At 43.0% G+C, this 144,179-nt stretch overlaps 2 protein-coding genes and 1 long non-coding RNA gene across 7 annotated transcripts in view; 1 reads left to right on the forward strand and 2 right to left on the reverse strand.

Moving 5' to 3' along the window:
- Positions 1 to 42,608: 42,608 nt before the first annotated feature.
- On the reverse strand, positions 42,609 to 44,155 carry LOC143513877 (uncharacterized). The gene is made up of 3 exons (XR_013130700.1): positions 43,135 to 44,155; positions 42,995 to 43,044; positions 42,609 to 42,911 (listed from the first exon to the last, which is right to left on the reverse strand). It is a non-coding gene; the product is annotated as an uncharacterized LOC143513877 (long non-coding RNA).
- A 13,904-nt stretch (positions 44,156 to 58,059) lies between these two features.
- On the reverse strand, positions 58,060 to 111,303 carry nrf1 (nuclear respiratory factor 1). 3 transcript variants are annotated; one of them, XM_077006600.1, is made up of 11 exons: positions 111,152 to 111,303; positions 95,650 to 95,886; positions 78,648 to 78,762; positions 78,419 to 78,545; positions 78,190 to 78,333; positions 65,915 to 66,073; positions 65,442 to 65,648; positions 63,784 to 63,885; positions 63,507 to 63,664; positions 62,777 to 62,901; positions 58,060 to 59,300 (listed from the first exon to the last, which is right to left on the reverse strand). In XM_077006600.1, exons 2-11 carry the CDS (start codon positions 95,861 to 95,863, stop codon positions 59,140 to 59,142), a joined length of 1,512 nt encoding a protein of 503 aa, XP_076862715.1. In that variant the 5' UTR covers positions 95,864 to 95,886; positions 111,152 to 111,303; the 3' UTR covers positions 58,060 to 59,139. The 3 variants fall into 3 exon arrangements, with proteins under 3 accessions (XP_076862715.1, XP_076862713.1, XP_076862714.1); XM_077006599.1 differs by lacking the exons at positions 78,190 to 78,333; positions 78,419 to 78,545; positions 78,648 to 78,762; positions 95,650 to 95,886; positions 111,152 to 111,303 and adding exons at positions 63,348 to 63,397; positions 67,722 to 71,360 and having other exon boundaries at positions 59,161 to 59,300; XM_077006598.1 differs by lacking the exons at positions 78,190 to 78,333; positions 78,419 to 78,545; positions 78,648 to 78,762; positions 95,650 to 95,886; positions 111,152 to 111,303 and adding an exon at positions 67,722 to 71,355.
- Positions 111,304 to 135,023: 23,720 nt separating this feature from the next.
- Positions 135,024 to 144,179, forward strand: part of tnfaip8l2a (tumor necrosis factor, alpha-induced protein 8-like 2a) — a 17,763-nt gene continuing 8,607 nt past the window's right edge. The window contains exons 1-3 of one of the 3 annotated variants that reach the window (XM_077006603.1): positions 135,024 to 135,252; positions 135,931 to 135,957; positions 136,774 to 137,099. In XM_077006603.1, the coding sequence (XP_076862718.1) occupies positions 136,782 to 137,099 (318 nt within the window). In that variant the 5' untranslated portion in view covers positions 135,024 to 135,252; positions 135,931 to 135,957; positions 136,774 to 136,781. The remainder of the gene's footprint in view (positions 135,253 to 135,930; positions 135,958 to 136,773; positions 137,100 to 144,179) is intronic. The other 2 variants (XM_077006602.1, XM_077006601.1) reach the window with 2 other exon arrangements.

A 144,179-nucleotide genomic window follows, 5' to 3' on the forward strand; every position in this document is an offset into this window, starting at 1 on the left:
ACACCGTTGATCATGAAATACTTCTTGATCGACTAAGTAGGCCTTAGTGGCTTAAGTCTTAGACTGGTTTAGATCGTATTTAACTGGGTGTGATTACTATGTAGCATTAGGTACCTCTTCCTCCACATGTCAAAAAATAACTTGTGGCATCCCCCAAGGATTCTTGGGCTGTTACTATTCAACCTATATGGATTCTTGGGCCGTTACTATTCAACCTATATATGCTTCCATTACCACATATCATTAATAAACATGGTATGTCAACATGGTTATCATCAATATGCAGATGACACTCAACTTTATATTTCTCTAGAACCTAAAGCCCTAAAATCAATTTGCTCACTGTTTGACTGTATAGATGATATACAGACATGGGTGTCTGACAATTTTCTGCAACTAAATAAAGAGAAGACAGAGTGTCATGTAGGGCTACGCCCCCCTCTCCCCGCTGTCACTCCAATGTCTGTTCCTCGTGTTTTCTGTTATTCCTTGCCCGTTAGTCCTGCCCCCGTCATCATTGTTAGCACCTGTCCCTAGTTTAGTTCCGTGTTCATATAGTCCCTGTATTTCCCCTGTCTGGTTGTCGGTTGTTTTGTTCATTCTGTCAGTTGTACTTTCCTGTTCGCTGTTTTCCGCCCGCTCGTGAGTTTGCTCTGTGTTTCTGTCATACGTATATATCTCTGCCTGTTCCGTGTTTCTCCGTTTTGTTTAGTTCCCTGTCCAAGTATGCCTGTGTACCTTTCATGTTCTGGCTGCCCTCCTGGTTTGACCCACGCCTGTCCTTTCGATCATGGTTTTGGTATTTCCTTTAATAAATCTTGCTCTCCTCAGCGTTTGTGTCCGTCTCCTCGCTCCGCAGCACGAGCTACGTTACATAACAACCGACCATACCAGGACACACCGAGGAAGCGAGACTCCGGTGAGTTTAGTCGCTGTAACGAGTTGTTGGCTGCTTCCGTGCAGTTTAACTCTCGTGTGTTACAGCGCGAACGAGCCAGAGACAAGAATACCCCTGGTGCTGTGGGAACAAGGAAGTCTTGTCGCAGACCGAGGAAAGCGCAGTCACTTTCAGTTTCGACTGGCTTTCGCGACGAGACTCCTATCGAGTGCTCTGTGTCTGCCCGGCTTGGCGAACATTACAGGCAGGAGCAACCTGTAGTGCAAGTTGCGGGCAGACGGATTGAATGCACAGACGAGTTTTGGCTTAACCCTCGGTTGGCTCTCTATGACTGCTGCGAGCTCCCGACGCCTCAGAGGAGGCGGAGCCATCGCAGAGAGAGCCACCGAGGGGCTTGTGTGTCTGTATGTTCTTCCAGGCTCGCCCAGGACCCCGAGGAAGAGGACCTACCCTCCTCTGACGACAGAAGCCACTCCCCAAAGGCTCCCCAAGTATTTTTTGGGGGGGGAGTAGTGGCCACGTCAGCACGGCGGACACGCCCCCGATGACGTCAGCACGGCGGACACGCCCCCGGATGACGTCAGCACGGCGGACACGCCCCCCGAGGACGTCAGTGTGGCGGTCACACCCCCGAGGACGTCTCGTCACGTCTGCGGCCAGTCCCCGCCACCCGGAGGAGGTCGTCCACGCCGGTTCCTGTCCCCGCTGCCCGTCGGCAGTCCACGCCGGTTCCTGTCCCCGCTGCCCGTCGGCAGTCCACGCCGATTCCTGTCCCCGCGACCCAGGAGAGGTCGTCCACGCCGGTTCCTGTCCCCGCGACCCAGGAGAGGTCGTCCACGCCGGCTCCTGTTCCCGCTGCCTGTCTGCCGGCTCCTGTTCCCGCTGCCTGTCTGCCGGCTCCTGTGCCCGCTGCCCGCCCGCGCCTGTGCCTGCCCCCGCCTGTTCCCGCTGCCCGTCTGCCGGCCGCGCCTGTTACCCCAGAGACTGTGCTGCCCCCTGTTGGGCATGGACTTTGTGTGCCCCCTGCTCTGCCCTGTACTCCTGTCTCGTTGCCCATGCTCCCCTTGCTCCCTTGTTCCGTCCCTGGATTTGTGTTGGTCCCGGTTCCTGTCCTTGTGCCCGTCCCTGTGTCTGGTCGGTTCCTCCAGGTCCCTGTCCCCGTGTCTGTTCCCCAAGTCATTACCCACTTTGTGCCCGTGCCTGTCTCTGTTGTCAATGCTGTCTTTGCCTCCGTGTTCTCCTCTGCCCTGTCCCCTAGCCCGACTCCCGTGTCTGTTCCCAGTCCTGCTCCCGTGCCTCGCCCTGTCCCAGCTCCTGGCCGGTCTCTGGTTCCCCTGTCTCTGTCCTGCCTCTGTCTCCTTGTCCTGCTTTGTCCTGTCCTAGTCCGTTTCCCTGTCCTGTCTGCCCTTGCGTGCCCCGGAGTGGCATGCTTTGAGGGGGGGTACTGTCATGTAGGGCTACGCCCCCCTCTCCCCGCTGTCACTCCAATGTCTGTTCCTCGTGTTTTCTGTTATTCCTTGCCTGTTAGTCCCGCCCCCGTCATCATTGTTAGCACCTGTCCCTAGTTTAGTTCCGTGTTCATGTAGTCCCTGTATTTCCCCTGTCTGGTTGTCGGTTGTTTTATTCATTCTGTCAGTTGTGCTTTCCTGTTCGCTGTTTTCCGCCCGCTCGTGAGTTTGCTCTGTGTTTCTGTCATCCGTATATATCTCTGCCTGTTCCGTGTTTCTTCGTTTTGTTTAGTTCCCTGTCCAAGTATGCCTGTGTACCTTTCATGTTCTGGCTGCCCTCCTGGTTTGACCCACGCCTGTCCTTTCGATCATGGTTTTGGTATTTCCTTTAATAAATCTCGCTCTCCTCAGCGTTTGTGTCCGTCTCCTCGCATCGCAGTGCGAGCTACGTTACACAGAGGTTATTGGCAGTGATTCACAAAGGAATGATGTCCAGACTTAAATCAAATGAATCTGAATGCCAGACAATGTGTTAAGAACCTGGGCGTCACCTTTGATAATGAGCTCAGCTTCAAATCACACATCATGACTACATGCAAGACAGCTTATTTTCACCTCCGAAGCATCGCTTAGGTCCAAGATATGCTCTCTCCTGCTGATGGCAAAAAACTTGTCCATGCATTTATCACATCAAGGCTAGATTATTGTAACGTTATTCTATCTGCTCTTCCAAAGAGCTCTATTACTCACCTACAGCGAGTTCAGAACGCTGCTGCCAGGGTTCTGACCCGCAGGAGAAAGAGAGATCATATTACACCTGCACTCCACTCACTGCACTGGTTAGCTGTCAGCTTTAGAATAGATTTTAAGGTTCTAGTGATGGTTTTTAAATGTCTTCATGGTCTTACTCCTCTTTACCTCAGTGAAGTGATGGTTAGATATGTTCCAGTCAGGTCTCTCAGGTCTTCAAATAGTAATCTACTGGTGATTCCTAAAAGCCGATTAAAGATTGGCGAGGGGGCTTTTAGCCACTATAGTAAAGCTCTGGAACTCTCTTCCTGAAGAGCTCAGAGGCATTTCATCCCTTCACAGCTTCAAGAAGAGTCTCAAAACTTTCCTTTTAGATCTGCTTTTAGTTAAACTTTGTCTCTCTCCTCAGATGAAACTTGTTGCAGAGGTTGTGACTTCTCTCCTGGTACGTGTATACACAGGCGACGCCAGATGCAGTTCATAGGGAACTGTCAGGATCAGGGGATCTATCTCGACAAGAGTCGAGAGGCAAAGACAGAACACAAACAAACGGACAGGACCCACCGATGCGCGCGCTCTGCGGAGCACGACGCACCCACTCCCACTCTCTCTTTCACCATTTTCACCACGGGATCCGTAGATCTTTGGAGAGAGAGAGAGCTATGCGCGAGTGGCTTGCGCGCCACACCCACAGCGATGCATCCCTCTGGCTCACAGTCGCTCACCCCCGTCACCGCGGGATATCGGGTGAGCGAGGCGAAAGGAGCAGAGAGATTCGCGTCTCACGCATTCTAGCGCGCAGCATGCATCGGTGGACCCGTCTACTTACACACACGAACACCACCGGCGAAACACAAACACCACGGCACACTCACACACTCGCTCACGTTCGCGTCGTTATTAAAACACAACACAACGTACATACACACACACACACACATACAGACGATAACGAACAACAGACGTGCGCAATGTGAGGCACCGGTTGTTTTGCTGGGCGAGAGCGGAGTCTACCGGTCCCCAGCTCTAGTCACCGCCGTGTTAAGTACGGGTCTTACACAAACAACATTTAAACACAGCGGGACGAGTGGGGACAGATTCAACACTCTCTCGGACAAAACACGACAAACACACAGCACGTAGACAAACACCATGAGACATGACCACGAACGAAGGAGAAAGCAAGGGAGACTGGCGGCTTCCGAAAGGGTGGCTGGTTATTCTGTGACGGGCAGTGTGAGCAACTAAAAAGGAAGCGATCACGCCAAGTCTCAGGGAAAGAGGATGGTTTAATAGAAAGTGCGCAAACCAAATACCCGTGACATAGATCCAGATTAAGGAAATAATAACCAGCAGTCAACTGGTACAAAGACAAGACATATCAATCAATCAATCAAATTTTATTTATATAGCGCTTTTTACAACAGTTGTTGTCACAAAGCAGCTTTACAAGTGCCGAGTCCTAGCCCCCAGTGAGCAAGCCAAAGGCGACAGTGGCAAGGAAAAACTCCCTAGTTTTTTTGCATGAGGAAGAAACCTTGAGAGGAACCAAGACTCAGGGGGGGAACCCATCCTCCTCTGGCCGACACCGGTCACCATGATGACAACAACAATTTAGACAGAAAGAAGAGAAAGAAAAGGAAAAATATGTAATAATGTCCATCATGATGTATGCATCCGGTTAGGCAGGAGGTGGCTGGCCCAGGATGGATCGCTGGTCTCCTCATCTCATTTTTCCTCAAGCAGGCGGGCAGCCATGTGGAGAAATGAAACAGGGAAAATTAGCTCTGTATGAGGACATATACAGGACAGGTGAAATTATAAACATTTCCGGAGTGTGGCAGCAACTCTGGCATTTAGTAAAATTATTACAGCCTAGCTAAAAAGGCAGAACCAGAAGGTAACATAGGCTTGGGGGCATTCTGAGACAATAGCATCCGTCCACTGCACTGTCAACAAACTTGAGTGACCACGAGCAGTGACAGGACGACAGCACCGGCGCCCCAGTCTACCATAAAACCCTTCGCCTGTGAACCCCTGGATCTGTACCTTTATCTAAGGGGGGATTTTAATTATCAAACGCTAAACTAAATAAGTGGGTTTTCAACCTAGACTTAAAGATTGTGACTGTGTCAGAGTCCCGGACGCATTTAGGAAGATTATTCCAAAGCTGGGGGGCCTTACAAGAAAAGGCTCTTCCCCCTGCTGTTACCTTATTAATTTTTGGAACTAATAAAAGACCAGCACCCTGTGATCTTAGTGGGCGTGGGGGTTCGTAATAGGAAATAAGTTCCTGAAGGTACTCAGGAGCAAGCCCGTGCAATGCTTTATAAGTTAATAAAAGAATTTTAAAGTCAATACGGAATTTAACTGGGAGCCAATGCAGGCCTGATAGGACTGGACTGATATGCTGAAATTTTCTAGTTCTGGTCAGAACCCTGGCTGCGGCATTTTGAACTATTTGAAGTTTATTTAGATTCCTATTTGAACATCCTGACAGTAGTGCATTGCAGTAGTGTAATCTAGAGCTAACAATGGCGTGCACCAATTTTTCCGCATCATCCTGTGATAATGCATTTCTTAATTTAGCAATGTTACGGAGATGTAGAAAAGCTATCCTAGTAGTATTATCTATGTATTTATCAAATGATAGGTCAGAGTCGAGTATGACGCCTAGGTTTTTGGCTACTGTGCCAGGTGTAATGGGGTAGCCTGCGAGATTAAGCATTAGATCTGGAATTTTCTGTTTTGAGGCCTTAGGGCCCAGAAGGAGAACTTCTGTTTTGTCCTCATTAAGTTGGAGGAAGTTTAGAGACATCCAGCATTTAATATCTCTTACACAGGCCTCAATTTTTCTTAAACTGAGTTTGTCATCAGGTTTGGCTGATATGTAAAGTTGAGTGTCATCTGCATAGCAGTGAAAATTGACACCATGTTTGTTTATAACTGTGCCCAATGATAGCATATATAATGTAAATAATAGTGGTCCTAGAATGGAGCCTTGCGGGACCCCATATTTAACTTTTGTACGTTTGGATGGAATATTATTGAGCTGTACAAACTGATAGCGATTTGTTAAGTAAGAATGAAACCATGAAAGGGCTGTGCCAGAGACTCCAACCCAGCGTTCTAACCTTTCTAGCAAGATCCTATGATCAATTGTGTCGAAAGCTGCACTAAGATCAAGAAGCACTAACAGCGATACATAACCTTGATCTGAAGCAAGGAGGAGGTCATTTGTTACTTTAACTAATGCTGTTTCAGTACTGTGATGGGGCCTACAACCAGATTGGAACTTTTCAAATATGTGATGCCTATGCAGATATAGGCATAATTGCTGGGCAACAGCTTTTTCTATGACCTTAGATATAAATGATGTGTTTGAAATGGGTCTATAATTAGATAGTACAGTAGGATCAAGATTTGGTTTCTTAATCAGAGGTTTAATAACTGCTAATTTACATGATTTGGGCATGTGACCTATTGTAATGGATGACATATATAGACGAACAAACGACCCCCAGGTGAGACGGATCACGGGTCCCGCCCACCTGAGGGACGAACATCACGTGACCAAATACAGGACATCTGCCGCTGTAAACGGGGTCGACCGGCAGGGGGTCCCCCCACAATGTGACAATGTCCTGGACGCAGTTCTCAATTTTGAGAGTAGTATTGACATCATCCGGATTAGAAGATATATGCAACTGAGTATCATCTGCGTAGCAATGGAAGCTAGTACCATGCCTACAAATGACTGTGCCCAGCAGTAGCATGTACAATGAGAATAATATGGAGCCCATTATAGATCCTTGTGGGACACCATATTTTATCTTTGTACATTCTGAACATTCTTTATTTACAAGTACAAATTATACCTAAATTACTTAAATTACCTAAATAAAGTATCTAAATTTCCCCCCTGTGGGACAATAAAAGCTGTTTCTTTTCTATTCTATTTTCTAAATTGTTAACGATCTGTCAGGTAAGATTTGAACTAGGAGAGTACTTGATCTCTTATGCCAATGAGAGTCTCCAGCCTATTCAGTAGAATGTTGTGATCAGTGGTGTCAAAAGCAGCACTAAGATCTAACAGTATAAGAAAAAAAACATGTCCTTTATCAGAGGATATTAAGAGATAATTTAATACTTTAGTCAGCAGTTTCAGTGCTGTGGTGGGGGCTAAATCCAGACTGAAATAACTCTAGGACATGTTCTGTCTGTAAAAAAGGGAGTTAAGGAAAAATGGTATGTTACAATGTTGTCACTTTATGTATTTTTTTTCAGTCAGACAAAGTTTATTTTCTGAGAGCGGTGGAGTGCTGATGTCCCAGAGAGCTCTCAAGCTTTTAAACCATAGCTAGATCTGCCATACAGTCCATCTTCCCACACTACAGTCCATTCATTTATTTACACTCTTCTTTAATTGGGCATTTCTAATAATCTTTTCACTCTTTCTGCTGAATTACATTTGCAAGAAAAATATGTGAACCCTTTGGGATGACGTGGATTTCTGCATAAATTGGTCATTAAATGTGTTCTGATCATCATCTAAGTCACAAAAATAGACAAACATAATCTGCTTAAACTTATACGACACCAAACATTATATGTTTACATGGTTTTATTGAACACAACATGTAAACATCCAGAGTACAGGGTGGGAAAAGTATGTGAACCTTTGGATATAATAACAGGTTGACCCTCCTTTGGCTGCAATCAGCCCCGTCGACAGGGGGGGACAACCGGGTTTGTTGTCCCGGGCCCCAGGGCCAGGGGGGCCCATCAAAGAGCCCAACAATTTATTTTTTTTATATAAAGTCTATAATTTTAAATATAATCTTGAAATCTTTAATTAATATAAAATTCTGTACTCAAAATAAGCTCAATGGCTAAAATATATATGTTTTTTACCTATCTGCATATTTTCCATGAAGTGCATACACCCCCGCCTCCCACTGAAAAATGGTTTGATCCAGCACCTACTGTAGCCGGCTGGTACCCACCCAACAGCGGGAAATACAGTGGTGGATAGTTAAAGTAAACAGAAATCTGGGCCCATATTTATCAAACTTCTTAGAATTACTCATAAGAATGCTGCTAAGAATTGACTTATGTCTAAAATAATTCTTAGTTAAAAGCAGAGACTAAAAGTTAGTTATCAAGCCTCTCAGTCTCACTTTAAGCAAAGTGTAGGAGTAATTCTTAAGTGTCAGTCTCAGAGCTGATTTACGACACCTGGCTGTGCCGCAAAGCTGATCCTGGATGACATCGTTTCAAAACCCCCTGCAAGAACCAATCACTGGATCGGATCTCATGTTCAATAATATTTCCTGAGAAATGTCAAGATAAAATTCAGAAAATGTTGAAATACCTTCACATTTAACTTAATAATGTTGCAGTCATAATTTTTGTGAAATTACACAGCGTATTTACATACTTAATAAATAATCCATTAAAAAAATATTTCATATCTACCTTTAAGTATGTGACATGCACTGGTATGTATAATTTTCCCTTCTTTCTTTTGTTATTAATGTGTTTTTTTCAGATTTATTTTGGATACTGCATACATTCTAACCGAATTACATTCAGGCGGAGGACCACCAGACAAGCCTCTTAGCGCATTTTGTGAGGTGGTGCAGCGTATCATGGGGGGAGACACTGTGGTGATCTGTGGAGTGGAGGGGGGTTAGGATCCTGCATTAATGAAATTCTAAAACATATCTCAAAGACAAGGTTTTTTATCATTTATTTAGATTTGCACACAAACACTGTGATGCTAATTGTCACTTCAAAATTATTGCATCCGTCAGCATGGCCGGAGTGGGCCACTTTTTCAGCCCGGGAGTTTCATGCGCAAATCCGGCCCAAAATTATTTTTCCATCCCAATCGGCCCAAACTAGAGATTGACATGAGCCGGCCCATCGGGAATCCTCCAGAATCTCCCGATTCGCCACTCCGGCTCTCTCCGTCAGTAATAAAGAAGTTGCTTGTGCTCCCGACCCTGCTGGCTTGAACCAGTGACTGTATATATACGGTATCTGGCTTGAACGCAGATTCTCCATCTGCCCCTCCCTCTTTGACAGCACTTCCAAACACCTCAAGTCATGAAGTGAGCATCTGAAGGACGTCTGGCAGAGGACTCACTCCCAAATTACATACAATAACTGACAAGGCAGACGTTAAAGCTTAAATTTAAAGTATTAAAATTGTAGCATGAATATTACACTCTTGCACGAAAAAAATGAAACGAAAAATTTAACCCATGCTTATCTTAATGTCTTATTATTGTGCATATTTGTGCATTGTGCATATTTATGTGCATATTTATATATCTATAAAATTGAAATGTGTACCTAAAATGAAGGTTCGCATGCGTCTCTCAGTGCCATCTCAGCCCCCTGGTGGCAACTCTTAACGACTTATGAGTCCTCTGGAGCAGTCTTAACTTTTCGGGAGAGTAAGAGTGATTCTTATACTTAAGAGTTTCGATAACTGGCACTTACACTTAACTCTGTGAGTAGGAGCAAATCTAAGAATTTTTCAGCACTTACTCTAAGAAGTTTGATAAATACGGGCCCTGGAGCGCAGAAAAGAAAGGAAAAACATTTACCTGATAAATTTTAATGTTGCATTGTGTTCCAGGTTTGAAAGAATTGAGGCTAAAGTACTTGAAAATGCTTGAAATTGTGACTACTTCGTTTCACAACAAATAGCTATCTGACTGAACAGTTCTCTTGTATTACATTCAATTCCAGTACGAAACATGAGAGAACGTGAAGACGTTAAGATTGGGCGTTTTGAAAATTAACAACCATTAAATAATGTGATAAAAAGCGAATTATTTCGAATTATTTTGAGTATATGTATAAATATTTACCTTAATTAAGTTTAACGTGCTGGGAAATATTGAAATGGACCTTTAAAGTGACGTACAAGTGCTTTAATTCCACCTTATAAAGGTGTATGAACCCTGCAAACATGACTTTGTTAATTACGCTAAGGCGCAGCATGCACGAAGTTACAAAATTCGAGAGGTGCACGACCTCGCGAATCGACAGCGCGTAAGGCCCTCGCGCACCGCAATTATGACATTTTCGCCGCACGGACCCTCGCGCCGCATCAAATATAAACCAGTGAGCTGTCAGAAACAGCTTTGATGTGTGGCTATATTATATACTATATGACCTAACACAAGGATTGTCTGCTACAGAGGAAATTCAAATGACGTAAGCCGGGGGAAGGGGGGGCACATGAAACTTTCTTGTCCCGGGCCCCAGCAAGACTGTCAACGGGCCTGGCTGTATTTGCAGATCAGACCCAGGAGGAATTTTGGACCATTCCTCTTCACAAAACTTTCAGTTCAGTAATATTCTTGGGATACCTGGTGTGAATCACTCTCTTGAGGTTATGCCACAGCATCTCAATTGGGTTGAGGTCAAAACTCTGACTGGGCCACTCCAGAAGGCGTATTTTCTTCTGTTGAAGCCATTTAGTTGTTGATTAACTTATATAGTGGCTTAGTCTTAGACTGGATTAGATCGTACCAAACTGGGCGTGATTACTATGTAGCATTAGGTACCTCTTCCTCCACACGTCAAAAAATAACTTGTGGCGTCCCCCAAGGATCAATTCTTGGGCCGTTACTATTCAACCTATATATGCTTCCATTACCACATATCATTAATAAACATGGTATTAGTTATCATCAATATGCAGATGACACTCAACTTTACATTTCTCTAGAACCTAAGGCCCTAAAATCAATTTGCTCACTGTTTGACTGCATAGATGATATACAGACATGGATGTCTGACAATTTTCTGCAATTAAATAAACAGAAGACAGAGGTTCTTGTTCTTGGCAGTGATTCACAAAGGAATGATGTCCAGACCTATTTAAATCAAATGAATCTGAATGCCAGACAATGTGTTAAGAACCTGGGCGTTATCTTTGATAATGACAGGGTTGCCAACTCTCACGCATTGAGCGTGAGACACACGCATTTGACCGTTTTCACACGCTCTCACGCCACACTTCCGATATCTCACGCCGAAAAAAAAAATCCAGTTTATTTACCTCAGATCCACATATATGATTCAATACGTTACTAGTTCGCTAGCTCTGGCGCCATCCACCGGCGATATAACACTGAATCTGTGTCCATTTTACGTTCGCCACACCCCCGCCAGTCTCAAAACTTTCCTGTTTAGATCTGCTTTTAGTTAAGAAACTCTAGTCTATTATTTTATAATTTGTCACTTTATTTAATTATTTCTTTTATCTTTAATTTTAATATTTTATTTTTATCTTCTTATATTTACTTATCTTAATTAGTTTTACTTTACTTTTTTATTATATTGTTTACTTTACTTTTTTACATTTTATGTTATTTTACTTTAATTTCTTCTAACATTTTCTTTTTGTCTTCTCCTTTTTATGTTTCTTTTATTTATACTGTAAAGCACTTTGAGTTGCATGTATGTATGAAAGGTGTTATACAAATAAAGATTATTATTATTATTATTATATGTTTTGGGTCATTGTCCTGTTACATCATACATCCTCTGTTGAGCTTTAGTTGGTGAACAGATGGTCTTAGGTTTTCCTGCAAAATGTGTTGGTAAATTTGGGAATTCATTTTTCCATTGATGACGGCAATCCGCCCAGACCCTGAGGCAAGCAGCCCCAAACCACGATGCTCCTTTCACCATTTTTCACATTAAGAATGAGGTTTTGATGGTGTGCTGTGCTTTTTTTTGTCCACACATAGGGTTGTGTATTCCTTCCAAACCCAATTTTGGTTTCATTTTCCAAAGGATATTTTGCCAGTAGTGCTGTGGAACATCCAGGTACTCTTTTGCAAACTTCAAACGTGCAGGAATGTTTTTTTTTGGACAGCAGTGGCTTTCTCCGTGGTGACCTCCCATGAACTCCATTCTTGTGTAATTTTTTACGTATTGTAAATTTGTCAACAAAAATCCAAGAGCACTTGGCTCACGAGGAACCGGTTCTTTTTGCCCCCAGATGCTAATAGTTTTACCACCTCTGTTTTTTTTTTTACATACTGCTAAATTAATGTTTTATTATTCTATAGCATTATAAAGAAAGGAAGAGCAAGTGAAATAAAGAAAAGTGGCTCTTTGATTCAAGGAGTTCATTTGAGACCTGCTAGCTTCCAGTCTGCTGTGTTCCCTTGCAGAAACAGTGAACCAGTGATAACTGCAATAACATGACGGGAGGCTGTGATGCGATAGCTAGCAGCTTGTGTGGGGCTGCTATCTGCCAATCTGTTTTCGTGTTTTCCTTGTCAGCGAAAATGACACTGATATGCCAGGAGGTTGCCATTTCAAAGATTGTTGGCTGTAAAACTAAGTATTGTTTTTGTTCTCAGTAGCATAGTTGCTGTGAAGTGTGGAGAATATTTTTGCAATATACTGATTATTGCTGCATTGCAGTTTTGAGATATCATCGTTATCATCAGGGCTCTCAAGTTTTGGATTCATGTCAGAGTGTGAGAGTTGTTGACGGGGGGTGGCGAACGTTAATTGTTGAGCGGGGGGGGGGGGGATGGCGAACGTGAGTTGTTGAGCGGGGTGGGGGTTTGTATATCGCGATCGATCGCCAGTGGAGGGCGACATCGATATGGATCGGAGGTAAATAAACTAGATTTTTTTTTCTCACCGTGTGAAATTGGAAGTGTGGCGTGTGAGCGTGTGAAGACGGTCAAATGCGTGTGTCACACGCTCAATGCGTGAGACTTGAGAGCCCTGGTTATCATTAATTTACCACAGCTGAATGGTACTGGCGAAACATGAACATGCTTGAAAAGTGCTTGAATTTTACCTTGTAAAAGGTGTATGAATCCTGAGGAGGGGGAGCACACTTCCTCGTACCCCTCTTGCTCTGTTTGCCCTTGGGCATCCTGGTTGCTATAATATATAATATATATTGCTCACAGTCAGTTGCCTTGACAGCGCGGTGCACTCACAGCCAGAGCATGCACCTTGGAATAACATTAGGGAACATCCTGTATTCTGCATTTTCAGGACCTTGGTACAGATGCATCTCTCCCAGTGCATGCATCGGCAAATAAATGCTCGTTAACTAACTGTCTTATCTGAGTGTGTATTCTTCCACGTACAAAATGGACACGCAGCAATGAGACTGCAGCACGTCCTGTTTTTCCTTCAAAATTTGCAAGTGTGCAAGAGTGTGTATCTGAGTGTGTATTCTTCCACGTACAAAATGGACACGCAGCAATGAGACTGCAGCACGTCCTGTTTTTCCTTCAAAATGTGCAAAGTGTGCAAGTGTGTCCTGATTAGATTTGTCTTCTCTGCTGGTAAGGTAGGCTTGAGTATTCCAATTTACTTTTGGGCTTAGACTGCTTGTTACCAGGTTGTTTTGCTGGTTCTAGAGCTAATTGCTATTACTAGTTTCAGGTGTGGTTTCAGGTTAGCCCAAGGTGTGAAACTGCTGGGAGTGGCCTTACTAGCCACCAGGCAGATATATTGAGAGGTGTTCCCTACTAGAATTAGTGTGCAAGTGTGTCCTGATTAGATTTGTCTTCTCTGCTGGTAAGGTAGGCTTGAGTATTCCAATTTACTTTTGGGCTTAGACTAGGGATGCAAATGATTAATCGACTTTCGATTAATTGTCAATTAAGACGTTACTCGATCAAAATGTATTAATCACGATTAATCATTAGAGAGCGCTCCTGTATTAACTTGAACAGAGTGTAAGAACGAGAGGTGAACACGTGTCGCGAAAGACCAGAGTGGAAAACAAAATGAAGTGGGCGAAAAGACGTGCGGTGTGGGACCATTTTGAAGCGTGTTCGGGAAACGAGGCAGAAACTGCGTAATCCAGAAAATCCCAAGGAGGGAAACTTTATTTTCCACGCAACTCAAACAATAGCACTGTTCTCTTCCCCTCCCCTGGCACGCGCAGGCGCCGCTCTCCCAGTGTCACTTAAAGGGCCAAGTGCCTGTCTGTTAGGGAATTCGCTGCGAGGAGTAGTAGTCGCTACAATTTCAACATTGTTAATTTAGGCAAAGAAGTCAAATGTTCTGTGTGTAATGCGGTATTGAAGTACAACAGTTCCACTAGCTCACTCAATTATCATTTGAACACCATGCATGCAGCTGTCCTGCATATCACCAGTGCACCTGGTCAACCTAAAATCACAGCTACACTGGGAAGGCGAGCGTTTTCGAAGCTCGCTACAAAAAAATACAAGTGAGCTAAAAACAAAGCTATCTACTGCTACTACTGTAGCCCTTACAACAGATTGTTGGATGGCTCTAACAACATAAAGTTACATTACCGTGACGTGCCACTACACTGACGAGAACTGGCAGCTAAAATCTGCAGTGCTGATTACGACGAACATGTCGGATAGACACACCGCTGACAGTTTAACTGACAAGCTCAATGATGTTGTGGAAACTTGGGCACTCTTCGGTCGCGTTACAGCATGTGTTCACTACAAAGCTAGAAACATTGTCCAAACATGGGCTCAATAATATTCTGTTTGGCTCTCTATTTAATTTATTCTTTTTTTAAAACATTTTTTTTAATGTCTAATGTTTCAAATTGAACTGAGCCAGTCCTTAATTTATTCCTTTTTTAAAATGAAAGAATGTATTTTGTTATACCATAAAAATTTCCTCATGCATAATTACTTGAGCAATATATAATATAATACAATATAATTATCATAATATAATATATACTTTTTGAACAAAGTGTTTTAACTACACTGCTCAAAAAAATAAAGGGAACACTTAAACAACACAATGTAACTCCAAGTCATCCACACTTCGTGTTCAGATAGGAAGCAACACTGATTGTGAATCAATTTCAACTGCTCTTGTGCAAATGGAACAGACAACAGGTAGAAATGAGAGATTTTCAACTGATTTCAAAGATTTTTATTAATTGAGATCTAGGATGTTATTTTAGTGTTCCCTTAATTTTTTTGAGCAGTATATTTAGCTGATATTTTTAAAAGCCCTATTGAAACACTGAAATTCAGGTGAAAAACGCCTCTTATCGATTAATCGAAAGTCGATCGATAAGATCAGTCAACTAACGATTAATGAATTAATCGATAATTTGCATCCCTAGCTTAGACTGCTTGTTACCAGGTTGTTTTGCTGGTTCTAGAGCTAATTGCTATTACTAGTTTCAGGTGTGTTTTCAGGTTAGCCCAAGGTGTGAAACTGCTGGGAGTGGCCTTACTAGCCACCAGGCAGATATATTGAGAGGTGTTCCCTACTAGAATTAGTGTGCAAGTGTGTCCTGATTAGATTTGTCTTCTCTGTTGGTAAGGTAGGCTTGAGTATTCCAATTTACTTTTGGGCTTAGACTGCTTGTTACCAGGTTGTTTTGCTGGTTCTAGAGCTAATTGCTATTACTAGTTTCAGGTGTGGTTTCAGGTTAGCCCAAGGTGTGAAACTGCTGGGAGTGGCCTTACTAGCCACCAGGCAGATATATTGAGAGGTGTTCCCTACTAGAATTAGTGTGCAAGTGTGTCCTGATTAGATTTGTCTTCTCTGCTGGTAAGGTAGGCTTGAGTATTCCAATTTAATTTTGGGCTTAGACTGCTTGTTACCAGGTTGTTTTGCGGGTTCTAGAGCTAATTGCTATTACTAGTTTCAGGTGTGGTTTCAGGTTAGCCCAAGGTGTGAAACTGCTGGGAGTGGCCTTACTAGCCACCAGGCAGATATATTGAGAGGTGTCCGCTATTCCGTCTGTAGCGGTATACAGCGACTAGACAGGTTACTTCTTCTACCTCGTCCCATTCTACATCAACACAGAGGCAATCTCCTTCAAATTTGGCTAAGTATTTCTTTCTCTCACTCTACTACTTTACCATCAAGTTACTTCACTGCTGCACTTTAAACATGTGTTTTCCAATACCTGCTCTTTCAACCCACAGAGCCAGATGTTCCCATTGTTACCGCAAGAAGCGCAATGCAAGGAATCTCATCCATCCCCCAAGGTCGTCACATTCTCAGACCAGGGTGATGGGTGGACTCTGGAATTGCCAATCTGCGGTTCGGAAAGCATGACTTCATGAGTATTCAATACTCAATACTCATCCTCTTGCCATTAATTCCTTGACATTCCACAGATGAGGTCCTACAGCTACTTAAATCCAGCAACCCAACAACCTGCCCACTGGATCCCATTCCATCCACACTCTTCCAGACAGTCTCGATGGATCTGTCACCCTTCATCACGTTCATCATGAACAGCTCCTTGTCATCAGGCCAGGTCCCAGCTGCATTCAAGACTGCCAGAGTGGTCCCAATTCTGAAGAAGCCCACCCTGGACAGCTCAGATGTCTGCAACTACCGATCAGTATCACTCCTTTCTTACCTATAAAAAATTCTTGAGCGTGCTGTGTACAACCAACTGTCTCTCTTTCTCACTCAGAACCTGCTCCAGGACCCCAACCAGTCGGGCTTCAAACCAGCACACTCAACAGAAACGGCCCTCATAGCGGTGACTGAGAAGCTCCAGACTGCAAGAGCATCCAAACTGTCGGTTTCTGATCCTTCTGGACCTCTCTGCAGCTTTTGACACGGTGAACCACAAGATCCTCCTATCTGTCCTCGCTGACCTGGGAAGCGCGGGCTCTGCATGGAAGTGGTTTGAGTCCTATCTAGAGAGACGTTCTTACCAGGTAACATGGAGAGGGTCTACATCTGCTCCTTGCAGGCTCCTTACTGGTGTCCCTCAAGGCTCAGTGCTAGGTCCTCTCCTCTTTTCACTCTACACCCATTCTCTTGGTGATGTAATTACCTCTCATGGTTTCTCGTACCACTGCTATGCTGATGACACTCAACTAATGCTTTCCTTCCCACCATCTGATACTCAGGTTTGCAGCCGTATCTCTGCATGTCTGACTGACATCTCTTCATGGATGGCAGCTCATCATCTAAAGCTCAATCCCAGCAAGACTGAGCTGCTGTTCATACCTGGAGCTACAGGTCCTCAGCAGGATCTTGCCATCTCATTCGAGAACTCTTTGATTGTTCCGTCTAAAGATGCAAGAAACCTTGGGGTGACTCTGGATGACCAGTTGTCATTCTCTGCCCATATTTCAAACCTGACTCGGTCGTGCAGATACTTTCTCTACAACATCCGACGTATCCGACCCTTCCTCTCTCAGGAGGCCTCCCAGGTGCTTGTCCAGTCTCTTGTCATTTCAAGGCTCGACTACTGCAACTCTCTCCTGGCTGGTCTTCCTCTGCAGGCCATCAGGCCCTTGCAACTGATCCAGAATGCAGCAGCAAGGCTTGTCTTCAATCTACCCAAGTTCACTCATTTCACTCCACTGCTGCGCTTCCTTCACTGGCTTCCCGTGGCTGCTAGCATACAGTTTAAAATTCTGATGCTTGCCTACAAAGCCAAAAATGGACCAGCTCCTTCATACCTTATGGCAATGGTCAAGAGTCGATCCGCACCTCGAGCCCTTCGCGCTTCAAGTACGGCTCGGCTTGACCCGCCATCCCTCAAGATTCATGGAAGACACGCAACAAGATGCTTCTCTGTCCTGGCTCCCAGATGGTGGAACGAACTTCCACTGGCTATCCGAACAGCGAACTCTCTCACGGTTTTCAAACGCAGACTGAAGACCCATCTCTTTGTAAAGCACTTATAAGCACTAATCTACTGAAGTATTGGTTTAAATCGTAATTTCACTTTATCTCTGGGAACACTTGCTAATGTAGTCTTGTAGGTAATGCTCTATGTCTAATCTTATATTTTGTCGTCTTCTTTCTAGGTATCAGCACTGGCAACTGTTTATGGCAGTGCTTGAGCTCGAGTAGTTTGGACTTAAACCTGTTTATACTAGATAGAGATGCATATTCTGACTAAACACTTAGCACTTTTGTAAGTCGCTCTGGATAAGAGCGTCTGCTAAATGCCGTAAATGTAAATGTAAAATTCCAATAAGACTGAAGTGTTACTTCTTGGACCCAAAGCTACAAGAAGCAATTCATGTAATAATCTTTTTACTCTAAATGGATTTTCAGTGACAACTATACCTGTCATGAAAGCTTTTGATTCTTACCTTTCATTTGACACATAGATATGCAATGTTACTAATACTGCCTTTCTCCATTTATGTAATATTGCTAAGCTGAGACATTTACTTTCTGTCATGGTACAGCCCTTGGGCATGTCTGTGTGTTTGTCTATGTCTATGCCCACTTATGTTTATTACATTTACATTCACGGCATTTAGCAGACGCTCTTATCCAGAGCGACTTACAAAGTGCTTTGCATCTGATCACAGAATTATTGATTGCTTGTTTGCATGCTTGTTAGTCTAGTCATCTCACCTGTCTCTTGTCTCGTTGCACCTGTTACATGTTGTTTTTTGTTTATTTAAGTGTGCTTTTAGTCATTGCATTTGTCAGTCATTTTCCTGACATTTTCCTGTCTGTGTGCACAATGTTGTTCATTAGCGCTCAACCACAATCATTATGTTAAAATAAAAGCACATTACACATTTTCCTTATAATATTGTATAATGCTTTTATCAATAATGTGATCATCAAGATTGGACTACTGTAATGGTCTTCTAATTGCATGCTCTAAAAAGTCTCTATATAAACTCCAACTTAAACAGATGTTATACAACGCAGCCAGAGTTCTAACTAGGGCCAGAAAATTCAGCTACCATTAGTTGCACTGGTTCCCATTTAAGTATGAAACCCTTTAGGGGCTTATATGTCAACAAAATTCTTCTTTTGATATACAGTGGGTATGGAAAGTATTCTTACCCATTTTAATTTCACTCTTTGTTTCATTGCAGCCATTTGCTAAGATCAAAAAGGTTCATTTTATTTCTCATTAATGTACACTGAGCACAGAAAAAAACAGAAATATAGATTTTTTTGCAAATGTATTGAAAAAGAAAAACTGAGATATCACATGGTCATAAGTATTCAGACCCTTTGCAGTGACACTCATATTTAACTCACATGCTGTATATTTCTTCTGATCCTCCTTGAGATGGTTCTACTCATTCACTGGAGTCTAGCTGTGTTTAATTAAACTGTTTGGACTTGATTAGGAAAAGCACACACCTATCTAAGACCTTACAGCTCACAGTGCATGTCAGAGCAAATGAAAATCATAAGGTAGAAGAAACTGCTCGAGGAGAATTGTTGCAAGGCACAGATCTGGCCAAGGTTACAAAAGAATTCCTGTAGCACAGATCAATTCAAATCAAATTTATTTATATAGCACCTTCCAACAATGCCTTGCTGTTATAGTGGGAGGAGGCAGGCACGACGAGCGGGTACTGTGACAAAAAACGTTTAATGGTGCTCAACAAATAAAGTGCGGCGTGGACAGCACAAGCACTCACACACGACACTCACGAGGCACGAGCTTTAGACAAAGACGAGACGCACATTAAATAGGTGCAGAACACATTCCCCAGTGATCACAAGACAAGGCACAGGTGAGAACTAATGAACACACTCACTAACAACTGACACCCACGGAACTACAAACATGGGCATAACGGCACACAGACAACATAACAACACGCCCACAAGGAAGGGTCTGGAGCTGTCACTGTGACAGAACCCCCCACCAGGGGCTCGCTACTCCCGGAGCATCCCGCGCAGCTGGAAAGCCCCGAACCTACACCGACAGACTGGTCCGGAGCCGCCGGGATCATGAGCCTCCGAGAGCTGTCTCCCCCGATGGTGTGAACCGGCGCGAACAGCTCTAAAACACCCTCCCTCCGGAGCTGTCACCGTGACACTTGCATTGACCAAAGTGCTTAACAAAACAAATTAAACAATATCATAAAACCATTTAAGGTAAAAGTAGAAATTTACAATGTCAGAAATTAAGTGCTTAATCAAACAACACAAGTAAAACCATTTAAAATAAAAGTAGAATTAATTTAAAGTGTTAAGAATTATATGGCAAAGGCCTTTTTGAATAAGTAGGTCTTAAGTTTGGCTTTAAACAGAACCAGGTCAGAGATGGAATGCAACTCTAAGGGAAGACAATTCCAGGCCATTGGACCAACAACAGAAAAGGAACAATCCCCCCAGTGATTGCATCTAGGTTTTGGCACATTAAGTAGGTATTGGCCATCTGACTGTAGGCCAGTGCTGGGCTGATGTATTTGTACAAGTTCTGTGATGTAGGGTGGTGCAAGGTCATTCAAAGCTTTAAAAACAAAGAGCAGCAGTTTAAACTGTATTTTTAACTAAACCGGGAGCCTGTGCAAAGAAGAAAGAACAGGTGTAATGTGCTCAGATTTTTGTGTGCTGGTCAATAAACAAGCTGCAGAGTTTTGAACAAGCTGTAAATGAGAAATGGAAGACTGATTAATTCCAACATATAAAATGTTACAATAGTCGAGTCTAGAGCTCACAAATGCATGGATGGCTTTCTCCAAATCAGTACGACTGAGGAAAGGCTTTACTTTACAGAGCAAACTGAACTGAAAGTAGCTTGTTTTCACAACTGTATCAATCTGTTTATCAAGTTTTAAATTAAAAACTTCAATCCTAGATTTTTTACCACCTGGTTAAGGCAGGGGAGCGAAAAACTTGAACTGAAAGTTTACATGACATGTAATTGTTACATGGATTCCTGAGTGCAGATTTTGCAGCAACAGGAAGATAGATTTGTAAATTATCTGCATATAAATGGAAAGACAGATTATGACATGCAATGATAGGTCCTAGTGGCAGCATGTAAAGTGAGAAACGTACAGGCCCCAGAATGGATCCCTGCGGTCAGAGGCGGTCTTTGCATAGAGGCGTGGCTAGGCAACTGCCTTGGGCCCCTCCCACTGCAACCCACTGTAGGGGCCCCCTGATTAAGCCAGGTTCACACTACACAACTTTTCAGTCGTCAGGTTTTTGTGCCGTTCGCACTACATGACTGGTTGTGCTGTAATTGCGAGTCTTTCAGTTGTTGTGGCTTTCACACTACATGACTGATCGGCGACGCGGGTTCACGAATTGGGAATCGCCGACTCATCTGGCTGCCGTCCAAAAACAAGAGAACACGAAAACGAAACTCTCGCGAGAACCAGCAACACCACATAGAAGAAAAAAACAATGTACATGTACTCCACATTTTCGTTATAATTTTTTTTGCCGTTTAAACACTCCATAGTCCCAAGTTGCCAGAATTATTTTATTTCTCCGTTGCAGTGAACATAGATATAATCAATCGCACTATTTCTCCAGTGCTGTCACAATAACTTAAACACAGTGTTGTAGTAAAGTTGTAAGAAAGGTGAGGATTTTGTGTGCTTGCTGGGTTACTGTTTTGAAAGCATTCTTGAAAGTTTTTTACGTCTTTCAGAGATATCTTCAGCGGTGCCGCGGTTCTCTCTCCGCTTTCCCATTGGCTGTAGCTAGACGCTGTTCCCATTGGCTGTAGCTAGACGCTGCTGCTGACTCTCAGTCGCCGACTGCTAGATAATAAACATGCTAGATATCTGCCGTGCGTCTGCAATGAGTCGGCGACGGCTCGGCGAGCGTCTTTCAGCAGTTCACACTACACAACTGAGCAAGCGCCGAGTGATCCCCGATTTGCCTCCGACCAGTTTCTGTCGGCGATCTAAAAAAAACAGTCGGCGACTGAAAAACCAGCCTAAAATCGTGTAGTGTGAACTTGAACTCAGGCATGAAAATCTGTCACCTTTCGGCGAAATTCGCCGTTTTGAAGTCGAAAAGGGTGACCTACGTGAATTGTGTCGATCCGATGAGTTTTTTGTTTGGGGGGGGGGGGGGGGGGGGTCGGGAGATTATATGTATATATTTTAATTATCATATTGACTTAATAAGCAAACAGAGCACTTCCGAAATTGGCAATTTCAATGACAGTGGCAAGCAGTTTCCGCCCAGAACCTTCATAGAGGCCAAATTGTGTTTCAATCATACGAACGTTCTTCATTCATGTTATTCATTTACTGCTAAGCGGGACGAGAAGCAGGACCTAGTGCTACACCGCGGACAAGTCAGAAGAGCGTACATTTACTACTACATTTACCAGATCGTACATTTACCACTACATTTACCAGATCGTTAACTACCCCGTGTAGTTAACGGTGACATAAAATGAGAAACAAGTTTTTTTTTCTAGTGTGTCTGTAGTTGTAACTGGTGAATCCAGGGACGGGTGAGGATCACATTCGCACCAGGGCTGAAAAGGTTGAAGATGAAGTTGTAAACTCTTGTCGTTTGAGTCTACCCTGTGCTTTAGCTCATGTTAGAAAATAAAAACACGTGAACTCTGGTATTTTTACAGTAATTTTCGCCGCTGATGTATTTATTGGTTCATTAAGACGTAACTGAGACGTTGACTGAGCCATCCATAATGGCGAAAGCGGCTTCTTGCGTTTACGGATTGCGTTTACATTGAATCCATTGACATGACAGTCAAAAAATTTTTTTAATGGATTTTACTATATTTTACGGAGCCCGTAAGGTGACATCATATAAAAAATAAATAAATAACGCGTGGCCACGACTTATTAACGCGTGGGAACGAGATACTAACGTCGCCTTTCACACGTGGCAACAAAGTTTATTTTTTCACAGCAAAGCAAGCAGATCCCAGGGATGTTCGCGAACTGACTGCCCAAGGAATGTAAACCTGGCTTTATATAAAGTAATACTTAATTATCTAGTTCGCACACGTTAGTAAGTCGTTCGCATGCGTTAGTAAGTCGTGGCCACGCGTTATTATATTTTTTACATGATGTCACCTTACGAGCTCCGTCATATTTGGCATCACCTGTCGCTGGTACACCAGCAGCCACAACCCCCCCCCCCCCCCCCCCCCCCCCCCCCCCTCTCGCAGTATACCCATGATGTCGCATGTCAACGCCCACCCCCCCCCCCCCCCCCCCCACATGTCAACGCCCCGTCGCCGTATCCCCATGACGTCACATGCCCCGCCCCCCGGTCTTCTCACCTTTTTAACCCCTGACCCATTTTCATGCCTGTGAACTTATTTCTCGCATATTAATGTTGATGGGCCCCCTAGCTAAATTCGCCTTGATCCCCCAAATTGCTAAGTCCGCCACTGCCTGCGGTACACCAGAGGTAAAAGCAGTCGGAGAAGTGGAAGACAGATCACCTATCATAGCAGAGAAAGTTCTGTCTGTTAGATAGGACTTAAACCACTTAAGGACCACTCCCTGGAGGTCGATATGGTGAGTCAGACGAGTAATAAGAATCTGATGGTCCACAGTGTCAAAAGCTGCTGAGCGGTCTAACATGACCAGCAGAAGTGGTTTTTTGGCATCAAGGGACAAAATAACAATTTTGTATTTTAGTGCAGATTCTACACTATGACGAGGTCTAAAACCAGACTGGAATTTTACAAGCATGAGATTCTAGAAAAGATTTAAACTGAATAAAAACAACCCTTTCTAGAACTTTAGATGACAAAAGTTTGACTTTAGGAATGACATGAGAGATTGGACTGAAGTTAGAGAGAACTGTACGATCTTGACCTGGGGTGTGCATTTCCCGATAAAGAACGATCTTACAAACTTATGAACAACTTTAAGAACACCAAATTTACGAGTGTTTCCCAAAAGCCTTCTTAGTCTCCCAATTTACGAATGAGTTCTAAGTAGTTTTTTGTTGACTCCGCCTCTGCATCTGGATTGGAAAAGCTTTGCTAGTCGAAAACCAAACCACCAGTTTACATACATTTTTTCATTATTACGGTGCAAAAGTATCATTGGCAAAATGACAATCATAAAAACCAACAACTAATAAGTGTTTAATTTCAAGTATGAGAAAAAAATGAGTAGAACTCTAAAATGATTACCTTTGCAATTCTGAGCGATCGTAGGCTTTTATCAAGGCTATACATTGTGCACACAATTAACCTTTCATACATTATGAAAATTCCAGCACTTTTCAAACGTGGAACACAAAGCAACATTAAAATTCTTCAGGTAAATGAATGAATGTTCGATTTATATAGCACCTTTCAGAATACCCAAGGCGCTTTACAATTTAACACAGGTACACGTTACAGACAACCAATCACACACCGGTGAGAAGCGGCAGCCAATTGCGCACAGCGTACTCTCTACCGGAAGCCACAGGCCCCTGGGGGACTGAATGGGGTGCAGGAAGGGGAGAGAGGACAGACCCTAGTGGCAAAGCACCATCCACCACTGGGCATACAAGCACACACATACACATACACTCAGACACTACTTTTTATTGAACAGAGAGACACAGACACACACTCAGGGATAATTTGTCAGGGAATCAGGGAATGCCAATTTACCTAACCTCCATGTTTTTGGACTGTGGGAGGAAACCGGAGACCTCGGAGGAAACCCACGCAGACACAGAGAGAACATGGAAACTCCACTCAGATAGGGACTTGAACCCAAGACCCCAGTGCTGAGAGGCGAACATGCTAACCACTAAGCCACCATGTTGCCAAATGTTCCTTCCCCTGTTTTTGAGGGGTGTTGCTTTATACTACCACATATCGTTACGGACAACACTGCACAGAATGACTTGTAAAACGTGCTTGCGCTCTCACAAGGTCGCATGCGGAGTCGAGCGCTACGGTCAGACGCAAAAGTAGAATTGAGCCAAGAAGAAAGCAAAAATATATTTTTACTAGGAAAAATAAAAATAGTAACGCACAGTTACTTGGATAAGTAACTTTAATCTGATTACTGGACTGGAAATAGTAGCGCGTAATATTAATCATTACTGAAAAAAGTGGTAAAATTAGAGTAACGCGTTACTGACATCACTGTATATACACTACCATTCAAAAGTTTGGGGTCACTTAGAAATGTTCTTATTTTGGAAAGAAAAGCAGTTAGCTAACATTAAATGCATCAAAAATACACTCTATACATTATCAATGTGGTAAATGACTATTCTAGCTGTAAACGTCTGGTTTTTAATGCAATATCTACATGGATGTATGGAGACCCATTTCCAACAACTCCAGTGAATCACTCCAGTGTTCTAATGGTACATTGTGTTTGCTAACTGTGTAAGAAGGCTATTGGATATTTAGAAAACCCTTGAAAACCCTTGTGCAAGTAGGTTAGCACAGCTGAAAACAGTTTTGCTGATTAGAGAAGCTATAAAACTGACCTTCCTTTAAGCTAGTTAAGAATCTGGAGCATTACAATTGTTGGTTCGAATAAACTCACAAAATGGCCAGAAAAAGACAACTTTCAACTGAAACTCGACAGTCTATTCTTGTTCTGAGAAGTGAAGGCTATTCCATGCGAGACATTGCCAAGAAACTGAAGATTTCCAACAATGGTGTGTACTACTCCCTTCAGAGGAGAGCACAGACAGGCTCTAACCAGAGTAGAAGGAGAAGTGGAAGGCCCCGCTGCACAACTGAGCAAGAAGACAAGTACATTAGAGTCTCAAGTTTGAGAAATCAATGCCTCACAGGTCCTCAACTGGCAGCTTCACTAAATAGTACCCGCAAAACGCCAGTGTCAACATCTACAGTGAAGAGGCGACCCCGGGATGCTTTGCCTTCAGGGCAGAGTGGCAAAGAAAAAGCCATATCTGAGACTGGCTAATAAAAGAAAAAGATTAATATGGGCAAAAGAACACAGACATTGGACAGAGCAAGATTGGAAAAAAGTGTTATGGACAGACGAATCAAAATTTGAGGTGTTTGAATCACACAGACGAACATTTGTGAGACACAGAACAACTGAAAAGATGCTGGAAGAGTGCCTGACACCATCTGTCAAACATGATGGAGGTAATGTGATGGTCTAGGGTTGCTTTGGTGCTGGTAAAGTGGGAGATTTGTACAAGGTAAAAGGGATTTTGAATAAGGAAAGCTATCACTCCATTTTGCAACACCATGCCATACCCAGTGGACAGCGCTTGATTGGAGCCAATTTCACCCTACAACAGGACAATGACCCTAAACACACCTCCAAATTGTGCAAGAACTATTTACAGCAGAAGCAGGCAGCTGGTATTCTATCGGTAATGGAGTGGCCAGCGCAGTCACCAGATCTGAACCCCATTGAGCTGTTGTGGGAGCAGCTTGACCGTATGGTACGCCAGAAGTGCCCATCCAACCAATCCAACTTGTGGGAGCTGCTTCTAGAAGCATGGGGTGCAATTTCTCCAGCTTACCTCAACAAATTAACAGCTAGAATACCAAAGGTGTGCAATGCTGTAATTGCTGCAAATGGAGGATTCTTTGACGAAAGCAAAGTTTGATGTCAATACAATGTTATTTCAAATACAAATCATTATTTCTAACCTTCTCAATGTGTTGACTCTATTTTCTATTCATTTCACAATGTATGGTGGTGAATAAGTGACTTTTCATGGAAAACACAAAATTGTTTGGGTGACCCCAAACTTTTGAACGGTAGTGTATATATATATATATATATATATCTTCTTCTTTCGGCAATTCCCATTTAGGGGTCGCCACAGCGGATCAAACTCCTCCATCTGGCCCTGTCCCGAGTGTCCTCCACTGACACACCAGCCACTCTCATATCCTCTACCACTGCATCCATAAACCTCCTCATAGGTCTACCTCTCCTTCTCTTGCCTGGAAGTTCCATCCTCAAGACCCTCCTACCAATATACCTCTCCTCCTTCCTCGGTACATGTCCAAACCATCTCAATCTCGCTTCTCTTACTTTATCTCCATATATATATATTTTAGTGGTGGGCTGGTATTGGTGTTACCGGCCCAGTTCCAATCTGGAGTCTTTTGGTAATCTGAGATGTTGATGCTGTCATCTAGCCACATCACGTGTTCACTGTATTTTCTAATGATGATTTTGGTGGATTGCAGTACCTCTCTGAACCCTCAATACTGTAGTCTACCTTCAGTTTAAGCCTGCCGGGAGCCTGGCATGTGTATAATGGACGGGTCATTCAAAATTTAACTTTACATATTTAACCCACATCAAATGCTTTGGTTTGCCAGTGGGTACTGAAGTGTGAAGAGGTCACCAACTGCAGAGACAATCACTACAGACATCTGAACTTCATGTGGCCTTCAGATTCACTGAAGAGAGCGCAGCGCTTCATGGAATGTGATTCCATGTTCGAGCAGCTGCATCCAAGCCATACATTGCCAAGTGCAATAAAGCACACTGCCACTGCACTGGACTCTAAAGAAGTGGAGGTGCTTTCTCTAGAGTGACGAATCACGCTTCTCCATCTGGCTGTAATGGATTGGGCTGAGCAGGTGGGACGCAGATGCAGATTTAGAGGAGTTTTAATTAAATAACAACATAAAAACAACAGAACTCAACACAAATAAAAGAGGTGACATGAAATACATAGCAGGAGCAAGAATACAAACATCACAATCAAAACCAGGGGGGTATTCCAGAAAGTGGGTTTAACAAACTCTAAACTTAACCCTGAACTCTGAGTTGTCTTACCCCGATCTGACATACTCAGAGTTTTCGGTTTCAAAATGGCTGATTGGAGTTAAAGTAATCAGGGTAGCTCAACTCTGAGTAGGTTGACCCAGACAGAAGCGCGTTCACGCGTAACTATGAAAGGCATTCTTAATGAAACGCAGATAAATAGGATTTATCATGGACTTAAACGCGAAAATCAGCGGTGTGAGTGTCGTATTTCACACCACTGTAGCTTGAAGTATTAATGACTGCGTATGCAGAATATGTAGATATTATTAAACGTAAATGTATTACGGTAGCTGCTAGAGAAAGGCATGTCAAAAAATTGCCAACAGAGTTAATGCGTGAGTGAAAATTATATTTTTATATTTAGCAGAAGGGTGCGATTATATTATTATTTTCTCCACCTTTATAATACTGTATTGAGTTTTTAAATATTTTTTTAATTGAACACTTACTAATTCCAGGTCTAATCGGAGTGGTGTGAAACACACGTGGCATCAGATAAAAATGAAGTATAAGAATATTGTACAAAGTGGTATGGCTGTACATAACTATATCTTATTCTTAAAATATATTCTAAAATATATTTATTTACAGGAAAAATGAAATAATGAAACATAACAGTGAATTTGACTGTAATGTATATTAAAAGGTTACAGGGTGGATGGTGAGGTGGGTGGTGGTGCATGATTTAATGTGGAAAGCAGTGATTGCAGATGGAGTCTCTGACAGCTCCACCATCTCTGTTGTCACCCACATGCATGTAAGGTTCCTCATCTGTGAGCATGTGAGAGATGGTAGGCTGTCGCTCTTCCTGGATGGTTGCAATGTTGTGTAATACCACATATGCCATTATTATGTGGCACGCCCTATCAGGGGTTACTCTGAGCCCCTTCAGGCACTGGAACCTGGCCTCGAGGATTCCTAGGGTCATTTAAATTCTTGCCCTGGTTTTGCTGTGGGCCTGATTGTAGCGGGACTGTGGTCCAGGTGCAGGATCTGAATAGGGAGTCATAAGGTAGGCCTATAGGACAGGCAGGGATACCCTCTGTCTCCATGAAGGAGGCTGTCATAGTGTCCTATAAACACACTAGGGTTTGCAATGATTTAACTATTACACTGCATGTGAATAACTAGCATAACTACCTCAGGCCTACTCTATTCAGATTTGTTGTACAGTGTGGAATCATACACAGATCCTGGCCATCTGGCTTCAACCTTTGTGATGAGGTGGGAAGCATCACATATGATCTTGATGGGGAGAACGGTCAGTCCAATTCAATTCAATTGTCAGTATGCTGAAACAGGGTTGTACAGCACAACAAAACACTTTTAGGCTAGGCCTCAGTGCAATTACATACTACAAAATATCACAGCAGCATTTACATACAACATAGTGCAGGACAGCATAGTGCAAGACGGTCATGGTGCAAGCCAGGCAATAGACATTAAATGTAAAAAAAATGTAAAATAGATAACAGTATAAGGTATGAAATATAAAAATATAAGTACAGTATGTACAGTGTGTGAGAGTGGGTGTGAGGTAGGTAAATGGGACAGGGATAAAGTGCATGGTGCCAAAGGGCTGGTGGACTGGTCTCTGGACTGGTGGCAAATCTGAGATATAGTCAGGGGGAGGTAAGTCTATATATGTCCAGTTTGAGGGAAAGTGGCTGGTGACAATAGCTACATTATTTTTGTTACCATTAAAGATAAGTACATTATTCATTAAGTATTATAAAGGTTAGTACCTGTACATTAATGCTATGAATGGATTTTCTGTTTATGTAATCGCCTTCATGTTCTAATGGTGCTGGAATAGGTAGCATATGTAGGTTCCATCAATGCAGCCAATCACTCTAGAAAATCCTTAAAATGTAAATGGAATGAAGTTTGCTATATATTGCTTCTCCTTTGCTTAATTTCTTTATTGTCCGTGTGAATTAAAGACAAACCAACAATACTGTGGAATTCCTCTTTGATGTCCATAACTGGCTTATGCCCAGGAAACACCACAAAATGGGGCACTAGTCAATTTAATGCCAGACATAGTTTTCGGACAGACCGACATACAGTAGCTTTGCTGACAGATCCCGCATCTCCTACACCATAAAAAAACTTCCACTAGCAAAAAACGAAGAGCGATGTAAAACAATCTGGAGAGAATTTAGGGCTGATCTGTGATGTGTAATATTTGAAATGTGACGCTTAATAATTTTATTGATGTAAGCAGGGGCGAATCTAGGGTATTTTTAGTGGTGCTAGAGCACCACCGTGAGGTTGCTCAGCACCCCCTGGCTCAACACATTTTTTAAATATTATAATATGCAAAAAACTTGCTCTGCACCTCCGCAATACTTTGGTATTGTGCCTCTGTGAGCACTGGGGGCTGGGCACCCCTAAAGACCAGATCCTAAAATCGCCACTGGATGTAAGTAGTGGATTGTGCTGAAAAACGATAACGTTCATTAAAAAATAATCCGAAAATTATAGACCTATGTCTATTCGGGGTTTTATAAGGCGTTCCCGACGAAGAGCTCGGCGAATAAACTGAGCTTCAACATCCACATGATCCTCGAGGAAAGGACACGTCATGATGACGTGTTTGTAACTCTGGTTCAGGTCCAAGGTAACCTGCCAGCGAGCAGGTTAGCTTCAGAGCATAAGTTGCTATAGTAACTGACTCAGGTTTTCTTTAAGCTTGGTTTCTGGAACGGAAAACCTCAAGTTTCCGTGAGTTCTGAGTTAACTTATCTGGTTTTCTCGCTTAACCTGCTTCTTGGAATACCCCCCAGTACTTACAACTTACAATAACCAACAACACTAGAGACCAAACACAGGATTTAAATACAGCAACTAAACAAGGAACCCAACAAGACACACCTGAAAGCAATAACGAGGGGCGGAGAACAAGGGAGGAGTTTGAAGACAGAGACTATGGATTTCAAAACCAAAAAAAGACACTCAAACACACAGAGAACAAAACAAAAGACACGACTGACAGGGGGAGGCAGGACCATGTGTGTAATGGTGGGGTGGTACCATGACTAGGGGGCGGACGCACTGGCATTAGAGAGCCGGACTCAAGGCTGCTAGAGGTAGCCATACTGGCTAACCGTAAAGTGCCCACACGGATAACTCTACTCTTCCGTGGCATGTTTTACCATATAACAGACACAAAAACTACTAACAAAACAAGACGCAGCACATACCCAAGTGAACTCAAACTTGTATTATTAAGAGGCACATAAAGATAATGAACACACCAAAACGTAAGACTAGAGGCAATACAAGAACACCGGAACTAAACACGAGACCTAAGGAGAACAAACAGAAACGAAGACCATAATACATACAATACATTTTGAATTAGGAAACACTGAACACATAGGCTACTGAACTTAAACACAAACTCTCAGGACAGCACACAGCTAGAATACAACATAAGGAAACGTGACTCAACAAAAACTAACCATATACAACACCAGGCAAACTGAACACAACAAAGGGAAACGTGACAAACCAGAAACAAACCTTACACACTGAAATTCAAACCAGGCACACACATCCAACTGCAACATGAAGAAAGACAACCCAAAAAACTTTACACCTAGCTTAAGACATGAACAGAAGCGAAACTATCGACATCAACATTGACCCACACTGAAGACCTGGAAAACAAAGAATAGATACACACCCAAACGAACACAGACAAGCGACAGCTGAAACCAATGAGACAAAACGAGAGGCGGAACTAAACAGAAGACCAGGGAAGGAGCAGCCGGGTTAGAGAGACAGAGAGGGGGCGGAGCCAGGTGTGACAGAACCCCCCCTCTAAAGCGCCACTCCGGGGTGCTGAAAACCATACCAGAAAACAAAAAATAAGTCACGCAGAAACCAGGGCAAAACCAGGACGAACAACACAGAAACCTGGGAACAAGACAGGAGACATGGGGGCAAGACCAGAAGCAGAAGCAGGCGAACACCTAAAACCAGAATCGTACATTGAGGACACAGAAGAGGCAGGGGACACAGGGGTAGTGAATGGAAGTGAAACACTGGTCACTTTCGGCCCATGACCGAAGAACGAACCGGATCCCACTGGAGGCGTTTTGGAAGGTGAGGCTGTGGCAACATAAGCATTGCTGGGTGTGTGAAGGGGAGAGGATGAAGAACCACTCGAACATCCAGAGGGAGAAGTGTTGGGTACAGGAGTAGACCTGGGGGAAAAAACCGGATTGGAGGAGCAGGCGACAACCGAGGTAAGTATTTGCAGGACAACAGATAGAGGAACAGGAACAAGTTGAACACACAGACAAGGAACCGGAATCGTACAGGGCACACAAACACACGAACCTGAAACAGACATAGGTACAGAGACTACCGAGGAACAATATGTGGTCATGGGAACTGGCCTCCTCCCTCCTGTTCAGTCGAGCTCGACCCTCAGTTACTCCATGAATCATTGTTCTCCAGCCAGTTCTATCTTGTGTTGCTTCTTTCAGTTCGGCTATTGTCATTCCCATGTCGCTCTTGATGGTATCGAGCCATCTGGCTCTTGGACAACCTTTCCCTCTCCTTCCACTGACCATTCCAAGCATCACATCTTTTTCTAGGGATTGTTGCTGCTGCATGATGTGACCAAAGTAAGCTAACCTTTGCTTGGTAATCCTGGCTTCCAGTGACAGTTTGGTCTTGATTTGGTCGAGGACCTCTCTGTTGGTGACCCTTGCTGTCCATGGGATCCGTAGTAGTTTTCTCCAGCACCAAAGTTCAAAGGCATCAATCCTCTTCCTGTCCGCCTTCTTGAGCGTCCAGGTCTCGTATCCATATGTTGTTATTGAGAAGACAATGGCGTCTACCAGCCTGCATTTGGTATCAAGGTTGATGTCTCTGCTCTTCCAGATCTTGGCCATGTGGACCATTGCTTCTCGTCCCAGGATTATCCGACGCCTAATATCTGGTGTACAGTCACCATCTTGGCTGATCTTTGTGCCAAGGAAGATGAAATAATTGACCGTTTCTACTTCTTCATTGTTGATCTTGATCTTGATGTCCGCTGTGGTTGCTGTTGACATGATTTTTGTTTTCTTCACATTGAGGTATAGCCCAAATTTCTCGCTCTCCTCCTTGACAAGTAAGATAAGTTTCTCTAGGTCCTTCTTGCTCTCTGCCAGCAGGGTCGTGTCATCTGCATATCTCAGGTTGTTAATGTTTCTTCCCCCAATTTTCACTCCAATACTGCTATCCTCTAGGCTTGCATTTCTCATGACCATTTCCGCATACATATTGAAGAATGCTGGAGAAAGGATGCAACCTTGCCGAATGCCCTTGCCAATCTCAAACCAGGCTGTATCACCATATGGTGTCCGTACTGTGGCCTTCTGGTTTCGGTATAGTGACCGGATAAGCTGGACGAGGTGCAAAGGTGTCCCCATTTCCTCCAGGCATTTCCATAGCTTATCATGATCGATGCTGTCAAAAGCTTTGGCATAGTCGATGAAGCACATGTACAGCTTCTTTTGGTACTCTCTTGACTTTTCCATGATCCACCGGAGATTGGCGATGTGATCGCGTGTGCCTCTTCCCTTCCTGAACCCTGCTTGTGCCTCTGGCATTTCTCGTTTCTCGTACTCAGGCGCTGCTGGATGATCTTCAGGAGAACTTTGCTCACATGGGGAATCAGGGCAATGGTGCGGTAGTTTGCACAGTCCTTAGTATCTCCTTTCTTTGGTATTGGGATGAAAACTTACCACTTCCATTCTCTTGGCCACTTGCAAGTCCTCCATATTCGTTGGCAGAGCAATGTTATTGCTTTTGTTGGTATTGGCTTTAAAAGTTCTACAGGAATTCCATCAGTGCCTGGGGCTTTTCGGTTGGCAAGCTGTTTCAATGCCCACACCACTTCTTCCTCTACACTGAAAAAAATAAATCTGAGCAGATGTAAATGTAACATAATTTTTTATTGTTAATATCACATATTTAATTATGTTTGTAACTTTACATGAATATATCTTGTTTTGAAATTAATTTGCATTTGTTCAAAATACAAGATATTTTGCATTTTGTCCTTAACAAGATGTGTTTATGTAAATTCAACTAATCTTTCTACGTACACCCATACAACAAACTGTTTTTGTGTTGTATTTACTATTTTCCAATGACCGCGAAGTGGGAGGAGCCACTGGTTCTTTTCCTCGTTTTTCCATATTTCAAATTTTAACAACCATAGTACTGGCCACAGACACTCGTGGAAACGGAGGACCTCCTGCAAGGACAAACAACATCTGATGGAAGGTAAATTTTGCATCGTAGCATAAATAAAAATTATATAAAGCAGAAGCATTTTGTGTGTGTGTATAAACGTTAGAAAGCTACCCAGAGGCAACCTGCATAGCTAACATAGTTACCTCAGATAGCTAACTAAACTTGTGACAGCTAGGCTACTAGCCACTGCTAAGCGACTATAAAAATACAGCGTGAAGTTCTTTCCAGTGGATTCTGGTGAGTCACAGGAATAGATCTAAGTATCCAATGGTACAATGTACTGTAGTGTTTGTTGAGTGCTCGATGAACAAACGGAGGTAAAATTCTTTTGTCATTTGTTTCATTGTGTAAGTTGAGGCTCATAGTGGCGCAAAGCTAGCATTTTGTAATTTTAGCGTGAACACGGTCATATGAGTGCTTGAAATCATTGAACATGCGTTAATTTTAATGTTGCATTTTCCATGTTTGAAAATGTAATGGAATTTTGGCTAAAAACATGGTTTTTCCACTCAGAGAAGCAGTGAGAGTGACAGTTATATTTGAATGTCTCTCCCCTCCCCCACACACGCATGCAGTACAGTACATCTCTCTCCTATACTCACTTCACAAACACACACACACATACATACAGTACATCTCTCTCCTATACTCACTCCACAAACACACACACACATACATACAGTACATCTCTCTCCTATACTCACTCCACAAACACACACACACATACATACAGTACATCTCTCTCCTATACTCACTCCACAAACACACAGACTTGCATCTCTTTTCAAGCACTATGTATTTCCCTCAGGAAATGCAAATCTAGTTAAACTATATGCTAGCTTGGTTAGCTACCAGAGCAAACCCAACCAAACTAGCATATATTTTTTAAGCATATATTAAGATAGCTAGTTAGCTGAATACACCAACAAGTTTATGTACTACACTTATTTTTCTGCTATTACCAAACATGGTATCATCTCTTTTAAAATGATGAAAAGTGAACAAATCATTTTGAGTATGTGTATTTGTATAAATATGCAATTTACTACAGCTGTAAGATGCTGGGAAATATAGAAAATAGACCTTGAAAGTGCTTTAAAACTGCTTGAATTTGACCTTGGAAAAGGAGTATGAACAGCTAAATTAACGTTTTGTATATGTTTTTATTTTCTTTTAGAAACGGATGTAGAAGCAGACAGAGAGGTAAACCATGCTAAATGGAAGATGAGCTCCTGACCTGGTGTCACGTCTGAATGATGAATCTCCCAACTATGTCCCAACTCTCTCAGATTCTCCCAGTATGCTTTCTCAGGTTCCATTACTCAGTTGTTTTATTTTTTTATTATGATAGTTTGTTATATTGAAGGTAGAGGGTTTGTGCCCTTGTCCTTTTATTGTTGAAGATAGAATAAAACAATAACAAAAGTAAAAACATGACTGTTCATCAGTGAGTATACATAATAAAAGTAAGTCCTTACATCAAGTTGTTTCGAGTGAACTTGCATTTCAAAATCTTCCAAAATATAAGTTGATAAAATAAAGTGATTATATTAATACCTGATGTTGTCTTGCAGGTGTTCACAGTATATACACAGTTATTGCCATTTGTCAGGAATGGCTGTGTGCATTTATTTGTATGGTCAACACTTGGTTCCATGGAAGCCATTTTCACATGTAATGAGGACAGTTTTGGTGTACGCTTTATCTCAACATTTGTAGGGCAGATACCATGGAATGTAATGAATACGTAAAACATTTCTGTGCTTTGGACCCTGTCAGTTCACATTCTTAGCATTAGAATGTACACAAGATATCAAAACAATTCATAACTGGATTAGATATTCATCCATCCAAGTGCATCCATGCACCCCAAAACAAACATCTGAAATTCTTAAAGTTAATTACATCACACACAAAACAATGCCAAGGAACACTAAGTTAAGTTGACTGGACTTGCAAAATCAAGTTGACTGGACTTGCAAAGTTAAGTTGACTGGACTTGCAAAGTTAAGTTGACTGAACATGCAAAGTTATTTTTGCACAAAGAAAATTAAGTAGTTCATACAAAGACTAGTTGTATTTGATCTACATAATAATCTGATGCAAAAAGTTGCCTTGATTTTTTTAAGTAGATCAAGCACAGTATTTTTATCAGTGTAGGACGTCTGGTTCTAATTCTGGTAGTTCATTCTCATCCACTTGTTCATCAGTGTTGTTCCCTTCCCCTTTGTAAAGCTGCTTGGTGTATTCTTTCCATCGCTCTCTTATCCTCTCTTGGTCATGCAGCTCTTCACCCATGCTCCCACGAATGGTTGCTTGTCTGGCCATGAACACAGTTCGGGTTTTCCTTACATGCTGATAAATTTCTCTTGTGTGCCCTTTCCTGTAGGCCTCCTCTGCCTTCGCACATTCCTTGTTCCAGTATTTATCTTTGTCTTTCCTGGCAGACTGTTGGAACACTGCGTTTAGGCGTCGTACTTCATCCCTGTTTCCAGTCGTCTTTGCACTTCTCCTCGCTTCTACTATCGTGAGAGTCTCTTCCAATATCCATTTTGCTGATCGTGTGGGTTTCTTGTACGGAACATGTTTCTCTGCAGTACCAATAACAGTTTCCTTCATTTTGTCCCATATTTCCTCTGCTGTTTGGCCTTCTTTTATGTTAAGCTGTTCAAAACAATTTCTGATCTCCAAAGCATATGATGGTTGAATCTTGTTTATGTCAAAGTTTTTGGAGGTGGGTGGTCGCTTGACATTGCAGAATCTAAGTTTGATCTTAGCGACTAGTAGTTCGTGATCAGACCCACAGTCTGCCCCAGGAAACGTCTTCACTGCTAGGACTGAACTTTTCCACCGTTGCTGGCATAGGATGTAGTCGATCTAATTACGATACTGTCCACCTGGCGACGTCCAGGTGTATCGTCGTCTTCTTGGTTGCTGGAAACAGGTGTTGGTAAGCCACATGTGGTGTTCCTGACAGAACTGTATTAGTCGATCCCCTGCCTCATTTTGTTCTCCTAGGCCAAAACTGCCAGTGATGTCTGCCTCTACTCTCTCTCCGATCTTAGCGTTGAAGTCTCCCAGAATGTACACGACATCTGCTTTTGGTACTTTCTCCATTGCGCTTTCAATTTCTGCATAGAACTGCTCAATCTTTTCCTCTTCAGCATCGGCGGTTGGTGCGTAGACTTGTAGCAATGTGATTTTGCATGGTTTGCTTCTGAGTCGGATGGCCATCACTCGGTCGCTTATAGGGTGATAACTTTCGACGCACTTGGACAATTTCTTGCACAGAACAAAACCCACTCCGGGTCTTCTGGTGTTGTTGTTGCCTGAGAAGAACATTGTGTGGTCACCTGTGTTGAAGAAACCGTTGCCCGTCCAGTGTACTTCGCTGATTCCCAGGATATTGATGTGAAGCCGATCCATTTCCATTCTGATGATGTCCAACTTTCCAGTGTTCATTCCATTCACATTCCACGTTCCAATCTTTGTGACTTTTGTGCAGCGTAGAGATCTCGGTTCGCTGGTGGCCGCATCAGCAGATGGGAGTCCCGTAGGCTTTATCCTGTCCACATCATTAGTGCCGCCGCTACTTTGAAGACCTCTTTGCTCTTCCCCAGTAGCTCGTGAGATACTTTGTGGCCCGGGGGACTCACCACTTAGTACCATGTTTGAATTGTTGTGTTTTTGATCCATGCAGTGTCTTGGCCAAGATACTGGGGTAGGTGGCCAGGTCTTTCCCCAGGCCAGAGCCGTTTAGCCGGCATACTTGTGTATGCTGTTGCCACCCCCAACGCCACGATGAGGAGAACGGTTGGACTTTGTTGGGGGATGGGAACTGGCACAAACACGTAATCAGGGACAGGAGTCCAGAACAACAGTTTCGATTGGGACATGTGATCCAACAGTTCCCACATCATGGGGGTTATGTTAACCCCTGTGCCATAGTCATTGTCCCCTTGGGTGGTTGTTCTCAGCAGTCCCTGTGGCTGGACAGTGGGAACAAGCTGCGCAGGTCCTGGCCCAAGCTTAGTAGTCTGAGGGTCAGGCAAAGACCCCTTGCAGGACACCGGGACGGGCGGCGATGACCACCTCCCAGCAGCGGGAACAGGTAGCAGCGACGGCTCTGACCACCTCCGGGCAGCAGGAACAGGCGCCGGCAACGGCGGCAACCCCCTCCGGGCAGCAGGGACGGGCGGCGGCAACGGCGGCGACCCCCTCCGGGCAGCAGGGACGGGCGGCGGCAACGGCGGCGACCCCCTCCGGACAGCAGGAACGGGTGGCGGCAACGGCGGCGGCCCCCTCTGGACAGAGGGAACGGGCGGCGATGGCTCAGACTTCCTGCGGGGCAAGGGAACGTCATTACACTGGCTGCCAATTAGATTCCGTATTGACTATAAAATACTTTTACTAACATATAAAACGCTGCATGGCTTAGCTCCAGACTATCTTAGTGAACTTATTGAACAATATAACCCAGCGCGTTCACTTCGCTCGCAGGACCCAGGGTTATTAACTGTTCCTAGGATCAAAAAGATCACAGCAGGTGGAAGAGCCTTTTCTTTTAAAGCTCCACAATTGTGGAATAATCTTCCTGCCTCTATTCGGGACTCAGACACAGTCTCAATGTTTAAAACTCGATTAAAGACTCATCTGTTTAGTTTGGCCTTTGATTAATCTGTTACATAGTTACTACATCTCGTATCTTTTCTCTGAGGTTCACCTGGAGAGTAACATTGCAGTCGGAGCCTACAATACCAGCATCGCTGCTCCGTCATGGAATGAAAGCCTGGCGTTCATCAACATTTACAGTGACAATATCAAAACCCAGAACTTTCATTTTTACCTTTACTTAGTCTGATTGTGTGATTTGTGTGTGACTTGTGTATTTGTCTGTATTTTGTGTAATTTGTGTGTTAACGGGCCGCCCAATGGAGGATGGGTTCCCTTTTGAGTCTTGGCTCTCCCGAGGTTTCTTCCTAATCCTCACCATCATAGGGAGTTTTTCCTCGCCACTGTCGCCTTTGGCTTGCTCATTAGGGTTCTGGACCCATAGTATTGTTAAACTTTTAAATCCTGTAAAGCGCTTTGTGACAACATGTGTTGTGAAAAGCGCTATACAAATAAACTTTGATTTGATTTGATTTGAAGGGAACAGGTGCAGACCTCTCCTGGGCCTCGCACTCACAGACAGGCCTCTCCTGGGCCTCGCACTTACAGACAGGCCTCTCCTGGGCCTCGCACTCATAGACAGGCCTCTCCTGGGCCTCGCACTCACAGACAGGCCTTTCCTGGGCCTCGCACTCACAGACAGGCCTCTCCTGGGCCTCGCACTCACAGACAGGCCTCTACTGGGCCTCGAACTCGCTGACAGGCCTCTCCTGGGCCTCGAACTCGCTGACAGGACCCTCCTGGGCATCGAACTCACTGACAGGACCCTCCGGGGCTTCGAACTCGCAGGCAGGACCCTCCGGGGCCTCACTCTCGCAGGCAGGACCCTCCGGGGCCTCACTCTCGCAGGCAGGACGCTCACGGACCGCTCCTGGACCTCAGGTATGCTCTCGGACCGCTGCTGGACCTCGGGGTACCGCTCCTGGGCCTCGGGTACGCTCTCTGACCACTCCTGGACCTCGGGTACGCCCTCTGACCGCTCCTGGACCTCGGGTACGCTCTCTGACCGCTCCTGGGCGGCTGGCGTAGGCGCAGGCTGGGCGGCTGGCGTAGGCTGGGCGGCTGGCGTAGGCGTAACTCTGAGGAACCGTTCAGCCCTCAATGCTGCTACAACCTCAGGTTCTGACCAGTCGTGTGTCCAATGCTCTGCGTTATGCTTTCCAAAGCGAGCTCTAAGCATACCAAAAAACCCCTCCAGAGTATCCATCTCATGGGCTCTCCGTGACATGAGGAGATCAGCCCACTGCAGGGCCTTCCCCTCAAGGTATTGTAAGAGGTATCTCACTTTAAGAAATTCGGGAGGTTGTATTATTAAGAGGCACATAAAGATAATGAACACACCAAAACGTAAGACTAGAGGCAATACAAGAACACCGGAACTAAACACGAGACCTAAGTAGAACAAACAGAAACGAAGACCATAATACATACAATACATTTTGAATTAGGAAACACTGAACACATAGGCTACTGAACTTAAACACAAACTCTCAGGACAGCACACAGCTAGAATACAACATAAGGAAACGTGACTCAACAAAAACTAACCATATACAACACCAGGCAAACTGAACACAACAAAGGGAAACGTGACAAACCAGAAACAAACCTTACACACTGAAATTCAAACCAGGCACACACATCCAACTGCAACATGAAGAAAGACAACCCAAAAAACTCTACACCTAGCTTAAGACATGCACAGAAGCAAAACTATCGACATCAACATTGACCCACACTGAAGACCTGGGGGGTATTCCACGAAGCGAGCTAACTCAGTAAGCCGGGCTTTTTAAGACAAGCCTGGCTCATTTTGCTCAAATTCGGTTCCACGAAAGAGGCTAGACTTGAGCCTTGCTCAGTTACTACAGCAACATATACGTTTGAACTAACCTGCTCCGTACCAGGCTAGAGTTGAGGCTTAGCTTAGCGGGACCGCTTCTATTGGCTGAGCAGCGTGATGTCAGTCTCGCCATCCGGGAAACTGAATTGAGGAACAAGGTTCCGCTGCAATCCTATCCATTAAATTGCTGTGGATGTAGCATATCATATCATATTTTTATACATTTAATGGAGTACTGTAATTATTAGTTTGGAATGATTGCAGGTCATTATTATCAAAATTTAATAATTATATTTCCAAATGCAATTTATATTTCGATCTTCAGAGTACATATTCATTGTTAATCAGTGAGGTTTTTGCACATTTTAATGTATTGGTTTAATCTTAACAAATTCAGGTCAGTGTAAAATGGAATACAGTGTCTAATCGCAGTTATGGTCAACAAACATACATTAGCATAAACACTATATCACAAAAATACAATTCTTTGTACCTGAGTATTAATAATAACTGAGTAATTTAGGTGAAGATACTTAGGTATATATTTATCCCCACACTTCCTCTTTTGTGTTCAAATTACAAGCAAATCATATCACTCCGCAATTCACATATGTTCAGTATAAAAAATGTAAATGTGTGGTTAACTTAATGGTGCAAAAAGGAAATGGATACAGACAACTACCTTACCAAGATTTTCATACAGATGATACAAATAATCCAAAATGTAGGCTATAAAAAGAGCAGCTAACAGTGAAGGCTGAAGGCTGATTGACCATGGCATGCCCATTTGTAGAAAATCCAGTAGATGAGGGAGCGTGTGTAGTGCTCAGAGCATTCAGGCTACCAGCTCCAAGGTCATTCCAGGACAGGACAGATCCACTGGGCTTTCTGGATGACTATTTATTTGAGCGCTACAGGTTCAGAAAACACAGTATTATATATCTTTGTAAATTACTGGGGCCATATATTGAGAAGACCACTAGACGTAGTAAAGCTTTTACCAAACTCTAAACGGTCTGTATCGCTTTGCGCTTCTTTGCCAGTGGCGCATTTCGATACAGCATTGGGGATGCAGAACATCTTAGTAAGGCAAGAGTCTGCTGCGAAATTCGATAGGTTTGTCTTGCGCTTAAGCGCTTCCTTAATATATTCATTAAATTCCCTGGTCACAGAGGCATCCTTCCCATAAAAGAAGATTTTTCAGAATAGCAGTAACTTGGAGTTAAATTTATTTGACTTTAAAAGATGCTCTTATCCAGAGCACTTACCGAAGTGCTCTGTATTCATCTTGATCAACTATTTCATGCTAAAATTCATTCAATTCAAAACAAATTGAATTCTCCAGGATTTCCAAATGTCATTGGTGCTATAGACTGCACTCACATCAGGATAAAGGCTCCATCTGGACCCATGGAAGCAGACTATGTGAACTGAAAATCATTTCACAGCATCAATGTACAGGTACATGCAAGTTTTGCCTACCCAACAGAAATTGTAAAGCATGTCGCTCCATGGGTTTGAACAACTTTCACCCTTTGTCACTTTTGCCATTGTTCTAGATGGTTTGCACCAATTTCTATTCTCTAACATTGAGGCAAAATGGCCCGGCTCGGTGCACAATATTTCGTGCCTCCTCACTGGCACAGAGGTTTGCCGAAGGTAAGAATACTCCAACCACACAAAATCGTGCAGATTTGGCCTCAGTGTTTAACTCTTCTCCTTATAATCGTAGGTGCTTTTCCTGGCTTACTGCTTGGGGATGGGGGTTACCCCTGCCAACCTTTTCTCCTTACCCCATGTGCAGACCCTACAACAGATGCCGAGAGGAGGTTCGTGCACATTCAAAGACAAGGGCATGCATTGAGATGGCATTTGGACAGTTAAAGAGTAGATTTAACTGCTTGCGCCATCTCAGTCACCCCTGAGAGAGCCTGTGATATTGTAGCACCCTGTGCAGTTTTGCACAATGTGGCAATACTGCAAAAAGGAGTAATGCCAAGAGTGCAGTTGGAGCAATGGGAAGACAACATTTTAATTGCAGACCACATGGATGGTAGAGCTGTGAGGGACATGTATGCAAACACTTACTTTAGTTAAGGGAATATTTTGTTTGCATTTGTTCATTAACACAAAACAAGACACCTTTTCTTTTGGAAAGAGAAATTTATTGATTGTCTTGCTGAGCCTGTGGACAGAAGAAACTTTGATTTACTTGGCTTGCAAAAACAAGCATATCAAAGTGAGACATTTTTGCAAATACATCTTTTTAAGTACCTTTTGTAGATCTCACTAATCTCAGATTCCTTCAAGACAGAAGTATAGTCAAGATTGAGAAGTATTTATTCATGTTGAACTGCATAACTACTACTCACTTGTTCTCTTGTAGAGGTGTGAGCTCTGAACGTGGAGGCCTGAGGGTCTTCTCTCTGTTCTCCCATTTCCTTTAAACACAACACAAATCATGAGATCACACAGCACATTAACAGACAGATACATAGACACACACGCCTTACAGCTGGCCTTTCTGAACAGGCAGACACTGTGTCCTCATCCTCCTGTACCATCCTGGATGGTCCAGCAATCTCCCCCTGCAAACAACAAATTAAGACACGTAAATGTTAACGGTCCTCAGGGTTCAGCTATAAGAAATAGGCTGGTTTATGGTACTCACATCATTGTCAAATACAGGAGGGTCCAAAAGAGTCAGCACACCCCCCACCACTGTAAAATTTTAGTAATCAAGAATACAATAATACTACAATGTAGCCTGTAAGAACAAAAATGTAAAATCTGAGAAACAACTGAACCTACCTTTAACATATGGCTGTGTATCATGAGGACAGACAGGATCAGATGATGTTCCTCCTTCAATTCCCACAATGATGGGGAGTCCACTGTTTTGCTCCAAAGCAAGGTCTTCTGCAGGAGTCAGGGCTGCTACAGGAGGCCCACCACCAGTAGCAGCAGTAGCAGTTTTCTTTCTGGTTGCTAAAATATTTTATACAGTTATTTAAAATGGTGTTTTACCTTTTGCTGCACATTGGACTAATCAACTGTACTTACCATTCTGGAGTATATTTTTATATTTCACCTTGACCTGCTGCCACGTTCTCTTAACCCCGCTCATGTTACTTCTAAATCAGGAAATTATTAATTAACATGATTAATTTACTATAACACTTTTAAAATGCCAATGAATGGATTAAATTATATGCTCACGCATTTAGTCTGTCTGCAATATTTTGCCAGACAGCTTATCTGGCTTTATAAATACAGGACGTGTTGCCTTTCTTCGTAGTAATGTATTTATATTCATCATACAGACGTATAAGTAGCTCATGTTCAGCAAAAGAAGCAAAAAAGCTGCTCGTCCCTTCAGCTTTCGACATTTTCTTGCCTTTTCGAATATCGATTAGTGAGGCTGTGTAAATACTGTGTGCACGCGCATGATCGCCGATTTCAAAAGCCTGGCTTGAATTAGTAGGAACAGGTTGCGTCTGGATTTCGTTAGTGGAACAGAACTAGACGGAAGTGAACTGTTTGGCTAACTCAAGCGAAGCTCACTCTAATAAGCGCTGCTTTCATAAGCTCGCTTCGTGGAATAGCCCCCTGGAAAACAAAGAATAGATACACACCCAAACGAACACAGACAAGCTACAGCTGAAACCAATGAGACAAAACGAGAGGCGGAACTAAACAGAAGACCAGGGAAGGAGGAGCCGGGCTAGACAGACAGAGAGGGGGCGGAGCCAGGTGTGACACTGGCAAATAGGGCTGCAAATCTTTGGGAATCCCACGATTCGATTCAGAATCGATTCTTGGGGTCACAATTCGATTTTTCTCGATTCTTTCATATCCTAATGATTAGATTAAAAAACGATTATGTTGTCGATTTACGTTTCTATGCATAAATAAGAGCTAGACTTTAATTATCTATCACGGCAAATGGCATTAACTATGTCCAAAGCCACACTGGCTCAAGGGTTGTTAATTATTTTAAATAAAATACACACTGGCTATAACGAAGTTCACCTTTGACCACGACTTTGCAGTATTGCAGCTGTATTATGTCTAAATATCTAGTTACGACAAAACTAGAGTGCTCAATGAACTAAGTTATTAGGGTTCACACACGTAGTGTGGGAAACCTATTGTAATTGCTGGTATTTTTTCTTATTAGGGTTCACACACATAGTGTGGGAAACCTATTGTAATTGCTGGTATTTTTAGGGTTCACACACGTAGTGTGGGAAACCTATTGTAATTGCTCGAGTTTTTCTTCTTATTAGGGTTCACACACAGTGTGGGAACCCTATTGTGTAATTGTTAGCGTTTTTTTTATTAGCGTTTTTCTCCATACACATTCACACACAGGACAATTATGCTTCATATACACAGTTCTCTAGCCATTTCCAACACACTAACTGATGTTTAGCTTATTTTTGCCATCCAAAGACACACTAACAGGGCCTGAAATTCATTTTTCAAAATGAGTGGGAATTCCCCCCTTAAATGTGTCACATAAGGGGGATTTCTACATTTTGGGGGATACTTCTGGTGAACCTAAATACAGGTCTTGCTGTGCTTCAACAAGATATATATATATATATATATATATATATATATATATATATATATATATATATATATATATATATATATATATATATATATACACACACACACACACATATATATATATATATATGTATTTAATATATATACATTGTAACTTTCTCTTGGTTGTTCTTTACCCTGATCTGTCCTCTCCTTGGTCTTTCTTTTCGAAAAAAAAAAAAAAAAACATTCCAACTGCTCTCTTGGAGGGCCAAGCTGAAATTAGCATACATTGGTTAGGCTTGTTATAACTTAATTTTACATCTGTTTTGTGTGCTGAAATGTGTCATCACATCACAGTCAGCTGACTGGGCATCAGGCAGAATTTTATGCATTGCAGTAATCCAGGGTTGCCAACTCTCACGCAATGAGCGTGCGACACGCATTTGACCGTCTTCACACGCACAAACGCCATACATTTGATTTCTCACGCTGAAGAAAATCTAGTTTATTTACCTCTGATCTACATCTATGATTCAATGAGTTACTAGTTCGCTTATATCGCTCTGATATAATACTTAAATGTGTCCATTTTACACCCCCCCAACAATTTACACACACACACACGCCGCCACCCCCCTCCCTCCCTCCCTCCTAAAATCAAATCTCACTCAGTGATAAAGTTGGCAACCCTAGTAATCTGTTTTTCTGCCCTTCTCCTCCGTTATTGACCACCTCCAGATCAGCCTCGCGCTTTCTTTCAGTGCTGCTGTATGAGAGACACTAGCCGAGTGGTGACTTAAAGTCGATGTTTTGTAGCATCGGCTGGTAAAAGGCACAGCACCGTACTTTTTACAAATCGAGCAGCTCATTTCACCGCTATTAAGTTCGAGCCAAGGATATATTCTTGGCCAGTTGGACTGAAACATATGTTTGGACTGCTGCTTTAGTTTACTACCGTCACCTGTCTGTGACTCCGAGGATTAGTTTGGTCAACGTCGCCGCCGCTGCGGTGCTAGGAAGAGTGAGAGCGCCGAGTGCAGCGTCCAGTACGGACGTCGGTCTGTCCGACTATCTGTCCGTCTCACAATACAAACAGAGCTATTGTTTTGCTGAACGTTTTCGCTGTAATTGTGTGCGGGAGTTTCCCGCATTATTATGGATAAAATTGCGGGAATCGAAGAAAGAGTGCGCAATTCCCGCAATCCCGCACTGAAATTCAGGCCCTGCACTAAGATAAACTCAGCAAGTGATTTAGATCTATTATCTGAATTGTTTTGCCATTACAATGCTTTGTGACCTTTTGGGCCTTGGTGACTCATAAGCCAGTTAAATGGACACTGATACTTCAGAGCACGCTACATGTATTCAAATCCAGGGTTAATTATTTACTCTAAACAATGCTCATATCCTATATGGCCCATGGGCCCCTGCATATCTTTTTGAGATTCAAGACATTTGACATTGGGTGACTTTATTTGCTTAATCTGATTAATGTCAGAACATACACTACCACAAACACACACACATACACACACACACACACACACACACACACACATCTATCTAAATGTATGTATAGTTTGTATGCATATTTATAGTATATGTATAGTATATGTCGGTCATGCCAGCAATGTCAGTCGTATCAGTCATATCAGGCATGCCATGCCAGTTATGTCAGTCCAGTCATGTCAGTTATATCAGTCATGTCAGTCATGCCAGTCATGTCAGTCGTGTTCTGCCAGTCAATTAAGTCGTGTCATGCCAATCATTTCAGTCCAATCATATCAGTCATGTCAGTCATATAAGTCATGTCAGTCAAATCATCAAATCATTACAGTCATGTCAGTCATATCAGTCATGTCAGTCCACATTCATACTTTGAATACACGGACAGTCATGTTAGGCGTGCAAGGTGTGCAAGGAGTGAATTAACAAAGCATAGTCTCTGGCTCTGGCTCCCTCAATCTCTCTCTGTCGGTAATATACAGGCCCAATCATGTATAGACACAGGCAGGCCTTCCTATATTGGTCACATAGATGCAACCCTAGCCAGATGTGCTATTTCTGTGTCTCCTTTTCTGACACACGCAGATGTCAGTCATATCAGTCATGTCATGCCAGTCATGTCACTCATATCAGTCATGCCATTACAGTCATGCTAGACATGTCACTCATTCCAGTCATGCCAGTTGTCAGTCATATCAGTCATGTTATTTTTGTTCATCATGCCAGTGAAGTCATTCCAGTCATGCCAGTCATATCAGTTATGTCAGTCATGCCAGTCATGTCAGTCATGTAATGCCAGGCTTTGCAGACTACATTCATACTTTGAATACACGGGCAGTCATGGTAGGCGTGCTAGGTGTGAAAGGAGTGAATTAACAAAGCATAGTCTCTGGCTCCCTCAATCTCTCTCTGTCTGTAATATACAGGCCCAATCATGTATAGACACATGCACGCCTTCCTATATTGTTCACATAGATGCAGCCCTAGCCAGATGTGCTATTTCTGTCTCCCTTTCTGACACAAGCAGATGTCATCACACACTATCTGTAGAGTACACACTGGCCAAACCCAAACAGGTTCTAAAGGACCTTTCGGGGCTTCCTTTTGCCTATTGAGGCCAAAATGCCTATTTGTGTGTGAACCCGCCTATCGCCGCTTGCGGCTATATTTAGGATTTTTCTTTCTTCTTATTCTTTGTCCCATTTTTTTACCTAAAACGTATTGTGCAGCCTAGACCGTAATGCCTAGAAACCCCAAACTTAGCAAAAAGGTTCAGTTAACTCCAAGGACCAGATTCCCATACAGCAGGCGTACTCAACTAAATTTGCCCGCGGTCCAATTTTGGCAGATACCTGTGACCTGAGGTCCGGTGCGGCGGGGGTGGCGAACGTAAGTTGTTGAGCGGGGGGGGGGTAGATATGTGGTAGAAACACCCCTCAAAACAGGGGAATGAACATTTACCTGGCCAATTTTAATGTTGCTATATGTTTCAGGTTTGAAAAGTGCTGGAATTTAGGTTAAAGTACTTTAAAATGCTTGAAATTGTAACTACTTGGTTTCACAACAAATAGCTGTCTGACTGAATAGTTCTCTTGTATTAGGTTAACAAATACGAGCCTCTTGTAATTCCAGGACGAAACATGAGAGAACGTGAAGACGTGAAGATTGGGCGTTTTTTAAATAAACAACCATTAAATAATGTGATAAAAAGCGAATTATTTCGAGTATATGTATAAATATTTAACTTAATTATGTTTAACATGCTGGGAAATATTGAAATGGACCTTGAAAGTGACGTACAAGTGCTTTAATTCCACCTTATAAAGGTGTATGAACCCTGAAAACGTGACTTTGTTCATTGCGCTGAAGTTACAAAATTCGAGAGGTGCACAACCTCTCGAACCGACACGCGGACCCACAGCGATTACGTCATTTTCGCTGCGCGGACCCTCAATAGCCCTGAAATAAATGCTCCGGTTTTGTTTTGGTCCGTATCCAGTTAATCAGGAATGAGAGAGGGTCCGGACAGGACTGCGTTCGGGTCCGGATCCGGACCGCGGTCCGCCAGTTGAGTACCCCTGCCATACAGGGACCCAAATTGGCCTGATGTTGGCGCTATAGCAGACCATGTTGACTTTTGGTCCATATCTCCCATACCGTAGGTCCTAGAACCAAAATTCCAGTTCCTATACATTCCTTGACTAAATTCAATAGGACTATTAATATACAACCATCAAGCTCCGCCCACTTAGATTTCGAGTTAATTTGCATAATGTGCAAAATCGCACATATTTTTTAGCGCGAACTAGTCCCTGGATTTTTCACATATGTGCACATACGCGGTATCAAAACGTTCAGAAGAGTCTGACCTTTAAAATGTATCCAACAAAAATGCTAATTTCTTCACTACCTAGTCAGTATAAGTCAATGAAATGAGGGGGCGTAAACTCAATTGTAAATTTTGCGCTTATGGAGCTCTAACTGAAGAAAACTTGCATGCAATGAGATGACACTTCACAGACAGCTTCCCCCTGAGGGTCTGGGGCAGCTCGCAGAGGTTGCCATACCTCACCTGCTAGGGGGCGCTATAACATGCAAAAATTTGCCCCATGCACTCAGATTGGCCGATGAACATGAAACTTGACAGACATCATCTATGGGCCTAGACATGCCGTACTTCCAAAATGGCTGATGTAATCGGCCAATCAGTGATTGGCACGCGTTTGACAGGCTTATTATTGGTCAATCTGCACGAAACCTCTTGGGTGTGGGCAAGTGCACACCCCCTATGACATACTCCAGCCGGGTGTCGATTGGCCACTGGGGGGCGCTATTGCAAAAAAAGCAAGTATATCCCCTACATCAGGGGTGCTCATTACGTCGATCGCGATCGACCGGTCGATCGCGAAGGAAGTGTCGGTCGATCGCGAAGGAATGTGCGTAGATCGCGTCACATAAAATAGTAGTAGATGAATCGCACATCTGCACTGACGGTTGTATTTTGATTGACATTCACGGTAGCCAATCTGCAATCCACTCAACAAATTACGTTCGCCACCCCCCCCCCCCCCCCCCCCCCCCCCCCCGCCCCGCTCAACAAATTACATTCGCCGCCACCCCGGTTGATCTTTCTGACTTGGTCATCTTATAAGTAGCTCGCAAGCTGAAAACTGTGGGCACCCCTGCCCTACATAATTCCACTTGGAAACATGCAATTTGACTCTTTTGATTTCTTGCAGTAGTGCGAACAACTTCCCCATTACATTCTTTTTTGTCTCTCTCTCAAACACACAGACACACACCTTTATACCTATATGTATGTATAGTTTCTATGTATGCTTTTGTATGTATATGTATTAGTATATGTTGTCATAGTTTGTGTAACGATTGAAAGACACGGAGAGGGATCCTGGTGCGAAAGCTCGAGGCTTTTATTTAAATACACTGGCACAGTGGTAGCGTGCGAGTAAACAATGGTGGTGTGACGAGAAACTCTCGTAGCTACGTGGCGGTAGTCAGGTCGGTCTGGGGTTGTGACGGGTAGGCAGAGTCCGTGAGGTATCCGAGGGTTAAGCAGGAGACGAGGTCTAGGAAACAGGCAGAGGTCAGTACACAGGGTAAACAGTAACAGGGAGTAACGCTTGGTATGCAACATGGTTGGCAATACTTCGCATCTGGCAGGTGGAGCGGAAGGGTTTAAGTGTGTGTGGAATGTGGGCGTGGTGATGGGGAACAGCTGAGCAGGGGCAATCAGGTGACATTCCTGACATTACCCCTCCTCAACGGAGCGTCTCTAGACGCTCCACGACGTGAAGGCGGACGGCCACGCCCCCTGGGGGCAGGGAAATGTGGATGGGCAGCGTGGAAGTCTGAGATGAGCGAGGGACAGAGAACATCCCACGCAGGCACCCAGGCTCTTTCTTCCGGACCAAAGCCCTCCCAATCGACAAGGTACTGGAGACCCCCGCGATGACGTCGGGACTCCAGCAGCTCCCGTACAATGTACGCCGGACGACCATCAACATCCAGAGGCTCCGGGGGACGGTCCGACACAGTGGAGACAGACATGGGGCTGTAGTGAACAGGCTTAAGGAGAGACACATGGAACGTAGGGTGAATGCGATACTGCGGGGGCAGGAGTAGTCTGTACGTAACAGCATTGACCCTCCTAAGGATTTTGAATGGCCCGATGTAACAGGGGCTGAGCTTGCGGCAGGGTAAACGCAGGTTGAGGTTTCTTGTCGAGAGCCATACACACTGACCTGGGTGATATATCAGAGCCGGGAGACGACGACGGTCCGCGTTCATACGACGTGTATGGAGAGCACGCCGCAACTGTACGTGCGCGAGCTCCCAGGTGCGGGCACTGTTCTTTAGCCAGTCGTCCAGGGTCGGGACGTCAGAGGGAGTTTCTTCCCACGGGAAGAATGGGGGCTGGTATCCATACACACACTGGAAGGGAGTGATTTTCGTAGAGGAGTGAATTATAGAGTTGCGTGCATATTCAGCCCAGGGAAGATATTTGTGCCAATCCCTCCGTGACATGCAGTATTGACGTAAGAATCGACCCAATTCCTGATTGTACCTCTCAACCTCACCGTTAGACTGGGGGTGATATCCCGAGGTAAGGCTGACCGAGTGCCTTACAGAACTGGGTCCAGACACGCGAAGTGAACTGTACTCCTCGATCCGACACAATGTCTTCTGGTAGTCCGTAGATACGAAAGACATAGTGGAAGATGTCCGCGGCTGTCTCCATGGCCGTGGGTAGTTTAGGGCGAGGAATCAGCAGACACATCTTTGAAAACCTGTCTACTATAACGAAAATGACAGTGTTACCTCCCGAAACGGGCAGGTCAGTAACGAAATCCACCGCGAGATGAGACTATGGTTGGCGGGGAACATTTAATGGGAGGAGTTTACCAGTGGGTAGTGTACGGGGGGTGCGTGATTTGGCGCATACTTCACATGCGAGCACATAATCGCGGATGTCCTCCTCCCACGACGGCCACCAATACTTTCGAGCGAGGAGGAGTTTCGTCCGTGTGATGCCAGGATGACCCGTACTGGGCAAGTCGTGAGCGAGTTGAAGGAGCTGTCCTCTCATGGACACAGGGACGTACTGTTTTCTTTCAGGAACATCCTCAGGGCCCGAATCCGCACGCAGCGCTTTGTCTAAGTCGTCTTGTAAATCCCAACGGATGAGATTGAGGAAACAGGAGTCCTTTAGGATACGTTCAGGTACCTTTTCGCTAGGCGATTTTTCGTATATCTGTGATAGGGCATCCGCCTTGGTGTTCTTGGAGCCGGGTCTGAAGCAAACTGTAAACCGGAAGAGGGAAAAGAACAACGCCCACCGTGCTTGTCGTGGATTCAGACGTTGGGCGGATTTAATGTACTCCAAGTTTTTATGGTCAGTGTATACTACGAAGGGCAGTTCTGCACCCTCCAGCCAGTGACGCCACTGCTCTAGTGCGAGTTTCATGACTAGGAGTTCTCGATCCCCTACATCATAGTTCATTTCCGCAGGCTTTAGTTTCCTTGAGAAGTAGGCACAGGGATACAATTTCGGAGGATTTCCCTGTCTTTGTGATAACACCGCTCCCACACCCACCTCTGACGCGTCAACCTCCACTATGAAGGATAGTTGTGGATCTGGGAGGTGTAATATGGGTGCACTGGTGAACGCTGTCTTTAACGAGTTAAATGCTTGTTCCTCTTTATAGGACCATGAGAACCGGCGTTTCTTGCCTCCTTTCAGAAGATCGGTGAGGGGAGCAGCCACAGACCCGAAACCCCGAATAAACCGGCGACAGAAATTAGCAAAACCCAAAAACCATTGTAGGTCTTTCACGGAACGGGGTATTGGCCAGTTTACCACGGCATCTACCTTGTCGGCATCCATACTAATACGGCCAGGGGAGAGGGTGCATCCGAGGAAGGAAACCGTGGAAACGTGGAACTCACACTTCTCCACCTTGACGTACAGTCCGTTCTCCCGCAAGCGCTGCAAGACGGCCGCGACGTACTGAACATGTTCAGTGACAGAAGGGGAATATACCAGGATGTCATCTATGTAAACGAACACAAACTGATCAATCATATCACGGAAGATCTCGTCCATGAAAGCTTGAAACACTGAAGGGCTGTTGGATAATCCATACGGCATTACCAGGTACTCGTAGTGGCCGCGCGCAGTCACAAAGGCTGTCTTCCACTCGTCACCCTCCCGAATGCGGATCAGGTTGTACACAGGGTAAACAGTAACAGGGAGTAATGCTTGGTATGCAACATGGTTGGCAATACTTCGCGTCTGGCAGGTGGAGCGGAAGGGTTTAAGTGTGTGTGGTGATGGGGAACAGCTGAGCAGGGGCAATCAGGTGACATTCCTGACAGTTTGAGTACATACACTACCACACACACATACACACTTCTACCTAAATGTATGGATAGTTTGTATGCATATCTATAGTATATGTATAGTATATGTCAGTCATGCCAGTGATGTCAGTCGTATCAGTCATATCAGACATGCCAGTCATGTCAGTCCAGTCATGTCAGTTATGTCAGTCATGCCAGTCATGTTCCGCCAGTCACATAAGTCATGTCATGCCAATAATTTCAGTCCAGTCATATCAGTCATGTCAGTCCAGTTATGTCAGTCATATAAGTCATGTCAGTCAAATCATCAAATCATGCCAGTTATGTCAGTCATATCAGTCATTTTACTTTTGTTCGTCATGCCAGTGATGTCATTACAGTCATGCCAGTCATATCAGTTATGTCAGTCATGCCAGTCATGTAAGGCCAGGCTTTGCAGACTACATTCATACTTTGAATACACGGGCAGTCATGTTAGGCGTGCTAGGTAAAAGAGTGAATTAACAAAGCATAGTCTCTGGCTCCCTCAATCTCTCTCTGTCGGTAATATACAGGCCCAATCATGTATAGACACATGCAGGTCTTCTTATATTGTTCACATAGATGCAGCCCTAGCCAGATGTGCTATTTCTGTGTCTCCCTTTCTGACACATGCAGATATCATCACACACTATCTGTAGAGCACACACTGGCCAAACCCAAACAGCTTCTTTTTACTTTTAGGTCTAAAGGACCTTTTGGGCTTCCTTTTGCCTATTGAGGCCAAAATGCCTAGTGTGAACCCGCCTATCGCCGCTTGCGGCTATATTTTTATTTTTTATTGTAACTTTATTTTACCGTGAGTTATAATCACTGTAACTCCCGAATATCATCTGTAGCGTCTTTATGCGTGTGCAAACGATCAAGCCCATTCTAACTCGGGTTGGGTTGACGGTAAAATCTAAAGTGTTGCTTTCAAAGACCGCGGAGCCGTTTGGACTTCATACTTCAGCGGTGCAACAACAAATACCGTACACTACACAACCCGCTATAGCTTTACTAGCATGCCTGTACATAGTCAAAGCTGTTTCCTTGTTTTGCCTAGCACTACGGTGGCTGAGAAGGCACACACGCACCAGAAAAAAAATCGATTTTTTGAAAATGAGAATCGATTCTGTATCGTTCAATGTTAGAAACACGATTCTAGCTCGAATCGATTTTTTCCTGCACCCCTACTGGCAAACTGATTGATGAGTCTAGGTTTGTGAACAGTACTTGGCTGACTGCATTGTGCCATGTGTAAAGTTTGTTTGAAGGGGATTATGGTGTGGGGTTGTTTTTCAGGAGCTGGGCTTGGCCCCTTAGTTCCAATGAAAGGAACTCTGAATGCTTCAGCATACCAAGACATTTTAGACAATTCCATGCTCCCAACTTTGTGGGAACAGTTTGGAGTTGGTCCCTTCCTCTTCCAACGTGACTGCACCAGTGCACAAAGCAAGGTCCATAAAGACATGGATGACAGTCTGCTGTGGATGAACTTGACTGGCCAGTCCTGACCTCAACCCGATAGAACACCTTTGGGATGAATTAGAATGGAGACTGAGAGCCAGGACTTCTCTCACAAACGCGCTTCTGGAATACACATAAACACACTCCTAAACATTGTGGACAGCCTTCCAAGAAGAGTTGAAGCTGTTCTAGCTGCAAAAGGTAGACCAATGTCATATTGAACCCTATGGATTAGGAATGGGATGTCATTAGGAAGGTGAGTGAATACTTTTAGCAAAATATAGTATATATAATCAATAAAGCATTAAACAACACAGGCATGTGCCCGCAGGATTTTGTTTTAGCACTAGTCCAAAGCCAGAAATTGTGGCACAGAATTGGAGTGTATCATAGGTTGTCATTTTAACACACAAGAAACACATTTTATTATGTCCCCTAAGCATTTTCCATAATTGGCATCCTAGCTAACCCTGACAAGAAAATGTTGTTTTTGTCACCAGCATTATGACATGACTACTGGGTTAAAGCCAAAGGGAGATAACAAAGAAGACATTTCTCTAGTCTTTATACATATTTGTTTTATTAGTGAATAAAATAATGAAATAAGAAAAAATACCTTATTTTCCAGAAAACATGTAAATAGGTGATATTCAACTCTGGTACTAGCGCAAAATGAGGAAAGCAATATTTTCTGATATGTGTGGATTTGTATGATTATTTCTCATTCTTTATACTGTCACATAATATATATGTGACTGTCAAGCACTCAATCAAATCTCTGCCATTTATGTCACAAATACAAGTGTGACTGGGTTGATATGAAATATGTAGTGGGGCAAAGGTTTATATAAAGTTCCAATTTACTTTGAGAACAGACATTTCATGTAAATGTTTTTTAAATGTTAAAAATGTAACTGAAAAAGTAAATCATAAACACTCAATATTCATCAAACCAATATCACTGAGGCCATTAAATACATTTGACTAAAGGACCAATATGTAATATTAAGCCCTTAAAATCGTTTAAAATGGACACTGCAGTCCAATTTAAAAATAGTGGAAAGCATTGTTTGCCCTTACAACCTCCTCCCCAGACTTGAAGCTCATGTGGGTGGGTTGCCAGGTGGAGGACACTAAACCTACATGAATGAATGCAAGACAAGCACAATATTAAAACTAAAGCTAAATTAAAGTTAACGAAATTAACTTTATATCAACGGGCCTGATAATGTGCCTTGGAAAGTGCACCTTTGTTATATATATACTGATACCAAAAGGTTCTACTCAAGCTTCACTATATGGTGAGTTGGGAATGAGAATGGGTTGTTAATGCTGTAGCAAATCTTTGAAAATGCAGGGCTTTGCCTAGAAGATCTAAAAAAGTCTAATATTATGGTTCATTTGGGTCCTGAATGAATGGCTACCTTCCCATTGTTGAAATGCCAGTGACAAGTGCTATGGAATCAGCAGCAGTCTGGAAAAAAAATGTGCTTCACAATTCTTGTTAATTCATTGTCAAAGTTAATTTGTTTTGGGCATAAACTGACCCACAAAATGCATTGGATCAAACACCACTTCTTGGACCTTTACACGGGGCTAAAAGAGAAGATAATCTGCAAGGCCTTAGCTAATGCACAAGAGCTGTATGGAGAACAATCTGTGTGCATGGTTGTACTTGTGGAACGGATGGAAGGATGGAGTATGTATTATTAACAAACGATTAGTAGAGATTAAAGCAATGCTCCAGAGGTCTGTACAGCTCCACATTGGAGGAATGACTTCCTGTGGAGTAGGAGTCTTGCTTTAAATGATCTAGTCAAAATAAGCAGATATGATAAGTCATGAGTGTGGTGATGAAAAAGGAAAGCAAAAAGCTTTTTTTATATTTAATATGTGACAAACTGTAAATAAAAGCAGGTTCCTTGTTTTTATTAATAGTAAACAACTGCCATTTTAATGTCTTTTCAGGTTATGAGGCACTCACCCACCCACAGTCTCATGAAAAAAATCGGCTTAGTGTCTCCAGGCATTAATACAATCAATATCCCTGACCTACATTCCCCTAATGACACAGCAGCACAAGCCACTCCAGTATTTCAGTGCTAATGGCAGCCTTCTTACATATGTGAGACTGAAAAACATTCAGTGTTTTGAAGTAATTACATATGTTAAAGGCAAGGACATATGAACAAAATGTTTATTATCTAATGTAAAAATATGTCTATAGCCATCAATGTAATAAATAGCAAAAAATAATAATAATTAGCCATTTTATGCTATTTTACCACTGCAAAGGAATGTCAGCTTTACACAAGTTATCCAATATATGCTGTTGGATAACTGGATATTTCTGTTGATATGAAGTATGAGGCACCAAGAACAAGCCATTACTATATAGGAATTATAACCTTGGGGAAACAAAACCTATAACAACAAATTGTCCTGAACAGCATTTTGATTCTTTGTGATCATTATTATAATCTTTAGCACCTTTCATACCAAGAATAACCCTTACAATATAGCAATTATAACCTAGGGGAAGCAAGACCTATAGCAAAACATTTTCCTGAACTGAACTGCATTTTGATTCTTTGTGATAATAAAAATAATCTTCATTTGTATAGCACCTTTCATACATACATGCAACTCAAAGTGCTTTACAGAATAAATAGAAGAAAACAAACAATAAAATAAGGTAATAAAATAAAATGACAAATACTTATTAAAATAATAGAAAAAACTAAATAATGTGATAAAATAATAAAATGACAAAATAATTAATCATCGATGTTCCTTAAATAAATGCAGATCTAAACAGGAAGGTTTTGAAGCTCTTCTTAAAGCTGTACAGGGATTAAATGTCTCTGAGGTCCTCAAGAAGAGAGTTCCAAAGCTTTGGGCCATAGTGGCTGAAAGCACCCTCTCAAATCTTTAACCAGGTTTTAGGAATTCACCAGATTGCTGTTTGAAGACCTGAGAAACCTTACTGGAACATAATTAACAATCATTTCACTAAGATAAAGTGGAACATGGCCAATCACCAGAACCTTAAAATCTATTCTAAAACTGATTGTTAACCAGTGCAGTGAGTGGAGTGCAGGTGTAATTTGATCTCTTTCTCCTCAGGACCCTTGTGGCAGCATTCTGAACTCACTGTAGGTGTGAAATAGAGCTCATTGGGAGGACAGATAAAACAGCGTTACAATAATATAGCCTTAATATGAAAAATGCATGCACAAGTTTCTCACTATCAGCAGTACAGAGCATGTCTTGGACCTTAGCGATATCTTGAAGGTGGGTCTTTTTTTTTAAACAAAATATATTCCACGTGCATGGTGTTTTCTATAAGTGGATTTAAATGAGAATAAGGGTCTTGTATAATTTAGTATAGGATAAGTTGTTTGAACAAAATAGAAGGCTATTCTTTGATATTTACTTAACAGAGCAAATGAGACTCACAATTCTTAAGATGGTTATCAAATAATTAGCAACTGAATATATAAAATCTGAATGTGATGTAATATATTGCCCTATATTAAAGGCTTTAACATGGTAGGAAGAGTCATGACTGGCTATGTTATAGGAGCTGTCATTACTTAAACAATGTATGCATAGACGTGTGTTGGACTGAGATTGAAGGAACTATGGATGATTGCTTTGATAGTTATAGAAAGGGAACTGTGTTACTGCACTTTGCCCGTCTTGGTAAAAGGTACTACATTTAGCTTTAGCCAGAAGAAAATTCCCTATAATATAAAGAAGCAATGTCAAAACAAAAATGAAAAAAATTATAACCTACAATTTGTGAACAGTAGCCATTTTAATTCCAAGATATTACAGACTGCGAAAGATTTAAAGATATTCTGCATGTTAGCATCAGGTTAATACCAGAAATTTAGTTTTTCTCAGCTACAAACATGTTTTTGCTTTCAACAGTATGTTTTTGGAAAATCATATTTAAAGCTTTTTAATTACACACTGTCCACTTAGCAAAAAAGCTATTGATGTCTTTAAATCGCCAATATATAGCTTAAAAACTGCAGTGCATTATGCTCATTTGTTTCAATAAATTCATGAGAACTCAAACAGTGCCAACTGCAATATATATGATGTAAAATCTGCTGGTATTATAAACATATACAAAGAGCATCAGTAGATTCTTTACAGAATACAATGACTGTAAAAGGTTTATTTTTGCTATTTAGTATACATTCTAAATACTTGGTAAATTATTTAAATCCGAACTTTAAACTTATTTCACAGATTTAGATCCCATATATTATTTCAAGAATTCAGAATTCAATCAAAATGGCCCAGTAAATTATAGTTCAGAGACACAGCAGTACTTTTTAGATTAGAGATTAATCTGGGATACATTCAGCCATAACTGTAATATGTAAGTAATATGCTTTCTGAAAATGTAGGCTTGTTTCTGGTGACCTAGATCAGTTCTATCACGAAGCAAGAAGACCACAGAATTTGTAACCTTGTAAACAAACAAGAAAGCCTGAACATGGCACAAATACGGTGTATGCAAATCTAGACGTGTATGGTAGAAAATACAACTTAAAAATAATTAAGAGATATCAATATTAAGAGATCAATATTAAAAATGCAGAGAAAAACATGCTGTTATTCAGGTACTGCTGAATACACTGAATTTGGTCCATTTATTTTTGATTACTAGAAAATAGAAAAAAAAAATCAACATCACAGGCAACATATTCATCACACTACTAAAATGAAAATCATCTTTACAAAGTAAACAACAAAATAACTTCAGGTGTTAAAAATATAAATTTTTCACTATGCACATATGAAGACTGCTCAGTGGTCTCTTCATTTTATTGAAGAGCACAACTTTCTACACCACATCTTGTGTCACTGCTCTAATGTCACAACTTCCACAGCCTGTCCATCCAATGTTACAGTGTTGTCAATACGTGTTGCAACAGGAGCCATGGCAACCTGAACAGGGCGACTTCCTTGGGCCAAACTGGTAACTACAGTTTGATACATGCTGACTGGAATCTGGACTAAACCTGAGGAGGGGGAAAAGGGAAATAATACGAGTTAAAAATAAATGAGTGTTCCGCTCCTGCATGGATCAAATGGCAAGTCACTTTGGATTAAACATTCTGTCCTAGCACAATTACACAACAACTAAATATTTAATATTTTTAAATAAAAATCTGTATTATTATTATTATTATTATTAAGCTTAATTATTCTAATGTTTAACTAATTACAAGCATGGACATAATTTTGATTTCAAAAGTGGGGGGGACATAGATTCGTCGCTATTTAAATATTTGGTTTTAACCGTAAAAACTGGGGGGGGGGACCAAAGCCGGCTTTTGAAAAAGTGGGGGGGACATGTCCCCCCCGTCCCCCCCCAAAATTACGTCCGTGATTACAAGAATGGCTATAGTCTACTTAGAAATATGACAATGATTACAATATTATTCTTAAAATAAGAATACTACTACTCTATCCCAGTCCACCAATCAAATTAATGTTTGCAAGTAAAGAGACAAAATGGGGGAAGGCATCTTAGGCATAAAGACCCTGTTGAGACCTGTGATATAATTCTTGTATAGTTTTAATATAAAATACTCATTAAAATCTCCTTTTGTAAAATATTCATTTCTGCAATCAAATTAAAAGCTTGCCAATTTTGCATGTGACATACATGAGTATTCTTGAAAAGGATAATCAGATAATATACACTGATAATAATCAGATCATATACACTGACAATAAATATCTATATAAGTCTCTCTGTTCAACAGAAATAATAAATAAACAGTTTATATATAAACATGCAACATTATTAACACTGAAACAATACTAAATAAAATATGTCCTATAAAATGATATGATTTATTAAAACACAATTGCCATAGAACTGGACATATTTATTGAAAGATATTAAAAATGTCCAGTTATGGATCTGTCAAGTTAACTTTTCACTTTGACAATTTACTTGACAAAAAGAAATAATAAAAAAACAACAAACAAAAAACACCATTTTTATTGTATCATGAACAGTTGCAGAACTTGAGAACATAGAGCAGGTTTGTGCAGTATATTCAATAAATAGACAAATGGCCTTCAGTTGGCTGGTCATCTGAGACCATTACAGGAAAGGGAGTTTGTGTATGTGTCTGTGAGTGAGTGATTATGTTGCAGTTCATGTTGAGAGCCAGTGCAGTAAGCAGAGAGGTGATGCAATACACAAGGAAATGGGCAGGGCTACTGTGCTGCACTGCAGTGTGAAACAATGAGGCAACATCCACGCCCAGCCCGTACCTCTCCCCCATCTAACTAATATGAATTGTCTTCTTTGAGACAGTTTTCTTTAGATTTCCTTGTTTTGCTTTTGAGATACCCTCTCAATAACTTCATTGACCTTGGTTGATTAAAATTAATGTTTAAAACACTGATATTTATTGATTATTTTATTGATTTAATTCACTTAACATGTGCCATGTCTTAAGTTATGTACACCATGTAAAGTGTCCTTGAGTATCCTGAAAGGCGCTCATAAATAAAATTATTATTATTATTATTATTATTATTAAATTTGTTTTGACATAACGTTGTTGCTCAGTATTTAACTGTACTCAGTTTCAATTGGGTTGCTACAATACACCTAGAACTACACTGGTTTGTATAATGTGCCTGAATAATGTGCCTAAATGATTTCAATGGTTTATGTGAAGCATCATTATAATGTGAAACACTTCCATTTTCCCCCTCAATCACCATGACATTGAGGACTGCTGAGGGGCAGAGTAGAAGGCACTAAGTAAAACAAATTAGTCCCAGGCACCTTAGGCAGACCACTTCAAAGCTGCCCATTTTACTGATTGAACAGGTCAATAAACTCAGACTGCCTGGAAAGTGTCTGCCTTTGACTGCACTCTCTCCCTTTCAAAACTATGGTATCAAAAACATAAAAAACAAGATAATTTACATTGTAAAAATTGTGCAAATCCAGTCTTTACTGTGTTTCACCAAATGCATACCATGGTTAAATTTGTGCCAAAGCACCCCTTATTACTATGACACAATGCCTTCAATCCAAACAATAATCATTCTAAATGTTCTGCCTTTTTAAAGATCCCGTTTACACAAAGAGATCTGAAGCATGTTCTGCTTGGGCTTAAAAAATTGTGCATCTTTTCATTTGCTTAATTTTTAAGTCAGCTTTGGGGATATTCTCTTATTTGAAGTATTTTCATTAATCCAATGTAGATAGTTCATTATTTAAATGTAATGATTAACAAATGCTGTCTTTTTCACAATCACCCCATTCTTTTAAACTCTGTGTGAGTATGTGCAAGTGTTCCCAGGGTTGCTTTGCTCAAGCTAGCTGACAGCTGGTCTTGTGATTAGACTATGCACTGATAATGGAGAGGATCAAAGCCCTCTAAGAGGGCCCATAGGGACCAGCCAGCCACCTGTGGTCACAATGGATTGGTAGGGGGTGGGGAGCACCAGGACTCCAGTAGGCTAGCAATAACTAGTAGGTATAGTAATTACTGTCTATTATGCAAGAAAACCATTACAATAAGTTATAATATGCAAAAGGTCTGAGTACTAATAAACTTAATGAATGTACTTTCTTTAAGATGTATATGGTACAGGTATCAGTCCTTCATCAAACGTGTAAACCACACCTTCGGAACAAAGATGCAACAGAGTATGTAAAGACTACTTCACAGTTGTGGCAAAGCATGGATTAGTGAGAAGTGTGGAGGCTGGAGCGGGTAATACAGGTCACACATGCACACCATCTGTCCTAGGAACATCAAATGGATTATTACAGACCAGCTTGGCTGGTCTGCACATCTACTCTCTCTACTCTTGTATGACATTATAAAACATATTCTACATACATAAATACTGATCTTGACACCAAATGGTAATGAACTGTATGCTGCATTGCTTGCACACCTTACTATTATTACAGCATCTGTATGGCAACTTATTATAGCTATAGAAGGCCAAGAGATTTCTCTAATAAGTCTATTATTTGTGATGATGTATTCACATACATGTTGCAAGAATATTATTGTCACTTCGAGTACTAAACACTGGTATATAACACAGGGAAGAACATTGATGTGTAACTATATCCATTAAATTGTTAAGACAACAATTCCAATAGCTATTATAGATAGGGAAACATCTAATTTGTTTAAAATGGTAATAAGCATTATAACCATATTTACAGTGTAAATACAGTTACTCTTTTACTGATGTAAGAATAAGCCACTGCACCAATAGTTTATTATTCTGTCATGTTGTCTGATATTTTCCATGACAACAGCCAACTTTTATTTAGTATCAAAATGGCAGTCCTAGAACACTGTGAGTGTGCAATTGTGTTATATTAACTTTTTTATATTTCAATAAAAGTGTTAAAAACACACACATTTACCTGACCCACTACCCCAAATGTTGTGCAAAGCACTGTGTACAAGAAGGTAAAATATGATGAAGTTTATACCATTGGCATCTTGCACTCCAGTCAGAGCTCCCACTGCAGCTGCCGTCTCTCCTGCCAGAACGATCTGCCCACCTCCCTGAAGAGTGGCCTCTGCCAACGTGGCAACTGCATGGGCTGCTGCCTCACTGTTAATACACACACACACACACACACACACACACACACACACACACACACACACACACACACACACAACGCTGATACAAACACTATTATTATTATTATTCTATTATTATTATTAATAACAAGTTCCTTAAGTCAGTTCATTCAGATGTATTTTTCCTAATGTCCAAATGGTTTTCTCCTTGCTCTTTGTGACTAGTAGATAAGCTTTACAAAACAAATCAATAGATCCTTTATGTGTCAACACTAGTCAGTGCATACTGCCCTCTACTGGATGGATCTTTGCTCCAACCATCCCTTCTGACCAGTACTGTCTTCAGCGCATTAACTCTTGTGTGCCCAAAGCATAGAGGATAATAGATCCTCAACCTAATTAGGTTGGGGGAGGGGGAATAGGAACAGAATGTTCCAGTTGTAGTGCTGCTGTCTGTTCTCTATTACTGCTTACCTGTGATAAACAAGATGTAAATGAGCCAGGTGATCCCATGTAACAGGTCTCTAAAGAAATACACTTGAGAATAGGACTGTGCTAGGGACTAAGGTTGTTTCATATTTTACAAAGCCCTCTTTTCCCCCCCTCACAATTTACAATCCATCCCTTGTGTACCTGTTGAGCGCCATGGTAACGGTTGCTCCTGGCTGTATCTCCTGGGAAGCAGCAACAGCAGCCTCTGCTAAGGAAGCCACTGCTTGAGTGGCCTCTGAAGCCTGTGTGGTCTGGATAGTCATCTCACCTCCCTGCAGTGTTGCCCAGTTCTGCTCAACCTGAAAGCAAGAGAAAACAAAAACATTGTACATTGTCACCAGAAGTGCAAGTGAGAGAGGATATGCATATGCCCCTAAAACATTTAATGCACAGTATCTGTTGTTTTTCCTCTTCTTACCTCCCCATCTGTAACTGTAGAATAATTGACCTGGGCAACAGTAACAGTTCCTGGCAATTCTGATGCATCAGTTAGTGTGGCGACAGTTGCTCCAGTGCCCACCTGTTAGGTAAAAAATAATAAATGTGATGCTGAAAGGTTGATCAAATTTAGCATTAAATATAGAGGGACTAGGAATTAGAGTAAAGAGAATTGGAGAAGTAATCCACTACACCTATATTGTGTACTGTACTACATTGGACTGTTTTTAGCATAATGTAATAAAATATAATGTAATAAAAACAGTCCAAAGACACTCCAAAGATTGTAATAATTAAAACATGTTAGTACGGCAAGTACTAACTAAAAAGTACTGTCTCCCTTGTAACATATCTTAGTTCTATCTCCTTTGTATGCTCATAAATTGTGTACAAAATAAGATAGTAAGGGAAGTACACAAGAACATAAATTACCTACTATTGTTTACATTTGCTTTTAAAAAGAAAATAATTTTAAAAAGTGGAATGGATCAACATTTACTGATAGATGTCCATTACATGTAAACACTCTCTCTCTCTCTCTCTCTCTCTCTCTCTCTCTCTCTCTCTCTCTCTCTCTCTCTCTCTCTCTCTCTCTCTCTCTCTCTCTCTCTCTCTCTCTCTCTCTCTCTCTCTCTCTCTCACACACACACACACACACACACACACACACACACACACACACACACACACACACACACAAAATCTGTATTAAAGCACCAGGATTCCAGCACCTTTGGTGCATGTTCCTTTTAATACAGCCCAAGAGGCATAAAAGGCACACAGTAATAAAGGCACTGAGCCCACTTTATTTCCACTGCACCACAGCATCAATTAGGCCTGACAATTCCAGATGCTTCAAGATTCAAAAACTGGCTCATGATCATATCGATCTCTCACTTAAACTATGATAATAGCATAATTCATTTTGTTCCTTTCATTGCTCACTTACTGTTTGTTAACTTCTCATTCTATGTGTTATTTCACTTTAAAGTATCCCAGCAAATGTTGTACATATATACTGTAAAGCGCTTTGAGCTGAACTTTAATGAAAGAATTAACAAAAGATTCTTGTTTTTACTGAACTGCCTAGCTGACCAACTGAGCAACTAAAGCCTATCTGTTGAAATCACCATGTGCAAGGGGTCTCAAAATCATGGTAATTACTGCTGTTTTTATTATCACTATATTTGAGCATGTTTCATGAGGAAAGAAACATATTTATTACAAGAGATGCAATGGACATTTGCATACTTTCTCTCTCCCCTGTCAGTTACAAAAATTATCCAATCATGGGTGTCTTTGAGCTCATGCATCAGATGGGGACAGATATTACTATCCTCCAAGTGTGTTACCATCGCTTGACGTTACATAAGCCGCAGCTCAAAAGATGGCTGCTTTTGGCTTCGAAAAAGCTCACTGACAGTTGTCACTTTCCGCAATTGGCAGCTATTGTGTGATGTGGGAGAATTCACTAACAGATGGGAATTGGTTACAAAATATGGGATAAATAGGGTGAAATAGGGAGTAGTAGGCCATGTTAATCCATTGCACTGAAGTCCAGATACTTCTACAAATGCCACTAAAGAAAGTAAGTGTTCTGAAAGGGAAACTTAACAGTCCAAGCCTCAATGAGCTCACCTGTATAAGCGAGACAGTTCCATCAGGATTACTGATCGTCTGCACCACCGTTTGTGAGGGCACAAGGTGTGCAATGCTATGTGTAGCTGCTGCAGCAACTTGTTGAGAGTTGACCTGCTGGTCCTCAAAGGCATAGAGTAGATCCTCTCTCCCATGCTGCTTGTAGCAGTTCTTAACAATTGTCCTCAGAGCCTGTGTCCATGACACCTGTTTTCAAAGGTGCACACTCACAAATTAGATGCTATGATGTAATATTTGTGTCATATCATTTCTAGTGGCAGCCATTTTTACCAGAGAGGCATAACTCTCCTGTGACAAACTACAGATCGTAATGTTACATTTTTGACCTTCCAAAAAAATAAATAAATAAATTCTAGAAGAATTTCTGCATCCTAATAATAGGATGTAGCAGTTCAGAGTCAGAGAGAGTTTTAACCCACTCTGACTTTGGACTTATATTATAGTGGCCATACCCGCTGTTTCTGGTCCTCTGTGCGTACATCACTTCGCACATTAGCCCAGGGAATGTCCTCTGGCCACCAGATAGGCTTGCAGCTCTCCTTACCCCAGCCAGGCTTCCCCCGGCCTGTTGAGTACTTCAGCATCTCAGGAATAAAAGCACGCAGCTGAGCCTGGGGAGAGGAAATGAACCAGTGCAACCTTAATTTATGTTCAGCAGCTGAGAGACAAAAACCATGAGCAGTCTCTCCAAGTTCAAACAATCAATTTACAATGTAATGCATCAGTGGAATCTATAGAAAGAGAGAAAAGAGTTCACCTGTCAAATGCTTTCTGAAACTTGCTGATAGTGGCCAATTTTTTCAAAATACTGAGGCACCTTTAGAAGTCCCAAGTAAGCATAGAGACATCCACTCTGGTTCACATCTATGGCGTCACTGCTCAGTCTAAATTATTCAGCCTTTTCACTTATTCAGCCGAACACCAAAAATGTATTTATTCTTGCCATTTTTGACAGAGTAATTTCATTTGCCGAATATACAATTTGGTTATGACTATAATCTTTGAAGATATTCGTGCTGCTTTGTTACCGTGTCCAAAAAGATTACTTCGCTATGCTAGGTATGTAGCTCGGGTTATTAACAGATGTGAACTTTTCAGTTTTAATCTTACTGATGTTTAATTCCTTTTGAATCTCCATTACTTTTCAAAATGTCAACATCACTTTCAGAGCATTAACAGAGTGTAACGTTTCACTCTATGCCAGGGGTCACCAACGTGTCATGTCGACCATGTCGCCCGCGAGGACGTCACGAGTCGCCCGCGGGCTTGTTTTAAAAATAGCTCACTATAGTGCCATGCACCAAAGCGCTGCATCGTTTATGTTTTTGCTACTATTATAGATTGTCCGCGGTTGCTAGCGGTCTTCCCGCTTAGCAATTGACACTCGCACACCCCCCCCCGATTGATGCGAATTCATCTGGTAGCCCTACGCAATAATTGGTCTCCAAGAAGTAGCTCCCAGTTTCAAAACGGTTGGTGACCCCTGCTCTATGCTCTCTTAGTCAATGAATCTTGTGTGTCCTCTCTCTCCCAGGCTATGCTCTCTTAGTCAATGAATCTTGTGTGTCCTCTCTCTCCCAGGCTTATGTCATCTGTCCCATTCACCTCCTGGGGAATGGAAGTGCTACGCAGCATCAGGAAAGAACTAAGAACTGCAGAGAGGTGGTAGAAAAAAAGTCACCTAGATTCAGATCTCACCTCATATAAATCCCTCCTTTCAAAATTCTAATCATATCAGTAAATTCAAGTCAAGTAGTTTTTATTGTCAATTCTGCATATGTACAGGACATACAGAGAATCGAAATTACGTTACTCTCCTTCCAATTTTCAGCACAAAAAACAACACTAATGTATACTGAAGTAAAAAATAAAATTATCAATAATACGAGTGATACAATACTGTGCAACGATAACTGTACAGAGTAAACATGACAAAAGACATGAAATGGGACTTTAGTGCAATAGTACAATACAAGGGTAGTGATGGGGGATTAAGAGGGAATAACTACCAGTGTAAAGAATGAGCCATTGTACAATATAATAGTTATGGCTGGTAGTTGAAAGGTTTAGTGCAGTTCACAAGAGGGTAAGAAGTGCAATGTGCAATGTGGGTGGTAGTGCATGTATGAGATGTGTATGTGCATAACAGTCCTTGTAAGTACAGTTTCAGTGCTGTGTTGGTCAGGATGCTGTATGAGTGTGTGCTGGGGTTAGGAGGGGGAGGGGGGGTAGAGTTGGGAGAGAGTTCAGCATCCTCACCGCCTGGTGTATGTGGCTGTCCTTCAATCTGGTGGTTTTAGCCCTGAGACTCCGCAGTCTCCTCCCTGATGGCAGCAGGCTGAAGAAGCTGTGTAGTGGGTGTGTTGGATCTCCCGCCAGGCGGAGGGCTTTCCGTCTGAGGTGGGAGCTGTATAAGTCCTGAAGTGAGGGGAGAGACGTACCAACGATCTTTTCAGCTGCGCTCACGATGCGCTGGAGGGACCTGCAGCAGGATGCCGTGCAGGCTCCATACCACACGGTGAGACAGCTGGTCAGGATGCTCTCTATGGCCCCACTGTAGAAGGTGTTCATGATGGGGGTTGGGGCACCGGCTCTTCTTAGTTTGCGGAGAAAGTAGAGCCGCTGATTAGCCTTCCTGGCTAATGATGCTGAGTTGGTGGTCCAGGAGAGGTTCTCTGTGACATGCACACCCAGGAACTTGGTGCTGCTCACCCTCTCCACCGCAGTATCGTTGATGAACAGGGGAGTGTGCTGTGTGCGAGTTCTCCTGAAGTCCACAACAATCTCCTTGGTTTTGTCGGTGTTCAGAGAGAGATTGTTGTGTTCGCACCAAGAGGCCAGGCGGCTCACCTCGCTCCTATAGTGTGTCTCATCGTTGTCACTGATGAGACCCACCACCGTCGTGTCATCCGCAAACTTGATGAAGAGATTGGAGGGGTGCTCTGGTGTGCAGTCGTGGGTCAGCAGCGTGAACAGAAGGGGGCTCAGCACACATCCTTGGGGAGCCCCTGTGTTCATTGTGATGCTGTTGGATGTGTTACTGCCAACCCGCACTGCCTGTGGTCTTCCGGTCAGGAAGTCTAGCAGCCAGTTGCACAGTGATGTGCTCAGCCCCAGACTGTCCAGTTTGTGAATGAGCTGTTGGGGGATGATTGTATTGAATGCCGAACTGAAGTCGAGGAACAGCATTCTGACGTAGGTGTCCTTTCTATCCAGGTGTGTATGGGCTGAGTGTAGGGCAGTGGAGATGGCATCACCGGTCGAGCGATTAGACCGATATGCAAACTGGTAGGGGTCCAGAAAGGGGGGGAGGGAAGACCTGATGTGGTGCATGACCAGACGTTCGAAGCACTTCATGGGGATGGAGGTTAGTGCAACCGGACGGTAGTCATTGAAGCAGGATGGAGATGCCTTCTTAGGGATGGGGATTATGGTGGTGGCTTTGAAACGGGTGGGAACCACCGCCTGACTCAGGGAGATGTTGTAGATGTCCGTGAATACCTCTGCGAGTTTCCAGGCGCAGTTCTTCAGCACACGACCGGGAATGTTGTCAGGCCCAGGAGCTTTCCGAGCATTGACCCCACTGAAAGCTCTCCACACGGTGTCCGAAGACAGCCACAGCCCCTGGTCGCCAGGAGGAGGGATGGATCTTTGGGCAGCTGCATTGTTGGGTGTTTCAAACCGTGCGAAGAATCCTTTCAGGTCGTTAAGCAGAGAGATGGTGCTGTCACAGGTCTGTGGAGGGGGTTTGTAGCCTGTGATGGTCTGAATTCCCTGCCAAAGATTCCATGTGTCTCTGCTGTCACTGAAGCGTAGAGATATCCTCTTGGAGTACTGCCTCTTCGCTTCCCTGATGCCACGGGACAGGTTAGCCCTAGCTGTCTTCAGGCCTTCCCTGTCTCCTGCTGTGAAGGCAGCATTTCTGGCCTTCAGGAGCCTGTGGACCTCTCCTGTCAGCCATGGCTTCTGATTAGCATGAACAGTGATGGTCTTGAGGTCAGTCACATCATCAATGCATTTGGTGATGTAAGCCGAGACAGTTTCTGAGTATTCATGAATGTCTGTTGTGGAGTTGTGGGTAGCAGCCTCTCTAAACATGTTCCAGTCTGTCGTGCTGAAACAGTCCTGAAGTGCCTCTGAGGAACCATCTGGCCACATTCGTACCTGCTTAAGAACTGGTTTGGTGACTTTAACCAGTGGTCTGTATGCTGACATTAGCATAATGGTGAGGTGATCGGAAGCACCAAGGTGGGGAAGGGGGGAGGCTTTATAGGCTCCTCTACGTGTGGTGAAGACCTGGTCTAGTGTGTTGTTACCACGGGTTGGAAAGTCTGTGTGTTTATATAGACCAGAAAACACACTCTTTGGGTCTGCGTGATTAAAATCTCCAGCCAGGATGAGAAAAGCATCAGGGTGTGCTGTCTGCTGTTCACTGATGTGCTGGTACAGTTCATTCAGTGCCTCACTCCTGATGTTGTTGTTGGTGCTCGGAGGGAGATAGACCGCAGTGATTAGCACGGCTGAGAAATCTCTCGGTAGATAGAACGGTCGGCACTTTATAACCATCAGTCTACTACCGGTGAACAGAATTTGCAGACCACAACAGCGTTACGACACCAAGCATCGCTAATATAAACACAGACTCCACCACCGCGGGTCTTACCGCCTGCAGCGAGAGATCGGTCCGCCCGGTAGCATGTTAGCCGCTCAAGCTGAACGACGTGGTCCGGTACGCCGTCGTTGAGCCAGGTTTCCGTAAATACATAAACACAACAGTCTTTCACGGACTGACTGAAGTAAGCGTATGTAGTCCAGTTTATTGTCCAACGATCGCACGTTGGCCAGAATCATGGTGGGGGTAGCTGGTTTGTGTGGGCTAGCCGCTAGCCTCGCTCGGATGCCTCCACGCTTGCCCCGTCTCTGCCTCCTATCCCGCCGCTTGTGGCGCTTCCCCGGTGGGCGAGATGCGGCAGAGGGAGTCGGTGGGGGTGCCCGTGACCTGAGCAAGCTGCAGGCTCCAGGACTTCACGGAGTTCTTGGTTGGATTCCAAAAATGAGTTTCTGCCGGCTTCAAGCAGAAACTCCCGGCTGTATGTGCGTTCCGAGACATGAATGCACGACAAGGACGTACAAAAACACAAATGCCGATTCCTCGGGAGAGAGAGAAGCCGCTGCGTGTGCATGCGCCGCCATGTTGTGTGTATTGAATTCAGCATACTATGGAGAAAAATTGTGTCATTCACATCCAACCCACGCAAGATATTTAGTATTTTTTCTTCTTTCCTTAACCCTTCCCCAACATAATTAACTACAGACTGGTATTACCTCTCTCTTTTCTATCAAAAACTCTGGAACAAGCAGTCTATGCCGCCTCGGTCAGCAGCAGCAGTGCTTATGTCGTCCTCATACTCATTAGTGAGTTTACCAACTGAGGGTAGTTTGTCTACTTATAATGTGTACCAGCATGTTGCTGGTTATTGGGTTTTTTTTTTCCATTTAACCTTCACGGCTTTATTTTGGAACACCTTTGGTTATTACACCAAAACCCCCGTTTTACCTGAGACTTGTGTGATCGTTTCCTTTTTTATACAAGTTCCACCCACATGACGGCATGCTTGGCAGATATTGCTTCATGGATGATCGCTAACCACTTGAAGCTCAACCCTAGCAAAACTGAGCTTCTGTACATTGCAGGGACCCAAAACCCACACAACGACCTCAAAATGTCTTTTGAGAACACCCTGTCAACACCATTACAAACTCAAAGCCTGGGTGTAACTTGGACAACCAATTGTCCTTCTCAACACATTTCAAACCTGACCAGATACAGTGGGGAAAATGCGTATTTAGTCAGTCACCAATTGTGCAAGTTCTCCCACTTAAAAAGATGAGAGAGGCCTGTAATTGACATCATAGGTAGACCTCAACTATGAGAGACAAAATGTGAAAAAAAATTGAGAAAATCATTTTGTCTGACTTTTAAAGAATTTATTTGCAAATAATGGTGGAAAATAAGTATGTGGTCACCTACAAACAAGCAAGATTTCTGACTGTCACAGACCTGTAACTTCTTTTTTAAGAGGCTCCTCTTTTCCCCACTCATTACCTGTATTAATGGCACCTGTTTGAAGTCGTTAACAGTATAAAAGACACCTGCCCACAACCTCAGTCTCACTCCAAAATCCACTATGGTGAAGACGAAAGAGCTGTCGGAGGACACCAGAAACCGAATTGTAGACCTGCACCAGGTTGGGAAGACTGAATCTGCAATAGGCAAGCAGCTTGGTGTGAAGAAATCTACTGTGGGAGCAATAATCAGAAAATGGAAGACCTACAAGACCACTCACTACTAATCTCCCTCGATCTGGGGCTCCACGCAAGATCTCAGCCCGTGGGGTCAAAATGATCACAAGAACGGTGAGGAAAAATCCCAGAACCACAAGGGGGGATCTAGTGAATGACCTGCAGAAAGCTGGGACCAACGTTACAAAGGCTACCATCAGCCACACACTACGACGCCAGGGACTCAAATCTTGCAGTGCCAGATGTGTCCCCCTGCTTAAGCCAGTCCATATCTAGGCACGTCTGAAGTTTGCTAGAGAGCATTTGGATGTTCCAGAAGAGTATTGGGAGAATGTCATATGGTCAGATGAAACCAAAGTAGAACTATTTGGTAAAAACACAACTTGTCATGTTTGGAGGACAGTGAATGCTGAGTTGCATCCAAAGAACACCATACCAACTGTGAAGTATGGGGGTGCCAACATCATGCTTTGGGGCTGTTTCTCTGCAAAGGGACCAGGACGACTGGTCAGTGTACATGAATGGGGCCATGTATTGTGAGATTTTGGGTGCAAACCTCCTTCCATCAGCAAGGGCAATGAAGATGAAACGTGGCTGGGTCTTTCAGCACGACAATGATCCCAAGCACACTGCCAGGGCAACAAAGGAGTGGCTTCGTAAGAAACATTTCAAAGTCCTGGAGTGGCCTAGCCAGTCTCCCAATCTCAACCCCATCGAAAACCTTTGGAGGGAGTTAAAAGTCCGTGTTGCCCTCCGACAGCCCCAAAACATCACTGCTCTAGAGGAGATCTGCATGGAGGAATGGGCCAACATACCAGCAACAGTGTGTGCCAACCTTGTGAAGACTTACAGAAAATGTTTGACCTCTGTCATTGCCAACAGAGGATATACAACAAAGTATTGAGATGAACTTTTGTTATTGACCAAATACTTATTTTCCACCATTATTTGCAAGTAAGGCTGGGCGATATGGAGCAAAAATAATACCCAAATAGGTAATAACAAAGAGGCAGTAATAAGTCAAATCTACGTCCCAAATGATTTGAGCGAGGAAGAGAGGCGGGGCAGGGCGGAAGTTGTTAAAAAAGAAACTCAAGTAAATTCACTATTCATAGTGTTGTGCGTGAATGATGCGTTCATTGAACACGCTCATTGTGTTCGTTGAACTGAATGCAACACATTTTTTAATAACTTGAACGTGAATTAGTTCACGTTGTGTCATGAACGGTAGACATCACTGTAAATCAGCGTTTCTCAAAGTGTGGGGCGCGCCATTTTGGTGGTGGGGCATAGAATTTCCCCATCTTCTGAGGTGGGGAATTATTGAAAAAGTTTGAGAACCACTGCTGTAAATGAACGTTGGAATTTGTTTTCCATTGAAAACTGAGTGACATCTGTTTTCTCTTTTGAAACGCAATGAGAGATTAAGTGGTGCCACTTAAATCATGTATCACCAGACAAATGGTTTTGACGTTGTGTGCGCAATGCATTGTGGGCAACGTAGTGTCCGGCTGAGAATAGTTAACATACTGGCTAGTTAATAACATACTGGCTTCCGCACGACGTTACCCGTGATGAATTGCAGCAGAGCGGGGTAGGCATAGCACATATAGTACGTATAGTGATTTCTAGCTTGTAGTTGTCACGTCTGGCTCCGCCCCTTCTAGTCTCGTCGTTTTTATGTTTTCCTTGTTCTTGTCACGCCCCTCTGTTTCAGCTGTTCCGTGTTAGCTCGTCTTAGTTTTACAAATGTGTGTGTGTTTGTATTGCCTATGTAAAGACTATACCTTCGGGGATCATTGTCGTTTCTTTATCTCCTAGTTGGTGTGTATATATAGCCTATGTCCAGACTATACCTTCGGGGATCACTGTCGTTTCTTTATTTCCTAGTTGGATGTGCACGGCCGTATTCACGCCTTATCTGTGATTCGTGGTTTTGATTAGCTTCGTGTTTGTGTGTGGTTAAAGTCCCTGTTCCATTTTCAGGTTCGTAGTGTTTTAGGTTTTCAGTTCATGTTTGGTCTCTGTGTTCTCTAACGTGGTATCGTGCCTGGCAATACATGTATGTTCTGTTAGTCTTCATGTTCATGTATGGCCGTTACTTGCTTCCCGTGTGTTTGTTCATGTCGGTGTATGTAACAATTAGTTGTACTCTTGTTTGGTCTAGTTTTGTGCCCTTGTCATTTCCGCTGCCTTTTAGTATATTAAGCGTTAGTTCTCTATTCATCATGCCACGTCATTCGCGGTCCACTCGCGTGTCGTCTGCAAATGTAAGATGTGAAATAAAATCGAATGAGATTGTACTCTCTACTTCGCATTTGTGTCCGCCCCTTGATTGCGCAACAGCCAAATCGTGAAAAAAAGCATTTGAATATCTCACGAAAAAAGTAAAATGAACTGAACTTTGAACTATTTCATAATTAAAATTGTGAACTTTGAACGTGAACTGTTCACTTTGAGCATGTATGAACTGAACTTGAACTAGTTCAGAAAAGCTGTGAACTGGCACAACACTGACTATTCAGTATGGAAGTAAGCGGTTTCGTACGCAACCCATAACACGTGTAACTAACGCGACATAGACTATATCGATATAACAATATTGTCTCATCTTATATCTCGTATGAAAATATATCGATATTTCTCAAAATCTCGACATATCGCCCAGGCCTATTTGCAAGTAAATTCTTTAAAAGTCAGACAAAATGATTTTCTCAATTTTTTTTCACATTTTGTCTCTCATAGTTGAGGTCTACCTATGATGTCAATTACCGGCCTCTCTCATCTTTTTAAGTGGGAGAACTTGCACAATTGGTGATTGACTAAATACTTATTTTCCCCATTGTATCTCCTCTGCAACATACAGATAATACAACCGTTTCCTTCAGAGTAAGCAAACCAGGTGCTTGTGCAGTCTCTCACCATCTCAAAGCTGGACTACTGAAACTACGTGTGATCAGACCTCTTCAACTGATTCAGAATGCTGCAACATGACTGGCCTTCAGTCTCTGCAAGTTCACACGTCACTTCACCGCTGCGCTCCCTTCACTGGCTTTCAGTAGCTGCACGCATCAGATATAAAACCTTGATGATTACCTAAAATGCCAAAAATGGACTAGCCCCTGCCTACTTGATGTCAATGGTCAAAGCCTTACTAATTTCAAGAGAAAATTGGTTTCTGTGTGGAGCATAACTTGGGATTTCACTTATATGTTTATGTAGATGACAGACATCTGGCACCTCTCTTAAAACACAAACTTACAAAGGTTTGGGCACTAAGCGATAGGCCCTCACAAGTGCTGTCCGAGTAGGAATTCAGTTTGGCAATGAGTAGGAATTGTTTGGCAATCGTCTGCAAAGCAACCAGTACTACAACATTTGGATCTGCTCTAGAGGAACAAAGTGTTCATGTTCAAAAAGTGATACAAGATCCACATTAAAAGACAGGTGTCCCTTGTAAAATGATAATTTAACTGATCATAGTTGGTGATGAGAAGTGGTAACAGCAAAGCTTACACTGAATGAGAAGTCTGAAAAACTTTGGAATACCAGGTTATATCCTTAGCAATTTATACAGGAGGGATCCTGTACAATACCATCAAGAGCATTCTCCTAAAAAGCATTTCAGTTTGGTTTGAGCACTGTTCTGCACAGTTCTAAAATGCTCTCTAGAGCAGGGGTTCTCAACTGGTCTCAGCCCGGGACCCACTTTTTCTCATTGTCATTAAGTCGCGACCCATTAAAGAAAAAAAAGTTGTAGGTTGCCATACACCATGCACTTTATGTAATACAACTTGTTTGGTGGTCTTATGAAGGACCTTTTAAAAGCTATTGAAATTATTTCAAAAAACAGTATGTAGTGCTCTGGGGCCTTCACGACTGCCCCATGCGTCCGTGTCAGGGGCGATTTTAGGATCTGGTCTTTAGGGGTGCCCAGCCCCCAGTGCTCACAGAGGAACAATACCAAAGTATTGCGCAGGTGCAGAGCAAGTTTTTTGCATAATATAATTTTTAAAAAATGTGTTGAGCCAGGGGGTGCCGAGCAACCTCACGGTGGTGCTCTAGCACCACTAAAAATACCCTAGCCTCGCCCCTGGTCCGTGTTAGGGTAATTTGTAGATGGTGCCTTAGACGCTGCAGTGGTGAAAGTTGCACATTTAAAATAACATGTTGTCTGCTATTTAAAATACGTCTATTCCTGACGTAAACAAAGTTGTAGATGTTTGTCTTAGTTGCCAGAAATAAGAATTTTCATATTCTGGCACTTTTGCTAATACTGTCAAAGTTATTGAAGAAAGAATTAAGAATATGTGAACGTGAAACAAATTTTACTAGTATGCATACGAGTGACTTTTGATCCCATTAAAATTACCTTAAAACTATGTACAGTTATAAAGAAGTGTGTCCTCTTTGGGTCCGACACAGAGATACGGTCTCTGGTCCGACAGAGATGGAGACTGAAAAATGCGATATTTTTCGCTTGGCCATTTTCAACACTTAGCGATTAGCGCTCCGCTGCTTTGCGAGTCACGCTGGTGATCAGATTCCCGCATTTGTTGATGGGGAGTGAAATAATTATATTACTCGCAAATTTAAATTTATGGTCACGATTGCGACGATTTTAGTCGCAATCTGGAGCCCTGGCAAGTCTGACTGGTGCCTCTCTGTCTTTTTTCAGGATAAAAGGTGAGTACAAAATTAGAAGAGTAGCATATTAATTTTTTTACAAACTGTCCGCGACCCACCCAGAACGTGTCCGCGACCCACTTTTGGGTCGCGACCCACCAGTTGAGAATCACTGCTCTAGAGGGTGGTGAAGACTGCCGGGACCACTAAAGGAGCAGCATGCTCATCCCTGGAGGATTTGGTACACAGGGTCATCAGCAGAGCACACACAACCATCGAGGACACAACTCCCAATACAGACCCTTCATACTCCTACTATCAGGGAGATACAGTACAGTACAGGAATGTGATATGAAGAACTAGTAGACTCAAGAATAGCTTTAATGCACAGGCAATTAGACTTGTGACCTGTCCAACTGTGTGAAGAACCCCCAAAACGCACAAACATGCACTCACTACTACACTTCAACAAGTGTAACTTTACATTTAAAAATACACTCTTCAATATTTTTTATTTTGCATTTAATACAGCTTATACGTTATATACATAATATACTATTTTCTAGTTGTGTTAGCTAGTGGAGAAAAACATCTACCACATATATCGACTGTGAGCTCAATAAAATGCCTAAGTACACTTTCAAGTTAATAAAGGATTCCAGAAGATTAGCAGTGTGAGAGGTTGCGTAAGTAAATCTCATGCCTATTGCGAAGTATTTTGTATCCTGTACTAGTCAAAAAAAATTCTAAAGCAAAAACTTTGATAGAATATAACTTACAATAGAAAGAAGGGTTTAACTGGGTTAACTGGTCTCCCTGATAACATCACAGACAAGATGAGGATTATATTGCATCACTGCAGCATCTGTTAGACCTGACATCACATGCTAAATCTGACACTAAAAAATAAACCACTTCCTGTCCTTCCCACTTAGTAATTAGAGCCACACATTCCAGATATATACATTTGTCAAATTGTTAGATTAACTGGTGAGATCAAAAAGGTAGTTTGTGGCAAGATGTTTTTTTTACAGAATGTTACAGCTACTACTGCTGGTCATCTGCTTTCTGATTCAGAGTCAATGAAATCTGAGGAAATAAATGAATCCCTAGAGTGGTCTTCCCCTGTGCCACTGCTCATGTCTGCTGTCTGTGCAGATGGCCCAATTACATGACCCAAACACTCCACTCAGCTGCCCCCTTTATCCCCATGCTCTTAATCCTCCTGGGAACCAATCAGAAGCCTTAGTGCTTGTCCCTGATGAGCTGGATAATTGCACATGCACACACGCATGCATGCACACAGGCAAAAAATATATAATGAATAAATAAAATGTCCTTATCATGCTGATCCTTGCGAGGTCTGATTTTCTACAAGGCCAAAAAAAAGGTGTACCAACCTTACCGATTCCCACCCACTTTTCTCACCAATAATGGATATCAGCTACTCAGACAATTAAAATAAATAAATAAAAACATAAACCATAAATGTCTACCTAATAACATTAATACTTTAATACTAGCTTTGATACTTTAATGATGCAGCCTATATACAATAATTAGCAAGTGTCAGAACTGGAAATCACATCATGCAAGTGAACTGAAATGTTCTGTTTTACTGCTGTGTATGGTAATTCCATTCGATTCCATTAATTTATTCCAATTCCATTAATTTATTACTTTTATCTGTCCCTACCTTCCATCAATAAATGATTGGCTCAGGAATAAGATCAGTTTCCATTTAATGAATGAGGAACAAATATCTGCCTTTTGGTGCCATCTACTGGCTGTAACCCACCTGTGTCATTTTGTCCACAGACACTGGAATGCCATCAATGGTAAGTGGAGGGAGCTCAGAGGTCAGGTCCCCACCACCAGGGGGAGCATGTTCAGCTAGGGCATTTTCCAAGTCCTCAAGAATCATACTCTTGTACTTCCGGACCTGAGACAGAAATAAGCTCTGGATAGTAAACTTGGGACTTGAAAATTTAAAATAATTGAATTAAGGAAAATGAAGACACACTTACCACATTCTCAAGTGGAGCAGCACCAAACACTTTAAACACAGCATTAGGCTTAGAGGGGGAGATGCAAAGAACAATTGCTTGCTGGCCAACTCTTGTTGTATATTCATCCAGTGTAGCTCTCAGCTTCCTAGAGACAATACCTTTCTTTAAGATTTAGTAAATAACATGGAATTTGAGGATCAGATCATAAGGTCAATCATGCAACAACGTGTAAATATATTATACTTACCTGAGCAGGCGAGTCTGTTGTCTTTTACGTATTGATGGATTTGACTCAAAGATATGTGGTCTTTTGCGTTTTTTTCCTGTTGCCACAGCGGCAGCTGCTGCCATGCCAACTGGGCCTGTGGGTTCATTGAAGGGTAATAACAAAAGCTATTTAGAAGTTTCACCCAAATAGTAATTATTTTTGATATCTCAATTATTACAAAAGTTTCATTGTTTTTATATATATATATTAGTGCTGTCAATTCCAGGTGCCGCGATTAAAAGTCCTCACCAGGATTTTGCTCAGGCTTCCTGTGTTGTGTTAATACCACAAATTTTACCTGGATTGCTAATTAGAAAATCTAGCAAGCTTGAGCAAAATCCTGGTGAGGACTTTTAATCGCGGCACCTGGAATTGACAGCACTAATATATATGTATATATACACACACACACACACACACACACACACACACACACACACACACAGTGGGGAAAATAAGTATTTAGTCAGTCACCAATTGTGCAAATTCTCCCACTTAAAAAGATGAGAGAGGCCTGTAATTGACATCATAGGTAGACCTCAACTATGAGAGACAAAATGTGAAAAAAAATTGAGAAAATCATTTTGTCTGACTTTTAAAGAATTTATTTGCAAATAATGGTGGAAAATAAGTATTTGGTCACCTACAAACAAGCAAGATTTCTGGCTGTCACAGACCTGTAACTTCTTTTTTTAAGAGGCTCCTCTTTCCCCCCACTCATTACCTGTATTAATGGCACCTGTTTGAAGTCGTTAACAGTATAAAAGACACCTACCCACAACCTCAGTCACACTCCAAAATCCACTATGGTGAAGACGAAAGAGCTGTCGGAGGACACCAGAAACCGAATTGTAGACCTGCACCAGGTTGGGAAGACTGAATCTGCAATAGGCAAGCAGCTTGGTGTGAAGAAATCTACTGTGGGAACAATAATCAGAAAATGGAAGACCTACAAGACCACTCACTACTAATCTCCCTCGATCTGGGGCTCCACGCAAGATCTCAGCCCGTGGGGTCAAAATGATCACAAGAACTGTGAGGAAAAATCCCAGAACAACAAGGGGGGATCTAGTGAATGACCTGCAGAAAGCTGGGACCAACGTTACAAAGGCTACCATCAGCAACACACTACGACGCCAGGGACTCAGATCTTGCAGTGCCAGACGTGTCCCCCTGCTTAAGCCAGTCCATATCTAGGCACGTCTGAAGTTTGCTAGAGAGCATTTGGATGTTCCAGAAGAGTAGTGGGAGAATGTCATATGGTTAGATGAAACCAAAGTAGAACTATTTGGTAAAAACACAACTCGTCGTGTTTGGAGGACAGTGAATGCTGAGTTGCATCCAAAGAACACCATACCAACTGTGAAGCATGGGGGTGGCAACATCATACTTTGGGGCTGTTTCTCTGCAAAGGGACCAGGACGACTGATCCGTGTACATGAAAGAATGAATGGGGCCATGTATTGTGAGATTTTGGGTGCAAACCTCCTTCCATCAGCAAGGGCAATGAAGATGAAACGTGGCTGGGTCTTTCAGCATGACAATGATCCCAAGCACACTGCCAGGGCAACAAAGGAGTGGCTTCGTAAGAAACATTTCAAAGTCCTGGAGTGGCCTAGCCAGTCTCCCGATCTCAACCCCATCGAAAACCTTTGGAGGGAGTTAAAAGTCCGTGTTGCCCGCCGACAGCCCCAAAACATCACTGCTCTAGAGGAGATCTGCATGGAGGAATGGTCCAACATACCAGCAACAGTGTGTGCCAACCTTGTGAAGACTTACAGAAAACGTTTGACCTCTGTCATTGCCAACAGAGGATATACAACAAAGTATTGAGATGAACTTTTGTTATTGACCAAATACTTATTTTCCACCATTATTTGCAAATAAATTCTTTAAAAGTGAGACAAAATGATTTTCTCAAATTTTTTTTTCACATTTTGTCTCTCATAGTTGAGGTCTACCTATAATGTCAATTACCGGCCTCTCTCATCTTTTTAAGTGGGAGAACTTGCACAATTGGTGACTGACTAAATACTTATTTTCCCCACTGTATATATGTCACTGTATAACACACATAAATACATATATAAAATTATACAGTCCCTGACATAAGTTCTGTCGCTTTTCCATGTTGTGGAAACAAAAGCTTATAACCTGACTTTAAATTCATGGATTGGTTTTAGAAATGACTCCTATGAAAGCTGAAACCCTCCCAAATGAGAATTAATTTACGAAAATAAATTTGCTTCACTGCAGAAATATTTATCATTTAATGAACACAGAAAGGTCAGATTTTGGAAAGACAAAAGTTGTCGCCTTGTCATATAATGCACCCAAAAAATGAGAGGTCACAGAGGGTACCTGCTATCTAGTGGCTTTTTTTTTGGTAGCAGCAATGTGCACTATTATACAGCTTTCAACCACCTCTGCCCTATTTATACCTGCAGGTCTTGTCGTCCAGTGCTGTGCATTCCTCTCGTCTAATCTCACCGAGCCAGCAGCTGCACCAGATTCTGCTCGCCTTTGAACAACTTGGACTTTGAGAATTGTTACTGTTTAGTACGTGCTAACATCTTTAGCTTATCTTGCAGTGCCTTCTGCGCTTTTTATTTAAAAGAGCTGTCGGCATCTTTCTGTTACTATGGACAATAAAGACTTTGTAGTGCATATTCATTTTAGTTTGCTTGTCACACTTTTCCTCTAGCCTACATGTTTGATAAAGCGAACCCATTTTTGTTTGGTTGATAAAGCCTTGGATCTTCAGATTAGGTAGATACGAGAATTACATGATGGATCAACATCCATTTCCGGACACACTGTATAAAAGAGTTAAACTACAAAATAAATGCAGTCATTCTGGTATGCCCAAAATGCCTCAACTTTTAAAATGAATTCTTACTGTTATCGCTCATTATGCAATAAACATCCTATTAGTTTTAAGGATTGTGGTTCATGGCTGGTATTTCTAATAGGAGTATTGTACTATAATTAGGTGTAAAATTTGCTTCAAAATGGACTTAGGGTTGCCAAATCTGGCAAATATACCTGAAATACTGGCACACTGAACTATACAGAATTCCAAGAAGTTGGCAATTGCTCCCATTTTCAATGTTACTGAAAGATGTAACCATTATATCACAAAGCCTGCAAATTAACCATACATGTTTAGTATAACCACATTCCCACACATCAATATCATACAAACATGTTTAGAATCAGCAGAACTTTCAAAAATCGAGAGGTACATGACGTGCATGGGTGGAGCCACCACGACTGCATAATTTTTAGCATGTGCACGCTCACGCTAGTTGCAATGCGTGAAGTATAAACATAGCTTATCTATCATTCTTTCTTTTGGTTCAAGCCCTGTGAAATGAAGCACTCTGTAAATACAGCAAACATGTCGCTGTGTGGAAGTATTAAAGTATCGGAGAATGACGCAGATATTGTTCTGCTGAACTGTCAAGAGGAGTACTGGAAGGGAGAGAATTATGAATATATACACTACCAGTCAAACATTTGGACACGCCTGACTAAATGTATGGTTTTGAATAGTGCTGGGCGGTATACCGGTTCACACCGAAAACCGGTGTTAATTTTTGTTATCATATGAATTTTTCATATACCAGCCACACTGGTTTAAATAGTCTTCACGTGTCCGGAACGCAGCACGGTCGTTAATCGTTTCTCAAGGGACGCTTTTTATTGCTGCACCACTAAGTACACATTTTAGCTTGCCAAAAATGAGGGACATTTTGAACCACAAATTTTACCAATCATTGAAGTAAAAGATGATGCCATCAAATACCGTGAAACCGATATAATTTCGAAAAATACAGTGATATAGAATTTTGGTCATACCATCCAGCACTACTTTTGAATACTTTAAAAAAGCCACTATTAATCTAATAGATTTTGCTTACATTTGTTTTTAAGACAAATATAATTGAAGAAAGGTGTAATATACAGGGTTCCCAAACCTTGGTTAACATCAAATTCAAGTACCTTTCAATGACTTTCCAGGACCAACTTCCTCAAATTCAAGGACTGCACCTGGCACCATTTACCTACTGTTACCCCTGAATATGTTGTCAAAAAACGATGTTAATTCAATGCAAATTCAAAAGACCGAATGCCATTTCAAGCCATGCATCCTGAAATGTTCTGTGCATGACATTAAACTGATTAAAGGAAAACTTAATTCACACTCAACATGACTGGCAATTTAGCAGTGGACCTGTGAGAAGGTGACATTCACGTAAAGTGGCTACACATACGTTAACTACATACAGGAAACACTAGCTTTCGGTGCTGAACAAACAAACAAATTTCTCTACAGGAGAATGACCAAACTTTTGCAAAGTAAAAGTCAGCATAGAATAGCCCGGTAGAATCAATATAATTTTAAATGAACTTGTGCTGGCAAAATAATGACTCGTTGACAGTAGACAAATAATAATAATAATTAAGGGTGGGCATAGATTAATTTTTTAAATCTAGATTAATCTCACTGAAATCTTGAAATTAATCTAGATAATCTATATTAAAATGGCTCATATGCATGCTACCCAAGTAATGACTAAAAGTCAGTTTTTGAGATAGGGTTTCTTAATAGAAAGGGTGCATTAGACCAGGGGCCCCATCTCCTGTTTCCAAAATGCATCAATGACTGCTTGAGGAAGCTGTTCTACTTTGATACTTGAAGAAAAAAAACATGCTCAATAAAATGTAGGCTACTCGTGTTCAACGGTTTATTCGGTTAAACATGAATTTGTAAGCCTACATACTGTACATTAAAAGGGGTTGATAACATGTTTATTCAGCTAAACATAATATTTGAAATGTAAGCCTACATTTAGTACATTTAACCTCACGGACGTAATTTGGGGGGATCTTTTTCAAAAGCCGTTTTTGGTCCTCTGCAGTTTTAACGGTTAAAAAGGAATATTTAAATAGCGAATCTAGCGCTAGGACCATGCAGAAAACGACCGCTCCGAGCTCCGCTCAGGTAACACTTTACGTTCCTAAAAATGAATTTTCCATGAACCTGGCGACTTCATGGCTGCATCCATGTAAACACACGTACGATTTGTAAATCACAGGTTTGAAAACTCGTTCTCGCCCCTACTGTGCAATTTGGTTAAGAATACAGCTGAGCTAAGTTGAAAATCATAGTTTGCTTACCCATTTTGACCCAGTTCCCAACCGAACTTTAAGAATAGATTAACGGCGATAATTGTTATATCGCCCGATAAGAATATCAAATTAACGAACGCCGTTAACGGCCCACCACTAACAATAATACACATATGCATATACACACATACAGTACATACATAAAACAGAGGAGTAAAGCCGTATAATGAGATTAGAACTATAGATTTCTAGAGAAATCTGGTGTGAGATGATTCTAGCATTTTCCAAGTTTTGTAATCTACTTAATGAAGAGTAATATGAATTTAATTCATTCATAAAGAGAAAAGAAGGCTTTTAACCACACCACTTACAGTAGTGAATGTGGTATTTTGCTAAAAGTACGACTACATTTATGGCATCAGAGAAATCCGAACTTAAGTTTTCCGCATAAAGTAAAATGGTATCAAAAGAAAGAATGTTAAAGTTTGAGATTAATCGAGTTTCTAGTGTCCATGCAAAAACTTTGTGAATGTTGACATGAAAAAACAAATGCTCCTGGAATTCTTCTTCTGACTTACAAAAGGTACATGAATCCACATAATGTTTAAATCTTCTTTCAAGAAACATGGCTACAGGATATATCTTATTTATTATTTTGAAATGAGTCTCTTTTACTTTAGAAGATATGGGCCATTTGACAAGCCATTGTGGTTTTATAATTTGTATTAGGATGTTTCTTGAAAATCTCTATTACATCTTTTGTCTCTTACCATGAGTGATAATCTTGTTATTACACTTGAAGTCAACTAAGTTAGTCATTCACTTTTAACATGGGCATCGAAACAGTCAACTCTGAATATAAAATTACATTTTTGATTAATTGAATTAATACTAAAGGAATCACTTTGCCGACTTTCTTAAAATATTTACAACAACTATCATATCAGATCATATTTTTCAACAAAGGATGAGAAAATTAAAACATTATGACAATCTTATTCATAGCAATCTTTAGTAAATATTGACTTCCTGCCAACTGTGCCCTATTATTCCTTGACTGCAGTCTTAATTCATGTGAAATTTCAAACTCCCCAAAATATTCAAAGACCTTCAAGGACGGCTGTCTTTTATGCCCGTTTTCAAAAACTTTCCAGGGCCTTGAACTTGTTTTTTCAGATTCACAAACTTTCAAGGATTTCAAGGACCCGTGGGAACCCTGAATATATTAATTAATTCTCCACACACACAATTTTAAATGCATTCTTTTATTTCAGAACTTTAGTTCCTCACTCTACAAGTCCCCTGCATATTTGAGAATGTATTCAGGATGGATGGAAAACCATAACAGGTGGCTGCTTGATGAAGGTGGTTAAGAAAACACCAAGAGCATGCAAAGCAGTCACCACAATATAGGATAGTTACTTCAAATAATCCAATGTTTGTTTATTATAGCATAATAACGTGTTTTCTTTTATTGGTTTGGCATATTCCATGAATTCGTGGAATATGCCAAATGTTTGGTATTCGGTGTCAGTCCAAAAAATTCATTTTGGTGTTTTCCTACTTTATTCAAAAAAGTGGGGAAAATGGGTTAATCCATTAACCACAAAACAAACTGAGTTTGAGTATACCCTTTGGGTTTGTTGTACTTCTTTCGGTCTCAAGGTAGTTGCTTTCTGTTCGTTCGGTTTTTGTAAAAGCTATTATATGACCGTGTGCTTTGTAGGTTGTTCTTTCCTTGTGGTTCAGTTGATGTTAAAGTGTTTCCGTGTGTGCGTTTTCAGTACGATTAGTCTAGTTTGTTTATATGTGGATACTTTTGTGCTTGGACGTTTGTAGTGTACGTTAGCTTGTTGTAGTCAATCGTATAGTATTTTGTAATACCTTATGTTTTTTCCTTTAGCTTACGTGTTTGTTAGTTATTCAATGTCTACTGCTTTCTACTGCATGGTTATGCCTTGTTTGCATTAAGCATGCCTCGTTGTCCATGTACCCTTCATGTGTCCATAGATAATGTAATGAATAAATCCCTCCTACTTTCACAAGTGTGTCCGCCCCATACTCTATCTAACCCCGAAAATCACAGCCATCTTATCATTGCGTTGCTTTTTACATTCTCTTTCAGTCTGTCATGCAAACTTAACATCCCTGCCCTCCTAGTTTTGTTTCTGCTGTTCCTACTGCTGTTTACTTTAATTATTAGTTTGCTATATATTCATTGTGTGCTCTACTCTTTGTTGGAGATCTGGCAAGTGTAATTCCATGTTTAATTACTACTATTGTTCTTCCATTAAATCTTTCTAGTGTATGTTGTACCTATGTGATGGTGTGAGGTGTCCCAAACACAGATACAAGAATATTCTTATTATTGAATCTTATACAAGGGGAACTACTTATCCCACCAGGGATGGATCCACCTGCGGGGGGATGAGGGTCCCATGACAAGTTTTTATTATGTATAAACATTTTTTTATTATGCATGAAAACATTTTTGTATAAAAAAATTTATTCGTTTTTTATTATGTATAAAGTTTTGGGAGAGTAGCAGGTAACACCATGTGTGTATATGTATTTGTGAAATGTATGTTTGTATGTTTTTAGTTTTAGACGACGTAAACTCTAGAGGGGGAGGATGGTTTAGCCGGGGGTGGAGCTATGATTATAAATACCTAGCCAGGTATACAGAGGAAAAATCCTCTTCTTTCATAACATGATGAATGCTGTGACGTATCACCTGTGCCTGCTAAAGATGACTACAGTTAGCTGCCGGTAACTGTTTGTGTTAGTAGAAAGAGAAATTATTAGAGTAAACTTTATTCCGAAAATGCGCTTTGGTGAAACATACACGACCCTTCATTGTGATGTGTAAACTCTCTGGTTTGTCAAGTTTGTCAGGTGGTCAGAAGATTAATAAAACTTTCACAGTAAAATATTGGAGTACCATTTTACTATCATCCACCCCTGCAGTCTTGTTACATGGCCATGCGTAATTCCCGGTGTATTGCTCTTGAGTTATACTAAACAGTCACAACCTAACTGTTGTCTGTTATCCTACCCTCATGTCTACAGCTTTCTTCCATGTTTGCTGTATGGTCATATTGTTTATTCTCAGTATCATGCCTTGTCATTCTCGAGCCCTACGTGTAAAACTCTCTGTAAAACCTTAAGAATACATATAAGAATAAAGGTGGAAGAATTGGTATGCATATACCATAACATATATATACCATACTATACTATGAAGTGGAGATATCTGTCTCAGAGTGTAAGAAAAAAAAACTAATTTTGAGATAATGGCCTTTAAACACATATATTATAAACCGTATACATTTGTATTGGAAACCACTATTTACATAGTATCTAATATCATTAGCAATAATTATATGGAACACCCCTAATAGAAAAATAGAACGATAGCAATGTAGAACAATGTAATAACATGTAATAACTAAAATCTTTGCAGGTTTGGCCTTCATCTGAAATTAAATGCATGCACACACACACATGCATCATTATGCCCCTGTTGCTTTGATGTGTGTGTAGGACTAACTATTTTATAGATTAGCCTGTTTTTTTATTTGTCCAAAAGCAATCTCATTATAGCATAGCCAGCACACCCTATTCGCTCACTATGCACGCTGCAAAGGAACCCGCAAATTAAGGAAGGACCCACCGTTTCCCCCTCCAAATGTATCATAGTGAAACTAAAGCAAAACTAAAAGCGAGACTTTGCGATGTTGCACACACAAACATGTATGCCCCAAAGATCCCAAAAAAGCTAAACCGGGAAGTGTCAGGGCATGCCATGTGATGCATCTGAACGAATCTCACTCATGCTTAAATTGTGTTTTCTTTCACAATTTGTTGATGATACAAAGGAAATGGCAATGTTAGGATATACTAGCATTGTGTAGGAGAGAGGGTTATGATACGCGAAATGACATTATAGTCAACAGTACCGGTAGCATTAGCAAGCCAACATTTCACGAATATAAGAGAAAACATCAAACACAAAGTATAGACAAATAAAGACCTCAATGTGTATTTTGGACAATCATTTTCTTTCCAACAGTATAAAAGAAGACAATGTATGGAACCCCAAATCTAAAAACTGATCATAAAGAAATGATTTGCTTTTGTCTAGCCTTAAACAAAAAAAAAACGTAATTTTCATTATTCATTATGACAAATACAATAAGGCTGTTTACTGTAAGGCAGTGGACTTCACAAAGAATTCCACCGTTTGGCGATGAACAAAATGTAACGTATTGACCAGGCAGAGAGGGATCCAAATGCGGAAGAATACCGTTTTTATTTAAATGAGATACTGGTACAGAAAAATTAAAAAATAAGTTAAAAAAATAATAATAATAAAAACCTCAACCATGGAAAAAAAAACGCACGGGAGACAAACGTGCAAAAGGCCAAAGAAAATAACGCGGAAAACTCATAAAACGCATCAAAAGAAAGGGAAAAAACCAAAACCAAACAAACCAACAAAGGACGCCAGGGGAAGTCGCTGGCTGCAGGCAAATGCCGCAAAACAAAAAAACCCTGCCCAAAATAAAACCAGAAACGGATAGGAATAATAACAGTGGGAGGAAAACTTGAGATTGGCTAGGAAGCAGCGCAGGAGGTAAGTACACGAATAGCAAAGAGAAAAATCAGAAGCAGAGTGGTGGCGAAACACCAAACACAACTGGAGACACAGAAAGTCTGGCATGAAAATGGGTCAGGGGTCAAAAAGGTGAGAAGACTGGGGGGTGGGGGTTGACGGGTACGGTAAAAGGTGACTGGGGAGGGGGGGTGCGCTAGTGTACGGCAACAGGTGATGCCACGGGGGTACGGCAACAGGTAATGCCAAATATAGTAAAATCCATAGCAGTAAAAATACAAAAATTAAAGCAATACTGAAAAGTGGCCATTGGAATGCAGAGTGCGGATTAGTTTACTTCTCACTTTAGACCCACGGGGATGCTAGCGAACATTCCAGGAGGAGCAAGTAACTAGTAGCTACTATAATTGTGAAGGTAGCAAAACAGTAACAGAAGCTACAGCAGCGACTAAAAATAATAGTAACAGCTTAGTAGCTTTCACACGGCAAGCCTTTCGTGACACGCTCTTCCCTGTCGTCTTCTCTCACGATAATGTCACGCTGAAAAATATTGACCTGCAAGCTGTAGCGAACGGCATTAACTTTGTTTTACCGCAAAATATGAAAACGATTGAAACCATTAATCACCCAATTAAATCCACTGGGAAATGTACGATCTGGTAAATGTAGTGGTAAATGTACGCTCTTCTGCCTTGTCCCTGGCATACATAGCACTAGGTCCTGCTTCACAACATGAATGAAGAACGTTCGTATGATTGGACAATTTGGCCTCTACGATGGTTCTGGGCAGAAATTGCTGGCCACTGTGTCATTGAAATTGCCAATTTCGGAAGTGCTGTTTGCTTATTAAGTAAATTATATATATAAAATATAGCCGCAAGCAGCAATTACGGGGTCCAAGCTGAGGTTTGGCAAGATTTGGGCACCCATTGGCACAACATGTAAAGCTATATGAAATGTATATGAAAGTATATGAAGTATATATTCTAGTATAGCGCCACTTAGTGGTGAAATTCCCATCACACTTTGATATGTATTAGAGGTTGTGTAGATGAACATGATATGTGAGTTTCATGTTAATTGGCATATGATAAGCTTGTGAAAGGTGTACTGAAAGCTGATTGGTCGATGGCGGCGGCCATCTTGGATATATGATTGACCTGTGCCATAGGTACATATAGATGATGCATACCAAGTTTGGAGTTATTTGGGCAATCGGTGTGGGTAGGAGAGTTTTTTTGGCCGTTATAGCGCCACCTAGGTGTGCATGTGTGCCAAAATTTATGGGCAGGTCTAGACCCCCAATAGGTGCAAGTGTGTGAAATTTGGTGTGAATAGGCCCTTTTCACACTTCCGCATTTTTTCTTCCGGAAGCTCTCGTTGCAGGGTAAAGTTACTTCCGTTACACATTAAACAATGGCAGAGTCCAATAACAAGAGCTTTTGCAGTGCACCAGGGTGCTCGATCTCGAAGCAAAAACAGTCGTATCTCAGTTTCTATGGTTTTCCGGCTGACGACGAGCAGAAAAGAAAATGGGTTTGTGCAATTAGGAGGGATGAAGGGGAAAACTTTGTGATACGGAGCATCTTTGTGTGTAGCCAGCATTTCATTGCTGCAGACTACATAGCAGGAAGCTCGCGGCTAAAAGTTGGTGCTGTTCCCTGTTACTGTTCCCACTACTGTTACTGTTCCCAGCCGGTTTCAGTGGAACAGTTGCTGTCCGCGTTTGAAAGATCAAGCTCTCGGCTGGGAGTACACGTACGTCCGCTAGCATCTAGCTGTTACCCGCTAGCATCTAGCCCCGGTTCGCTAGCTTCTAGCCCCGGTTCGCTAGCATCTAGCTCCGGTTCGCTAGCATCTAGCTCCGGTTCGCTAGCATCTAGCTCCGGTTCGCTAGCTTCTAGCCCCGGTTCGCTAGCTTCTAGCCCCGGTTCGCTAGCTTCTAGCCCCGGTTCGATAGCTTCTAGCCGTGATCCGATAGCTTCTAGCCCCGGTTCGCAAGCATCTAGCCGTGATCCGATAGCTTCTAGCCCCGATCCGATAGCTTCTAGCCCCGATCCGATAGCTTCTAGCTAGAAAAGAGCAAGCTCTCGGCTGGCAGTACACCACGAACATCTACTAGTCGAGAGTTTGCTCTTTCAAATGCGGACAGCAACTGTTCCACTGAAACGGCTCTGAAACTAGCTATGATCCGCTAGCATCCAGCTCTGACCATCACTTTGCTGTCGACTATATTGGACACTGAATAAACAATAACACGTAATAACTTGGTGTGTGTCATGAACTTTATTGATACTGATGTAAACCAAACAATCAATAGCTGACGTCCCTTGGCTTGCTAAAGCTGGGCATACACTGTACGATATTTTAAATCATGTACTCAGCTCCAGCTCAAACTACGACTAAATCGCAGGGAGAGTCGGCTCGTGGAGCTGCTTCAACAGTGCGATACTCTCACGAGGAGCGATTTGAATTTCAAACATGTTTGATATTCTTGCGACGCTGCGATTTCTGATCGGGAGTTGGTCTGAGGTGTGAATCGCTCCTCGTTTACCTGTGTAAACTACACGATGCACGACACGCGATTGAGCCGAAACTCAGCCCGATCACAAAAATAGTCGCACGAGTGAAAAATCGGCTGAAAATAGGCCAAAAATCGCACAGTGTACACCCAGCTTAACCTAGCTAGATATTGTTAACTAAAGCTGTCAGTATCATTTGTAATATTATAATATATATCATAATAATATAGACTGTTTTACCACTCCGTAGGATGACTAATGGAACTAGCTATACCTTAAATAATAGTTAGTTACCTAGCTAGTGCTAGCTGGTGTTAGCTTACCCTGGTATAAGTGAATAAATTATTCTACAAACAATTTGTAGCCTCTATTTAACTTGGAACCGTTTGTTGTTGAATGTTCTCCAACGATACTGGAAACGTATTTAAAATTCAGTCTCGGCAGCGACGACAGGGATGAAGTAAACACACGCTCCATGCTGAGGTGAATTGACAACAACTATCTTCTGCGAGTACCGGAACTTGTTTTACCCGGCGGTGACGTATTTCCGTTTTGTTGTGAAAAGGGCCTATACGTGAAAGCATGCCTGAGATACAGCAGAATATGTGGATTTTGGCGAAGGATTTTTTTGACCTTTGACTTGTGAGGCATGTGGCCACGCCCATGGGCAGAAATGTGCACTTTGGCTCCATAACAATTAATCGGGCTGGCGTGTTGCACCTGAGTAGCGGAGAGGAGTACTACAAGTTGGCCAAAGGAGAAGTCTGTAGGTCTTATGGTTTAGGCTACACAACGTGTTTTAGCAGACTGAAAGCTGATTGGTCGATAGCGGCGGCCATATTGGACATATGATGGTGCAGGTAAAGTACCTGTGCCATAGGTGCATATAGATGATGCGTACCAAGTTTGGAGTTATTTGGCCAATCGGTGTGGGCAGGAGAGTTTTTTGACCGTTATAGCGCCACCTAGGTGTGCATGTCTGCCAAAATGCATGTGCAGGTCTAGACACCCAATAGGTACATGTATGTGAAATTTGGTGTGAATACGTGAAAGCATGCCTGAGATATCGCAGAATATGTGGATTTTTGGCGAAGGAATTTTCGACGCTTGACTTGTGATGCATGTGGCCACGCCCATGTGCAGAAATATGCACTTTGGCTCCATAACAATTAAAGTTCAGACTGTCCTGAGTGCCTGGATACCACATATGTGCATGTATGTGAAAAATCCAGGGACTAGTTCGCACTCAAAAATGTGTGTATATTTGCATATTATGCAAATTAGCTCGAAATCTAAGGGGCGGAGCATATGGCCACAATTTTCTTTTTTGTAGAATGGAACATGGCCGATCAGATGCAATTGGAATTTTTTGTTTACGACATACGGTGTAGGCGTGAAAATTTTTTGCGCGTTTGTGTGCGCTATAGCGCCACCTATAGGCGTATCTGGCTGGCGTTGGGTGCCTGAGTAGCGGAGGTGTCCTTGACCAGTTGGCCAAAGGAGAAGTCTGTACGACTTACGGTTTAGGCTGCACGATGCGTTTTAGGGCAGAAAAAGAAGAATAAATATAGCCGCAAGCGGCAATTACGGGGTCCAAGCTGAGGTTTGGCAAGATTTTGCACCCACTGGCACATTATGTAAAGCTTTATGAAATGTACATGAAAGTATATGAAGCACGTTCGTGATTGAAGTACCTGCTCAAAAAACAGAATCTAAATGGCAGCTTTTTAAACTTATGGTGGAATACTGACCAACGTGGGATTCGAACCCCCGTTGTCCACGTGCATTGTGGCTGGGAGCACATTGCTCTACCCATTGAGCTAATGGGTCTGACTGGATTACAGGCTCAACTCTAACTCTTTTGAGGAAAAGAATGACCTTTGATCTGCATGCATGTTCAGCATAGAAAATGAAAATATTCACAGTACAACCATTTGTGGATGGATTTGGCACAAACTTGGCAGATATCACCTCAGTGGTCTTCTGAATGTGTCTGTCCATTTTCATAACAATCAGACATTATATAGGGGAGTTTTTGAAATATGCAGTTCATATGTCATGACGGTACCATTGTGATGCATATGAAAAATATTAAATTGCAAGAATCTTAGAATTTGTTCCACCAGTTTTGTATTTCACATGCTGCTGGATATTATAATATGTGATTTGAGGTGATGGAGTGAAAATCCTAGGACTAGTATGAAAAGTGTAAATTATATGTATTGGATTATACACAAAAATCTGTACTTTTTTGCAAAGCACTTGCAATTACAAAGTTGTTAGTGATTTTGCATAGAATCATATGAGATCATGATTGTCCTTCTACATGAAAGCATGTAGGAGTAATTCAGGAATTTCTAGTATAGCGCCACCTAGTGGTGCAATTCCCGTCATACTTTGATATGTATTAGAGGGTGTGTAGATGAACATAATATGTGAGTTTCATGTTAATTGGCATATGATAAGCTTGTGAAAGGTGTACTGAAAGCTGATTGGTCGATAGCGGCGGCCATCTTGGATATATGATGGACCTGTGTCATAGGTGCATATAGATGATGCGTACCAAGTTTGGAGTTATTTGGCCAATCGGTGTGGGCAGGAGAGTTTTTTGGCCGTTATAGCGCCACCTAGGTGTGCATGTCTGCCAAAATGTATGTGCCGGTCTAGACACCCAATAGGTACATGTGTGTGAAATTTGGAGTGAATACATGAAAGTATGCCTGAGATACAGCAGAATATGTGGATTTTTGGCGAAGGAATTTTCTACGCTTGACTTCTGATGCATGTGGCCACGCCCATGTGCAGAAATGTGCACTTTGGCTCCATAACAATTAAAGTTCAGACTCTTCTGAACGCATGGATACCACATATGTGCATGTATGTGAAAAATCCAGGGACTAGTACGCGCTCAAAAATGTGTGTATATTTGCATATTATGCAAATTAGCTCGAAATCTAAGGGGCGGAGCATATGGCCACAATTTTCTTTTTTGTAGAATGGAACATGGCCGATCAGATGCAATTGGAATTTTTTGTTTACGACATACGGTGTAGGCGTGAAAATTTTTTGCGCGTTTGTGTGCGCTATAGCGCCACCTATAGGCGTATCTGGCTGGCGTTGGGTGCCTGAGTAGCGGAGGTGTCCTTGACCAGTTGGCCAAAGGAGAAGTCTGTACGACTTACGGTTTAGGCTGCACAATGCGTTTTAGGGCAGAAAAAGAAGAATAATAATAATCGGAACAAATACAATAGGGTTCCAGCACCGCTGGTGCTTGGACCCCTAAATATCACCCCCCCCCCCAAAAAAAAGTCCTCGGATCTACACGATTCATGTAGATCACCCTTTTCAACTTTAAAACAGCGAAAGGTGAGATTTTCATGCCTGGAAAATGGCTGGCATGAGCGGCATGGAAAACAAACGATTCAGCAGTGACCTGTGTAGGAAAAAAGAAACTTAAGGTGAAGCGAAACTTAATGTTTTCCTGAAAGACTGTGGAAGAGCAGAAGTAAAGAGGTCACAGTGGCCTTGAGAAGAACAGGATGAGCTCACTTAGTGCAAGATGGAAGGTAAGCAGTTTTTAAATAAGCAGGCAGGCAATTACAGAGGAGCAGGTGGGTTTCGATGGAGAGCAGCAATGGTGGGGGAAGTTACCGAAACCTAGAGAGAAAGAGTATGAAAGGGAGGACATGGCCCAGGATGGGGGGACTTTTTGTTCGGACGCTGCTGAGATCCACTTGGGTTAGGTGGAATTCTAGGCAACTAGCACCAGTGCACTGGAGAGTTTGTACCACGTATACTTTGGCTATTTTGTACTTGCTTTTATTCTATATAAATTTATCTGAAAATAACTTGGTGTTAAGACTTTGCTTGGGTCACTCAGTCAAAACCAATTGGTTCACAGGCATGTCCCATTTCATTATTTTCTCTGCTTTTATAAAAAGTTTTTGCTTTTGAAAAGAGCAGTTTTTCCCCCCAATGGCTCTACACCAATCTCATATTTTAAAATCTGTTTTGCTTTTTTATTTTTTCCTTTTATGCCCTATGTTGTCCTAACCCATGGTTTAATAGGGCAGTCTGACTGGAATCTATGCAAACAACTTTCAAATTTTTTCATAGACTATACTTTGAGACCTGCATATGTAATATAATTCTACTCTCATAGAAGGTTTAACTATTCACTAAAGTTCCACGCATAGTACAGGAATTCAAACTCAGGGTGCAATAATTTTATGTTGGCCATTATTAATTTTACATGCTTATTCATTTACATGCTTATTTTTGTGTGCATGCATACAAATGCTCGTTTTACTCACTGTTGGTTAGTTGTAATGGCTTTCAGTTTTTGTCTTTTACCTTTAAACTCATTTACTAATTTTCAAATTACAAAATGCCTTTGGGAAACAGTTACAGAACTCATTGTTTTCTCATAGTGCATTTGTTTGCTCCTTATTTGCAAAGACTTTTTGACAGAAAGAGTTTATGTAATCTCTGATCAAACGTTATGTGCATTTTCTCCATATTTAGATTTGTGTTCCCCATATTTATTGTTAAAGATTTAGCCATATAAATGCATTGAATATTACTTCATAATAAGTACATTATTTGACAAAGAACAACAACTACAGGGCATTCGTCTGGCTAAAAAGACATCTGACAAAGGTGCAACAGAAAGTAAAGTAGCAAAGTGTGCATTTATAAATTACCATACCTGCAGCAGCCAGATGTGCTGTAACCTCATCTGTTCCTGCTGAGTTTAGAATGTCAGAGTCATCATAGGTGTCATCATCAGGTGAGGAAGGTGAGTCCTCATCAGCACTAAGCATACTGTGCTCTGTGTATGTAGCCACATGAACCTGTTGAGATACAGCATGGGCCTCGATGGTGGTCATGTGCTCCGTTTGATGTACTGTGTGGTCTTCCATCACTTGATACAGCTTTCCTTTAACTGTCATACAAACACAGAAGACAAATCCTAGCTCAGTACTTAAAAATGTGGCTTGGCATTCTCTTAGATGTTTACACATCCACATTACCTCTTAACATGCTTTTGGGGGAGATTTTATTGGGAATGGACTACAGTTGTAATAACATACCATTTAGTTTTGCACCACTCCCTACTAAAGACAAAGTCCATCTCTCTCTCAAGCTCCATTTTAAAAAGCTCAGGCAATTCATATTTGTGGGCACCCTACATATTCACTTGTTTTGTAGCAATACTTAATTAGTGTACTTATGTTGAAGTAAAAAAAAAAGGTCAAAACAACACAACTGGACTACAAAATAGCACTTAAAAAGTTCAATAATGACAAACCTTTTGAAAATTATAGTCAAATCTTTAATCTGAAATGCCATTAAGATATCTCACTCAATTTAATTTTTAAAAAGTCTGTATATACAAACAAGGTCAAAGTGGAGCTACATCATTCACATAATTTCCATATTTTTTTGTCAACTTCAAAGGAAGAACATGATTACAGTACACGATTAGTAAACCATACTAATGTCCCAAACCACACCATTCAATCTGTATGACATTACTTAAGTATTCAATGCAGGGAGAGTGTGAGGCATGTGTGTGAAGATTTAGGCAAACATTTATGTAAATGATTTTTCATGAAGTTTCTACATTTATTTTACCTTCATTTTAGCTAACTGCTTAAGGTGCTCATTCTTGTTCTCCAACTCAGCAGTACATGCCTCAGGCTCAAGCCTTTGACAAAGGTAAGCTGTATCTTTACTAGAGGTGTATTCAACTAAGGATTTTCATAGTCGAATCTGATTCGTTAGATTTTCCCTTTAGTCGAATCAGGGTTTTTTTTATCTACAGCACCTTAAACAGGATCCGGTTCTCATTCTGGACTTTTTCCACTTCAAAGTACAAACCTAAAACACTCAGATAAATGAATAAACATGGTAGGTTGGCTTTATTCAGCTTTTATTTATTTACTTATTCATTTTTTAATGAAACGTTAAAGAACATTAACCGTCAGTGCACATATCGAACTGTCAGACAGGCACTGTGCAAAATGTCAAAAATATTTTAAATAAAATATGCCTGCCTGAAGAAAAAAAAAATGCACCACAACAGCAAAAAATTATAAGGAAAGGTTCAAGTAATGGGGTTTAAAAACCAAAAAACAACAAAAAAATGTTTATAGGCCTACTTGCCGAGACGCACCGAGACGAGACGACACGAAAAACTGAACTGTTTTTTTTTTTCGCCTTACGCATTTTAAAATGGTATGCCATGTTGGTTGTTGCCATGCAAAATGAAGGACGTTGATGACATAACTTGCACTTTACTTTGTTTTATTCATCTTTATCTTTTTCAAAATATTTTTGAAGTTTGTTTAGTAATATTATAATCTCGGCAGATGCTGCGTATCCTGTAGCATGTTCAGCTCCGCTCATTTGGATTGTGCAACTGCAGGGTGTGATTTATTAATGTGTAGTAAGGAAGATGCCTATTGTTAATGTGCACACATTGCAGGTCACCCCTAATCTTTACACTACTTACAGCTGACTGGTACAGTTATCTTAAAAGCAGTTTCGCAGCTCTTCTTTTAGTCATTTGATGCTACATATTATAGATTGCCATGTTGGTTTTCTGTTATCTGTAAGAAGGCTCAAATTGTTTTAATAATACATTGTAATATTATTGTTTCTACTTAGGCCTGTAACGATAATTACATTATCGACTTATTGGGTCATTGGGTTTCCGCGCAAATTTGTTTAAATGAGAATAAACCGCAACTACGTTAGATATCAGAAAGGCACGCAGTGCTGCTCTCTCGCACCCCCTCCCCCCTTAAGGGAAGACAAATCTGTGATCAGAGAGTGACATCTACCAGTTAGGAAATGAGTACAGTACACGGAGAGCGTATGAGTCAATAACAGTGCCTCCACACCAGTGGGGAACCGTCAGGGCCCTCTACGCCCTCTCAGAGGGCCTAAAATATTCTTAAAACAAATATATATAATTAGGGATGCACCGAAAATTCGGCCACCGAAAATTTTCGGCCGAAATGGCTTAAATTTGCATTTTCGGTTTTCGGCCGAAATACTTTCATCACCGAAACAACACGGCCGAAACAATGTGTTGTGATGACGCAAACAAAAATCGCCACCTGCACGCGCTTATTTGGATAAAGCTAGCAAAAAAGTTTTCCAGTGATGGCGCCGAGGCAAAGGACATTACACCAAAAATTATGGAACTCGTTGCCTTAGACGATCAGCCGTTCTCTGTCGTAGAGGATGTGGGATTTCGTAGGCTAATAGAGCACATTGAGCCCCGTTATGTTTTGCAGGGCAGACGACATTTCTCAGAAGCGTGTTTACCTGAGCTGTTTAATGTTGTTGCAACTCGCGTCACGTTTTTATGAGAGAATTTATATTTATCTTTCAGGCCAGTCAGTTATAATTAAATTTAACTCGTATAAAATACATATATTTATCCTCTCAGATAAAAACGGTCTGCAAGCGAGTTAAATTTAATTAGTGGTCGGCCCTTGTCAGCGTTATCGCCGTTAACGGCCCACCACTAATTTTATTTTATAATATGCATTACTGTAATGTCAGTGCTAAATAAATATTTTCAAATCAAATTTTGTAGTTGAATTATTCTTTGAAAAGCAATGCCTTGATTTTAGTGAGGTTAGCCATAAATCCAATGTTACTAATAATTGGCATAATGTATTTCGGTGTTTCGGTTTTCGGCTTTCGGCCTTGGTTTCCTCATTTTCGGTTTTCGGTTTCGGCTAAGAATTTTCATTTCGGTGCATCCCTATATATAATATAATTTATCATATTTTATTTTATCTACTTACAGTTTTACAATCGACATCTAAATCGACATGCTAAAGCACCACCAACTCTGCCCTTTATCATCGAAAGTGCCCTTTTGAAACTTCGGGTTTTTTTTTTACCACATACAAATAATTAAGGTAGAGTTTGCAAATCTATGTGTTAAGCTGAACGTCTTCTGTTGTATAGGTTTTGTTAGGCAACATAAAATAACACATTCATTTGTGAAAGAAGAAACGGGAAGTTCCCCATTAGGCCTACCAGTGAAAAATGCCCATCTGCATTCAGTAGCCTATAACTTCTTACTTTTTGGTCTTTTTACTGTCTTAATTGTAGGCCTATATTGATGTACTAATTGCAAAATATATGCAACAATTCCTGCAGTCAGTGGAGGGTAAACACAAGTTAACTGAATGACATGACGGTGTATAGTTAATATTGGATATGAATTTTTAATTTTATCAGTTCGCTGCGTGACTTTTCTCCATTGAAAACTCACATTTAGAGAATGTTACAAATAAAATGTCAAATTTCATTCAATATGTGCTTGTAATTTTTTTTTTATAATGAAGTGTTCCATGTGCGCTAAAAAGTGCCCTTCACTGACTACTTCTTTAAAAAGTAACTCAGTTAAGTTACTGACTACTTGCTTTTAAAAGTAACTAAGTTAGATTACTTTTAGTTACTTTCAGCAGAGGCTGATCCCCCGCCCCTATAACATGAAAATGACTAGTTCTGCCAATACTCACTTTATTGACATGTATTTTAACCGGAACATCAAAAATGACACTGGCATTTGTAAACTTTTTCTTGAAATAGGCTTACATGTTTTTAAAATAAAAAATAAATAAGACAGTCTTTCTGTTCAACTCCGCCCACTTACAGGGTTGCCAACTCTCACGCATTGAGCGTGAGACACACGCATTTGACCGTCTTAGTTTATTTACTTTATTTATTTAGCTATTTATTTATTTATTTATTATTCTGATCCACATCTATGATTCAATAAGTTACTAGTTCTGGCGCCAATCACCGGCGATCGATAGATCGCAATATAATACTAAATTTTGTCCATTTTACACCCTGCCCCCGGTAACAATTTATGTTCGCCACCCCCCCCCCTGTTTTTTTTAGATTTGACGTTGTTTTTGAAGGTAGACAGCACTCTGTTGCCAGCACAGAGTGTACAACGGACCTTAATGTTGTCATCCTTAGCTGAAATAAAATGAAAATAATGCCTGTATTTCCAACTGCTAAAGGCGAACTTCTCTCCTTCCATATTGTTCACATCTGACTTTGGTGCCGCAGAGCAGAGATGACATAACCGCGTAAGAAACGTGCAGCCAAAAAATAAGAATGAATAAATATAACCTACGTTCCCCCGAAATGCAGAAATAGTAACACACGATGTTTTAGATAAGTAACTTTAATCTGACTACTAGTTTTTAAATAGTAGTTGCGTTAGACTACTCGTTACTGAAAAAAGTAGTCAGACTACAGTAACGCGTTACCGGCATCACTGGCCACTACTGATATGCACTGTAAGCCCGGATAAGTTGAGTTTACTTAAAAATATGAGTAAACCGTTTGCCTTAAAAATTTAAGTAATGTACAATGAAAATGTTAAAAGTTGGTTTGCATCAGGTCTGGGGATCAAACTCACGACCCTCCGGTCACAAGACCAGTTCCCTAACCACCAGACCATGACTACTTTGTATTTTGAGTTCAAGAAATAAAATATTGATTTATATTTTATTTTCTTTTTTATTTTGATTACAAATATTTAGTGAAAAAGAAAGACAAAATACTTTGTCTTATTTCTGTTCAGTAGTATTTACTTAAAATTACTTATACATTACAGTAATTTACATTAACCACTACTTAGACACTGAGAAAATGACTACTCTAAACTACTGCTGGTACTAAAGACATTCTGACTAGTAAGTAAAAGAGAACATGCTCATGAATTGTTGGCCATAATGTGGACACCACAAACAGCACACAAGAGCAAAAACAAACGCAGAAACATGTAGTTTCACACTACAAGTTGATTTTTTAAAGTCTGAAGTTTGGGTGGCAGTTCACAACTACCAATTTTGAGCATTACTTGATTTTTGAGCATTCATGAGCTGCATGAAGCAGAAAGTGTTTTTCATGCCCTTAGGGTAGGCCAGGTGAAGGGCATAGATGAGGCCGAAAAGAAGACAGACGGCCTGGGGTAGATTGGCCAAGCTGTCCATCACCAAAATTCTATATGGTTCACTTGTTGCAAAAGCCGTGAGAATATCCGTCAACAAAAAAGGTTAATATTAAAAGAAAACACAGCTCGTAAACAGCCTAGGCTACAGAATAAAACGCAGCAGGTTAAAAAAATCGCCCGCATTGGTTAAAACAAACTGCAACTCTGAATTGTGTTTTGCCTATATGTGTCTGCCTGGCCTGACTACAAACAGCAAGCTAACAAAATGGCGGATAAGTGTTCAACAATAAAGTTTTTAAGTTGATCAGTTGAAAACATTTAATTTTCAGTTCATTAAACTTAAAATTGTTAGTAAATTTCAGTGTGTGCAAATATGAGTACAATATACTTAGATTTGATAGTAATGCAATAAAACGTAAATATTTATGTACATTGAAATTAAACAGTTGAGTAGATATAAAATCCGGGTTTACAGTGTGTGGTCAAGCTCAAATATGACCCCATACATGAGCTTTACATTACATTACTGCAAACTGGTGTAATTGTGTTATTATGCTACTATATTATTATTGTGGCACATTGTCTTAAAGCTCCTTTGGGGAGCCCAGAAGCAAGAAAACATTCTATGATGGCACTTTAAAATGACAATATTATCATTTATCGCAATCATTTCTGGGACAATATATCGTTCTGAAAATGTTGTTATTGTGACAGGCCTATTTCTAATGAGAATTTTTTTTTCATTAATCTGTATGGCTTTTGCAGGAGTAAAACCAATGAACCTATATGCTGTCCAACAATCACACAATTCCAATATTTTATGATCTATTACCTTGTGAATTTTCTGACGAGTATGCCTTTCAGAGTGAGAATAACCAAAATAACAACAAAATCAAATGAAGTTGCTTTGCCAAAGCTCATTGTAACTATGAACCATCAGTGAAGCAATCAGCATGAAGTGTAGATATGTACAGTAGAGCTGGGCGATTAATCGATATTATCTATTAATTCGAATTTACAGTTAAGGACGATGTGTTTTTAAGAAAATTGATTTTCTGAGATTTAATTTTCACCACCACCAACGCTGCACTGTAGGCTCCCGTAGTTCAGTGAGTTTAGCACCTCCCACCTTAAACATGTACCTTAAAAAATGTACCTTAAACATTCAAGAAGCATCAAAATTCAATGTATTCCTAGCTGATAGAAGGAGTGAGAGATAAATGAAAAAAAAACTAGTAAAAATCAGTGGATTCCTATAGAAAGAAGGAATCGATAGAATGTGTAGACAGATGAGTGCTGTCAGTAGGCTATTAAATACAGGTGTCACTGTGCACCAGTTCCAACCAAGGAGGAACATACCCACCGCCAATCATACACCCTCATCCTCCCATCCCCAATCAATAGTTGGGAATCTCACCTAATGAAAAGGGAATCAATGTCCCTTTCATTACAATCCACTTATTAGGGTTCAAGCACGTAATGTGGGATACCTTCTTCTTCTTATTATTATTATTATTCAGTCTGTAAAATGCATCGTGCAGCCTAGGCCGTAAGGCCCAGAAGCACCAAACTTGGCAGAAATGTGCAACAGGTGTGAAATGACTCACAAAGGTGAGTCAAAAACCACCACAATTTTGTTGTCAAACTATTCACAATAATTTCATTATCAATAAGCATTAACAACTTTGTGACATTTCCATATAATATGGCTATCACATGTCAATCAATAGCTCTGAGGAAGAGCATAATTTCTAAATCTAAATATGTAAATATTTTATCAAAAGGTGCACTGTCTGACCAGGAATGACCATTTTAATTAAAATTTATTAAAAATTTATTCATTGTAATATCGGTGTGGTAGTACTTGTGCTCCATCTACTGGCCATATACCAGAACTGACTGAAAAGTATTGCTTATATTAGACATCTGACAGAAACACACATACACACAAATCCAATCTCAGCATGTGACTTAGTTCTATGATTTTAATAATTTTGCTATTACAAATTCTATTGTTCATTGTGCCCTTATTGAAGCAATAATACACGAGAGGGAGTGCTATAACGTGTAATATTGGCACTGCTGTGCTGTGGTCGTAGATCAGCACAGCAGTGCCAATATTACACGTTATAGCACGAACCTCGAGTGTATTATTGCGATTATACCACAGTTCAATTATCGCTGTTTATTGAAAGATTTTGAGTTAAAGAGGACGAGAAAATACGACCTGTTTGGTTAAAAATACTCCGCCAGTTAAAATAGTTCCATTCAATGGCTTGTAGGCCTGTCACGATAACAAAATTTTCAGAACGATATATTGTCCCAGAAATTATTGCGATAAACGATAATATTGTCATTTTAAAGTGCCATTATGAATTTTTTTCTTGCTTCTGGGCTCCCCAAAGGAGCTTTAAGACAATGTGCCACAATAATAATACAGTAGCATAATAATACAATTACACCAGTTGGCAGTAATGTATTGTAAAGCTCATGTATGGGTTCATATTTGAGCTTGACCACATATCTGTAGTGGCAGAGTAAAATGAGATGTCTAATCTCCTTCAGAACACGTGACTTCATTATATAAGGTTGGAATGGCAGTTTGGGAGATTTTTCTTTGGCAAAGAGGTTTTCTTTGGCAGTTCACACTGCATGTTAAATCTTTGCAGCATGTTTATAAATGTTTTCTGACTGTATTTAACGGCAGCATCTCTTTGGCTATATAGCGAGTTAAGTCTGGTTTAAGCCTGGTTTAAACTTGACGCATCGCGAGCCGAGCGAGGGTCTGCGCGGCGAAAATTACGTAATCGCGGTGGCCTCGCGCACTGTCGAATCGCGAGGTCGTGCACCTCTCGAATTTTGTAACTTCGCGCTCGCGCGCCGCAGCGCAATGAACAAAGTCATGTTTGCGGAGTTCATATTCGGGCTATGCGGAGTTTAATTCATAAAGCATTTGTACGTCACTTTAAAGGTCCATTTCAATATTTCCCAGCACGTTAAACTTAATTAAGTTAAATATTTGTACATATACTTGAAATAATTTGCTTTTTATCACATCATTTAAGGGTTGTTTATTTTCAAAACGCCCAATCTTAGAACGTCTTCACGTTCTCTCATGTTTCATCCTGGAATTACAAGAGGCTCGTATTTGTTAACTGTTCAGTCAGTCAGATATTTATTGTGAAACGAAGTGGTTACAATTTCAAGTACTTTAGCCTAAATTCCAGCACTTTTCAAACCTGAAACACAAAGCAACATTAAAATTTGTCAGGTAAATGTTCCTTCCACTGTTTTTGAGGGGATTTCCTTTATACTACCACATATCGTTTCGAACAACAACGCTTTCACCGTTCGCGGAGGTTCGCGCGAGGTGAGCGAAGTCGCGCGCTACGGTCACTATAATAAACAACCATTAAATAATGTGATAAAAAGCGAATTATTTCGAGTCCTATTAGCCTCAAATACGTTCACGAGCTAACACATCTCCACCTGTGTGCGTGGAGGCACTGTTATTGACGTTATTGAAATCTAACGTAGTTGCGGTTTATTCTCATGTAAACAAATTTGAGCGGAAACCCAATGGTCAATTATCGACATCAGCAAAAATGATCGCGGTTAAAAAATTATCGTACGATAAGTCAATAATGTAATTATCGCGACAGGCCTAATGGCTCGCTGCTAAACTTACACAACACTGGAACAGCCTTACCCAATAAATATTATAGAGGTAAATATACACAAAAACAACTGTTGATTAAGTTGTATTTATTAAAAATAAAGTACAACAATTATTGACCATTCACGGCTGATTGGAGGTTCGTTCAGGTATCTGTTCAGTCCAGCTCTTAAACCAATGAAGCTGCTGATGTTATATAACTTCACGTTTCTGACGGATCCATAAAAACGTCGTAAAAGCTGGATCCAGCTCATCCAAATCATTGTTTGTAAGTCTTTGTAAGCGTGACAAACCTTGGCTCATTGGAGGAATCAGGCTGGTCATTTATAGCTTCATCCTCCAGTTTCAGATCGAAACAAATGCTTTCGAAGCCAATAGATTTAACGAACTCCCTGTAATTCATTTTGATAATGTTGCTGCTTGTTTGTAGTTGTGCTGTTTGGCTTGTAAACGCTGCTTCGTTGCTAGGTTACCTGTATGTGGCGGAGTAATACATGGAGAGCATCGGTTACAGTGCTATAACATGTAATATTGGCACTCCTAGATCGCCTCTCAGCCAATCACATTGTAAGGTCGGAACTAACTGTGGTATATAATGCCTCATAAGGCTGTTAAATGAACAATGACACTAAAGAGCACAGTTCATGCATTGAAGCAAAAGGTTTCAGACCTATTTTTTTGTTTGTTTGTTTATTGTTTTGTTTTTAACTTATTTGTTTTACTCATTATAAAATACATCTACTAAATGGTGTAGTGTGTAACAATTCTGAATTAAAATGTACTGTGACATTTCATTATTGTTACATAAGTTACTCCTAATCTCACTAAAGTATCCTCACTGCTTTGACGTGAAGAAGAGAAGGTGGTCAAATGTGCAATCCGAAGATGGTAGGGATGGATTTGGGAGTGGAGATGGAAATAGATAATTTAGGCCTATTCATTTTCCATGTATAAAAAAAAAACTATATTTTGTGCCATATACTAAATAATAAAATATTGAAATTAAGAAATCTGGACTTTTTTAACAACTGAAATTGCTTTTTTATAGAGTGACAAAAAGTACTGTTTGGTACTGATATTTCAAATGTGAACAGTATCCAACCCTATTCTCACCTCACTATTAGTCTTAAATCTAACATTTTTTTGAAAATAGAACACCAGAAACATTCATTCTAAAAATACTACTGTAACTTTTACTTATTCAGTCAGTCAGTCAGCCAGTCAATCTTAACACTGTATAGAACATAAAGCTAGCTTTTTCTGCTTATTTTCAGCTTTTTCAGCTCTGGGTTTAGAGCTGGAGCCCCCAACACCACTGGCAGAGAGGAGAGCCCTAAACAGTCTGCTGAGCATCATGGACAATGTTCACCATCCTCTGCACAGCACAATCACCCGGCAGAGGAGTTCATTCAGCGGCAGACTGCTGTCCAAGTCCTGCTCCACCGACAGGCTTAGGAAGTCTATTTAACTCATCTAGGCACAGCAGACTACAGACTTTGTGACACCTCCTCCGGTCACTCTAATGGTCATATTCCAAATCATACCGTACCTTTCCAAATCATACCGTACCTCTATTTTCAGTATCTCTAGGCTATTTTGTATTACCTGTACTTTTTCACTTTATTATTGTATTATTGCACTACTTTCACCACTAGTACTATTGTATTATTGCACTACTTCCACATCCACACATTTTTGCACATTGTTTCCACTACCAATTTTGGCTGCTGTAATTTGTTATGTACCGTTTTGCTGCTGTAATTTGTCATGTACCTTGTTACATGCATGTATGTATGTATGTATGTATGTATGTATCTATCTATCTCATTTAGGCCAAACCCTCCATTAGCAGTCTGTGTATCTGACACAAAGACATGGCACAGTGCAGCTTTGCATTACATCCTGCAGTAAAAGAAAATATATTGGGTCATGTAACTGTGACATTATTACTATACAGAAGGGGTCACCAACCTTTTTGAAACTGGGAGCTACCAATTATTGTGGAGGGCTACCAGATTAATACGCATAAATCGAACGAAAAGTTGTTGAGCACCGGGGGGTGGGGGGGATTACTATTAATCTATACTAGTAGCAAAAACATAAATGATGCAGCGTTTTGGTGCATGGCACTATAGTGAGCTATTTTTAAAACAAGCCCACGGGTGGCTCATGACGTCCTCGCGGGCGACATGGGCACCACGTTGGTGACCCCTGCTATACAGTATGCACCATTAGGCCCAACTGCAGTCCAGAAGAACTCAGAAGTAGTCTTTTCATTAAAACTTTTTATCATACACACGAAATAAGACACAAAATGACCCTCAAGACATTTGTGCATGCAAATCTCAAACTATCTATAAACTGAAGCAAACAGTCAGTCATGTTCATGATTTATTCATTACAGATTCAAGATAGTTTTAAAATTGGTCAAAATAAATAACAATTAGCCTGACAAAAGCCTTGTTAGCAGAGGGAAGCATGAAGTGCTCTAAAATTTCCTGGAATACGGCTACACTGACTTTGATCTTGATATAACACAGTGGACCTACATCAGCAGATGACATGGCTCCCCAAACTATCACTGGCTGTGGAAACTAGACCACACTAGACCTCAAGCAGCTTGAACTGTGTGCCTCTCCACTATTCCTCCAGACTCTGAGACCTTGATTTCCAAATGAAATGCACAATTTACTTTCATCTGAAAACAACACCTTTGTTATTTCAAGACCAAATTGGGCAACACAGTAGCTTGGTGGTTAACACGTTTGCCTCTCATCACTGGGGTCTTGGGTTCAAGTTCCTATCTGAGTGGAGTTTCCATGTTCTCCCCATGTCTGCGTGGGTTTCCTCCCACAGACCAAAGACATGGAGGTTAGGTAAATTGGCAGTTCCTAACAAGTTCTCCTACTGACAAAGTGTCTGTGTTTCTTCGTGTTCAATAAAAGCAGGTGTCTGTGCATGAATATGTGTGTGCACACTTGTATGCCCAGTGGTGGATGGGGCTCCATCACTAGGGTCTGTCCTCTTTCCCCTTCCTGCACCCCATTCAGTCCTCCAGGGGGCTGTGGATCCCAGTAGAGTACACTGTGTGCAATTGGCTGCCGCTTCTGGCCGGTGTGTGATGGGTTGTGGAAGACTTGTACCTGTGTTAAAATTGTAAAGCGACCTTGGGTATCTTGAAAAGCACTATATAAATTGAACATCCATTCATTCACTCAAATTCAGCGCAGCCGTCTACGAGGACATTTTAGAGCACTTCATGCTTCCCCCTGCCAACAAGCTTTTTGGAGATCGAAATTTCATTTTCCAGCAGGACTTGACACCTGTCCACACTGCCAAATAACCACAGTAACACTGTGCTTAATTGGCCAGCAAACTCCATAGAGAATCTATAGCATGGGTTAAAGCAAGAAATTTTCATTTGACTGAAAATTTTTCCTGGCAAAAGACAATGCTAGCAATTACTGAAAATGTGGTGTAGTTGGGACACGACCTCTTTTGCCTAATTCTACACAATAAACACATTTATAAAGTATATTTATCTAAACAGCCTGTGTAAGGAGAGAAGAGAGAATCTATGAAGTGACAAAATGCAACACCTGAGCAATAAATGTACATAAATCTGGGGGTCCTCTTCAGAAAACTATTTAAAGATCAAGTCAAATTTAGTGAATCCTGGTGAGTTTTAAAAGGTATGAAGCTCTCTTGTTTTTATCAAATTCACTATTCACAAAAACATAAGCCGTAAGATTACCTGCTTTAAGTAGGTATGTTACAAAAAAATTACACTGGATAGAGCTTTTAAATACAAACAGAACAAAACCATCCATGTTAAGCCTGGTTTAAGCCATTATATTTGACCGAAATTTTCGGGCGCCGAAAATGACGTAATCGCGCTGGCTCCACCCGTGCGCGAGAGCCTCGCGTGCTGGTGATTCGCAAGGTCGTGCACCTCTCGAATTTTGTAACTTCGCACGCGCCGCGCCTCAGCACAATGAACAAAGTCATGTTTGCAGGGTTCATACACCTTTATAAGGTGGAATTAAAGCACTTGCACGTCACTTTCAAGGTCCATTTCAACACGTTTTCAATGTTACATTTAATTAAGTTAAATATTTATACATATACTCGAAATGATTCGAAATAATTCGCTTTTTATCACATTTTTTAATGGTTGTTTATTTTCAAAACACCCAATCTTAATGTCTTCACGTTCTCTCATGTTTCCTGGAATTACAAGAGGCTCGTATTTGTTAACGTAATGCAAGAAAACTGTTCAGTCAGACAGATATTTGTTGTGAAACGAAGTAGTTACAATTTCAACATTTTAAAGTACTTTAGCCTAAATTCCAGCACTTTTCAAACCTGGAACACATAGCAACATTAAAATTCTCCTGTTTTTGAGCGGTGTTTCTTTATACTACCACATATCGTTTCGGACAAGACTGCAAAAAGAATGTGACGCGTCAACTAGCCTCCGCCGTTCGCGCAAGTTTGCACGAGGTGTACAGAGTCGCGCGCTACGGTCACGTCAGGCAGGAGGGAGGTCACTTTTCTACATAATGTCCGTAAATCTGAAGGCGGAATGACCCGCAAGTCAATCAAATGACACCGCCGTCATCCATCCAGCGCTGATGAGCGCCAGTGAGAATCATATTTCGGCCACAAAAGATAGCACGCACGCGCGTGTGGTTTATTATGATTTGACGGATTTTTTCCCCAAAAAAATCAAATGACGGAAATCCGTCGTAGTGACGGAGAACTTTAACCCATGATCTATAGGGTATAATCAAGAGGACGATGAGAGATACCAGACCCAACAATGCAGACAAGCTGAAGGCTGCCATGAAAGCAACCTGGGCTTCCATAACACCTCAGCAATGCCACAGGCTGACTGCCTCCATGTCACGCCGCACTGATGCAGTAATTCGTGCAAAAGCAGCCCCGATCAATTGAGTGCATTTACTGTACACTTTTCAGTAGGCCAAAATTTCCGAATTAAAAGTCATCTTGTCAGTGGGTCTTATATCCTGGTGGTAGGGAACTGGTCTTGTGACCGGAGGGTCGTGGGTTCGATTCCCAGACCTGAGGCCATGACTGAAGTGCCCTTGAGCAAGGCACCTAACCCCAACTGCTCCCCGGGCGCCGGGCTAGGGCTGCCCACCGCTCTGGGCATGTGTGCACCACAGCCCCCTAGTAATCACTGGTGTGTGTGTGTGTGTTAACTGCACAGATGGGTTAAAAGCGGAGGACAAATATCGACTGCGGTGTAAAAAAAACACAATTGACAAAATATTGCACTTTTTTAATTTAATATAATATTCTAATTTTCTGAGATAATGATTTTGGGTTTGCCATAATCATCAACATAAACACTTGAAATAGATCACTGTCACGAATCTATAAATGTGTTTTTGTATTGAATTACTTAAATAAATTAACTTTTTGATTATATTCTAATTTATTGAGCTGCACCTGTAAGTTAACCGAGATGTAAAATCGGTTTCATGCTGCATTTTTACACAATAACAGACCTTGTTTGGCAAGCAATAAGTAACAACTAAAAAGGGGTGAATATAGGTTAGCTAGGTAGATGGGCGAATAAAAAAAAATATATAACTCCCGAGTTTGTGGTACGTTTACATCACAGATGTTCTTAAAATGTTGAATTGCGTTACTAACGGTAACCGTCTGGCGGTTTTATATATAGAACGGCTATATATAAAACGGAGTGGACTGGCGGCTATTTTCAAGATTATTCGCGAATCTGCCAAGTGCAATGAACTAAGCTAGCCAGCTCCCTTATCTAGCTAGAAATAAGAAGCCATCAATTGGTTAGCTGGATAGTATGTGTTAATAGCAACAAGACGGACATCAATGTATTGCGATCAGTGTCTTCAGTCGTCTTTTATACTTTAATTACGCATACACGAATACTTAACATATCCAACACTAAACATGCCTATAATAAATTCAACTAGTTACGTAGCTAGCAAGTTTCAATCGCTACCCCTAGCTGGCCTGCTAACGTGCTAGACTTGTCTGTACTATTCTAGCTTGCTAACGCTATATATGACAGCTAAGATAGCTAGCTCGCTAACAATGAGAAAGGAGAAGTAATATTTTGTATTGTAACGCTTGCGATAATGTAGTGGTCGCAATTGTTAGCTAGCCAAATTAGATAATTTATCAGAATGACCACATGTTTGACTGGCTCAAGCGGATCCTTACCCATACAGCTAGCTAAGTAGCTAGCTAATTTTTAAAACTTATTTCATACCCGGCGTGAGCGGACTAACCCGCCTCTAATGTCAGGCCGAGGCCTGCAAACGCTGTGCTATATATATTTGTAGGAGCGAATTCTTGTTAAGTAATTTCACTAACAGAAAAAGCCGGATAACTCCACGATAACCCATTCTGTTTGTAACAACACAACCTCCATTCCTCCTTTCTCAAGCCTATGCTGCCGGGTTTGTTGTTGCGGCTGCGCCGCGGCTGAAATAGCTGGAGATTGCGCGGTAGGGTACTAACCTCAGAGCGGCTGCGCTACTCCGGGCCTGCGCGGTACAGCGGAGCAGGGAATCTGACCTGTAATGGAGGACAAAGAACAGAAAGCGAACCCCAAAGCTGTAGCTGAGAGCTTAGTGGTCCACACAGTAAAGAGTAAACCCCGCCCCCAATACATTTTCTAATGGTTTATAAAAATTGAAAAAAATGAGGTTGCATGTTGTATCACGATTTCAGTATAGGAAAGCCGATTTTCAACAGTCGTGTCAGATCATAAGTACCAATGTTATTTGCAAACCGGGGTCAAATACAAATCGCATCGCATATTACTTAATTTTTATTTGGATGATAGTGAAGATTGTTTCAGCTATTTCTGGATAACTTGTCTGAAACAAACGTGAAATACATAGACACATATTAATTAAAGAAATAGCTAGTAAAAATAATAAAGGGAAAATGCATTGTTTTCGATGCGTTCCTCTTTGTATAACCTTTTATCCAAAGTGTGTAGTTGGATTTGATCCAACCCAATCCAATAAATTATTTATTTATCTATCTATTTAACCCCTCGTATTTCATTGGTCCAGACTTTCGAACTGGAGACAGCTCAGTTCCGATTTCCCTCCTCAGACGTCCACTAGTAAACACGCCGAAACATAATTAAAGGGCGCATTAAAGGGGCATAAGGCGTATTAGAGACACAGCCAGTTATTACATTAATTTGTTTATTAATTATTATATGAGTTTGTATATTTGGTTAATAAAAAACAAATTTAGTTTTAATTGCAATCTAACATTCTAATAATTTAGCATGTTGGGTAAACAGTTTGTTCATGTATGTGCTTTTTATTTTGCTTTTTTATTCTTTGTCTAAAGTTAAATGTAATAGATATTTATATAGATGTTTACCATAACCTGCATTACATTAACATGTAAGTTTAGGCTTTTAGGCTGTATAGCCTACATATGTACACAGACATATATCAAAATTTGAAATTCATTCAAAGTAACATCAGAATCAGTATCAGAATCAGGTTTATTGGCCAAGTGTGTTCGCACACACAAGGAATTTGTTTCCGGCTGTTCGTGTCTCCCGCGTGCTAACAGTTTACAGATATTTTACATATAACTTACACACAATACACAATATACAGAAAAACAAGAGTATACACGGTATACATAGTCTAAGGACATTACAGTGTGCTTTAAAGTGGTCACATAACAATGTGAAAACATACATAATAAATAGTGCAACAATAGCAGTGTAAACATGAATGATCATGAATAAGGTGCAATAATGCAGTGGTTTTAGAATAGGAGTGATAATAGTTGTTTATGGTGTATATGATCTGGATCAGGCTTCGAATTACGGGGGTGATTGGGGGGGTCAGACCCCCCCGTTTAAGGCATCAACCCCCCTAAAGGGGCAAAACCAATAATTGGGGGGGGGTCAAAACATTTAAATGTACTTCTCACATATAATGTTAAATACTACAAAAAAAATGCAGTGTCTATGGCTGGAAGAATATTCTGATATGATTTCAAGCACCCCTAAAGTGGATCATACCATTCCGTGTTAATAGCTATTCGCGTTTGCCTGCCTGACTCATTATCGGTCAGGTGATGTAATGGATTTATCATTTACGTGCTGTAGACATTACAGTAAGAAAGCAAGACACTGTAAGGATGGTAAGACTTCAGTTTACTGAAGCACGCGCTTGCGCTGTACTAGTTTTCATTTACACCCTGAAAAAAACTTGACCCCCCCCAATTATCATTGTATAATTCGCACCCTGATCTGGATGATGGGTGTCTGGTGATCAGCTGTTGATGAAGGTGATAGCCTGTGGGCAGAAGCTGTTCTTGTGTCTGTTGGGCTCCCACTTCAGGTCATGTAAGATGGTGGTGCCCAGGAATCTGAAGGACTCTACAGTAGACACGGAGATGTTGAAGATTGTGAGGGACAACAGTGCTGGGGGGTGTCTCCTGAAGTCCATTCTCATCTCTATAGTCTTGAGTGTGTACAGCTCCAGATTGTTCTGACTGCACCAGAACATCAGTCGTTTGACTTCCTGTCTGTATGCAGACTCGTCGTCGTCCTGGATGAGTCCGATGACTGTAGTGTCGTCAGCAAACTTCAGGAGTTTAACATACGGGTCATTAGATGTGCAGTCATTAGTGTAGAGAGAAAAGAGAAGTGGGGAGAGCACACATCCCTGAGGAGCACCAGTGCTGATAGACTGTTGATAGACATTCAAACCTGAATTATAACTCTAGAAACATGCATTGAAGAATACAAATAAACTTACCTTGGCTCTGTCCGCATGTTAGCTATGTTTGAGTATTGACAATATAGAGGCTAATAACTAGAGATGCGCCGATCCGATACTTGGTATCGGTATCGGCCCGATCCAGGCCTAAATTACTGGATCGGCTATTGGGAGCTAATTAAAAACGCAATCCGATACATTAAATATTACAAAAATGCATAAAGAAATTTGCAACATGCCGTAAACGAATGCAGCACCTTGTCACGTAGGAGCCGCGGGCATCACGTCATCACGTGATAGAGCAATTGTCGTGAGCTGTCAACATGTCAGCAGTGTGGAGCTACTTCAGACTCGAAGGAGAAAAAAGCAATACCGCCAAGTGTAACGTGTGTCATGCAAGTGTCTCACGAGGTGGTAGCACATCTGTCAAGTTTAATACAACAAACTTGATTAAACACTTACAAAAACACCACGGAAAGGAGTACACCGAATTTATCGAGGCATCGAATGCTAAAAAGAAAAAAAATGTTTCGCATCAACAAACGCTGCTGGAAAATATTCAGAAGCGCGAGAAACTCCCGCCGGAAAGCAACAAAGCAAAGCTGATAACGGAGAAAATTGTTGAATTTGTTGTGCTTGATGACCAGCCACTTTCTGTTGTGGAAAATGTTAATGGAGCATTTGGAGCGCAAGCAGTCCCAGATAAGTACAAGCAAGTATGCAAGTTTATCTCCGAATGCTTGCAGAGCGTTCCCAGTTTAAGTTTAACAACTGATATCTGGAGCTCAGACGTGTGTTCATTGTCATTGCTAAGCCTGACAGCACAGTGGATAGACTCGAGTTTTACTTTACAAAAAGCAGTGTTGCACGCTAAACAGTTTTGTGGTTCACACACGGGAGAGTCCATCGCTACAGCTTTGGAGGAAACGCTCAAGGTATGGAAGATTCCGAAGAGCAAAATCCATGTTATTTTACGAGACAATGCTAGCAATATGATAAAGGCAATGGACCGGGTCGGACTCGCAAGTTTAGGATGCTTCGCGCATACCTTGCAACTTGTGGTGAATGAGGCACTGCTAGCGCAACGTAGTGTAAGCAATGCACTGGCAATTGGCAGAAAAATAGTGGGGCACTTCAAGCACTCACCACAGGCATATTCACGTTTGGAGGACATTCAAATGGAGCTGAATATGCCCCTGAAGCGTCTGATGCAAGATGTGCGAACAAGATGGAATAGCACATACCACATGATCAAGTCCCTCACTGAACAGAAACGAGTTTTGTGTGCATATTCCGCAGAGTATGAACTGCCAGCCACACTCAGTACACAGCAGTGGGGTTTACTGGAAAAGGTCATGACCACTCTCACCTCCTTTGAGGAGTTAACACGGGAGGTAAACTCCTCATCCTCATCTGCATCTGATGTCATCCCGATTGTGTGTGTCCTCAAACGATTTCTCTCGCGAGAAAACGAGGATGATGAAGGAATAAAGAAGATGAAAAGCATCCTTCTTGAGGCAGTTAACAGACGCTTTAGAGATGTAGAATCTGAGCCACTTTACACATTTGCAACGCTGCTAGATCCATGATATAAAGACAGGTATGTGAGTCTTCACTGATGTTATTTTATCAGATCAAAGTGTGTGTGTGTGTGTGTGTGTGTGTGTGTGTGTGTGTGTGAGAGAGAGAGAGAGAGAGAAAGAGAGAGAGGAGTGTGTGTGATAGAAAATGTTGAGGATATTTTACTTAAGTTTTTTAGTACATAGTTTAGGATGATACTGATCACTTTATATTATAGCTTGGTTATTTTTATAATTCCAGATGCTTCACAAATATTGAAGCCTCAAAACAAGCAAAAGCTCTTTTGATGGTAGAGGCGATGAAGATGGAGAAAGTGCTGAGGAAAACCACAGCAGATTCCTCAGAGCCAGCAGAGGGGGCATCGTGTTCAGCAGCCTTGGAACCAGCTAAGAAGACACCACGGATGGACTCTGCGAGCCACAGCAGACTTGAAAGCATTTTTGATGAAATCCTGAAGGAGAACACTGTAGAATCTGTTTCTCAGTTAGCCACCACAAGTGCACGCTTTGAGATACAAACCTACCTCAGCGAGCCAACTATTCAGCGCTTGGACAATCCACTGCTATACTGGCAAGTCAACCAACCTAGATTACCCACTCTGGCTTCTACAGCAGCTAAATTTCTATGTGCACCTACAACAAGTGTGGAGAGTGAGAGAGTCTTCAGTGCAGCTGCCATCATTATTGATGAAAGGAGAAGCAGGCTGACAGCTGAGAAGGCCGAAATGCTGATCTTTCTAAAGAAGAACCTGCCTCTCATGTTAAAGTGAATAAGCTCTTGCAAAATGGTTTTCAAAAGTGACTGTTGTTCAATGTTGGGCAGCTACTCATTGTAGGGTAGACCTATATCCACATATTTTAGTTCATAATGTGCATGTTTATTTATTTTTATACTGGAAATGTTTTTATCCAAGTGTTTTGTACAGAGATTTCAGAGTTGAACCTAGGGTTATATTTGACAGCCATCTTAGTGGTTCAGTGCTACAAGAAGCCATGTTTACAGTACTTTCATTACTACATTTTTACAGTGGAAATTTTCCACTGTAGTTATCTATGTTGAGCTTCAAGTATAAAAGGGTCAATGCTACATCTTGATATTTTTTAAAATTTAAATATGAACAGTATTTTATGGTGAAATTGCACTTTTTTTCAGAGCCAAAGTGTAACGTTGTAGCGGGAGGGGCGTGACGCAAACGCAAGTTTTAAGGTTTTTTATTAAATGAAAGAAGACACGGACTAAATATACAACCACACCTAAGGACACCAAAACACACGTAGCGGAAAACATACAAACGACCAGATGGCAAACAGAGTTACTAAGGAATAGAACAAAACATGAGTAAGACGACTAAACACCACTACACTGAAACAGAGAATGCATACAGGAGAAACAAGACAGAGAAAAGATACTCTGAACAGGGAAGAAAACAACTAGGGAAAACACGTACGCGATGCACTAAGAACACGTAAAGGAGTGACGGAGAGGGAGAGAGCAGCAAACGGGGAGAGAGAGACACAACCAACAGGGCAAGGCTACAGACGAACACTAACTAGGCAATACAAACGAAACTAGGGATGAACTTAGGAGATGGGAAACCGATGAATATTACAACATTTAAACTAGGACAGAATACGCAGAGCGGGAGGGCAGGGCTACGAGAAACATATACATTTAATCTAAGAACCGGCGGAGACAAGGCAGAGAATCAAGAGCAGGGAAAACACGGAAGGACTCACATACAAACAATGACCGACACGGGAGTGAAAAACCACGGGGATTAAATACACTGAACCAGGGATGTGTAATGAGACTCAGGTGCGGGCACTAAAGACAGGGCGTGACAGATAGAGGGAGAAATCCTGAGAACGGGGAAAACTGGGCCGGACCGGGGAGGAGGGAGGGACTAGACGTGACAGAACCCCCCCTCAAGGCGTGCAACTCCGGGGCACGCCAAACAGGGAGGGCCGGACAGACACCGGGGACAGAGACACCATGACACAGAGGGAGACGAGCAGGCGAGGCTGGGGTAGGGACAACAGACACGGGGCAGGACGGACACAACGGACCGGACACCAGACGCACGGGAGGACCGGGACAAGGACCGGGCAGCGACACAGGCATGGGACCCGACGGGACAGGACAGGGGGCCGGCACAGGAGGAGGAACCAAGGGGGCCGGACAGGATGGGGTCAAGGGCACAGGACTGGACACCCGAGAAGACCGGGACGCAGAAGCAAACAGGCGGAGGATGACAGAGACAGGGACGGGAACAAAGTGAGTAACAATCTGGGGAACAGAGACAGGCACAGGGACACGGAGGACACCACCAAGGACGGATACAGGGACAGGCACGTGGACACGGACAGAAGCGCACACAGGAACAGGGACCAACAGAAAGCCAGGAAGAGGACAGGGCAACAAAGGGAACACAGGCAAGTGCAAAATAGGACCGACATGGGGGCCAGCACCCAAACTGTCCGGCACTGAATCAGTCCCAGGCGCACATGCGGGCAAAGCAGACACTGCGGGAGCCAGCGCAGATTGAGGAGCGGCCAGGGGAGCAGGAGGAGCGTCCAGGGGAGCCGGCCGAGCCGGAGGAGCGTCCAGGGGAGCCGGCCGAGCCGGAGGAGCGTCCAGGGGAGCCGGCCGAGCCGGAGGAGCGTCCAGGGGAGCCGGCAGGTCCGGGTGAGGGACAGCGGAGAACGGGGAGGTCGGCTGAGGGGCCGCGGGGACCGGGGAGGTCGGCTGAGGGGCCGCGGGGACCGGGGAGGTCGGCTGAGGGGCCGCGGGGACCGGGGAGGTCGGCTGAGGGGCCGCGGGGACCAGGGTGGCCGGGCGACGGGCCGCGGGGACCAGGGTGGCCGGGCGACGGGCCGCGGGGACCTGGGAGGCCGGGCGACGGGCCGCGGGGACCTGGGAGGCCGGGCGACGGGCCGCGGGGACCTGGGAGACAGGGGTGATCCCATGAAGTCGGGGTTGTGACAGGACTCTGGGGGGCACGGGCGACGAGGAGGCCCTGGGGAGCTTGGGCGACGAGGAGGCCCTGGGGAGCTTGGGCGACGAGGAGGCCCTGGGGAGCTTGGGCGACGAGGAGGCCCTGGGGAGCTTGGGCGACGAGGAGGCCTCGGGAAGCCGAGCAGTAGGGCAGACGTCACCGGGGGACGAGACAGACGGGCAGATGTCATCGAGAGGCGGGGTCGCTGAACCGCAGTCATCGGGGGGAGCGGCCGCCAAACCGCAGTCATCGGGGGGAGCAGTCGCGGTCACAGGAGCGCCGTCAATGCAGGGCGTGGTCACAGGAGCGCCGTCATCGCGGGGCACGGTCACAGGAGCGACGTCATCGCGGGGCACGGTCACAGGAGCGACGTCATCGCGGGGCACGGTCACAGGAGCGACGTCATCAGGGGTCGTTGCCGCCGCGCAGACGTCATCGCGGGGCGCGGTCACAGGAGCGACGTCATCGCGGGGCGCGGTCACAGGAGCGACGTCATCGCGGGGCGCGGTCACAGGAGCGACGTCATCGTGGGGCGCGGTCACAGGAGCGACGTCATCGCGGGGCGCGGTCACAGGAGCGACGTCATCGTGGGGCGCGGTCACAGGAGCGGCGTCATCGCGGGGCGCGGTCACAGGTAGCGACGTCATCAGGGGGCATTGCCGCCGCGCAGACGTCATCAGGGCCCATGGCCTGAACACGGCACCCCCCAAAAAATACATGGGGAAGCACTTCGGTACTCACCCTGTACAGTGGAGCAATGGGCTTGGTACAGACCCCCGAAAATCTGGTCCGCATTAGTCCAGTAAACCCAGCCACCGTCCACGCTTCCTCCTGACGGTTCGCCAATATGATGTCCGCCCATTGCAGAGCTTTCCCTTTTAGCAGAGATCTAAAAAATAGCACTAATACTTTCTCCGGAGGTCTGGGGCAGGTAAGTAACTGGTTGTACATGTTACATTGCAGGTAAAAACTGTCTGCAGTGGTAGATTCCCCATCGTATTCCTCTGGTCGACTGGCTAGTGAAGGAAGCGCAATAGGTTTGCCCTTCGAGTCACTCACAAGAAATGCTTGAAGATTCTCGAGCCTCGCACTGAAATAATCCTTTTCTGGATTCACAAGGGAGTCAGCTGGACTCGATTCTTGCTGCGTCACTTTTGGGTCGGTCATTCTGTAACGTTGTAGCGGGAGGGGCGTGACGCAAACGCAAGTTTTAAGGTTTTTTATTAAATGAAAGAAGACACGGACTAAATATACAACCACACCTAAGGACACCAAAACACACGTAGCGGAAAACATACAAACGACCAGATGGCAAACAGAGTTACTAAGGAATAGAACAAAACATGAGTAAGACGACTAAACACCACTACACTGAAACAGAGAATGCATACAGGAGAAACAAGACAGAGAAAAGATACTCTGAACAGGGAAGAAAACAACTAGGGAAAACACGTACGCGATGCACTAAGAACACGTAAAGGAGTGACGGAGAGGGAGAGAGCAGCAAACGGGGAGAGAGAGACACAACCAACAGGGCAAGGCTACAGACGAACACTAACTAGGCAATACAAACGAAACTAGGGATGAACTTAGGAGATGGGAAACCGATGAATATTACAACATTTAAACTAGGACAGAATACGCAGAGCGGGAGGGCAGGGCTACGAGAAACATATACATTTAATCTAAGAACCGGCGGAGACAAGGCAGAGAATCAAGAGCAGGGAAACCACGGAAGGACTCACATACAAACAATGACCGACACGGGAGTGAAAAACCACGGGGATTAAATACACTGAACCAGGGATGTGTAATGAGACTCAGGTGCGGGCACTAAAGACAGGGCGTGACAGATAGAGGGAGAAATCCTGAGAACGGGGAAAACTGGGCCGGACCGGGAGGAGGGAGGGACTAGACGTGACACAAAGAGCCTTTGAAATGCATAAAATTGCATTTTGAATTTTATTTTGAATATTACTTTATTTTATTTTATTTATTTATATTTTTTTTGGCCCACCTCCACCCCCCCATCTTTGGAGGACAACTTTGTTTTTATGTACAGATTTAAATGGCAATTATAACAATTCTGTATAATATATAGTATAGTGATAACAATATATAGTGATAACAATATGCAAAGTGATCATTATTGGGGTTAGGTGGACCAAGAAAAGAGGGGGAGAGAAATAATAAAAAAGGAAAAGACAAAGAGGTAGGAGAAGAAAGAAGAAGAAAAAGAAAAGAAGAAAAAATAATAATAAAATAATAATAATAATAATAATAATAATAATAATAAAACACGCAACCAGCTCAAATGACCACTGCAAAGAAGTACAGAAAGTAAACCAAATACATATAGTACAGATGAGTGCGATGTATGGGTGTGTGCGAGTGTGTGTTTATGTGCAACCTAGAAGTGCAACATAGGATAGATGTATGGAATGTACTTACCAGCAAGGGTGGGTAGCTGCGACAACATTCCCCCAGAGGCCAGAGGCGGGCGGAGAGAGACCCGGGAATCCCACCCGCCCACGGCCCCCCACGGAGCGGTCAGTGGCGGACTTAGCAATTTGGGGGCTCAAGGCGAATTTAGCTAGGGGGCCCATCAACATTAATATGCGAGAAATAAGTTTCAGATATAACACCATTGTATGTCAAAATGGAAAATATTTATTTTTTAAAATAGTTAAAAAAGGAAACTTAAGCTTTCAATGCTAATTGTACTTTTTATATGTGCAATCAATAAACATATCTTTAAATAAAATATACGTCCGAAGGCCAAAAAAAAAAAGTAAAGCAGTGTGACTGAGAGCGTTTGTGTGAGTGAGTCAGTATTTTTTATCTAGAATTGTAACTGAACTTAATGAGGAGAGAGAGGTCTGAGTGAGTAATGAAGAGTGTAACTGTGTGTGTGTGTGTGTGTGTGTGTGTGTGTGTGTGTGTGTGTGTGTGTGTGTGTGTGTGTGTGTGTGTGTGTGTGTGGCACCGGTTTTCATGCATCAGGGTCGGGGATGTGTACCATCTGTAGAGATCTAGAACAGAAAAATAAATGCAAACACATTACAGTTAACACTTTTTTGTAATATGATACACAGTATGCACAACCATTCAATTTGCTTGAGATGATAATGATTAAATGATTAATTATCAAGCAGGGCTCAAGTAGTCACAGGAATGCACTGCAAAATCATTACTTCACTTCTTGTCCCTGTATCTGTGCTGTCCTCCTCTCTCTCTTCCTTCTCTCTCTCTCTCTCTCTGTTTCTATACCTCTTCTTCTGCTCTCTCTCCCTGGAATGTCCATGTGTCTGGCCTTACTGTCACTATCTTCCTGCTTCTTTTTTCCTGTTTATTTCTCTTCTTATGAACACTGAACAGGTGGCAGTTTCTTCTCAAACAAATTTGAGCTTTCTCACTTTGGCCTCTGCAAACCTGCTTATAACTGCATCCATATCAAGGGATTGTTGGACCTCATGCTCAATTGAGATGGTTGCAAGGGCAGACAGCCTGTCATGGGCCATTGTAGATCGCATGTATGTTTTCAGGCGTTTCAAGGTAGAAAAGCTTCTCTCACCTGAAGCAACAGTGACAGGAAGAGTAAGGATATGTCTTAGGGCTATGCTGACATTTGGATAAATGTCTAAGACATTCTCCTTGTAAATGTAGTCTAACATTTGAAGTGGAGATGTGATGTGTGGAGGGAAGGACCGGACAGCTCCTTTGAGCTCCATCTTCAGGTCCTCTGCATCCACATCTCCTATTGCTTCCTCCAGTTGTTTGCAGCAATCATCAAGCTTCCCTCTCTGAATGGTGCTTCTCAATAGGTCAGATGAGTAAAGGAACCCATAAAGGTCAAAGAAGACCTGCATGTTAGAGAATCGTTCTCTTAAAGTTGCACTGGCTGTATCAACAAGATGGAGAAAAAACTCTCTTTTAAAGAGATCCTCTGGAGTAGACATGTCCTCATCTCTTCCCTCATAATCAAACTGCCTCTTCCTTTTTCTCTGTCGCACAACAGGCCAGCTCATCTCCACCTCCATCTTCTCTGCCACTTCCCTGGCATCTATTTGTGCTGAATTAAAGCCACACTCCCTATATTCTTCCAGATAGTCTGACACTGCCATGACCTCTCTCCTTAGTGTCTCAATAGACACACTGGGGCTCTGCAAGATCTTACTGACACGGTTTATGTGGTATAACACGTCGTACCAAACAAAGGTGCTCACCATGAATGACCACTTCATTATGTTCTCCTTGAGGCTGTCAGCAGTGGAGGCACATTCTGGATCCTTCTTCAATGTTGCATGCTTCTGCACAGCTGTCAATGCATCAACAATCTGAGGAAGTTGGTAGCGCACAGCCCTGACAGCATCCACACGGCACTCCCACCTTGTAGCGGACAAGGCCTTGACTGACAAATCTTTCACATGCTCCTGAAGGATGGTCCAACGCTGAACAGAGCTACTAAACAAATTGTACAGCCTTTGTAGTGTGCCAAAGAATCCCAGAGAAATGGTTGAGGACTTTGCAGCATCCCCCACCACCAGGTTTAATGTGTGGCTGCCACATGGCACACACAGTGCTTTGGGGTTGAGTTCCAGCATCCTCGCCTGGACACCCTGTGTTTTGCCTTGCATATTGCTGCCATTATCGTAAGATTGGCCTCGGCAGTTGGAGAGGTCCAACCCCAATCTTTCCAGGTGTCCCAGAAACAGCTGCAGAAGACCTTGGCCTGTGGTGTCATCTGCCACAAGAAATCCCATGAAGTGCTCATGGATAGAAACGCCATTTGTGAGCTCACAGTTGACAATTCGCAGCAGCACTGATAGCTGCTCATTGTGGCTTACATCTGGAGTGCAGTCCATGATGACTGCATAGTATTTGGCCCTCCTCACACGCTCCACTATAGCATCAGTGGTGCACTGGGCGACAAGGCATATTAATTCATTCTGTATGCATTTGCTCAGGTAGGTATCAGCAATCTGTTTCTCTTTAATTTTCCAGAGATGCTCCTTCATCACAGGGTCAAATTTGGCCATTAACTGTACTTGCCCTAGGAAATTTCCATTCCTATGCTCATACAACTTCTCCCTGTGCCCTCTAAAGGCCAGATTATGCTCAGCTAGATGGCAAACGATAGCAAGCAACCTTTTCATAACTTCTTTGCATTGAATTACTTCAGCATTGATGAGATTCTGTGTCCTCTGATCTATAGCTGTCCCACTTTGAAGGCGTGCATTCAGTGTGTGCCAGGCATCCATATTTTTGATGTGTTCAGTAGACCTCTCGTGGTACTTGAGGTGAGCCTGGAGATTTTTCCAATGATTAAAGCCATTGGTGGAGCTCAGCTGTGTGTCTCCCTTGCCAAAAAGTCGGCAACAAAAACACATGGCTGCGTCCTTCGCCTTGCTGTACACTAGCCACGTCCTGCTTATCCTTTCTCCATTCTTCATCTGCATATAGTAGTTCGCTGTTGTGAACCGCCGACCCTTTCCATTTTTTGGGAATTCTGATTGTTGCTGCACGGGCCCTCTTTTAACCAATTCGCACCGTTCCCTGTCACTAACTACTGTGGGCCACAACGCCAGGTCATCACCAAGAACATCACTTTCTTCTGGGTGGTCAGAAACGGCACCAGTAGGCCTACTCACCGCATCCTCCACTGCATTTTCGTCTTTGTTGTTGTTTGATGCGTTTAGCTCCTCTCCTTCTCCTGTTGTTGGATCAACAGCCGGGCCCGGCGGCTCCTCCTTGTCCTCCTCCTTTACCAAAACATTCGGGTCTGGTGGTGTTGACACACTAAAAAAGCTTGTCAGTTTTGGAAGAGCATCTGTTTTTAGTTTTGCCTCTTCCTTCTTTTTTCTTTTTGTAGCGCCACTTGGGTAGTAGCGCTCACAACCCACTTGTACACTTAATTTCACCTCACTTTCGTCTTTCACAAGCAGCGCGTTCGCACAGCACTGCTCAATCAGAATGCGTTCTGAATGCACTGTAATTTCGCAGTGTGCTCGTTTGAGTTGCGCAGACATGCGATGGCTTGTTATTGTGTGAAAGGGGCGAATGTTTTGGAACTGGCATTTAGCGCACATGGCATGGATGGAATATTCCATTTTAAGGCGAAAGAGAGGGGGTGTGCACGGAATCTGTATTTCTTTGTAATTTATTGTGTTGTTTTTGTTTCCATTTTAAACATACAAAAATCACCATTTATGAACGCACTATCTGTGAATTATTGTCCATATTACCAGCTGTAGGCCTATGGGAAGTTTGCAGGTAGTCAGGGGGCCCCTACAGTGGGCTGCAGTTGGAGGGGCCCAAGGCAGTTGCCTAGCTATGCCTCTATGCAAAGACCGCCTCTGGGAGCGGTGGAGTACCAGAGCCGCACTTCCCAGAAACCCTCACCCACCCGCCCCCGCAGGCGGGAGAGAGAGACCCCGGGCAGCGCCCCACCAGTCAAGGAGCGCAGGTCCAGGGGAACCAGAGGGAACAGAGCGACTCCCCCCCAGGATGCCCCCCCCCCCCCCCCCAGGGGCCAGCGGCAAAGCCACGGCGCCACGCGCCCGGAAAGCCACCCACCACCGGGCAGGGCCCACCTCCCGCCGAGGAGCACCCGGCCGCCCCATACCACCACCGCCCAGGGGAGCGGGCCAACCGCCCCTACGCCGGGGGGCCAAGCCGGACTCCGGAGCCCCAAGGCGCAGTAGTAGAGTGGTGCAGTAGTCTCAGGGGAGCGTCCGGGAGTGAACCGGGCACGACCAGCCCTGACCCAGAACCAGCTGTCCTCACCCACACACCCAAACCCACACTACATTTGCCCCTAACACCCCCACCATGCACACACCCACCCCCCCACACACACACACATACACTCAAATTCACCCTCACACCTCCAAACCTGGCCATATGTCCCCTCCCTCCAACACGCACTCATTCATCCACCCATTCAGAAACAAGAAGAAAACAAGGACAGAGACACACATTTATCCAGACTAGCACACCCTCTGCGGCAGGGGCAAATGGCTGGACCAGCAAGGACCGGTAGTGGTCCTAGGAAGCCACCAGCCCAGTCCCGTGCCAGCGACCCTCCCCCCGCCCCGGCAGGGAGCAGGAAGCGGGTGAAGGAAGGCCTTCCCACCCCTCCACCCCCAATGTTGTGTGTAGGTGTTGGTGTACATGCATGTGTAGTAGTGTGTGATACTATGGTGCAGTTAAAATTGAGGGGACAGGTGCTAGAACAAACGTGAGTGCATGTCCACACCGTCCCCTCAAAGGCCCTCAATGTCTAAAGTGCAGTAAAAACTGAGGGACAGACAATGGTGAGGAGACGGGTGAACCATGGCAGCAGGCCCACCTCGTCAACCTCTGGGTACATGCCTGTCCCCAGAATCCTAAATGAGCAAGGATGTGTGTGTGTGTGTGTGTGTGTGTGGGGGGGGGGGGGGGGGGGGGGGGTGGGGGTGGGAATGCTTAGGTCCAGAGGAAAGGGTCCTCTGGAAGAGGAGAGCCAGCTTGCTAGCTGGCTCATTGAGCAACCGCAGCGCCGCAGGTCCCCCCGCACGGGCAGGGCCCCCCGCACGGGCAGGGCCCCAGCTCGGGGTCGGGGGGCCCCAGGCACCAGGCCCCGGGTCCTGCCACCTGGCCCCACAGGGGAGGCCAGCCACCCCGCCGAGGGCCAGCATCTGCTCCCCCCATGCCCCGGCCCCACACCCCAGAGCCCAGAGGGAGCGCCACCCAAGCCCCCCCCCCACCACTGCCTGCCAGGGCAAGCACATGCCATCCCAGGTCGGCAGCCCCGGCCCCCCCGCCCAGAAAGTGGCCGGCACGAGCAGTCTCCCCGGGGTCGACCCCCAGCCACCAAACGGCCCTCCGGGAGCTGAGGCCCCCGCCAACCACCCCGACTAGCTAATGGAACTGATCAGTGGGAACCAAAGAGAATTAAATTCCTCCAACTGGTCTTTAGAGGAAGCAGACATTCTCTCCAGACAGATGTGATCAAGTAATAAATTTTTGTAATGAGTAATATGCAGGTCCTTTTTCGTTTTCCAATTGATAAGAATAGTTTTCTTGGCGATGCATAGGGCAGTGAGAACTATGTGTGATATGTCTGCCTCTGTATCTAATTCACTGACGTCTCCTAAGATGCACAGTCTGGGGGAAGTTGGGATGCAGCTTTTAAGCCCCGTGGACAATTCTACACATACCTTCTGCCAGAAATCCTTAACAGGCCTACAATCCCATATAGCATGCATATAGTTATCAATTATATTGCCTGTACAGTGGGTGCATATGTTTGATTGTGCTAGGCCCATTTGGAACATCCTTTGTCCTGTATAGTGTGTTCTATGAAGGACTTTGTATTGTATAAGTTGTAAGTTGGGGCTTTTACTTATTTTGAAGATATTTGTACATATGTCGGTCCAGAAATGTTGATCTGGATTAATAAATAGATCTCGTTCCCATTTGGCTATCGGAAGGGAGATTGAGTCATCAAATTTTAACAATAATTTATACAGTTTTGATAATAATTTAGGAGTATATAGATTTAAAAATTCAGTTATCCATGCTGATATTTCTAAATTCAGTTGATTGCGGTTGAATCTCTGTTGAATTATGGATTTTAATTGTTGATATTCCAGAAATCTACTGTTGTTTATTCCATATTCTGATACAAGTTCCTGGAATGTGACAAAGTTTCCATCTTTAATAACATGTTCTAAATTTTTTATTCCCTTGTCATGCCATGATGAAAAATGTAGTACTTTCTTGTTCTGACAAATGTCTGGATTGTTCCAAATGGGTGTTAGTTTGCATGGGATGAGTGGGGACCGAGTTAATTTAAGGAATTCCCACCAGGCTGTCAGTGAAGTATTTATACTAAGGCTTTTAAAACAGTCCTGACGCTTAATATTAGAGCTAATGTAAGGTAGGTCTGAGAGTTTTATTTTCCCGCAAAATGCTTGTTCTAGGTCCAACCATGGCCTGTCTATTAAGTCGTATTTGACCCATTTTAAAATGTACTGTAATCTATTGGCTAAGAAATATTGATAAAAATTTGGTAATTCTAAGCCACCATTGCGTTTTGGCTTTTGCAAGGTTTTCATACTTATTCTTGATGGCTTGTTTTTCCATAGAAATTTTGAGATGTTTGAATCTAAGGATTTAAACCAAGCAGCAGAGGGTTTATTTGGGATTAGTGAGAATAAATAGTTAACTTTGGGTAGAACCATCATTTTAATGGTAGCCACTCTTCCCATGAGTGATATAGGTAAAGCGTTCCAACGTGTGAGATCATCTTGTGACGCTGGGACAGAGGCAGCAGGAGGCAGAGGTGAAGGATGCTCGGGTTTATTATCCATAACAAATAACAACAAAAAGACTCAGGCTCAAAGGCAAAAATAGTAACAACAGAAATGTGAACACCGAAGTAAAGCTCTTGGGTAGTAGTGGCAGAACTCTCCCATGTAGCGAGGCGCTGAGGCAGGAGAATGAGCAGCGCTGGAAGGATCGACCTGTGGGAATATAAAGGGAGAGCCTAACACGGAACAGGTGTTAGAACACAGGTGATTGGGAGCGTGGGAGTGTCCTGCGCTGTGAGGGTGTGCGTTGTGTGATGGGGGGCGTGGTGGTGCTTGTGCGGGTCGCTTGGGACGCCCTCTGGTGGCGTCCGGGCCGACTCACCGTGACAGAACCCCTCCCCAAGGATCCTGCCAGCCGATCTCTCCTCGGGCGCCCCGGGCCACGCGGAGCAGGAAGACCAGGGTGCTCCCGATGGAAGGAGGCGATCAAGGAAGGATCCAGCACCTGGGAGGCAGGGACCCACGACCTCTCCTCCGATCCGTAGCCCTCCCAATCGACCAGATACTGCAGTACACCGCCCCTGCGCCTGGAGCTCAGCAAGCGACTCACCCCATAGGCCTGCCCGTCTGGCAGCTGCAGCGGAGAAGGGGGGCGTGGTGCACCCTCAGCGCTCAACGGGCCCTCCCGGAACGGCTTCAATGCAGACACGTGGAACGTCCTCGAGATTCGGCGGTCCACTGGCAGATGTATTTGGTAAGTAACTGGATTTATTTGTCTGGAGATGGTGTACGGACCTGTGTAACGGTCAGTCAGTTTTCCTCTTGGTCCTATGGCCGTCGCCTGTAGCCACCCACACCTTGTCACCGACTCTGTATGCGGGCGCCTCGCTCCGTCGGCGGTCAGCTTTGGCTTTGAACCTCCTTACCGCTGCCTCCAGCTTGCGGTGAGTATCCGCCCATACCCTCTCGCTTCGCTGGCACCACTCCTCGACTATGGGTTGGTCCGAGGAGGCGGCATTCCATGGGTAGAGAGGAGGTTGTCGGCCTAACACGCACTCGAACGGTGTTTTACCTGTGCTCGATTGGACCAGGGAGTTCTGTGCGTATTCCGCCCAGGTGAGTAAGGAACTCCATGTGTCCGGATACTCACTGCAGTAGGCTCTTAGGAATCGTCCCAGCTCCTGGTTTATACGCTCCACCTGCCCGTTGGCTTGTGGATGGTATCCTGAGGTGAGGCTGACCGTTATGTTGAGTTTGGATAAAAACTCCCTCCATACCTGAGATGTGAACTGAGGCCCACGTCGGAGACGATGTCCTCCGGTAACCCGAACTGCCGGAACACCTCTTTAAACAGGATCTCCGCTGTCTCCCAAGCCGTAGGCAGTCCTGGTAGAGGTATGAAGCGCACCATCTTGGAGAATCTATCCACCACGGAAAGGATGGTGGTGTTTCCGTCGGAGTCAGGCAGGTCTGTCACGAAATCAACCGCTATATGAGTCCAGGGCTGAACCGGTATGGGCAAGGGAAGTAGCTTACCCGCGGGAGGCACACGGGGCACCTTGCTCCTTGCACAGTCCGGACAGGAGGCCACGTGCCGCAGGACGTCTCTGTGTAGTCCCGGCCACCAGTAACGAGCTCCCAGCACCTGTGACGTCTTGGTTGATCCGGGATGACCTGTGCCTAGCGAAGAATATGCCCAACTGATGAGAGGAGTTCGCTGCGCAGGAGGAACAAACCTGCGGTGAGGAGGACACCGGGGGTGTGGGTTAGCCGCCGTGATCGCTCGGTCGATCTCCCAGTCCAGCGCGCCTAGAAAACACTCCGTTGGAAGGACAGGCTCTTTCTCCGTTGACTCTCTGCTCTCCGGGAAGGAGTGAGAGAGAGCGTCAGCGCGTGTGTTCTTCTCTCCGGGGCGGTACGTAACCTGAAAACGGAATCGGGAAAAGAACAGCGACCATCGCGCCTGACGCGCATTCATACGTTTTGTGGATTTTATATACTCGAGATTTTTGTGATCAGTGATCACTGTGAACGGATGTTTAGCCCCCTCCAGCCAATGTCGCCATTCCTCGAAAGCCAGTTTCATGGCTAGTAATTCTCTGTCGCCGACTCCGTAGTTTCGCTCTGCAGAACTGAGTTTCCTGGAAAAGAAGGCGATAGGTTTAAGCGAACAGTGTTTCCTGAAACGCTGGGATAGCACGGCCCCGACCCCTACATCGGACGCGTCTACTTCCACCACGAACGGCCATTTCGGGTCGGGCTGGTGCAACATAGGTGCAGAAGTGAACGCCTGCTTAATACTGTTAAACGCGTTTTCCGCCTCCGCGGTCCAGGTTATCCTCTTCGCCCCTCCACGCAGTAGATCTGTGAGAGGCTTGGCTATCTGGCTGTACGAGCGTATGAAACGCCTATAAAAGTTCGCGAAGCCCAAAAATCTTTGGAGCTCGCGCCGTGTGTGAGGACGGTTCCACCCCTTCACTGCTCCATCACGTTCCCCGACGCTCCCGAGTCCACTAGGGCAAAAACCCCCACAGAACAGCCCCTGTAAGACAACCAGGCTTGGATGGTAAGTAAATTACCAGTCAAGGAGTTACTCACCCGAGCTCTGCCACCGCTCGGGCGAGCGGTCTCCTTGGTCGTGGTTGTCTCCCCGATCTGCATGGGTTCGGGTTTCTGGTTCTCCTTGGGGCTCGCCGGGGCCGGAGTGGTGTCGCCAACAGGACCGTGAGGAATTCTGCATGTCCTCTCCTGCAGCAAACGGTCATACGTAACCGCGAGACGCACCACCTGTGAAAAACTCGCCCCTTCCTGGCGACACGCTAGCTCTGCCCTTAGCTCGGGGCGTAAGCTCGCGATGAACGCGTCAATAAGAGCCGCATCATTCCACCCGGTGTTGGCGGCCAAGGTCCGAAAATCCAGGGCATATTCTGCTGCGTGCCGTGTGCCCTGACGCATTCTCAGTAAGCTTTGTCCGCACGCACTGCCCTGTCTCGGGTGGTGGAATACATCTCTCAACTCCGAGACGAACGCGTCATAGTCCGTCAGCAGAGCTGATGCAGTTCTCGTGAGCGCTGTTCCCCACTCCAGCGCTTTACCAGTGAGGCGGGATAAAACGTAAGCGATCTTTTTCTCGGGACTCAGAGAAGACCGATACGTGAAATATAACCCGCATTGCATAAGGAATCCCTCGCACCTGTCCGGTTCCCCTCCGTAGGGCTTGGGAGGTGCGATGAGACCTCTATCCTCTCGTACTGGAGGAGAAGCGCTGCTCGCCTGGGCAGAGAGAGACTGCAAGCAACTCGACATCATTTGCATCATGCTTCTTATCTCGGTGATCTCTTGCTGTTGTCTTCCGATGACCCTACCTTGCGTTGCCAGTATCTCCAAAGGAGACGGCGCTTCTGCTCCTGCTGTCGACGGCTGCTCATTCTGTGACGCTGGGACAGAGGCAGCAGGAGGCAGAGGTGAAGGATGCTCGGGTTTATTATCCATAACAAATAACAACAAAAAGACTCAGGCTCAAAGGCAAAAATAGTAACAACAGAAATGTGAACACCGAAGTAAAGCTCTTGGGTAGTAGTGGCAGAACTCTCCCATGTAGCAAGGCGCTGAGGCAGGAGAATGAGCAGCGCTGGAAGGATCGACCTGTGGGAATATAAAGGGAGAGCCTAACACGGAACAGGTGTTAGAACACAGGTGATTGGGAGCGTGGGAGTGTCCTGCGCTGTGAGGGTGTGCGTTGTGTGATGGGGGGCGTGGTGGTGCTTGTGCGGGTCGCTTGGGACGCCCTCTGGTGGCGTCCGGGCCGACTCACCGTGACACATCTTCTATTGTTTTTAATAGAGGGATATGATTTAACTGCACCAAGTCTAACAGTTTAGCAGAGACATGTATGCCTAAATATCTAATATTACCTGATTGTAGTGGATTGGTGGTCGTGTTCTGGAAACTACAGTTTATAGGCAAAACTGTTGATTTGCCCCAGTTGATGGAATATTCTGTTATAGAAGAGAAGCTGTCTATAAGTTTGATTGTATTCGGAAGGGAAGCTTGTGTGTTCTGTAGGAAAAGTAATACATCATCTGCGTAGAGACTTATCCTATGGTTTGTGGTTCCTGTGTTAATTCCTGTAATATTTGCATTTTGTCTAATTGCTGCTGCTAATGGCTCAATGAAGAGAACGAAAAGTGAGGGTGATAGTGGACAGCCCTGCCTGGTGCCCCTTTGCAGAGTGAAGCTTTGTGAGGTGATGTCGTTTGTCCTAACCCGTGCATTAGGAGAACTATGTAAGGCTTTGATCCAGTTTATGAAGGATGGGCCAAATCCAAATTTGTGTAGAACTGCTAATAAATATTTCCAGTTTACCCGGTCAAATGCTTTTTCTGCATCTAAAGATACAATGGTAGTCTCTAATTTGTTAATTGTGCAGTAATCTATTATGTTTATTAGTCTCCATGTATTGTTAGCAGATTGTCTACCCTTGATAAAACCTGTCTGGTCTGGATGTATTATAAGTGGGGTGATTTCCTCTAATCTTCTGGCAAGTGCTTTGCAAATCATTTTAAGATCTACGTTTATGAGTGAAATGGGGCGATAGCTGGAAGGAAGTGTAGGGTCTTTGCCTGGCTTTAGAAGTACACTGATGTTAGCAGAATTCATATCTGGAGACAGTACATGATCTTTTTGAATTTGATTTACCATTCTAAAAAAGGTTGGTTCTAGCACCGACCATAATTCTTTGTAGAATTCTACAGGAAATCCATCTGGTCCTGGAGCTTTGTTATTTGGTAGCTGCTGTAGGGCTTCATGTAATTCGGGCAGAGCAAGTGGTGAATCCAGTGCAACAGTTTGTTCGTTTTCCAGCTTTGGGAGATTTATATTATTAATAAATTCTTCAATAGCTGAATCAGATGGATTAATCTGTGATGCGTATAAAGCTTTATAAAACTCTTTAAAAGCTTTATTTATTTGTTGTGGGTCGTGAATAATGCTACCTGTTGAGTTCTTAATAGAGGAGATAGTTGTTTTTTCCTTATTAAGCTTTAACTGATTAGCAAGGAATTTTCCAGATTTATTGCCATGTTCAAAATTCTGCCAGTAAAATTTTTTTGCAGTAAAAATTGTGTCTTTTTATCTATTATTTCATTTAATTCCAGTTTGAGTTTCCTCAGCTTGTTCAGTGTGTGTTCTTGTGGTGAAGCAGCATGGGCAGCTTCTAAAGATTTTATTTTTTCTTCCAATTCTAATACCTGTGTTTTTTCTGTCTTTTTCTTATGTGTGCAGTAGGATATTATTTTCCTCCGCATTACTGCCTTCCCTGCTTCCCAAAGAACACATGGAGAGGTACCTGGTAGATCGGTATATTCTAAATATGTTGCCCATTCTTTTTTGAAGTAATTAATGAAATCTTGTTCCTTAAGTAATGATGTATTTAATCTCCAGTTCCTCGTTGCTGATGTGGTTCTTTTCTGTGTCAAAGAGAGGGAGACCAGTGCATGGTCACTGATAGTGATAGGATGAATACAAGTGTCTGTGACATCTGTCATAATGGAATTGCTAACTAAGAAGTTGTCTAAACGAGAATGTGAGTGGTTTACTGCCGAAAAGAAAGAGTAGTCCCGGAGAGTGGGGTGTTGTGAACGCCACGCATCAGAGAGCCCAAAATCGTTCATATATTGTTTTAGGGTGTCTATAGACTGCCAGTTCCTTTGACTCACTGCTGTACTGAGCCTGTCGATATCTGGATCAAGTACCAAGTTGAAGTCTCCTCCTATTATTAGTTTGGTGTCAGAGTGATCAGAGAGTGCAGTGAAAATATTGTGGAAAAAGGAGAGGTCGTCAACATTCGGCACATTTAAGTTAGCAAAACATAAATGCATATTTAGAATGGATAGGTTGAGTATTATGTATCTACCATCTGGATCTGTTATATTGTTGCTAATGGAAAAGCTTATCCTTTTGTTAATTAATATGGCCACCCCCCTTTGTTTTGAGTTGTAACAGGCTGAGTACAAGTGTGGGAACTGAGGAGAGGTCAGTGTGTATGTAGGTGTTTTGGACATATGTGTTTCCTGTAGAAAGACAATATCTGCTTGTAAGTCGTTTAGCCGATTAAAAATTTCCAATCTCTTTTCCCTCGAACCAGTTCCACGTACATTCCATGTGACGAACTTCAGTGAACTAATGTTAAAACTACTTGTTTGAGTGTTGGATGGTTGCTAAAGGTGTGTGTGTTGCACTTCTGTGTTGTATGCCTGTGTTGAATGTTTCGTGTATGTGTCTGCGTCTGCGCTATATGCCTGTGTGTCTGTGCCTGCATGAATCGGTCATGTGTGTGTATCTCCTGTGTGTTAGTGTGAGATTGTGCTATATGTCTACGTGTGTGTCTGTTTTGCATACCTGCCTGCATGTGCATGTGTGTGTGCATACAATACATTGCAGTCTTGAAAGTGGGTGAACAAATCGCTGGGTGAGTGTAGAAAGAGAAAAAGAGAGGGGAAGGCAAAAGGAAAAGGTAACGTACACTGAAAGTGCATATACAACAAAAAAAGTATAAACAACTAGGACTTATGACGGAAAACATACGGTACGGTGCTAATTAGACCGGCATTAGTTATTTAAACTTAGACATGTCTTATTGTTCTAGGCGAAAATTAATGTGTAGTAAGGAGTTGGTGTCGGTGTTGATACAGTTCACCTGTTTAGAACAGCCATGGTGTTGTGTTGGTGTCGCGGTAGAGTTGACCGTTCACGTAGAGTTTATCCACTGATATTACAGCCCGGGAACCTGCCTGGATGAAACTCTTGCGGATGGGAAACAAGACCTTGCGTCGCTCCAGGATTAATTTGGGGAACTGATCGTTAATACTGAAGTTGGTTCCCTTCAGCTCCCGGCCGCGGCTTTTCAGCAGTTCTTTTTGTTTGAAATGTTCAAATTTTGCCACGATTGGTCTGGGTCTCCGTGCATCTGGCCGTTTCCCCCCCAGGCGGTGAACGCGGTGAAAGCTGATGGTTTTGACGGTTGCCTCTGAGATTTTTAGGTGAGTCTGTATGAATGTTTTCACCATAGTCTCGGGGTCTTCGTCCGCCTTCTCCGGGATACCTGCAAATATAAGATTGTCTCTCATACTGCGGGACTGAAGATCGATGACAGTTTCCTTTATTTTTTTGTTTTCTTCAGAGAGTCGGGTCATTCCCTCGGTGAGCGATTTCACCGACTCTCTAAGAACCGTGTTTTCTGCCGCGAGTGCCTCCACTTGTTGCTGACTGAACTCCACCGACTCTCGCAACGCTTGAAATTCTTGGTGGAGAACTCTATAAGCGTTTAGACTTATATGTTTATACTTATAAATTGTATATATATATATAAAATTGTAAATTTGGGTCTTTGTTTTAATGATTGATATTTTTATATTTTACCTTTGTTGTCATTTATTTTGTAATTATCATTGCTCTTATTATATTTCTCTTCTATTGTTGTAATGCTTTAGCAAAATTGTTGTAAATTACAGTCATGCCAATAAAGCATCTTTATTTGAATCTGCATGTGTGTTAACGTCAGTATGCATTCCTGTGTGTGTGAGTATGTCTGTGTGTGTGTGTGTGTGTGTGTGTGTGTGTGTGTGTGTGTGTGTGTGTGTGTGTGTGTAAATGCCTCTTTATTTGTAAATGTGTGTGTGTATGTGTGTGTGTGTAAGAGTCTGTATTCAGTTGTGCACAGCTAGGCGTGCTCTTCTCAGCCTCCTCCATTTGAGGAAATAGTCTTTGCAGAGTCAGATGAACATTAACCAACATTACCATACTACTTAGCAGAGCACATACACACATCCTTAAACACATACAAACACACAGATACACTGGCTCAAACTGATTAGCACACATACACACACACACACACACACACACACACACACACACACGCACGCGCAAGGTAGCACACTTTAATGTGTAAACACATTTAGTACAGTTCTGCAGTTATTGGAGGTAAGTCCTGTGTGTTTTTATGATTGTGGTTTTAGTTTTGTTTGTGTAAAGACATGTTCATCGAGTGCCACGTCACAGTGCTACCTCCCTCTAAGTCTAACCTTAACTAATTGTAACTCTACTCCTAATTAACCCTAACCGTAAACTCTAACCATAACTAACTCTAACTAACCTCAGTCATTGCCACAACAGTAATGTACTCCATTTTGTTTATGTGATGACAGTGAGTGGCTGTGAGATGCCATTTACTGGGTATGATGTTGGTTGGTGGGTCTGATATTGTTCATTAGGTCTGACGTTGGTAGGTAGGTCTAATTTCATTCAGCAGGTCTGATGTTGGTGGACAGGTGCGAGGTCAGTGGGTGGCTGCACACCATGTACACCATGAATGGGGCCATGTATGCTTTATGAAAGGCTTTAATGCCACCCCACTGTGCAAAATGACTACAAATCTACAGAAATAAATTATAAATTAAATGCTTGAGAGTAGATTGTACAGAATTCAGTGCTGTTGGTCTGATTAAAACAATATTTGTAGCATGTAGAGTTAAAGTATGTTTAGAGAGGAGTATGAGACTGTCAAAGAGGGAGTGCATAGTCTGTAATGGCAGTGCAGAAAGTAGAAGTGTGACTGTGTGTGTGTGTTTGATCTGTGACTCCATTTCCTCTCACTCACAGAGCGGAAACTCTCACTTCCTCAAAAAGGTGCTTTACTTCTCTTCAAAAACATTACAGATCAGCCGACACACACCACACGTTCAAATATATTTATCATAAATCATATATATGATAATAAATATAAAAATATTCATAAATATGCATTAATTAAAAAGGGTCTAAATCAGGCTGATGTAACAGGGATAAGTGGAAGAGAAAAGCTCTTTGCCCTGATGTTAAAACTGGAAGAAAGTTTCAGTATATAAATAATTGATATGAATTAGAACTTTGAGAGCTTCAAACTATACTATGACAATCTATTTTTCAAGGTTGTCTGTCATCTTATCAGCACAATAAGTTCATCATCACCTCCAACACCTTCAACCAGACTCGCCATCACATCAAATGAACATCTAACCCTAACCTACACACAGCTCAGTAGTGTTACACATCAAATGAACATCTAACCCTAACCTACACACATCTCAGTAGTGTTACACATCAAAGCACATTCATACATCTCAGTAGGGTTACACATTAGGATAAGAGTTAAACAATAGATAAAACTATTAAGAATGTCAAAGACCATTAAAACTGGGGTAGGAGCTAAGGTTGGTATTATGGCTGCACCATTTTAACCAATTCTGTGAGCAGGACCAAGGTTAATACATTTTAGACCACTCTAATGTACTCTAATGTACTCTAATGCACTCTATTGTACTCTAATGTGCTCTAATGTACTCTAATGTGCTCCAGTGTACTGTTTCAGTTAGTGAATTATTGTGTTTTCATTAAAATAAAAAGTGCATGTGGTGTTTTCTCTCTGTTCATTTATAAGAGTTGATTTCTGTTCTCCGCTGGCAGGGGGCAGTATGGAGGCATTCAACTCAAAAGACCTTGCCATGAAGGTGCAGAAAAAGTTCCTCAGTCACATTGCCAGTAAATCTATGGCACAGATGTTTATAGATGACAACAGCAGTGAGGTTCTGGATGAGCTGTACCGGGTTTCTAAGGAGCACTCTGGCAACCAGACTGAGGCCAAGAAGGTAGTGAAGAACATGGTAAAGGTGGCCGTAAAGGTCGGAGTTCTGATCCGACATGAAAAATTCAGCACAGAAGAACTCTGTATGGTGCAGGAGTTCAGAAAGAAACTTCACACTGGAGCCATGACTGCAATCAGCTTTCAGGAGGTACACACACATGCACAAGTCTTGTCTGCTTCCAGGAGCCACACACACACACACACACACACACACACACACACACAAGGCCAGTGATGCTGTTGCTCATTTACAGTATTATCCTGTCACAGACATCTTACAGTATGCCTGCTCCTTGTGGACCAAACACACAACCTTGGAGTGACACACATACTCATACTGATTATGGACTTAATATAATCCCAATTGCATGATTTCTGGTGTTTCACCAATCCATATTTATGGCATTTGAATCAGTGCTGTCTTTGGCACAGAAAGCCTGGTGGGGCACAATAAACTCTGAGCAGAATCCATCTTGTTGGTGAAACTACACAGAAATCTGGTTGCCCAATGAATCCAAACACAAACACACCTTATTTTACCAAGAACATAACATACCTGTTGTCTTCTGTTCGCTAATTGTGGAACTCAATAGCACGTCTGTTAGCCCTTCATACCTAGTCATACAGAGCGTACCTAGTCTAATACTTAGTCTAGTCTAAGTTGGCTTGCTCATTAGGGATCTGGACCCATACGATTGTAAAGCTGCTTTGTGACAACGTGTGTTGTGAAAAGCGCTATATAAATAAATTTGACTTTGACTTTAATAGCATTTTCAACATACAAATCACTGCATTAATGTTTGGCTAGTTGTCAAAAGACATTTCAAATCCTTGAATCCGTTGGTAGCCCAAGTAGTGTCCCCACCAGAGAGCAGGAGAGGAATAAAGGTGCAACAATATTACTTTTGAAGAAAATGTATGAACACTACTCACATATTTCACTTTCAGGTGAAATATATGGAAAAAAAAAAGTTCACGCTATGGTGATATATCATAAAAGTAGAGCATTTAAGTAGAACCAGACAATGGTGATTTCCTCATCTGAAATAATTTATTGAAACAAAAGCCAACAACAGTGGTGGGTCTACCCCAATAATAATGTCAGTGTCTCAATAACTTGTCATGCACTGTAAACCTGGATTGTATATCTACTCAACTGTTTAATTTCAATGTACATAAATATTTACGTTTTATTGCATTACTATCAAATTTAAGTATATTGTACTCATATTTGCACACTCTGAAATTTACTAACAATTTTAAGTTTAATGAACTGAAAATTAAATGTTTTCAACTGATCAACTTAAAAACTTTATTGTTGAACACTTTTCCGCCATTTTGTTAACTTGCTGTTTGTAGTCAGGCCAGGCAGACACATATAGGCAAAACACAAGTCCGAGTTGCAGTTTGTTTTAACCAATGCGGGCGATTTTTTAACCTGCTGCGTTTTATTCGGTAGCCTAGGACTTTAAAAACAGACTTTAAAAAATCAGCTTGTAGTGTGAAACTACATGTTTCTGTTTTTGCTCTTGTGTGCTGTTTGTGGTGTCCACATTATGGCCTACAATTCATGAGCATGTTCTCTTTTACTTACTAGTCAGAATGTCTTTAGTATACCAGTAGTAGTTTAGAGAAGTCCTTTTCTCAGTGTCTAAGTAGTGGTTAATGTAAATTACTGTAATGTATAAGTAATTTTAAGTAAATACTACTGAACAGAAATAAGACAAAGTATTTTGTCTTTCTTTTTCACTAAATATTTATAATCAAAGTAAAAAAGAAAATAAAATATAAATCAATATTTTATTTCTTGAACTCAAGATACTAAGTAGTCAGTCATGGCCTGGTGGTTAGGGAACTGGTCTTGTGACCGGAGGGTCGTAGGTTCGATTCCCAGACCTGAGGCCATGACTGAGGTGCCCTTGAGCAAGGCACCTAACCCAAACTGCTCCCCGGGTGCCGGGCTAGGGCTGCCCACCGCTCTGGGCACGTGTGATCCTCAGCCCACACACACACACATTTTTTTGAGCATCAATTACTGCATGACATCGATGTTTTATGCTGCTCACAAGTCAACTTATTGTCTGCTTAGACATGGCATCCCACTCTTCTTCAAGGGCAGCCCTCGGGTCATTGAGGTTCTGGGGTGCAGAGTTATGAGCCTCTGAATGGCGAAGGTGTTTGATGGGATCCAGGTCTGGAGAAAGTGCAGGCCACTCCATTTGAGATACCGCAGTCTTCATTTGAGGTACTGCAGTCTGCAGCAGCTGTTCTCTTATGATGCATCCTCGATGAGCTGGAGCATTGTTGAATTTAGACCTGTGTTGTTCATTCAGAGGCATAATGACTGGATAATTTATGTTTTTAAAGTAGTATGGGCTTGTCAAAAAGTATAGGGCAGTTCTGTATTGATTAGACACACTGCCCACACTGTAACACCACCACCACCACCAAAGAGAGGCTGATGCACAGCGCTTTCCTTGATGTCTTCTACATCACTGGCGGCCATCATTTCTGCTCACCATGCATGAATAGATTTTCATCAGTGAAGAGCACTGAGACTGAATGGTCCCTCGTGCACTGTAAATGCTCCCTGGCCTATGCAAGATGATGACACCTGTGTCTGGAGATGTTGTCAGGTCCCCTTGCAGGTCGTGTAGTACGCAGATCACTCTGATGTAATCGGTTTTGAATAGAGCCTCTCACCTCCCTTAAATGTGCCCGGAGTTGTGGGGCATTCATCATCTGCTTCCACAGGGTGCTGTTCACAATGAAGTGTTCATCAGTGTGTGTCCACAGGACATCCACTTCTATGCCTTTCTGAGACTCTTCCAATCTCTCTGTATCTCTGTTGCAACCTGCTGATGACACTCTGTGACACTCTAAGCTCAGTGGCCACTTCCGTCTGAGAACATCCTGTTTGAAGCCTCGCAATGGTGAGGTACTGTTGATCAATTGTTAGGTGTCATCTTGTTAGGTCTCATGATGTCAAAATGTGAACACCATGAAGAGGAGTATGCAAGATAATCTTTGTCAATATTAAAATGAAAATTTACCCAATGTGAGTGAGTGGCACCGCTTAAGTACAATTGGCATCTGCCTCTGAGAAAATGTTGAGAAAATGTTGATGTTTTCTGCTTTTTGTGTTTGTTAATTTTGTATTGTAATGGATTATTCCTGTCCAGTGTTCCTAAATGAATATGTAATCAATCAGGAAATTAGCACATTTATCAGCACTCCGCCTGTTAAATCTTCCTTCTTCTTTTTTTTTTGTCAAGTATCATGGTGTCACGTCCAGCCCCTTCCTCCTCCCTGGTCCCGCCTAGCTCCCCACTCCCATTCGTTCCTCCCTCTGTCTGTCACACCCCCCTCGTTAGTGCCCACACACCTGAGTCTCGTTTCACCGTCTTGTCTCTGTGTATAAAGAACCCCGAGTGTTTCATTCCCTTGTCGGTCATTCCCTGTATGTAAGTTCCTTGCTTCTCCTTGCCCTGGATTATTCTGTTCATGTTGTTTTTCTGGTACCCCCTCTCTGTTTCATTCTTAGCCTTCGCTAGTTTGGTTTTCCCTATGTTTGGCGCTTATGTTTGCTTTGTGTATATCCCTAGTCTTTGGTAGCTTGTACTTCGTTGTTTGGTTAGTTATCAGTTAATGCTCTTGTGTTATGTCCCTCTCGTATGCTTGTATGACTCTTGGTTGGTAATCATCTTACGTTAACTTCTCCCTGTTGTTTAGCATAGTTCCTCTACCCTCTGTGTCTTTGTCGTGTTTGGTAACCTCTTTTATTAAAACCCCTTATACTCTGCACTTGCGTCATGCCTGCCCGTCGCAAACGTAACAGAATGACCGACCAGTTTAATGCGACGCAGCAGAGTCCAGATACGCTGGTTGTATCTATACAACCGTTCGACAGGGACGCGTTCAGGGAGCAATTGGATTCCATCCAAGCCATGCTCGGAAAAGACGTTGAGGGTAAGCCAGTGGCGCTGCCCTCTCTGTGTCCCTGCCCCGAGGAATACGATGGCGAGAACGGATTAGTCAGACTCTTTCTTCTTCAGAGTGAAGCATATATACGACACCTCACTGTTCCTAGCCCACCCGAGAACATACTGGTGATGTTTTTGCGGTCTCTGTTGAAGGGAAGAGCCCTGGAGTGGGCTGACATTATCCTAAAACACCGGGCGACGGACGCCTGGACCGTGGCAGGGTTTTGTCGCTCGCTGTGTGAAAGGTTTGGGGGGGGGTAATTATGATTCTACTCCTCAGCCTCAACGGGGAATAACCGCCGACCTGTGGGTCAGTAGCAGGCTTAGGACCTCCATGACCCCCGATGACTGCATCCTGGAAGCCACTCCCCAACGGCCCCCCAAGAATTTTTTGGGGGGACGCAGTGGCCACTCACCCCAGGAGTGGCCAGCTCGGACCCGTGATGACGTCGGCCCGGCGGTCACGCCCTCCGATGACGTCGGCCCGGCGGTCACGCCCTCCGATGACGTCGGCCCGGCGGTCACGCCCTCCGATGACGTCGGCCCGGCGGTCACGCCCTCCGATGACGTCGGCCCGGCGGTCACGCCCTCCGATGACGTCGGCCCGGCGGACACGCCCCCCGATGATGACTGCACGGCGACCTCGCCCTCCGATGACGTCGCTCCGGTTGCCACGCCCTCCGATGACGTCGCTCCGGTTGCCACGCCCGCCGATGACGTCGCTCCGGTTGCCACGCCCGCCGATGACGTCGCTCCGGTTGCCACGCCCGCCGATGACGTCGCTCCGGTTGCCACGCCCGCCGATGACGTCGCTCCGGTTGCCACGCCCGCCGATGACGTCGCTCCGGTTGCCACGCCCGCCGATGACGTCGCTCCGGTTGCCACGCCCGCCGATGACGTCGCTCCGGTTGCCACGCCCTCCGATGACGTCTTCACGGCGACGCCGCCTGTCCCCGCTGCCCGCCAGCGGCCCCCGCCTGTCCCCGCTGCCTGTCGACCGGTCCCTGCGGCCCCTCCGCCGGCCTCCCCGGCCTCCGCTGTTCCTCAGCCGGACCTGCCGGTACCCCTGGACCCTTCCCTGGCTCCCCTGGGCACTCCTCCGACTCCGCCGGCTCCCCAGGACACTCCTCAGCTTACGCCAGCCCCCACAGTGACTGCCTTGCCCGCCTGTGGGCCTGGGGCTGGCTCCAAGCTGAACTGTTCAGACACTGACACTCGTGTTAACCCTGTTTTACACTCGCCTGTGTTCCCTCTTTTGCCCTGTCCCCTCCCTGGTTTCCTGTTGGTCCCCGTTCCTGTGTGCGTCTCTGTCCGCATCCACGTACCTGTCCCTGTGTCCGTCCGTGGTAGTGTCCTCCATGTCCCTGTTCCCGTCTCTGTTCCACAGATCGTCACCCACTTTGTTCCCGTCCCTGTCTCTGTCGTCCTCCGCCTGTTTGCTTCTGCATCTCAGTCCTCCCTGGTGTCCGGTCCTGTGCCCTTGACCCCATCTTGTCCAGCTCCCTTGGTCCCGCCTCCTGTGTCGACCCCCTGTCCTGTGCCGTCTGGTCCCGTTCCCACGTCACCGCCCAGCCCTTGTCCCGGTCCTCCCATACGTCTGGAGTCCGGGCCGTTGTCTCCATCCTGCCCCGTGTCTGTTGTCCCTGCCCCGGCCTCGCCCGCTCGTTTCCCTCTGTGTCATGGTGTCTCTGTCCCCAGCGTCTGTCCGGCCCTCCCTGGTTGGCGTGCCCCGGAGTTGCATGCCTTGAGGGGGGGTTATGTCACGTCCAGCCTCTCCCTCCTCCCTGGTCCCACCTAGCTCCCCGCTCCCATTCGTTCCTCCCTCTGTCTGTCACACCCCCCTCGTTAGTGCCCACACACCTGAGTCTCGTTTCACCGTCTTGTCTCTGTGTATAAAGAACCCCGAGTGTTTCATTCCCTTGTCGGTCATTCCCTGTATGTAAGTTCCTTGCTTCTCCTTGCCCTGGATTATTCTGTTCATGTTGTTTTTCTGGTACCCCCTCTCTTTCATTCTTAGCCTTCGCTAGTTTGGTTTTCCCCATGTTTGGCGCTTATGTTTGCTTTGTGTATATCCCTAGTCTTTGGTAGCTTGTACTTTGTTGTTTGTTTAGTTATCAGTTAATGCTCTTGTGTTATGTCCCTCTCGTATGCTTGTATGACTCTTGGTTGGTAATCATCTTACGTTAACTTCTCCCTGTTGTTTAGCATAGTTCCTCTACCCTCTGTGTCTTTGTCGTGTTTGGTAACCTCTTTTATTAAAACCCCTTATACTCTGCACTTGCGTCATGCCTGCCCGTCGCAAACGTAACAGAATGACCGACCAGTTTAATGCGACGCAGCAGAGTCCAGATACGCTGGTTGTATCTATACAACCGTTCGACAGGGACGCGTTCAGGGAGCAATTGGATTCCATCCAAGCCATGCTCGGAAAAGACGTTGAGGGTAAGCCAGTGGCGCTGCCCTCTCTGTGTCCCTGCCCCGAGGAATACGATGGCGAGAACGGATTAGTCAGACTCTTTCTTCTTCAGAGTGAAGCATATATACGACACCTCACTGTTCCTAGCCCACCCGAGAACATACTGGTGATGTTTTTGCGGTCTCTGTTGAAGGGAAGAGCCCTGGAGTGGGCTGACATTATCCTAAAACACCGGGCGACGGACGCCTGGACCGTGGCAGGGTTTTGTCGCTCGCTGTGTGAAAGGTTTTGGGGGGGGTAATTATGATTCTACTCCTCAGCCTCAACGGGGAATAACCGCCGACCTGTGGGTCAGTAGCAGGCTTAGGACCTCCATGACCCCCGATGACTGCATCCTGGAAGCCACTCCCCAACGGCCCCCCAAGAATTTTTTGGGGGGACGCAGTGGCCACTCACCCCAGGAGTGGCCAGCTCGGACCCGTGATGACGTCGGCCCGGCGGTCACGCCCTCCGATGACGTCGGCCCGGCGGTCACGCCCTCCGATGACGTCGGCCCGGCGGTCACGCCCTCCGATGACGTCGGCCCGGCGGTCACGCCCTCCGATGACGTCGGCTCGGTGGACACGCCCCCCGATGATGACTGCACGGCGACCTTGCCCTCCGATGACGTCGCTCCGGTTGCCACGCCCGCCGATGACGTCGCTCCGGTTGCCACGCCCGCCGATGACGTCGCTCCGGTTGCCACGCCCGCCGATGACGTCGCTCCGGTTGCCACGCCCGCCGATGACGTCGCTCCGGTTGCCACGCCCGCCGATGACGTCGCTCCGGT

Source organism: Brachyhypopomus gauderio, chromosome 5 (genome assembly GCF_052324685.1).
Source record: "Brachyhypopomus gauderio isolate BG-103 chromosome 5, BGAUD_0.2, whole genome shotgun sequence".
Classification (NCBI taxonomy): domain Eukaryota; kingdom Metazoa; phylum Chordata; class Actinopteri; order Gymnotiformes; family Hypopomidae; genus Brachyhypopomus; species Brachyhypopomus gauderio.

What these genes read in the sequence shown, in the direction of transcription:
- nrf1 (XM_077006598.1), bottom strand. Translation starts at nt 70,028, where the DNA reads ATGGTTATAAAGTGCCGACCGTTCTATCTACCGAGAGATTTCTCAGCC. An exon ending in ACAGCCACATACACCAGGCG is followed by an intron (nt 66,074 to 67,721) that starts GTGAGGATGCTG and finishes TCCTCTCCCCAG; the next exon opens with GCTCAGCTGCGTGCTTTTAT. An exon ending in GAACTGTCTCGCTTATACAG is followed by an intron (nt 63,886 to 65,441) that starts GTGAGCTCATTG and finishes TTTACCTAACAG; the next exon opens with GTGGGCACTGGAGCAACTGT.